Source organism: Ixodes scapularis, unplaced genomic scaffold, assembly GCF_016920785.2.
Source record: "Ixodes scapularis isolate PalLabHiFi unplaced genomic scaffold, ASM1692078v2 PGA_scaffold1__304_contigs__length_218370807, whole genome shotgun sequence".
Classification (NCBI taxonomy): domain Eukaryota; kingdom Metazoa; phylum Arthropoda; class Arachnida; order Ixodida; family Ixodidae; genus Ixodes; species Ixodes scapularis.
Genome location: NW_024609846.1, coordinates 147,480,440 through 147,624,618, shown reverse-complemented (window position 1 = coordinate 147,624,618; position 144,179 = coordinate 147,480,440). Strand labels below are relative to the sequence as shown.

General features: G+C 45.2%; 1 protein-coding gene across 1 annotated transcript; it reads right to left on the bottom strand.

Moving 5' to 3' along the window:
* Positions 1 to 35,913: 35,913 nt before the first annotated feature.
* On the bottom strand, positions 35,914 to 141,409 carry LOC120843394 (neprilysin-1-like). Its single transcript, XM_040214764.1, has 17 exons — positions 141,304 to 141,409; positions 105,317 to 105,466; positions 101,938 to 102,021; positions 97,312 to 97,508; positions 94,991 to 95,185; positions 94,839 to 94,913; positions 93,160 to 93,290; positions 91,224 to 91,467; positions 86,380 to 86,478; positions 71,269 to 71,346; positions 68,921 to 69,030; positions 59,029 to 59,090; positions 58,882 to 58,933; positions 58,721 to 58,788; positions 52,794 to 53,182; positions 51,651 to 51,716; positions 35,914 to 36,033 (listed from the first exon to the last, which is right to left on the bottom strand). The coding sequence occupies exons 1-17, from the start codon at positions 141,407 to 141,409 to the stop codon at positions 35,914 to 35,916; spliced, it is 2,226 nt and encodes a 741-aa protein (XP_040070698.1).
* Positions 141,410 to 144,179: the final 2,770 nt, after the last annotated feature.

Below are 144,179 nucleotides of genomic sequence, written 5' to 3'. Positions count from 1 at the left end.
CAACAGAGCATCAATGATAGATTTATGCCAGCGCCGAGCTGCTGTTTCTGCAACACACGTTACGTTTATGGGCTCGATTTTACGAGAAAAAAAATGTTATTCTCGAGCGCACACTAAACATTATAACACCCATATTCGTGTAAAAATGATGTAAGAAGGGTGTAAGTTAGGCGAAACACCCTTTTTTCACACTTTTTACACGATATCCGAATAGCGGTGGATGTAAGAAGGGTGGTGCTGATAATGTGCACCCCTTATACACCCTTTCTGCGCACCACTTGTAGCGGCAGTGACTGAAATCCCGTAAAAAGGATGTATGGGCGAATTGTCCGCCTTTTATTTGCATGGTGTGAAAGGGGCGTAATGGTGATGCAGCCATGGATTCAACCATGATTTCATGGCCACTCATATTTATTGCTTTGGTGAAACTGTTGCTGATGTGCGGTGGTACAAACCCCGAGTATGGTGAATCGCCACACGAAGTCGCGTATTATTAGTGAGTGCTAGAGAATAGTTGTTTGCAACTCCAATCGAACACACCGCCCGACACAAGCCGAAAATTACGTGTCGCGCGTTCATCAGTTTTGTGAGTTCAACTTCTATTTAAACATCGTCTCCACTCGCACATAATGAACGAAGACGTGGAAATATACAGCCCAGGAGCAGTTAGTATTGCGCACATATTGACCTTAAATCGGAAAGATTGTGCCGATACCATTTTGGTCCAGCCGATGCCTGTGACGACGTGAATGGGTAGCGCCGACGCAGCAAATCGTCATAATAAAAGGGCGTTATTCCTAACACCCATAAAGGAAGTCGTTATACTGAACACCCCTGAATTGAGGTGTGATTCTACAGCACACCTTTTTATGAGGGTGTTATGCCTGCAGTGTGCCTCTAAATTGGGTGTGCCACCGCCAGCAAGTGTAATAAAAAGGCTCTAGGTACACCTTAGCACTTCTTATGAGTTGCGAATACGAAAGTACGAGTGTCGTCATTGCGTGCATTGTCGTGAAGTGGTCGCGCCACTTTCCGGAACAGGGGTTTCCCCAGGAATTGAAATTAGGGGGGTGTCTAACTTTTCAGGAAGGGGGGGGGGGGGGGGGGGGGTTAGGGGGGCATTCAGTATGGAGTAGTGGTTGCAAATTAAGGGGGTGCTTCTGAAAAACAAGGGAGGGAGTACACCCCCATAGCTGTGTAGGGAAATCACTGCTCCGGAGTACGCTCTTGCGGGCTCTTTCTGGGAGGCCCAGCAGCCCAACGCTTTCTTTACCCGGCGCGCTCTGGCGCGACTTTACCTGGCCCGGGCACGTCGGCGTCAAGTCTTACTTAATCCAGATGCCTGCGCTCCCTCTTATCTTTAATCTATTGTCTTATCTTATCTTATCTTGAATCTATTGTCGCTGAGGTGCTCGCTCAAACACTTATCCACTGTTTCGCGAAAAAATTGTTCCGTGATCTTCTCGATGTTTTGTGTTCTGCACCGTTGTATCGGTTTCTTTCTGCTACCAAACCGTGGCAAGATATTCTACATCCGGTAAAAACTGTGTATTCCTTCATCAGCATAATCATTCATATTTCGGTTACACAGCAACACTCTTCCTGTAAAGATCTGGCTGGGTGAACGGGGAATGATCGTCTCAGGGGGGGGGGGGGGGGGGGGTGCGAGAACTAACCCCTTTGCAAAGTCCCTGAAATTGTCGAACGTTGTTTCCTGTACTGCAGAGACGTAGTGTTTTAATGCGACACCGTTAACTGTCTCATGGAGCTAGCTGACGTCATCAGTCCGAAGCGCGAAAACGGCAGATAGTTTCCTTCGGTTCCACCGGCTGGCGCGCGTCGACGGGGCTCCCATTGGCCGCTGCGCTCGTCAGTTTCCACAACCGCGCACCCCAAGGCGCTGCGCGTCCATCAGTGCGGAGCGTCCAAGGTCACGAGGGGAGCACACGCGCCGACCGGCGACGAAAAGTGCGCAGCAGACGAAAAAGGGAGCGGACGAGCGACTTGCATGCTTTCGCATTCACAACTCCTAAGGAATGCTTAGGTGTACCTCGATCTTTCTTTTCATAAGACGTCCTAAAACGAAACTAAAAAAAACAAAAAAAAAAACAAGAGCTTTGTGTAAGCACCCAATCTATCCGTTTCCACAGTGAATCTCACGAGAAGATTCTGCTCGACATGATTATGGTGCTCGGGTTCATTAGCTTGCGGAAGTCTCGTATTAGCATGAGGCACTCCGAGGATTTTCCAACACAGCGCGTATCTGTTTCCCTGATTCTGTTTAAGCGGTGAAAACTGTATATAAAAAAGGAAGCACGTTTATAAATGGCTGTAACGCGAAATTAGAGACCAGCTCTTGAGGAGGAGGTTATACGGAAGGTAGGGTACGCCTCTCCTCTTCCTCTGTGCAATTCATATCGCTGTTGAGATCACGTGACGTCCGTTTTCCTGTTAATCTAGCGGGGAAACTAAATTTGTTCATGAGTGACGTGACACGAAATCATGGTGCGTCAGTTTCCCCGCCAAATTTAGCGCGGAAACTTAATTAGAGTTGAGGTCACGTGGTGTCAATTTTCCTGCTAAATCCAGCGAAGAAACTGAACTTGTTCTTGGGTGACGCTACACAAAGTCACTTGGCGACAGTTTTCCCGCTAAATCTAGCGGAGAAACTGAATTTGTTCATGGGTGGCGCGGCACAAAATCATGTGACGCCATTTTCCCCACTAAACTTAGCGGAAAATTGACGTCACGTGACCTCAACGCTAATTCAATTTCCCGCTAAATTTAGGGGGGCGGTTACGCCGACGCCGATGCCGCTAGACCTGGAATGGGGGCCTCTGAGTGGTGCTCTAAAAAAGCGAGTACCCACCCTATTGGATTAGCGTGTGTATGTGCCTTGCACATATAAAATGATTTTGAACGCTATAGCTGTTCTTAAGCACCGGGCCCCTTCCTTTTACATGTGTAAATATGTGTAAATACCTGTGTATACCCATGTTTCTTGCAATGAAGGTATAAAAATGAAAGACGTTTACAATTCTTGGCAATTGCGAATTGGAGCACAGCCCTGAAGGAGGAGGAGGGGAGGGTACGAAGGAAAGGGGTGTGCTTCTCTTCCTCAGTACCTTCCCCTCTTCCTCCTCTCCTGCCCCCCTCCTATTTAGATAAGAAAATTCGCTCAATTTCCCGCTAAATTTAGCGGAAAAAGTTCCCCGCTGCCTGAAGCGGAAAAATTTCCCCGCTGCCTTAAGCGGAAAAATTCCCCATCCACTTAAGCTGAAATATTTCCCCGCTAAATTTAGCGAGAAATTTATCGAAAGATTTCGCGGCTAAATTTGGCGGCAAAATGTTCCCGCCAAATTTAGCGCGAAAATTTTGCAAAAACTTCCCGCTAAATTTAGCGTGGAAAATTTCACATAATGCTACACGCGGTTACGCCCGCTTGCATTATTTCCATAATGCACCGCTGGTGGTTACGCCGACGCCGACAGCGACGCCGCTCATGCCGGAAACTGGCGCCTAAAGGCCTGACCACACCACGCTAACGTGAATGGCGTCGCCGTTTGGACTCCTCGCGTCCCAACGCGAGGAGTCCAAACGGGCCTCCGTTGGCGGGCGTCACGTGACAGCAGTGGATCTCGCGATCGCGCCTCCCGTCGGAATTCCCGCTCTTTCGTCGTCTGCTCTTCGTTAGATTCTTCCATTTCGGCTCTCATTTTTCGCTTATATCAGCATCAAAACCGCACTCGCTGCCTACATGGTAGGTGTCCATAATGACCTGGCGATCAATGTGAATGTGATTATCCTAGCCTGTTAGTTGATCTTGCGACATCGCCACGCTTTAAAGGGAAGGAGCCCTATTGAAAATTCCATCAAGGTACGTAATTTGGGACACTGACTGCCAGTCAGCAGCCCTGGTGGAACGTGCCCTGATGGTCCATCAGATGACGTCTGACTGCCACTGATGGAATGTCCCAAATTACGTTTGTGGTGGTCTTTGATGGAACGTACGTGGTGGTCTTTGATGGAACGTATTGTGGTGGTCTTTGATGGAACGTATTGCGGTGGTCTTTGATGGAACATATTTGATGGAATGTGTGATTTTGATCACTGCTGAGCTGATAGGATAGCCTAACCAAATTGCAGCGTTGCCAGAGAAACTATTACATACTTTCGACTGCCATAGGATCACTGCAAGTTAACTTCAAGGAGAACAGCCAATAAAATGACAAGTAAAATGCAAAATCAAACCTGTTGTATCTTTATTAGGTCACAGAAAACGCCTGCCTTGAGCGATGCTCAATCTGAAAAGGTAAAACAAACAAAGGTAAAACAAACAGCACAGTTAGAATAAATTAAGTTAAAGCAAGTGGTAACTGCAATGGTGGAACTGACAAATGGTGATTTGGAGCTCTTGTAGCAGGCAAAAACTGGTTTTGGGGCAGACATTCTCACTTTTGGAGCAAACTTTTTACCAATGCTATTGTGTCATTTCCAATGCAGAAGTTCAAAAATGCTATAACAACTTGGAACCTAATGCCGGAGCTGAGGGTTTCTCAGCAATTGTGACAGCTGCTCATATTGAATTCGAACAAGGGAATAAGTGTGTACCCAACCTTATTTCTTGTTTTTTTCTTTCACTTTTGAAATTTGATTTTTTACGCAACAGGGACATTCCTTCACAAACGGGCCCACGTGCACCCAAAGCATGTTTCAGAGAAACGCCCTCGATGTCTGAACCTTTCGGGACGACCGTATACTTTAATTCACAAAACGCATGCGACTCAGCTGAAGCTAGAGAGCAAGCATGCATGCTACGACAGGCAGTCCCTTGCTTCCACGGATGAACACGAGCAGCAGACATATCTGAACTATGCTCACGGATGCTTTTTGTCTGCGCTCTTCATGAAACAATAATAATGAGCTGCGACATAGCGGTAATGCCAATAGCCCATCTGTAAAAAAATTTGCCTCTTTTACGGAGAAATTCTCTGGAACCTATGCTGCCGGAAAGGTCATCCGTAATTCTAATAACGGAAAAATCCTTTTAAACATATACACAATCCGTAAATAAAAGGACATTCCGCAAAACAGATTACGGAAAGTGCTCTACTATCCTTAACGCTATTCAAGAGCTGTCCATAAAACAACGGACTGGAATATCCATTCCGTAAAACCTATTACGGAAATCGCTCTAGTATCCGTAAAAGTGCTTAAAAGTTGTTGGTAAAAGGGCAAACAGAGTAGGCTTTCCGTAACTTATATTACGGAAAGCGCTCTTGAGTATCCGTAATCCTATGGGGAGCACAAGTTTGTCTGCTTCTTGCACAGGGGTTGCGGTAATGTCAGAAGGCATTGGCTGATTGAACAAAAAAAATAGTGCATAGACCTCATGGTGTCTAGCATTGTGGTCTACCCACTATATCCTTCCAATCAAAGCCAATGAGAGATCGTCACCCTTCTGACATCACCGTAATGTCTGTGCAAGAAGCAGACGACTTACTCTCCGCATAGGGCGGTGTCAATAGAAAGGTAGGCTGTAAAATGAGCGAGAAGAATCAATGCCTTCATCTAGCAAGCTGAACTTATCAAAGGTTTTCTTTTTGTGACACAGATTCCCATGAAAACTTTTAAGGTGCAACTCCAGTCTGTGAAAAATAGAACTACATTATTTAAATTTGACAATGGGCACCAATGTATACAATCGCGAGCTGCCACAACCTGTTGTGGAAAGCAGGCAACACAGCTGAGCAATGCATCTGCAGCAAGTTTTTTCAATGTCAGTTGTTTTTTCTTCTGTCAGTTCTGGCATTCAGATCAATGTGCAGAATTATAGAAGGTAGTGGGATTACAAAACATTATCTGTAGTCTGACTGACCACCGCAGTCATTGCATTTTTAAACAGCGATATAAAGCACCTTCTCGGCAACACCAAACGTCACTCTCACTCATCTGCGTCGGCACTCATGCTTGAAAATAAAGAGAATGCTGTTTTCACATTCTACAGAGACGGAGCTGTGCCTTTACATGTCACAATTTTGTTCACTGCTAAAATAGACCTTTGGTAAGAAAATGAGCTCAATGCTTGTAGGTACAGATTTCTCCAGTTCATTTAACAGCCAGTCCCTTAGTGATGCTGCCCTATACATAAAGTAGTGTTCATTATGACGCTGATACAACCAGGTTTTCTATAAAAAAAAAAGTTACAGAATTTTGAATTGGAAAAGGATCTCTTTAAACGAATACTGAGTACTCTTTCCTATGCTGCTTGCAGCAATCATGCAATGTCACCTGAATAATTAATGAGAAAATAAGAAAAGTACCTTCGAACACTTTATGTGGGTCCTTGAAGAGCCAAAGTAGAGCCCCCCGTGGTGTTTGGCCTTTGTTTTCAGATGCTGCATGTAGCATGATGTGCTAAAGAGAAAACAGAGAAAAAATAATTAAACATCTATATCAGATGCAAATTGAGCTTGTGCATAAAACACAGCCCCCTCAGTCTATTTAATTATTAGCCATGAATCTTATACAAAAGTAAGTAATAAGTAAGTAATATTTATTTTCAGCAATATTGTGCTGAGGGCACCAGACAAAAAGCTTCCATGAGGTAGCTTGACTGGGCCTGGTGCCCCTGCACTTACAGGGCATTATAAAAAAAACAAGTACTACAGAATACACTTTGACTAAACAAAACAAACACGTACATCTTTTTTTGTTAAACAGTGAATATCATTGTGGTCTATAAGGAACTTGTTAAGTAATGAAGGCAGGTTATGCGCAATAGATTGGAGTGCATAATTTGTACGAAAATGAGGCACGTTCCAGAACTCTCTGCGTCTGACAAGGATGAAGGATTCACGTTTTGTCAGATGGGATACATTAGACAAAAAAGAAGCAAACTCAGCGGTCGAAAATAAATAAGAACATAGCAAACGGTACTCGTATACACTGGCAATCCTCATGATGTTGAATTTAAGAAATAATGGCTCAGTATGAGTGTCGTAAGGCACGTTTGCAATAAAACGCAGCATTTTCTTTTGTAGGATCGTGAGTTTGTTAATATTAGATTTGGTTGTTGTGCCCCAAACCAAATGACAATAGTTAATTTGTGAGCTAAACAGAGCATGATAAATTTGCATTTTAATATTTACAGGCAACAAGGAGCGACAGTGGCATATTATTCCAACAACTTTTGACAGTTTCGTAACTAAGTATTCGATGTGATTATCCCATTGCATATGTTCTGAAAAAATGACACCTAGCGTTTTGTGCTGTTTAACTATTTCAATCTGGTCAGTTCCAATCTCTAGAGTATAATTACTAATAACGTGCTTATTTACAGGTCTAAACAAAATTGCTTTGGACTTTACAGTGTTTATTTTAAGACCATTTATTTTTGACCACGAAAGAAACTTTTCCAAAACTAAGTTTCCCATGGGTATAAGTTCGTCCATATTCGATGCAGACAGAAATATACTCGTGTCGTCTGCATACATTACAAAACGTGCTTGATGGCAAATATTGACTAGATCATTTATATATACATTGAACAGCAGAGGGCCGAGTATGCTGCCTTGGGGCACACCAAACTTCAAGATTTGCAAAGAGGAAACATGATCACTCACGGAGACACATTGCTTACGGTGTTCTAAATATGAATGAATAAGTATCAAAGGCGTGCCACGTATGCCATAACATGAAAGTTTATCAAGGAGCGTCGAATGGTTAAGACAGTCAAACGCTTTGCTAAGGTCAATAAATATTCCCAGTGTCAGCAGTTTGCATTCTATATTGTGTAATATTATTTCTTTCTGTGATATCAGAGCGCTTTCCGTGGATTTTCCCTTGCGAAATCCGAACTGGGAGTCAGTTAGCACTGAGGTCTTCGTAAAAAAATTGTCTAAACGATATAATATAATTTTTTCCAGCCCTTTAGAAAATATTGGAAGAACAGAGATGGGTCTATAATTTGTAACTAAATTTTTGTCTCCACCTTTATGCAAAACTGAAACTTTTGCGAGTTTCATGTTATTCGGAAATTGACCACTCGACAATGCTAAGTTAAATATATATACCAAGAGTGGGGCCACCACATCGATTACGAATTTAACGGGCTTTATTTGTATATCGTCTATGTCATGGCTTTTACTGTTATTCAATCCCATAAATACACGGATCACTTCCAATTCGTCTGTAGGTTGTAGGAAAATTGTGTCTGTTACACGGTGCGAGATAAACGAGGAAGCATGCTCATTGTGCGCGCTAGAAGGCAAGTTAGTAAAATGTCTGTTAAAGAGCTCAGATAGTTGTACTCCTGATACGCTCTCACCAGAAAGTGAAAGTTCATCTATTGAATTCTTCTGCTTGCTGCGTTTAAGCACTTCATTTATCGACTGCCAAACAATCGCAGGACGCTTCTTGTGGGCGTCATGAAAAAGACGTTTGTGATATTCTGTTTTTGATTTTTTAAGTGCAGATGTCAGTTGATTGCGATACCTCTTAAAAACTGCATGGTCACCGTCATCCTTTGAACAGAGGTACTCCTGATATAAGCGATTCTTTTTTCTTATCATTGTTAGAATAGGTGGCGTGACCCATGGTTTTCTTATTCGTTTTTTAGCAGTAACCGTCTTATATGGAAACGATGCGATGTATAGCGTCTTAAAAATATTTATGAAATCATCATATGCTTCGTTCACGCATTGCTTTGAAAAGACAGAAGTCCAGTCTGTTTGCATGACTGTGCTTCGAAAGGACCGCAGTTGGCAGTCGGTTATCGCTTGGAAAGTTACGAGTCTACCGACGCTCCGTGATAAATCACGGGTTTGAAAACAAAAAAATATTGGTAAATGATCGCTTATATCACTACTAATAGTACCTGCACTGCGAACTATAGTATTTATATTGGTAATAAAAACGTCGATACAACTTGCCGTAGAATGAGTAATTCTGGTGGGGGACACAATCACATTGCAAAAACCACTACTACTGAGTGTACTACTCAGTCGTGAAGAAAGAGAAGAGTTTTCCGAACTATTTACATTTAAGTCACCGCCCAGAACAAGTGAGTAGTTATTCAAGGATATGAAATCAAGATACCTCTCAAGAAAAGACAAAAAGTTATTAAAGCTACCAGCTGGCGGTCGATACATAACAGAAAGCAGCTGACGTCCGTGCTTCACAGTTACGATTTCATAGTCGTCTGTAATTTCGGTAAAGGCATCGAGTATTTCGCATCTAATATCCTGTCTAACATAGATACAAACACCTCCCCCTCGTTTTCCGCTTCGATTCAAAAAGAAGTGATTGTAACCCGGCACGATAAAAACATCGTCATCTGTTGCGTACCATGTTTCGAAAAGCATCACCGCTTCAAACGAAACACAGAGTTGATCTAAAAGAGTAATAAAATTGTCACTTTTACATTTCAAAGAGCGTATATTTAAATGTAAGATCGTGGTCGAGTCTTTGGTTCCTGCATATCGCTTTAGTTTAACAGGCAATAGAAGTTCATGGTATTCGGCCATGAAGCTAGAGGTTAAAAGGAAAAAAAAAGAAAAAACAACGGACAAACAAGTGCAAAGAAAACCGTGAATTACGCTGCAGTCGCACCAGCCTCAACGTTGCTTTCTGCACTATCGAAGTGGCGCGACACAGGAAGTGGTCCAAAAAATTGCCTGAAGATGCAGCCTTCTGGCCAGACAGACACGCTGTTTATCGCTTCAAATACTTCTTTGTCAACGAGAATGTGGAAAGACGCGTAGTAAGGAAGTTTGGTTTTCAATTTCGTGCATACGAAAGTTTTACCTTGCAAAACAGCAGCGACCAAATCCTCAACGTCCTTCGTACTTGTTTCCGGGGACAGTCTTGACACAAACAGGGCTCTTTCTTGTGGGGCACGTTGAATCACGGCTATCTTTGACGCTTTCGAAGTTCCGACAGAGGGCTTTACGGGCTTACGGCGGGTGACAAGGGTGAAGCCGTCACCATCCACGGTGCTTCGTGGAACGGAGTCTCGTTGGGCTGTAGACGCTGCAGGTGGAAGGAGCCCAGTTGGTCCGATGGCATTCGCTGAAGTGTCAGCTGGCAGCGCTTTTCGAGGTCTCGGTGGGCTCTGCTGTCGGGAACTCAAGGCGGGAAACTCTACAGTGGCAGATGCGTAGGACGACGGACGAGAGCGGTCAGTTGTGTCTGAAATATTCCTGGAGCGTTGACTCACGAACAAAGAGACGGTGTCGTTGAGACGACGAACCTCTTGACGTAGCGAGGCGTTTTCCACTTTTAGTCGTGCGAACTGGTCAACGAGCTCTTCCAGTACCGCTTGCATGTCTTTCTTTGATGTCGATGAACCTGCTGCAGCACAGAGAATGTCATCGGTGTCGGTTTCCGCGTCCATTGTATATTCCGTGGTTGAAATTCTAGGCGTGGGAACTTGGTCGTCGTCGTCGTTTTTTCGCTTGACGCATTTCGCACACTTGTACTGGCTCACCCCATCTTGCACGAGTAGGTCGTAGTCATCATTGACGATATTCACGCACTTGCAGTGAAAACGAGTTAAACACGCACAGCAAACAATCTGTTGCTGCTTGTGGTGAAATCCCGCGGAGCAGCTGCCACACGTGTCCTTCTGCCGCGCCATTCGCGCAGCGAAAAGTCAAATGGACATTGCCTCTAATTGTTCATCCTGTGACCCGATATCTAAAACCAATGTTTGACTTGAGGGTCTTGTTCTCCTGTTCCTTAGTCGAAACTGATACACTTCAAGCCTAAATTCGTTCGAAACTTAGAAAAAAATGCAAGGCCGCAATTGCAATAGTGATTTGGTTTATAATGTGAAGCATTTCTTGAGAACTGATGAACCAACCGGAAAACTCGATCCAGTTTGAGTAATGCTTTATTTCTAAGGTTCATCAGATGTTGCAGAAGAGTCTATGTAAAACTGGCTAAGCTCATATCCCAGACTTTCATAAGTTTGGGCAGCCACTCAAAATCTCCCATTAGAACGAAGGGCTAGTTGCACTCTTTCTCGTTGTCGAATCAGGTGGTGAGCCTCGAGTGCTTAGAGTGTGTGAACATAGAAACTTGAAGATTTTCTCTTTAGATATCCCTGAAGGTTTTCACAGAACTGAGCGGGTGAAAGAGTGCATGTGTACTAAAACTGCTATCAAAAACTGGGGACTAAGCAGTAGCTTAGTCCATAGTCCCCAATCTTACAATTTGGGAGCTCCATCCCACCCACGTTTGAGCACACCTATGCACACGCTTTTGAGTTGAGCGAGTGGTAAAAATTTAGAGTATTTATATATGGCATGCAAGTCTGCAAGCTCCACACTTAGTGTACCTGATTACCCCCAAAATGTGATCTAGCCATTCCCTTTACCCCAAGTGCCTACCACTCAAGGAGCTTGCTTGGCCACCTCGTCAGCGCATTCTGGCTGCGCATTTCTTTTGTTGCCCGTTGAAAGGCGGACCCTTCTTCATAATTTTCTCTGAGAGACTGTTCCGATGTGTGCAAACGATGCATTTTGGTGTACCTGCATGCCATATACTCCAATTTACAAGTTGGATTTGGAGCTGACAAAAGCATAGGGTCAGATGCACGATTTTAAAAAGCTTTCTCTCTGCGTGAGCGCTCATACAAACCAAGCTGTCATCATGTGCCTCTGCCGTTGCCTGTGCTAGAGTCAAATCGGTCACACAAACCATAAAACAGACCAACCGACTGGTGAAAAGTGACAAAAATGTTCGCCCACAAATGCTGTCGAATTTAAAGTGAAAATAGGTCAAGCCGAGACGAGCAACCCATTAAAGAAAAGGTACCATGAAACTTTCATTACACCAGTTATTTTATATCTACAAGAAATAAATATGTGAAGCCAACCGCATAAAATTAATTTATAGAGACCTTATCGGATCTGCACAGATGAGGAAAAAGCCAATCTTGTGGAAGGCCTTCTTAATAACTGTGGCCTTTGATCTAGTGAAGCTGTACAAGTTAGGATAGAATAAATGTTAGACACAGATTTTTCTCCATACATTGTGGACAAATAGGCATCCGACTATGACTGTGGAGGGGAGGGGGACACAGGCAGCAGCTGCATCTTTCTTCTGCGTGCACCTCGACCAAGTCGTATTAATTTGGGTTGTGGGGACCTGTACCTGCATGTCTTGGCACAGAAGTCTGCCGAGCACAGCGATTTCTGTGCCAAGACATGAAGGCCACAAGACATTTTTCAAAGAATTGGGCAGCTAGCAGGACTAGTGGGCAGCGAAACCACTGCCACCCACTGTGAGAAAAGCCCTGGTTAGATGTGATCAATATTGTTTAAACAGTTTTCAGAAGGGTGCTGTCAGTCACATCAAGTTTGCTTTTCTCTCAGACCATGCTAGATTTTAAAAACTGAACTATTTACTTGCCAGCAAAAAACATGTGCAGCCAACTCCACAAAATGACTTTTTCAAAGTGACCAATCGTCAAAAACTGCTCCACGTTGTACAATTCCAAATGTAGTTCCTGAAAAAAAAAAGACAAACACGAATGACAATCTATACAAATGAGAGTTGCTTAAATCGTAGCTGGCTATAACCATCCAAGGTAATCCTGCAGTAAAATGGCCACAGGAGACTGCCAGAAATCAGCTGACTTGTGCTCCAAGAAATTCCTACAAACAAGACTTAAGAACCATGCAGTTCCCTTTACTTAAAGGTTACCTTATAATGTGTTAGAATATACAAGAAAACAGATTTCAAATCTTGGAGCAAGACCTTGTAGGCATCGACATAAACTAAGCGAAAAAATTATGCGATTAAAGGACCCTTACAATATTTGTCGCCTTGGGCAAGATACTTTATATAAAAAGACTACCTAATTAAGCTAGTTAAGAAAAACGTAGCCTATATTGGTTACTCCTAAGAGGTAATTCCATTATCTTACTTTACTTCTTTTATTAAACAAATAAACAAGGAAAACTAGGAACCGGCTATGCTCAGGTTTTTTGCACAAAGTGCCTGTATCAGTGTTATTACATCTTATACTGAAGCAGCAGTTGCTTTTCTAAATTTTCATCCAAAAGTTTTACATTACTGAAGGCAAGCACATCCATTTCCATCGCTGAACAAGCTTTCAACTGGCACACTTGGTGGAATGGCTTGCATGCACAAGGATTTGTTCCTGGTTAAAACCTCAACAATATACAAAGCCATTGCCTCTGAGGTTACCTTTCTCCACCACTGCTCCTCCCTGTAAGCACAACTTTTGGAGGGAATTGAGAAAAAGTATTCTCCTTGTTTATCTGTTGTCAGTGTTTTCTCTGCATTGCCAGCTGCGCTTTGTCATTGGCACTTGTCATCCATAATCCGAAGTGCATAATCTTTTTGGTCATTGTCTATCCATGACAATCTAGATATAAGGTATGCATCACATCATGCTCCTCAATGTAACTGTAATTGGAAAATTAACTGCAAAAGAACATTACTACTTTTTTATTCAGTAAAAATAATGTGATACAGAACTTACTTCCCACAAACTTAGCGTGTGACAGTTAGTGTTACCAAGAAAACAATTGTTACATCAATATGTTGCTTGCAACATGTCACTACTTAATACTACCTGCGATTCAAACGTGGCAAGTTCATCGGCTACAAAAAGCCAGCAGCAGGTGACCTAGTATGTTTGAATTTAGCTATAGTAACTAGATTCAAATGAATTTAGCATATTAGGGTTGAATCTAGCTATAGTGAATAGTAACACCAGTTGGGGTCAAAACAATGTTACATGCGACGGACACTACTACAAAACTTGTCGGAAGTGACACCAGCTGGATCAGCGTTGTCTCCCTCTCAGAGTCGTGCTCGATCTGTAATAACTCACTTTTTACTTACCATGAAAATACAACAGCGAAGTTGACTCCGTAACTCGACTTGTTCAAATAGTTAAATCATAAAACGTTGCTCGACATTTCGTATCTTCTGAAAAACAAGACATACACAAGACTGTCAGAATGCCAGTTAAAGCAAGTGAGAGTAGCTTAAACTGCAGTTGGCACTGGACATGCAAAGTAACCCTGCAGTCCAAGCATGGCTGCAGGAGGCTGCAAGAGATCAGCCAACTTGTGCCCTGAAAAACCTCTACAAAACAAGAATAAACCATGCAGTTCCATTTTGATGTTAACTCATAATCTGCTAAAATATGCATTAGAAAAAGGCTTGATACATGTTCAAACTGGGGCTTTAGGGGCAACATGTTAGATGTGGCTGATATTGCTACAACAGTTGTCGAAAAAGTGACATCAGCTACATCAGCGTTGCCTCCCCTCAGGGACACGCTCATTCTGTAAGAACTCAGACTGGAGACTTACCATAAAAAAAATACAAAAGCGAAGTTGACTCCGTAATTCAACTGGTTCAAATGGTTAAATCGTCAAACATAGCTCGACGTCTTGAGGTGCACACTGTATTTTCTGAAAAACAAGACAAAAGATTGTCAGACTGTCAATTTAATCAGGTTAGAGCAGCTTAAATATCAGTTGGCACTGGACATGCTAAGTAATCATGCAGTGCAAGCATGGCTGCAGGTGGCTGGCAGACCGGCCGACTTGTGCTTTGAAAAACCTCTATAAAACAAAAAGAAAGAACCATGAGGCTTCACTTAGTTCAAAGCTTAAAAGTTACTATGTAAAGGGGGGTGCAACGATTTCCGGAATTCGGTCAAAAATTTGTGGAGGTTGCTCTCAGACACTTCTGAAGTAAAGAACAGGAAACAGATTTCGCCTGCGCGTCCTAGTTGTTGCGTAAAAAAAAAGGCAGCTATTGGCATTTCGGGCACCCCTCAACTCACTCCCAGTCTTCAGGGTCACACCTGGTCGCACTCCTAGTGACGTCATTCGGAGTGCCGTGTAGGTTCCTGTGTGCTATCTCGGAGGACGCTTCCTCTCCCTCTCTCTGCTGACATTAGCGGGCGTTATGCTGCAGCTTGGAGCCGAGCGAGGGCACGTAATCTTCTAGCCGTAGTTCCTTCGGCTGCCACTTGCGGCTGCAGGTGGGGGAAAAAGCTTGGCTTTTGTTTTGCGATTATGCAGCGGAATCGCAACATTCTTAATGAAGGAGATGTTTTCTGTATCCTCCGGGACGTGATAAACAACATAAAGATGACGAGATGCAAATTCTCTTAATCATAAAATCGTTGCACCCCCCTCTAATAATAATACATTTAAATACCAAACGAATAATTATTTCGTGCGAGAGCAAGGGGCAAAAAGTTGCAAGGAGATAATTTGTAAAGTGGCAGGATGCCGGTTGCTGTAATTAAACAGACGCAGACTCCTAATAACACGGGATATAAATACCAGATCATGTCGCCCACATCTGCCTTGACACTGTAGCACTCGCACTGCATGCATGCATCACCGGTTCACAGCAGCATACCGCAGCAAATCATGTATTGGCTCTGGGGGCTCAAACATTTTACAGATCAACCATCTGTGGTTACAATTACAGGATGCCTTCCCGTTTTAAATAAACGAGTTGAAATAAGTTTTATTTGCATACAGTTCCCAGACTTCTGTGTGGGCTTTTGTGAGTCGTTTCAGTTGCTTTCTTACGATGGTGTGTCCTGGAGCATTCTCAGATTGAAAATTCGTACAACTGCCGAACCGTCCTATCCGATGAAAGTATAAATACAATATGACATCATTCGCTTCGATATTTGAAAGTTCTGAATACTCACAAAGCCCTTTGTTACGCTTCTCAAAAGATTGGCATCAGTCACATTAGAGTTGTCTTCCTCTTAGGTACATGCTAGATGTGTAGGAATTCAAATTTGCACTTACCATAAAAAAACATTCAGGCTCAAGGGATTTCTGTGGAGACTTCATTTAAAGCCCTTTAGCATCGCTAAAATCTTGAGCTGGGCCGTCGTTCGCTTCACTGCTCCCATTCTCTTCAAGCCCTTTTCCAGGTTGATTTGGAAGATTGGTCTAGGAGGATATATTGCATCATCTAACATTAATGCCATGCCTGCTTCAAGCATACTCAGCCTGGTGAAGGTGAAGCCATTTATTTTCAACTATCAAGTCAGACTATGGTAGTGTTGGAACATGTTAAACCGGAATGACTGCTGAACAAGCACAGATTCTATAGACCAACACCCTGTTTATAAGCAAGTCTGCGTTTGCCCACACAGGTGTGAGCACTGTGCGTGCGCAAAAACCAAATTCGCGTAAAGTGAAGCGTCTGCGCTGTGCCGCCGACAGCGCCACCGCAGCTGCGTGACGTCAGTGCCGCGTGCTGGTCTATACAAGATAACCATGCTTCCCTGCCTTGAAAGTTACAGCCTAATGACAACCAGTGTTCCCACGTTATCAATTCATTATAAATATGCAGCAGCGTAATTCTTTGTAAAATTAGTACAGCTCAAATGTTTGTGCAAGTTGTAAAAAAGGGCGCTACGGCACGATAAATGATAGGGTAATCTAGATTATGTCATTCTATGACACATCCTGTGGACTTGACGCATTTCAAGATTTTCCCACATTTGCATAAATTCGAGAGCGGCCAAGGCTTCCGTTGAATAGGTAAATTCAACACGTAAAAAGCTCCAAACAAGACGCATACCGCCTTCAAGAATGGCATAGGCTCTTTAAACATTGGCCAATGCTCAGTGACAAGGAAGCAATTGTCGTTGAAGACGCCTCCTGAAAAAAATATGAGCTTGCATCTCAGACAATTTGGAACTGCAGGAACGGTGGCTATGTTCCTTACAAACAGTCTGACTGAGGAGCCAAGATTAATGCACACAATTTTGCAGTCCGTGGAACAGTGGTATTACGTGCCCTCCTGAGTGGCGCCGTGCAAGTATTGAGCGGAGGTATATTGCTTTAATATACACATAGAATATTATGAGCATAAAAATGAATATCAATACGATGATCTTAGACCATCTGGTTGGGGGGAATCAGCGTACAGTGACACAAGTGCATTCTGTGAAATGAGAAATTCATCGGCTGCATTATGACTGCTAACCAACCAGTGAACGTGAAGTACGCAGTGGTGATACACCAATGGGGAATCAGTTCATCGAACGACGTTTCCTCGACAGATCGTTTCATCGACAGCTCGAATTAAACTTTTTTTTTTTTTTTCGGGGGGGGGGGGGGGGTTGGTAAGCTGCATGAGACTGTCGCCGCGAAGCGACCTGTACGGGTCGGTTAGGTGGGTTAACATTTTTGTAACGAGCAGCCGCAGACTGTCGCCGCGAAGTGGTGTGAACGCAGGCGGGGGTGTGGGTTTACGCGCACTTCAGTGATACACGAGTGGCGAAACGTCACTGCAGCATGAAATTCGCGTAACGAGTGTCGATGAAACGTTCGTGTCGACGAAACGTGTCCATAAAAAGTTGTCCACGAAACGTACTGCCGCGAAACGAATTTCGACGAAACGATATGGACCCCTCGGCGAAATGAGAAGGCTACAGGAAGCGCGAACAACGATGCGAAACTCGTAAAGCGCACTCACGCACTCAGATGATGGGTTGTCACGTGCTTTACTGCAACTCTTGCGAGCCAGCACGCGCGAATAGCCTCCCAATCGCTACAAACGACGAACCGTGCGTCCCATTGGTCCCAGCGAGTTCACGACATGACACAAGGTTCAAACGAGCACCCGACTTGAGCTTTCAACTCTGAGAAGAACGTCAAACACGAACTGAGATAGCAGCGACAGTCGGGAGGCACTCACTTGATCGAATGACGTTTTAGCGAACGCCCACGTTTCATCGAACGACACTTAAGCGAATAGTCGGACGCCGCGAAGCGGCGTTTTCGGGTGGGCCAAGTGAGTTCATATTTTTGTAATGAGTTGCCGCAGACTGTCGCCGCGAAGCGGCGCAAAGCGCAGCGCGACGGATGGGTTAACGCGAGCCCCCGTTATTCGCTAAAACGACCATTCGCTCAAATGTCGCCGTTCGCTAAAATGTCATTCGCTCTTGTGATATGGACCCGCGACAGTCATTGAACCCGAAAGTTTCAAGCGACGCAAATCCTTGGTTTCGTTTCTTTCGAGGAAAGAAGTGTCAAAAATACGAACGTATATATGACAGTCCCCAATCAATGTTAATAAAAAGAGCAGAACAAACTCACCGTTTTGATAACAACAAGGAAAGCTCGCACAAAAAACACCAAGCACCTCTACCCCTCGACAAAACAAGCGCGGCAGTAACGGCCGTAACGGCAGCAAAACGACCGAGCGGAGATGGGTAGATGAAGAGATAGCGGCAGTGTGATTATACTAGACAAAAATCTTACCTCGTGCTTTTCAATTGAGCGGTAACTAGCGCCACCTCGTTTCGGAACGTTTATCATTAATTGATTGACAGTGCAATAAATGGTTCTTTAAAATGTGAGAACCGTTGTCTATTAGTCTAAACCAAATAAAACAACTTTCAGCTTGTCGCAAACAATTTTAGTTGTTTAAAGAATCGTAACTTTAGATTTACGGACAAGTCAATCGTATTTCAGATTACGGATGCTTCTCCGTAGCTTTTAATGAGAAGCTCTACGTTTTTTTACGGAACGTTTTTTACCGTGCACACCTGATAGAAAGATATAAACTTTCTTGCCTAAACCTCTCGGACCGAGTCAAGAGCATTTCAGTATTGCAGCGAGAGGTTCCGACAATGAGTGCATCCCTCTAAAAAGTGCTTCGGCTGCATATGCAGTTAAACCAAGCAATCGTACATCAATCGCCGTACTTCAGTTCTACTCACCTGCCAAGCACAGTAGTTTCGCGTCGTAGAATCCTCCTTTCGTTGGAGCGTCTCCGGCCCAGTAGTACACCTTGTCGTCTTCAACTACACCGCTAAAGTGCCTTACATTGTCGGAACTCACAACAGGCTGGGTCTTGTCGAGTAGAAATTCTACTAAAACGTAAGACATTGTAGAGCCCGGGCAGGATCGACAGGTTGGAGCAAGCGGGCAAACAAAACGAGTCGAGAGCGATCGTTCATGGAAGCTCGGCGAAGCCCCCATGGGCGAAGCGAAGTGCGAAGTGTGTTTGACGCTTCGGCGGCTTCGGCGGGCTTCTGATCAAGGTTGTCGGTCTGTTGCGTGTCACATCTCTAACGTCAGCGGTTTTATGGGCTCACGTCCCGAAATCGTTTTCTCGTGCATAGATTACTTTTCGTGTTCATAGATTTGACGAAATAGTAGTATCCGAACGAACTTTACGTCCTTTGACCGTACTTCTGTCTGCACGTCAAAGCTTGCTGACGTACAGTCAGAGACAATCGATGTACAGTCAGAATCACCACCAGGACATCCTGATGGCATTTCGCGGCGGCCGACTGCCACCAGGAAACCATCAGAAAGCAGACAAGCGGGGTCTGACTGGAGTTTGACTGTCGGTCAGAGTAACTTGTTGTCCAATCAGACATGCTTGACGTACAGTCAGGCACAGTCAGCGGTCCACTAGAAAACATTGACTGCCAAACAGCGTTACATTGATGGATTTTTCCTTCGGGAGGCGCAGGTTTTGGGTCCGGTTGAGTTGGTTCTACCGAAACACCGAAAGACAGGTCAGTGCTTTGCTGCCCCGGCGGCGCGCCAGAGATGAAGGCTACTTTCGAAAGTGTATCCAAATCAACACGACATCCAAAAAACACAGATGACATGCAACAGGTGCCACGGAGAAACTCACTTGTAATTCCGTATTCCTCTCCTATGATTTCCCAGCGGTTGTTCTTAGCGGCCTTATCTAGGTAGTCTGGCTGCGTCTTGTCATATAAAAAGGGAAACATTCACACAGTTTCAAGGAACCGCCCCGTTGGGGAAGGCATCGGGGGTAAATAGGGATAGCAGACGACACGAAACAGCGCTACGTCCTTCGGAACGTGAAAGACGCGCGGAGGACCGGCTTGAGCGTTGTCATGGCATCGCGACGTCACTATCTACGCCATCTCCCATTGGCTCCTCTCTTCTGCGGCGCGGAGCGGCGAGCTCTGAACCGCGCAAGGAGCGGTTGGCTCTGCGGCGCTGTACGTCGCGCCGTTGAAGCCGAAACTGGTTTAGGACGGCAGCCGGCCCCGCCGACCGTCGCGGCGCAGGCCTTTGCGACGCCAATGTGGTCGTGCCTTAAAGGGGTACTCCACCGATTTTTTGAGCTACCTCAACTAACTATATTTTCTGACTCCCCGGCCTTTACTCTCTCCGGTATGCTATTCAGAATCGCGAAATTCATAATAGTTATTGCAAAATGGGCAAATGAAAATGATGCAAAAACCAACATTCAAATATACGCGCGCTTTTCAGGGCCGTGACGTCAGTGGCAGGCAGGCTTGCCAGTAGAGCAAGCAGCCAAAAAATAGAATATGCCAGTCATTTGTTCTGTGCTGGAGCGCGGGTACTGCAGCGAGCTTCCCAAGCATTCATTTGACACCATGAAACTGCTTCGAATCAGTTTAAAACAAAATCTACAGCCCAAAGAGTGAACCCCTGCCTTCCACTGACGTAATTTTTTCATTGTTGCCAGTAGAGACTTCGAGCTTGAAAAACACGGTGAGGACCAAAACTGTAAATTTAATAACTTCGCGAAAAAACAATATTTTGACCTAATATTTGGGATACTATTTTTGCGATGTTTGTTTCTTAGTTTAGCAAAATTTCAAGCAAATCGGAAACAATGAAAAAATCGGTGGAGTAGCCCTTTAAGAGCTGCGCTCTGAAATGAAAGACGTTTACAATTCTCTTTAATGCCGAATTGAAGCGCAGCTCTTGAGGAGGAGGAGGGAAGGATACGGAGAGGAAGGTATGCCCCCTCCCTTTCTATACTCTCCTCTCCTCCTCTTCTGCTCCCCTCCCATTTAGCGGGAAATTTTCGCAAACTTTCCGGCTAAATGCATCGAAACGTTCCCGGCTAAATTTAGAGGGGAAATATTGCCGCTGAATTTAGCGAGAAATATAGCGAACATTTCCTGGCTAAACTTGAAATTTACCCGTTAAGTTTAGCGGTAAAATTTTGCGAATTTTTTCCGCTAAATATAACGGTTTAAGTTTCTCCGCTAAAGTTATAAAGGAAATTAACGTCACTTGACCTTAACACCAATTCAGTGTTCCTGATAAATTTAGCGGGGAGAGTGTGACGTCCCATAAAGCAACGCGCGCGGTAACGCTGACGCCGACGCCCAAGCTGCTCAACCCGGAAACGAGCACCTAAGAGCTGACCTCTAGAAATCCTTGTGGCCCCGAGCAAAGACGTCAGTTGCTGATCGTATGGTTCGGGGTTAGTCTCCCGCTGGGCCCCTCGGTGAATTTCGCGGGTGTCGATTAATTGTGGTTAGCTATGGTTACGTAAGTGTAATTATGACAAATGCGCCATACAAAAGACCCCAATACTCTAACTTACGTAGCGTAAACTGGAAAGTGTCTTAAACTCCCAGAAACAACGCTAACACGACTTGAAAACCGCTAGATTTAGCGAGAAAATAGAGAAATTGGCGGCAGGGCTCAGAACACGAAGCTTTAAAACAATTGACGTTAGTTTTTCGCACGTGTCGAGCTTGCGAAATACCCAGCAGATGTTGTTTAGCGCCTTTTCGTTCGAACTCAACAAAAATCTATGGCAAATCAAATAAACTCTTCACCTCATCTCATCAGAACTACTTCAATTGAAACATCAGAGTCTTCACCCAAAGCGGTTTATTTATATATGCTAATGTATCAATAAAAAACAAAAAGCATGCACGTAAAAAAATGTATCCAACCTTCATCCTGTAAGCTTGGAAGCTTGGTTGAAACCTTTCTCTAGTCTGCTGTCTACTTTCTATAGACTAAAGACTACACGAACCCTAAGTAGTATATGCAACTCTTGTGAACATAAATTCTAAAAGACTCATTCGCATAAAAAAAAAACACAAGGAGAAGACAACCGAGCAATCCTTGAAGCGTTAGCTTCCAACTATTGAGAAAGCTTAATTGAAACATTTATCACCCCAGAAATCATTCAAGGAGGAAAAAATGTTCTGAACAAGATACTCTACGGAAACTTACAACTAATAGCCACCGAAGGATGTGAAACCTGAACAATCTGGCACAAAAAAGTTATTAAATTAATTTCATCTTAAAGGCTTGGTACCATTTCAGCCCCATACAAGCATGTTCCAATGCGGGCCCTTTCCGCTTTTCCAGTAGTTGCTCTATCGACGAATTTTCTCGTTACAGAATACCTAGCTATGAATTGATTTGCTACATGTTAAAAAAAATCCACAATGCCTCCAGACAACCCCCCCATTGCACCGCGCGGTGCGGGAAATTCTGGGTCAACCCGATGTGTGCACGGGCTCGATGTTCAGCTGTGTGCATCGAAAACTATATAACTTTGACCATACTGAAAAATTCTTCAAAAACCAATGGAATTGACTGTGAAAGGTTGCATTGACGCCCTTCACACATCTGGAGTCTCCATTAGCAGACGACGTAACAGAACGTATAGGCTCGGCAACGTTCTTTAGCTTTGCGTGTCCCATTTTTTTATCCCAAGAGTTGAAATGATTAATTATATTCAGTGTTATTAGACAGCGGGAATCTACTGATCAAAACCGCAACGACAACCATGATATACCATCCAGAAAAACATGCACTATGTTTCAGTGATTTCTAAGGCAGGTAAACCAATATTCAGAGGATTACGAACATTTGGTCCCCCTCTGGGAAGTTGAAAGACAGCTTTTAGCAATTGCTTTGCTTGTTTATTCCAAATAATCTGTCAGTCTCTTGCGCCAGTACATTATTTTCGAACAAGCATGGTATATACGTCACTTTATATCTCCTATCAAAGTACATGTGTCGGGTTTTTTCATGCTTGATTGATAAGGGCACCTGAATGCCTCCGAAAACGCAGAAAATATAGCCAGGTTTTCGTTTAATCTGCAAGAAAATATATTTCATCAGTTGTTTATGCGAATCTCAAATAATATTCAGTATTAAAAAAAATGTTTTTCGTATACCCAAACGCGGGAACACCATGAATTGACAGCAACGTACTAATTTTTCTATCTGCCGATCGCGCCATTCTCAACAAAAGACCGCACATTTTTTGGATTGTGTAAAACATGAGAGGAAAACGATTACGACAGAAACAAAACTGTTTCGAGCAAACAATAATAATTGGAAAATTGAATTGTTATGTTGCCTAAAGCTCTTCTATTCAAAACAAATTCGTTTTTCGAAACCTTAAAGCGAAGAAACGCATGAAGCCGGCATTAATGTCATACATCCGGCCTTTAAATGAAAGTCCACTTCTTCCAGAATAATTTGATGACCCTGAACATAAATAACAACGAGACTTGAAGTGACGGCCTGTAGTGACGAGGCCAGATTTCCGCCTCAACTCTTCGCATTCAGAATTAAAAAAAAAAAAAAAAAACTTTTTAGTTTTAAATTTAGGCGAGTGCAGTTCCGATTTTATTGCCATTGTCAATAAGAAATGCTAGAATGAACATTTATGAATTAACTTTTCCGTGCTCTATCCAAGTGCAGCTATCCGAGTGAGTAAGTTCAGTGTACAACTCTGAGCCAAAGCCCATTATTAAATATTGAGGATGGTTATAGCTTGCATGGTTGAAATAATTCTGGTTTATTTTATTTTCTATTCTCGTTTGTTTATCGTTCTTAAGTTAACAACAAACATTGTGTTTCAACTGACTTGTGTGAAAACTTCAAAAAATTTAGTGCTCGCTACTCATGTCAAACCAAAGCAGTTTTGTTAACAACTCCATTAAGCAAGTCTGTTTTTCTCGATGCACCAAACTAACCAGTTAGCAAAAATTGAATAGCTAATTTTCTAAATAACATTTTGTGCGCAGACCCTTCATTACAAGCGTTGCAGAACGTGTTGAGAAACATTCAGTTGTGTCGTTGCCATGAATTGGTACTCTTCGTGCGCGAAATTTGTTTTAGATTCAAAAAAGCGTCCGAGATTGAGAAAACAAAGTACCTCACAGGACAACCCGCCAGCAATCTGCGATTATAGTGCCCTTAGTCACGTGGGATTTTTTTTTTTTTTTTTAACATCGTAAAAGTCGTTTTACTTTTATTTCAGTTTGTAGCACGTTGGCTGCCTTAGGGGATAGGCACAATTGTCCTCCTGCCCCTCCTCCTCCTCCTGGCGGGGTGCATCATGGGAAATATCCTATAATGCACCGCGTGGGACCCTCCTGACGTCACACGTGACGTCACCAGTGACGACCCGAGGGTCCCGCACGGTTACGCCGACGGCGAAGCCGCTCAAGCCGGAAACGGGCGCCTAAGAGCTGCGCTCGAAAAGTTAGGCAATATATATATATATATATATATATATATATATATATATATATATATATATATATATATATATATATATATATATATACATTAATGTTCATTAGCCAGTTAGGAACCTCACAAAAATTACATGACTTGCTCAATAGAACTGTGCACAATACTGCGTTGGCTCTACAGGCAGAGCTTCCACCAGCTGTTCTTAGGTCTCGACACAATTTAGCTAAACTGTTTCGCATAAAACGCTGTTTCTTCTTTTTAAACTGGGCAAACATTAATAAAAGCACACTGGAAATAAAACACTGGTCCATTCCTGCTAACCTTACCCACTGTCGTGGAATTGAGATACTGGAGTGCAAGGTGATAATCAGTAAACTAATAAACTAAAATACATTATGCAACAGTTTTAAAATGTTTGCTTCAACTGGCGCATTTGAATCGTAAGTTGGTTGCGTGTGCTCAAAATGCTCCAAAGCAGCTGTTAGACTCCAAACAACAAACTTCTGTTTCGCGTTATTTCACGGAAAATTAAAGCCGAGAGCGGACGAGGTACCGAAAGAAGACGTAAGAACAATGGTGTGAGTCACATCCGGAAGCGACGTCAGCCTCCACAACTGGCGTGCGGAGGAAATCACCGCGAGGCGATAAGGATCACCTCGCCGTAGAAAATGTGTACCCTACTCTGCTGTTATATACTAAAGCGCAACACAACGACGAAGAAAAAAAGGAAGGAGACCAGGAAAGAGCGCTCGAATCCCTCGTTTTTCCTTCCTAGTCGTTTTGCGCTTTAATGTATTGATATATTTAAAAAAAAACTAGCTGCCACATGATCTTAATATCCTGCTGTGTTCTCAGGTCTAACTTTCTGCACTATTTCTTTGCTAGTTTTGGTATGGCGGAAACTTGACAGCCTTACTTCGGCAGAGAATAGTGCGTAGACGAATATAGTTGTCTAAATTGTCATAAATTTTATGGCATATTTCACGATGGGCAACAAATATATAGTTAAATGTGCAGCTGAAGCGATTGTTTAAAAAAGTAATTAGGGGAGTTCAGGTATTTATTTGCCATTTATGAGCTTGCTCTTTCTACCCGGCATCTGCTGTGGTGGGTAACATAATCCCGAATACATCCGTTCTTCGTTCCCAGTCTTTTAGAGCGCAGCTCTTGGGCGCCCGTTTCCGGCTTCAGCGGCGTTGCCGTTGAAGTCGGCGTAACCGCGCGGTGCATTATAGGAAATGTCCCATAATGCACCGCGCAGGACCCTCGTAACGTCACTCGTGACGTCACGTGTGATGTCACGAAGGTCCTGCGCGGTGCATTATGGGACATTTCCCCTGATGCACCACGCGGGGAGGAGGAGGTAGGGAGGAGGGGAGGGGGCGGGGAGGGGGACGAGGAGGAGGAGGGGGAGGGGGACGAGGAGGAGAAGAGGAGGTGGTGGGGGAGGGGGAAGAAAAGGAGGAAAGAGGGGAGGATGCAGGGGGAGGAGAAGAGGAGTGAGGGGGAAGGATGAGAGGAGAGGGAGCGTGAAAGATGAGGGGGAGGAGGTGAAGGAGGAGGAGGAGGGGAGGAAGAGGAAGAGGAGGGAGGAGGGAAGAGGAGTTGCAGATGGATGAGAAGGTGAGGAGGAGAGAGGAGGGGCATACACTCCCCTCAGTACCCTTGACTCCTCCTCCTCAAGAGCTGCACTCTAATTCGGCGTTACAGGGTGTTGTAAACGTTTCATTCTAGAGCCCAGCTCTTAGGGGCCCGTTTCCGGCCTGAGCGGCGTCGCCGTCACCGTCGGCGTAGCCACGAGGTCACGTGACCCCCGAGGTCACGTGACCCCCAGATCACGTGACTCGGGGGTCACGTGATCCCCCATGTCACATGACCCCCGAGGTCACATGACCGCCCGAGGTCACGTGACCCCCGAGGCCACGTCCCGGTCACGTGTCCGCCGTCCAGGTCACGTGACCCTCGCCCACCTCACGTGACCCCCGCCCAGGTCATGTCCCCCCTGCCCAGCTCACGTGACACCCACCCCCAGGTCACGTGACCCCCGCCCAGGTCACGTGACCCCTCAGGTTATGCGACACCCCCAGGTCACGTGAACACCTAGGTCACGTGACACCTCCACGTCCGGGGGTCACGTGATCTCGGGGGGAGGGGAGGGGGTCATGTGACCCCCGGGAGGATGAGGAGGAGATGAAGGAGAAGAACGGGGTGGAGGAGGACGATGAGGGGAAGAGGCAGGGAGGGGTAGCAGGGAGGGATCGCGAGGGAGGAGGAGGGAGGAGGGTATGCCCTCCCCTCAGTAACCTTTCCTCCTCCTCCTCAAGAGCTGCGCTCCAATTCGGCGTTACAGTTAGTTGTAAACGGCTTTCATTTTTTACTAATAAATTATCTGCTTCCTTAGGAAAGACACCTTGCAGAAAAAGTCGTTTTCCTATATTATTTAAAAAGTAGTCATCAATGTGCTGATTATCTATCACGGAATGGCATTTCAGGCGAAGCGATACAATTAAAATAGCAGACTTTGTGTTTCGTTACTACTGGAATTAAAATGGCATACTTGTCCTTATTGTAGTTCACATCATCATCCATTGATTTGCAGAATACCTGCAAAAAAAAACAGAAAATCATGAGTTCTTATCATACGTTATTCCCTCATTCGCCGATGTGAGTTGACAGCAACGTTATGAGATTTTACAAATTAATATTTTATGTTAAGCGATTGTTTAGCAACATTTTACCTTCACTAAACACTGCTAATAATACCTCGAATTCATAATTTAGATAACACGCATAATTTTTCCCATTCATGAATGTTGTGAAGAGTTCAGCTCTTCAACCCGCGTAGAAAACGTCATAGATTGATGCACGTTTTATCGTGGTCCTTCTCATGGCTTCTCTGAACAGGTACTGGCGATACAAGGGGCTTCGGCTGCACCTGGTAGTCTTTCGCCCTCTTCGCATCACTTAACGGTCATCACTGGAAGCTCTCGCGTAGCTTGTGATGTGCTTCGAGAGTTCCGACGGCGCCAAGTGGCCGGTACATTCGATAAATGAAATTCGCGCCTCTTTGCTTTAACCTTTAACCACATCCGGCGTTATTCACGAAGTTAACACTGTGACATCTGGGTTTCAAATTCTCAGTGACGGCACATGAAATAAACCTATATTAGCCTTAGATCAATATTTGAGCAACATCACGATTGACAGAGAAGTCTGCGAAAAATACTTTAATATTTGTTGGCGTCATCACGGGGCATTTTAAAATGCTTGTGCCGCATTGTCAACAGCATATTGTCGTAAATTGAAACAGATCAGCTGGGAATTAATGCACTGAAAGAGCAGGTCACTTAGCACCGTCATTACTCTCGAAGCGCACCACAAGCTCCGCAAGAGTTGCTGCTGACGTTGGGCGCGACGATTGCGAGAGGTTGTCACTCCGCCGTTCGCTTTCCTTTCGTTCCGTATTGTTCATTCAGAGACTTCGGTGATTTCCGTCACCAAACTTACCTACCGAGTTTACATGTATGCAAGCTTGGAGCATCACATTGAGAGTAACAAATGCATCAATTTGAAAACGCAAAAAGTCGAACTCGCTCCGCTTCACTAGAAGTGTGTAGTTTGTGATGATGGGAACAATATTATATCAAAGAATGGAATCAACTGCTGGAGAAACAGTTTGTCAGAATTAGGGTATTACTACCAGTAAAGCGAACCTCTTTAAGTACAGTAGTTGAGGTGAGTTCGATTGGCTACCAAGGCATTGCGCCTTATGGTCCCGTTCGTGTAAACGTAGCCACAGACTGGAAACACGACACTACCCATATGTGCACGGAGATATTTATGTTACAGGCGCCCCAGTAAAATTGCCGAAGCTCGCACCCCCAGCTAGGCCACTCTTTGGAATCCTATGCGTCACCGCAGCCTTACAAAAAAAAATCGAAAAATGAACAGGGATTAGGTGCTGGTCCGCTTATGTCGGGCTCGAAAACTTTTCTTTTAATTGACTCTTCTGCAGAACATAGAGACGGGAAATAACTGCGAATAGGTTAAGGACCGCTGCGAGTGACGTAACTGAGAATATGTCTAGACCTTCAAAACGCGGTGTGTCCAGGAACAATGAGCAAGTTAAACGTAATGTGTATTATCCATGGCCACATCAAATTCTTTTGGCTTAATCGTACACAGGACTTCGTCATTTGATAGGATCTTTCTATTGTTAGCGTGCTTGACCGTAGCTCTGTTGCACAGGAAAGTGAATACATAGTCGTTTCCTAGAGTACTGGATTTTGTTAGAATAGGCGTGTAAACTGCTTACTGTTTATGCCCGATTCGCGTTAATGGTACTTTTAAACTAAATTTGAAGCAACGTTGAAATTTTAATATATCCTCTGCTTGACCTCACTGCATTGTACAAAAAGGAGTAGCAATAAAATAAGCACACACACACACATAAAAAAGTAAATTATTTCTTCGCCATAATAGCGAACCAAATGCCTACTTCTCCGTGAATCCCATAGTGATCAAATCAGTCCGATCAACAGAGAATCACTTCAGTCAGATCGGGAACACGTCAAACTTTCACACCATTGGTCACTTCAGCTGCAGGTGTGCATTTTTATTGCGTGTCTTGAACCATTTAAGAAAACAAAGAAATGAAGATGAATTATTCCAGGTATTTCACTGTTTTGTTTACTAATGTGAGGAGAGTGAAAAGGGTGTGCGACATGAAGACTCTAACATCCCTTTTTATAAAAAGAAATTTTTGAGCTATTGTTGGGGAAATATATCATGGTCATTTGCGCCAGTTCATTCCAGTGTACACCAATATAACGACCTCAATGAATATTGCGTTATTTAAGTGCTTACTTATAACTTGCAGCCACCGAAAAATTGAGAGACGTAGGGTGTACCTATGGGGAGCGCAAGTTCGTCTGCTTTTATTGCAGGAGTTCTGGCGACGTCAGAATGCCACCAAGGTCTTATTGGCTCCGCTTGGAAGGATAGTGGGTAGACCTGAAGGCAGCTTGCTTTGAGGTCTACCCACTATCCTTCAATCGGAGACAATCAGAGCTCGTCGTTCTGACGTCACCTCAACCCCTGCAAAAGAAGCAAACGAACTTGCGCTCCGCATTATCTTCAAGGATCCTTCTTCGTGATTCGTCTTTCGACGTTTTTAACGCTAAATTCCGCAATCTTATCGGCCAATAAACAATAAGAAGGAGCTCAGGACTCACCATGCCCTCTGCTTTTTAGCTGTCAATGACTATAGAGATTACGAAAATACCCAGGAACCACGCCAAAGAAACGCCTTACTTGGCACAGGCTTGGCAACCATAGGAGTCTAACTGGGGCATAATACGGCATTGCGCCAAGGTCTTAGTTATTTCAAAAGTATTATCCTTTCGGCGTGTCAACGGTTTTTTCTGACTGGTCACGTATTTCCCAAAGTGCCAGACTCAAGTCATGGTGCCAAGCATGAGCCGAAGAGTCAGCAGTGAAGCCGTACTTTTGCACCCGGTTGGAAAATTAGGCCTAAATTTGCCACACGAAACCCGAACGACCGGAGGTGATATTTAACTCTGGCAATTGAGACCCGGAGATGCCAGCTGACAGCCAACACGGATGACAGCATAGATGTGTAGGAGCTGGATTGAGAGCACCGTGATTGAGAGCAACCAGTACAGACAGCGGTAGGATTCGAACTGCTTTTATGTGCCCGCGACGCGCGAGCCCCGCCTCTTCTTCATCTTCTTTTGTAGACAGCCTTGTGCTGACCGTGAGGGTCGCTATAACGCTCCCCCTGTAGAGCGATGGATGCCGGAGGAGCCCAAGTGACGCGCTGTGGTCTAGGTGCAGACGCCGGAGGTGGCAATGGGGTGGTGATGGCAGAAGCGGGCGTGGGCAGGGCAGTGTCCAGGTAGGCCGGTTTAACGCGGTCTGTAGCCACAACATCATGATGACCATTGATGTCGAGAGTGTAGGTCTTGACCTGGCGATCGAGCACTCTGAAAGGCCCATCGTAAGCTGGTGTAAGAGGTCGGCTAATACGATCGCGCCGTAAGAAGATGTGGGTGCACGACTCAAGGTCTTGGCTCATGAAAAAGTGTTGAAAACTCCTCTGAGCAGGAAGAACTGGTCGCAGCTCACGAATGGTTTGTCGAAGGTCTGCGACATAGCTGCTTCGTTCATGCTTAAAGTCGGGAGAGGTTGGAGAGAAAAAGTTTCCAGGGAGGCGCAATGGGGAACCATATACCAGTTCAGCTGTCGTACAGCCGAGGTCGGCCTTGAGCGCCGAGCGAAGGCCCAGGAGGACGAGGAGGAGATGGTCGGCCCAACGTTCGAGCGGCTCGTAGGTGGCGATGGCTGCCTTAAACTGCCTGCAGAGTCGTTCCACCATGCCATTAGCTGATGGATGATAGGCGGTAGTGTGGATGTGTCGGACGCCCAGGATGGAGACAGAAGCCGCGAAAAGGGCGGACTGGAACTGTCGTCCTCGGTCGGTAGTTACGACTGTAGGACAGCCAAAACGGGACACCCAGCCGTCGAGGAAGGCTTTTGCGACTGTCTCTGCTGTCATGTCGGGGACAGGGATTGCCTCGGGCCACCGAGTGAACCGGTCTGCGCAAATCAACAGATAACAGGCACCTCGGGAGGAAGAAAGAGGTCCAACCAAGTCGAGGTGGACATGAGCGCACCTCGAGTCTTGTAGGCGATATGGTGAGATCGGGGTGATGGTGTGTCGGATGATCTTGACGCGCTGGCATTTAAGGCAATCTCGAGACCAGCGTCGGACATCCGCATTCATGTTCGACCAAAAGAAGCGAGCGGTAATCAATTTTTGTGAAGCACGGATTCCCGGGTGCCTTTTATTGTGCAAGTGGTCGAACAGAGTCCGAAAAAACGTAGGTGGAACAAACGGGCGTGAAACGCCGGTTGAAGTCTCGCAAGTGACGGTTGTGGGAGAGAGAGGTAGTAGAATGTCAGCGAACTTGAGAGATGCAGAAGAGTCACGAAGGCGTTTTAGCTCGGGGTCATCGTCCTGAGCGGCTGCTAGCTCTTCGAAATCCACTGGACGTTGAACTGAAGTAATGTTTGCTACGCGAGAGAGTGCGTCAGCAGCAGTGTTTTCCTGGCCGCTGACGTGTCGGAGATCGACGGTAAAATCTGAGATAAAGCAGAGGTGCCGGATCTCACGCGCTGTGTAGTCGGTGTGGTTTCGATGGAACAGAAATGTCAGTGGCTTATGACCGGTCAGACCGTAGAAGTCCCGGCCCTCGATGAAGGGGCGAAAGTGTTTGATGAATAGATACACTGCTAGAATTTCCCGTACAAAGGTACTATACCTCTGTTCAGCGTCCTTGAATTTGTGTGAAAAAAATCCGAGCGGCTGCCAGCCAGAAACGTTCTGTTGAAGAACCGCGCCGACAGCTAATCTTGATGCGTCTGTGAGGAGTCGGAGTGGCACGTTTGGGGCTGGATGAGTAAGCATTCCGGCGTCAGCAAGTACCTGTTTCGCTAACGAAAAGGCAGACGCCGCACTTTCGCTCCAATCCAGAGACGCCGAGGTTTCCTTTTTGGTGGCGAGCAGATCAGTTAGGGGCTTTAGTAACTCAGCACAATTCGGCAGGAGCCGACGATGGAAGTTTAGTAGGCCCAAGAATTCACGCAACTTTTTTTTAAAGATGTTGGTTGAGGAAAGTCACGAATGGCGGTGACTTTGGTTTCTAAAGGCTTGATGCCTTGTGAGGTGACGAGGTGGCCCAGGGGTTCGATGTTCGCTACGCCGAAAAGACATTTGTTGGGGTTGATTACCAAATCGTAGTCGTCAAGCCGGGTGAAAAGGGCCCTCAGATGTTCCTCATGTTCTGTCTTTAATGCGCTGGCGACCAAAATATCGTCTTGGTAAGCGAATACGAAATCTAGGCCGCGCATCACCTCGTTGATGATGCGTTGAAAAGTCTGGGCGGCATCCCGTAAGCCAAATGGCATTCTCAATATTCAAAGGGGCCAAAAGGTGTGACGATGGTGGTCTTTGGGATGTCTGCAGGCTCCACCGGAATCTGGTCGTATGCCTTCACTAAGTCGATCTTGGAGAAGATCTGGCATCCAGCCAGATTCGCGGTGAAGTCTTGTATGTGAGGCAGTGGGTATCTGACAGGTTGAGTCTTGGCGTTCAAGGCGCGATAATCCAGTCGCCTGCATCTTTCTTGGCGACCATGTGAAGAGGTGATGCCCAGTAGCTCGTCGATAGACCAACGATTCCAAGTTTGAGAATGTGCTCGAACTCGCGACGAGCGATGGCCAGGCGTTCTCCTGACAGTCGACGAGGACAAGCAAAAACGGGATGGCCAGAGGTAGCCATGTGGTGAGAGATGGTGTGTTGCACCGGCGGCTCTTGTGTGCGGTCTCGTGATGTTCTGGAAATTCGCAAGACTTTTCTCGTAGTCTGACGACGGCGAAAATGTGCGAATGGCTGTCGTTGTGGTGGTTGAGAGCACGCCATTCACAGATAGGTGTGTGGTCAAGTCAATGATGCGCCGTGAATGAATGTCTACGGCAAGGTTGTGAAAGCTGAGAATGTCAGCGCCCAGGATAGCCTGCTCGATATCGGCGACAATGAATAGCAACCGAAATGTGCGGCGCAGTCCGAGGTCGGGTGTGACGGACCGCTGACCGTAGGTGGCAATAAGTGAACTGTTGATCGCCTGGAGCGGGGAGGTCTTTTGCTTGCGTTGTCGGTCTAAAGAAGAGGCCGGTAGTACGCTGACCTCGGCTCCAGTGTCGACAAGCAAGCGATGGCCAGCTAACCTGTCTACGACGTAAAAGAGGCGGCTTTCTTGTTGACTGGTGTCGCTTGCCGCCGCCAGTGCCGGTCATCTAGTTTCCCGCCCTACAGGAAGGTAGGGTGCACTTGCGGGCAGCGTTTCTGAAGGTACGATGGTACCAGCACACACCCGAGGTAGTGTCGTCCTCACCTGAGTTGGAGGAAGTGCGCTCCAGGGAACGGGAGCGAGAGCCCGAGCGTCTACGGGAGCAGAACCGTGGTTGGCGATGCCGCTTCAAAGGTGCAGGGGTGGCAAGTTGACGGCTTAGAGCATCAATGCGGTCTTCGATACAAAAAAGTATTGAGTCTTCCGTTGTTATTGGTGACTGATGAGTAACGGTGCTGATGCTAGGGGGCCTCGAATAGTCTGCGACTCGGTCAGCAAGCTCAGCAAGCTTGTCTAGTGATATGTCTTCCGCAGCCGCTAGCACCAGAACCATGTTCTGCGGAAGACGTTGGAGAAACAACTCACGCAGGAGATGGTTGTTGGGGTCCTGGTTTTGGTCTCCCAGCAGCTGGCGCATTCGGTGGAGGAGTTGTGCCGGGCGTCTCTCACCAAGTTCCTCTGTGGTGAGAAGTTGTTGCAGCCTGCTGCGCTCCGATTCGGACTTCCGGTCAAAGATGGCTGCCTTCAAATGATTGAAGGGGTTGACCGGATCCGGTGTGGAGAGAATGTCGGCCAGTTCTTTGGCTACGTCGGCTGGCACGGAGGACACGGTGTGAAGGTATCTCGTCTCTTGGCTGGTGATGTGCCTGAGACGGAACTGTGCCTCGACTTGCATGAGCCATACTCGGGGATTTTTGGACCAAAAAGATGGAAGCCGAATGTTCTGGATCGTTGCCGTCAGGAGGGCGTCGCCGTGAGGAACGTTTGATGGGCCGGCGTGAGCCTTGGAAACAGCAGCAGGGCTGAGTCCGATACCGGGTCACCAAATCTGTAGGAGCTCGATTGAGGGCAACCAGTACAGAGAGCGGTAGGATTCGAACTGCTTTTATGTGCCCGCGACGCGCGAGCCCCGCCTAGTCTTCATCTTCTTTTGTAGACCGCCTTGTGCCGACCGTGAGGGTCGCTATAGATGACAGCAACCAGCACTGAAGGCTAACGTTTGCACTTCATTGCCGAATTATGGGCAAGATACCGAGACTCTGGCCGGAGAAGTTGAAGTTTAACCCTACTTTGACTTGTTCAGACTTTTTAACGCCCGAACTTCCCACATAAATCCACATTTTGGCTCAGAGCACTGTATATTTGTGTAAGAAGCCCGGGTCGTGGACCAGGCTTAGCTTATCTATTGATCAATACGCGAAATATAGGGGGGCATGTGGCCTAACGTGTCTGATTCCTCTCACATTATTCCACTGCCTATGTTCCGAGGTGTGCTCAGGCAAAGAAGAGCATACTTCGCTCCCCTCATGGTGGCAGACATGGAGGGTAAATAAACCTAAGAGCAATGCGATTAGCGATGGGCAATTCATAAATGAACCTACCCATTAATCGATTAAAGCTTTAATAAAACTTCCTATTTTAAATCGGTTAATCGGTAAAAATTTTTCAAAAACAAACGAAAGTAAAGAAATTAACGCATTCACCACGCAGACGTCGACGAGTACATCTGTATGAAGGGCAAACCTTAGGGTGAACTTTTAATTAAAATTAAACTGTAAGGGCGTGATTTCTAACTCTAGATGATCACAGAAGTTTGCACGTGTCCCGCAGACTTCAACGCCGTTCGAGTGTCCGTTTAGCTCAGCGGGGACTGTGCGAGTGTCTGTGAACTGTTTTCACCTACACATCAAGGTTGAATTTAAATCAAAATTGTACAGGGTGATTCAAGGAGAGGCCAGGCTCTTTAAATCGAACGCAAAATTCTTTTTCTTAACCTATCGCGCTACGACTTTGTGCAGCGTTGCCCACAAATGGTGCATTTTTTTTTGTAAAATTTGCAAAGAGCGAACTTACCTGAGGAAAAAGTAAAGAAAGAAAAAAGCTTAGCTCCTATGGAAACGCAGCGAAGCCACCGGTCTTCAAACAACACGGCGTCGTTCCGCACGGGAGACAAGAGATGGCGCAAGCGGTCGCGACGCCAACTGCCGCCAACGAATGAGCATACGACGCCGAGAGCCGGCGTCTTTAGCAGATAAGGAACGGCAGTTGCTTGTTGTTACCGCGCCTATTTTTGTTTCTGCGACTGTCGCCACTGCGGAACGCATGCCACTTTTGAGTCGAAAAGATCGTCTGCTGAAGACGCCGGCTCTAGGCGCCGTATGCTCGTTCGTTGGCGGCGTTCGTTGCACCATCTCTTGCTTCCCGCGCGAAACGGCGCCGTGTTGTTTGAAGACCGGTGGCGTCGCTGCGTTTCCATAGGGGCTAAGCCTTTTTGTTTCTTTACTTTTTCCTCGGGTAATTTCGCTCTTTGCAAATTTTACAACAAAAAAATTCACCATCTTTGGGCAACGCTGCACAAAGTCGTAGGGTGATAGGTTAAGAAACCGCATTTTGCGGTCGATTTAAAGAGCCTGGCCTCTTCTTGAATCACCCTGTATATTGCGTGGTTTGCCACATAATACCCAAAAGCAAAAAAGAATTATCTTGCTTTCTTATATTTTGCATAAAAATGGTGGAAACCAATTAATCGGTTAGTTAATCGATTAAGGAGAGGCGATTCATCGGGTTAAAAGGTTTCATCGACGCCCAGCCCTAAATGCGATAGAAGTGTAAGCACTTATCTCGCCAGTTCAAGCATTGCAAAACCGTGTAACGTAATCAAGTTTAGCTAAGAATAATTATTTTTCTTTCAGCATACTCACAAGCGCATATGAAGTGAAGAATAGCTGGTTTTCATAGAAACTGGAGAGACCAAGGAATTTCTTCTTGACGTTTGTTCTTAACGCCGCCAAATAGACCTGAATAAGTAAAATTATTTTGTTGGTAAAACAATAAGATATAAAGCACCCGAAGTATTTGATAACACCTTGTTATAACTTTGTGTGGGCGTCATGCTACTGCAGAACACTAATTGCATCACTCTCTGGGAATGCGTACGGCCTAAAAGTGACATCCCTGATATTCTCTGTATGAAGCTCTGCTCAAACTGTCTTTCAACCCACAATATCCATCAAAGGAGTTAGCTATTTTTTAATGTCTTCAATAATGCACCCAACTATAGCCTGCCCGCACAAGGTGAGGGTTACAATCATTACTGTATGCCAAGAAATCAAGATCAGCTTCTCGGGGACTAGATAAATCCTTATCGACGTTTACAAACATGTCGTTTTTTCTTCGTTTGCTAAGTATATATCAAAAGGAAGATTGCTAGCCAGAATTACTTGGCATAACTGCGAGCACGTCTTTTAGATCGCAGCTCTTAAGCGCCCGTTTACGTTTTGAGCGGCGTCGCCGTCGGCGTCGGCGTCCTCATCGGCTTATTCGCACGCGTTGCATTATGGAAAAATTTCACGCTAAATTTATAGGAAATATTTCCTCGCAACATTTAGCAGCCTCAGTTTTACCGCGGATTTTTGCGGGAGAATTGACATCACGTGACCTCAAAAACAATTCAGCTTCCCCGCTAAATTTAGCGCCAAATTTGGCAAGAATGTCCCCTTTAAATTAAGAGGGGAAATTGTCCCACTAAATTTGCCGCTAAACTTAGCGGGAATATTTCTCCACTTAATTTAGCGGAGAACTGTTCGTAAAATTTTGCGGGATATTATCGAAAATTTCAGGCTAAATGGGAGGTCAGCAGGCGAAGAGGAGGGAAGGGTACGGGGGGGAGGAGGAGGCTCATACCCCCTTCTCCGTACCCTCCACTGCTCCTCGTCAAGAGCTGCGCTCTAATTCGGCATTGCAGAGAATTGTAAACGTCTTTGATTTCTCGTTTCATCTATTTAGGAGATCACAGGCTTAACAAAATAAAACATTTGCGGGGACGGTCAAGCGATACAATCATTAGGTCATCACATAATGCACTGTTGTTTAAGAAGGTGTCTACGTTCACGTTTTAAGATAATGGATCATCGATGTTTGCGAACAACGTAAGGAGAACCTATCAGACGGTCATCAGAGGAAAACATTCTCACGCGGAATAATTATTTACGTTGCAAGACTTAGTAGGATGATTTGTTGCATTTAAATATTATGTGGTATCAATGCTTCTACAGCTCGAGGGGAATTGATACCGTTTCCTGTGTTAAAAAGTTGCACGTGGATTTTGTTTTAGTAATAAGATAATTTCCAGGCTTCAACATTTACTTCGCTTCTTTTTTTTCTGAACATTGACCGTTCACGTAGCCTGCGCTAAAAGAAGAGACACAAATCTTAAATAGAGACAATGACGAAATTGTGAAGTGGTCGCATGAGGAAGCTCGAGGACTAAAACGGGAAACAGCAATAACAGACGTTTTTGGTGAACAAGTGTCATTTAATTGACGTTTAGAAGGACTGATGTCACAGCCAGGATTGCTTCATCTATATTTTCTTTAACCTGCCTGTCTCTCCACTAGTAGAACAGCAGGCAAAAAAATGTGTTCTATAATATTCATTTTGCCCGGCAGACTGCATTACAACATCCCCTTCGAGACCGAAAGATAGCATCGCAATACTTAGGCAGACATTTTACACATATATCAATTTCCTCTAGTTAGTTTTCCCTTGGTGCTCTTCAGTGAATTCTGCTGAAAGATATAAAATAACATTTTTCAGGAACTTGTCTTTGTATGTACGACATTTTCGGGAATTACAACCAGGGTGTTGCATTCAACTTTTGTTGGATAAATGTAGCTCTCCAGTGCGCTCGATACAGGCAATCGACATTCAAAATTTGGCATTTTATATAGCAAACATAGAGCTTACTTTATGCTGTCTAACTCGACACAAAACTTGTTTCCATATCTCTATGTCTCTCTTTTTCAGTCTCTCAATTGTGCTTACGTACCATTGTAGATTTATTTATTCGGGACATTCGTAAGTGTCACATAGTGATTTCAAAAATTTGAATGAACTAAATTGTAGCCTTCTCAGTTGTATTCACCAAATGTGACTAGCTCATGCACAACCTTGGACTAACTACGTCATTGACTAAAATTATTACGGGGGCGGTGAAAATTACGGCTAAAGAAACAATCGGCATCTACTGACCAAGCTTAGTGCTAAGTCGCCCTGAGCTACTTAGGTGAAAACTAGCAAATCTTAGTCGAAGGTTAGGGATTGCTGAGCAAATGTTTAGCGGGTGACTATCGGCTTCGCGCCATGGCCGACTCGTATCACCGCTCACGGTCAGCACCAGCGAAGCGCTTACTGCATGTGAACGTTCTGAGGCACATGTAGAAGCAACCGCAGCAGAAAGTGTTCATGAAATGAACATGTCTCGAGTTCAGAGCTGCCTCTAAAACAATCTCAGCAGGTCGATGAACCAAGAGGGAGCTTCCCATTTGCGAGCGCTTTCATATTTTTTTTTTTATGTCGCAGGCAATGTGTCTTTTGTGTTGTCTTATTTGCCTGTTTTAGTGAACGTTCTAAAACCTTCTACTCTCCTGGACAATCCGGCTCTTATTATTAAAAGGTTTGTCATCATTGATATATTTATTGATTTATTCAAAATACTCCGAAGGCCCTACAAAAGAGGGTATTATATAGAGGAGGGACAGGTGCGTATGAATACAGAACATAAATCATGTAAGTAGGACTGCAAAACAAAATGAACAAAAAACACGCGAAAAAAATGGACAAGATAATGCCATGCGCGTGGCCGAGCGAGTGACTGCGTGGTCGAGTTGTTACCGTGTTTGGCTTTCGCGCGAAGGCCCCTTGTTCGGTTCCTGTGAGCGAACGATTTCTTTACCTATTTCTTCAAATTAGCGTTCTCGTAAGATTGAAAACCTTTCGTCTGATCAAGGTAGGAAAGTTCTACGCGCCGAACGTTCTACGCCGAATGTTCCAGAAACCCACGCGCGTACATAAGACACTCCGCGTGGCGTGCCGGGATCGGTCTCGCCCCAGCGCTCGATTCTGAGGCTTCGCCGACATCGACGCCTGCGACGCTGGCCTTATTTTTTTTTAATATTTTGCAGAAGTTCACCCCATTAAACGATTAGGCTTTCCAATTATTCGCCGGTAATCATTTGTCATTCGCGACATTTTGGTGAAGGTGCGGGGTGCCGTATTCTATACCTGTGGGACGTACCCTTCAGGAGATCTGTCGGGTTCGATCTTTTTCAAGCCCTGAAAAGCTGATCCCCGTTAACGAGCCCAAAACCCGAGCCAGCCGCCGCACCCAAGGACAGCCCCCTCAGTTTGGTCTTCTATCCGATAAGTCGAACACCAAGACGACGACAATATCTCAGCAAAACCCGTCCGCCCCTTCCATTATCTACCTGCCTGTAGATCCTCGTACGCCGACTCTCTTCCACGGCGAGACCCATGAGGGCTTAGAGGACTGGATCCAACGCTACGACATTGAGGCTCGCCCGAACGGATGGAGTGGGGAGGCCTGCCTGCGGGACTACTACTTTTCCTGGAAGGCACTGCGAGGCACTGGTTTGAGAAACACAAGGCTTCGTTTACATCGTGGGACATCGGTGTGGCCGAGTTGAAGCGGATGCTCGCTACCCAACAACGACGGGAAAGGGCAGAGGATCTTCGGATTCGAGCCAAAGGTCCCAACGAAGCTGTCACCAGTTTCGTGGAAGATGTCCTGCGCCTGATTGCACGTGCCGACCTACAAGCCACAGACGACAAGAAGTTGCGAGTCCTAATGTGCATGGGGAGAGAGAGCATTTTGGAGTCCTCGTTCGCAACCCGCCGCCAACCGTCGAAGCCTTCGTCGCTGAAGAAATGAACGTCGAACACGCCCTCCAAGCGCACGCTTCCCACTGCCGGCGCTATCCACGCATTGCTGTATCCACGCTGCTTAGCTGCGATAACGCTCCTGGTACGCCGGACATCCGCGAAATTACCCGGGAGGTCATCTAGAGGAGCTCCGAAGGTTGCTGCCATCCGCTAGTCATCCAGCGACGCCCTCCATCGCCGCGGCTGTCCGCGAAGAGGTCCATCAAGCGCTCCAACCAGAGGCTCCCGTCACCATTGTGGCACCAGAGGAGCCTACTCGGAGCTACGCCGCCATGGCCCGACGACCACCACAAGCTCCCCGCAAAGCCCGAAAGCCATCGCGACGCTACACCCCAATGCCGCAGTATCCTTGACGCCAGAATGAACAAGCCCAGTTCGTCCGCCCGGAACCACCCTCGCTCAGAAAGACTGACGTATGGTGACCGCCGGACCAACGCACGCTTTGCTATCACCAGGGGGAAGCCGACGACATCTACCGCGTGGATACCCCTACCGTCGACTTGGGATGCGTGCGTTCCACCCAAACGATTCACGCCCGAGGTACGGTGAACGACCCACGCCCGAGGTGTGGCTAACGCTCTTCCGGCATGAAGGATTACCTCCGACGCTTCTCCATCTCGGCGCCGTCTCTCCGCCGTACATCTCGCTTACCATCGTCACGACGTTCAGCGTCTCCAACGCCACGACCCCACCAAGTGAGCCTGTCTCCCCTGCGTCGTCGGGAAAAATAAGTGCCGCAACCCCTGGAAATGGCATTGTCGAAGACGACCGAAGTAAACAACCTTCAAAAACCCTGGAGCGGTCCCGCTTTCCCGACGCCACGCCTAACAACGACGCTTCTGCAAAGGTGCCCAACAATCTAAACGTTGTTATCGATGTCCACGACCCCTCGGCCCCAATGGATAACTGAGCAGACTATTTAGTCTTGAGTGGGGGGCCCTCTCGCCGCCCCCAAAAAGTCACGTCATTCTCGGCATGGAGTTTGTGTGTAAATGCGGCGCCGTAATCGACTTTGAAGAGATGAGGTTGAAGCTACGGACACCTATTCCGCCTCCAGAGGAACCCTAAATAACATCAATCGCCGTAAAAGTCGCTGCCGACCACTTGAAGCTACAGTCGTGATCAAGTGTGCTTGTACCCGCCGTGACCGACGCGGTTACCTGCGACGATTTTGTTCTGAAAGGCAGTATTCAATTGCTCTTGGGAAGAGAAATAGGCGTCGCAGGGTGGTCACTGCACTTCAGGGAGGGCGCACTGTGGTCCTTGTAACGAAGTTCCAACAATAAACGCGACACCTCACGAAAGGTGTCGCTGTGGGCACGTCGAGAAACTCCGTAACTCCTTCGAAATCGCCGCGATTACTGAAGAGTCCTCTCCATCTCAGCAAAAAAGTACATCGCCAGCGCAGCTCGATATTGAACCCAAGCTTCTAGTTCATAAACGACGGTAGCTGATTAACCTCCCTGCCGAATACAGCAACTGCTTTGGTACGTCGTCGAAGGTGCGCGAAACAGCCGTTGCGAAGCACCGCACGTTACCGATGACGACGCGCTCCCTGTGCATCGATCGCCGCACTGAGTATCCGTAAAAGAAAGGGAGTTCATCCAAGAGTAAGTGCAAGAAATGCTGAACGACATCATCCAGCCTTCAAGCAGTTCACTGGCCTCTCCAGTCGTACTGGTTTTGAAAGACGGAATGCTTAGGTTCAGCGTGGACTACCGGCAGCTGAACGCTGTGACAAAGAAATATGTCTATCCACTCCTCCGCATAGGGGACACAACACACTGGACCGTCTGCGCCACTTTCAATACTTTTCATTGATGGTCCTGGAGAGCGGCTACTGGCATATTAAAGTTGACGAGCGGGACAGAGAGAAGACAGCTTTCGTCACGCCGGATGGACTGTGCGAGATCAAGGTGACGCCCTTCGGACTATGCACGGCAACAGCAACTTTCCAGCGTGTCATGGACACCGTACTGGCAGGACTCACGTGGCAGAGCTGTCTTGTCTACCTCGACGACGTCGTTGTGTTTTCCGGCGACTTCGACGAGCACTTGCGATGACTCCAAGTTATTCTCCAAGCCATACGGACCGCCGGACTCACTCTCAAGCCGTCAAAGTGTCGCTTCGCCTATGACGAACTAAAGTTTCTAGGCCACGTGGTTAGTAGCGATGGCGTCCGGAGATACCCAGAAAGACTCGCGCCGTCGCGGCTTTTCCAGCGCCGGCAGACAAGAATGCCGTGCGAAGATTCCTTGAACTATCTACATATTATGGACGCTTCGTTCGGGTTTTGGCAAAAATTTCCGCCCCGCTCACGAACCTCCTAAAGGACGTCGAGAAGTTCGAAGGGGCCGAAGAGCAGCAGCAGGCATTCCTTGAGCTTAAGCGAAGACTCGAGACTCCTCCTCTTCTTGGGCACTTTGATCAGGATGCGGAAACCGAGATTCACACGGGCCCAAGTAACGCAGAACTTAGTCCGGTACTGATTCAAGTGCAAGAAGGCACCGAGCGAGTCATCTCCTACTCAAGCTGTACACTGTCCAAGGCGGATATAAATTATTTCACAACTGAAAAAGTATGCCCCGCGGTGGTTTGGGCAACCACGAACTTTCCCTATACTTGTACAGGAGTCCGTTCTGCGTAGTCATTGACCACCACTCGCTCTGCTGGCTTGCGAACCTCAAGGACCGTTCAGGACGCCCCGTAGTATAGAAGTCAGGCCTCAAGCGCAGCGACGCCGACTGCCTGCCAGAGCCCCTACCGAGACACCTTCCTGCAGCAACGACGAAGATGACGACGAGTGCTTTGTAGGCGCATTGAACACCAACGACATGGCACGACGTCAACGAGGCGATCCTGAGCTAAGCGCGTTGATCGAGCACCTCGAAGGACGAGGAAGTACTTTTCCCCATGTCTTCTGGAGAGCCCTGCCGACTTTCGCCATTCGACAAGGTGTACTTTACGAGGAAGACTTCGGAGACAACAACCTGCCATGGCTGCTGGTAAACCGTACCGGCCTTAGAGAGGAGATTTTTCAAGCCTGCCACGACGACCTGACGTCCGGACACTAGTCCAAGCTCTCAAAGACCGTTCACCTCTACACACGATCGCGCCACGAGTGCCAGCAACGCATGAAACGGCCGACGAAGTCAGCAGGTCTGCAGCCCATTGCTCTCCCGCCCGCACCATTCCAGCAGACCGGAATGTATCTAATTGGTCTTTATTCACCAGCGACGTTTGGAAACCGATATATAATCGTAGCCATCGATTATCTAACCTGGTACGCCGAGACAAAAGCCCTTCCGTTGAGAACAGCCGTCTAAGTCCCCAAGTTCTTCGACGAATCGGTTGCCTTTGGAAATGGCGCTCGTAAAGTATTTATTACATATCGTGGGTCATCATTCATGGCGGAGCTGACCCAGGAGATACTTCGTCTGAGTCAGACCGAACATCGCGTAACCACGGCATACAATCCACAAACCAACGGACTGACATTGCGGCTCAACAGTATCCTCACCGACATGATTGCTATGTACGTCGATGTTGAATACACGGCATGGGACTAAGTGATGCCGTACGTCACGTTTGCCTTCAACACTGTAGATCAAGAAATTACCGGAGTGACACAATTGCAGCTGGTATATGGCAGAAAGCTGACAATGATGCTCCCTATGACACAGCAGACGACGGAACTGGCGACGCCCAGTTGAAACCCAACGAGCAGAGGAGGCTCGGCATCTCTACAGGCTCCACCTCAGGACCAAAACGTGTTGACGGTCACCGGTACCATCTCTGTCGCCGCGTCGTCCACTTCCTACCCGGCGAGAGGGTATGGCAGTAGATACCGATTCGCCGGCGCAGTCTCAGCGAGATGTTAAAGCGGGCCATACAAGGTGCTTCGTCGAATCGAGGATCTGAACTACGATTCGATGCCCGACAGAACACAGACTTCATCACGCCACCCTCCACGACCGGAAATCGTCTGCGTCGTGCGCATCAAGCCGTACTACGCTCGATGGGAGCGGGAACTGCGTTTTTGTACTACGCTTGATAAAACTGTATTTCACGAGCCTCCGCAGTTTACCATTCGTTTTGTTTGTTTTTCTGCTTTGCTTTCGGGCACGTCGCATCGAGACGATGCGCTTTTAAAAGGGGGAGTTATGCCACGCGCGTGGCCGACCGTGCGCGTGCGTGGCCGAGTGGTTACTGTGCTTGGTTTTAGCGCGGAGGCCCCAGGTTCGATTGCTGGAAGCAGACCCCTCTTTCATATATTCTTTAAATTTAGCGTTCTCGTAAGTTCGATAACCTTGTTGTCTGATTGAGGTACGAATGTTCTACACGCCGGATGTTCTTCGCCAAATGCCTCAGAATCCCACGCGCGTAGATTAGCTACTCCGCGTGGCAGGCCGGGATCAGTCTCGACCCAGCGCGCGTTCCTGCTGTTTTGCCGACATCGACGCCTGCGACGCTAACCTTCCTCTATCTTGTTTTAGGCTCAGGATCACCCAAATAAATGTTGAGTTTTTTTCGGTTATTCGCCACCTCATCATTTGCCATTCGTGAAAATATATAGGTACAGGGAACTATAGAAAAAAAAAAAAAGGCTAGATGTTATTGTTAGTGCACATCAGTTCTTGAAATTTTGTTAGATCATCTTCAGTCGCTATGTGGGCTGGAAAAGTATTACAATCGAGTATTGTTCGCGGTATGAATGATGTTGCCTAAAGAGATGAGTGGGATGTGATGCGCTTAACGTTATATGAGTGATTCCACTGTGGAAAAGTAATGTGCCTAAAAAAAACTGTCGAGAGGCGAGTCATGATTGACATGTTTGTAGAACAGTGTTAGAAGAGCGAGTGATCAGCGATGGGATAAGGTACGATTGGGCATGATTTTTAATTCCGTGCACTGGAAAACGGTGAATAATTTGAAAATTAAATTCACCACAAGCTTTTTCAGGGATTTAAGGCTATTTATTATGTAGGACTGGTGAGGATCCCAAATCGAAGAAGTATATTAAATATTGGGGTGCATTAGGTTGATGTTTGAACGTTTTCTGAAGTGATCAGGAGCCTGTTTAAGGTTGCACCGGCTGAGCCCAAGTGGACGATTAGCAGATGCAAAAGTAAGATTAAGGTGGTGTTGCCATTCGAATTCATACTAACAATTAATATTTAGATGTTTATACGTAGAATGGACTTCTACCCCATTTTTATTTAGAAATTGTTCAGCTATGATTGCAGATAAGCAATTAGTAAATTTGTCTTGGATAGGCTAGTGTCATTAGCGAGGTTGAACACCATGTGATTATTCCGTCAAGATCCAACTGAAGGAGTTAGCTGTCGGTTTTAGTAGAAACGTTACGATAAATGACGCAGTCATCAGCGAATAATCGAACTCGGGAAGAGACGGAGGTGGGTTAGTAATTAGTATAGATAAGAAAAGGTAAGGGGCCAAGCACGCTGCCCTAAGGAACTCCAGACGTCACTTGAACAGAGGGAGAGTGAGAATTATTAGCGTAAGGGAACTAAAGCTTAGCTGAATGGAAAGTATTTATCCATGCGAGAACATGAGGTTGGATATTAAGTTGAGCAAGTTTTAGACGAACTCTGTAAAGTAGCATAAACCTGGATGCCATGACCTACAGATGAGTGTAAGCCCCGAATACATCCGGCAAGTTCAGTGTTACACAAATAACCCCTGCGAATACCATGCGGCTGTTTAAAGACAATGTTATGGTCCTCTAGGTAGTTCATGAATTGAGAATAAGTGGCGTGTTCCAAAAGCTTACATATGGTGCTGGCTCGTGAGATGGGTCGATAGTTTTATGTGGATGAGCAATAACGAGATTTAAAGATGGGCATTACTTTAGCTATAGGCCAGGCTTGTGGGATTAAACCAGTTTTCTTGAAGTCAGCGTGGCAAGTATTAATCAAAAATCGTGCGGAAAAAAAGGAAAAATTCAGAGTTAAGGCCATCAAAATTCGCTCTGCTGTTACAACTTACTTTCTCACAAGTGAACCTTTTCTGAAATTATTATTATCAAGGAACTTTTGTTTCCATTTCGATATATAAATGGAGTTAACGAGAAAAAAATCAGTGAGAACAGCCTGACGGAGCCTCTTGCTCCCTTCTAGTGGCATATAAGGAAGTCAAATTAAAGCAACAGCGAACAACACAGAGAAAACCGACATAACAAAGTAAAATACAAAAATCAAACAGGTCTCATAAATCGATTCATTCGTTTTCGCCCCACATTAGTTCAGTTTTTAATTCCTGAATTGCAATAAAAATAATATCAATGTTATTTTTATCAGGGTGTTCAATATTGTAGGAAGTGTTTGTTTGAGTGATTGCATTGAATAGTTGTTATGACACAGTGGCACAATCCAGTGTTCCGCCGACCGAGTTGGGTAGGAAGTTTCATATTCTTTTAGCTCCGCAAGGTTTACTAAACTACCTCAATTTCTTTTAGTTTCTAACTTGAAACTGATCACGAGTCTATACTTGTACATGCTGTAAACAGAAAGGATGCTATTTTTTATGAAGAGTCCCTGGGTGCTAGAGTCGTAAGAAGCATTCTCAATGAGACATACCTATTGTTTTGCAGTATGAGTATTTTTGGAGATTTGTGCGGGTGGTGGTGCCCTAAACTAGATAATAATAATTCGAGTCAGAAAAGAATAAAGTCTGGCATAAAAGAAACTTAACATTTCTCAAAGGTCATTGGACGAGAGACTAGTCCAATGACCTTTGACAATCAAGTGCGTGATTCATTTATATGATTATCCCAAAATAAGTATTGTTTGAAAATTACACCTAAGCTCTTAAAATTATCAACAATATCTATATACTTTGCATTCAGGACAAGGGTCTTGGTTCTAGAAGCAGTTTGTTTTTAGGCCGGAAGACGTTTGCATTCGTTTTCCTCGCATTGATGTTTAGCGCTTGATAGAAATGCAATTAAATGGGCAATCATAACCTGAAATTGGAACCTTAACCCTTGTTGGTGTTAGACTGGTGGCAGGTGATAAAACCCGTTTGCTCTACTGACGTCTAACCTCTGGTTAGCTCAGTTGCTAGAGCGGTCCACCTGTAATAGAGAGGTCCCGGGTTTGATACCCGGACCAAGCGGATTTTTTCGGTCGCGTACCAGTCACCTAGCTGTGTTTGAAGGTTGGTGTTTGTCCTTTGTCCCTCTTGTTTCCTTTCTCCAGGGATCATTTTCGTCATTTATGTTTAGTGCGTTACCTGAGGACCATTTTTGCAACGCTGTTAGAGTCACGCTCGCGCAGCTGATAAGCTCTCCGCCAGTTTCGCCAGAAAAAGATTCTCGTGTAATTCGCGTATTTTACGAATTTAGTCGGTGGATTTATGTTTACAATATTATTAATGTATATATTAAACAGTAACGGCCCTAACCTGCTTCCTTGTGGTACACCCGATATAATTGTCTTTGTTGAAGACGCGAAATCATTAAGATGTACAAACTGTTTACGATGACCTAAATATGAATTAAGCAAGAAAAGTGCTTGAGCTCGAAATCCGTAAATATCGAGCTTTTTAGCAGTAAAATGTGGTTTATATAATCAAACGCCTTTGGTAAAATCTACGAAAATGCCATGGGCCAATTTCTTTATTTCAAAACTCCGTAAAATAAATTACTTTTGTTCAAGCAATGCAAGTTCCGTTGATCGATTTTTTCGAAAGTCGAACTGAGCATTAGTAATTATTTCGTTGTTAACCAAACACTGAGATACCTGAATATGTATGATTTTCCTATGCCCTTTGAGAATACCGGAAGAACAGACATAGGTCTGTAATTGCTTATGTCGTTCTTATCTCCCTTTTTGTACAGCACAAACACTTCCGCTCTTTGCATGAGTTGCGGAAAAACACCGATTGAAAGACAGAAGTTAAAAATATGAGTAATACAGGGTAAAACATACTTGACTGGTATAATCTGCATATCATCCGCATTACAACTATGACTGTTCTTTAATTTCATAAAAACTGTAAACACTTCCGCGTCAGTGACTGGATGTAAAAAAATAGAGTCGCTATTTCTAAACGTCAAATTTTTTTACATGCGTCGCCGCTTATAGCTACGTTGGGGTAAATTTATGAAATACTCACTAAATACGTCTGCTAAAGATATGCCAGTTAACTTGACGCCGGCAGAAGAAATGCTTTATATGTCATTGGAGCGCTTACCACGCCCGACAACCGCATTTTAAGTTTTGCACATAAGCTCACTGCGGCCTGCTCAAGATCTAAAAGATTCATGATGGTAACGCTTCCTGTCCTTTTTTAAGTCCTTTGTTATTTGATTACAATAATTTTTAAATGTATTGAGGTCATTGGGATCTCTTGTCTTTGTAAACTTTTTATAGAGAGCGTTTTTAATATTTATTCTTTCAAGAATGGACAGTTGGACTAGTTCGTAATAATCCACATTGAAAAGCAGCGTGAAAAACACACGGACAAATAGGACACGGACACTGCCGAGAATGTGGTTGTGAGCCAAGATTCAGACACTAATGTGCGTTTTAAACACGAAGATCAGCTATCGAGGGAGTTAGTAGAAGCTTACCGCATAGCAAAACGAAAACCCGGGTGCGTGAGCCAACCATCCGTTAACCCAGTGGACAGTGATATATAGTTTTTGGACATGGGTTGACCAGATATTTAAAGGGGCACTGACACATCAAAATCATATTTTTTTTTTATTATCCGAAACGATTGAAAACGATGCCGGGACATTACCCTCAAAATTTGAAATTTGGGAATTCAGTATTTGTGAAATAAAAAAACAATTTCCAAATGCCGAATTCGAAGTTCCCGCGCGATCGGCGCCGGTGCCTTGACGTCAAAAATTCCGGAGTCCTGAGAGTCCACTTTTTTCCACCACTCCCTGCTGTTGCCATGGCGACCCAAAGCGAGGAGGAAAGGAGCGAGCGCAGGCGTTGCGGCGGACCGGTTTTGAGCGGTGTCGCCTGTTTTCCGTTGGAGGATACAAATCCAGGAGACAGCACCACAACGAACTCCGGATTTTTGGTATTTCAAAAAGAAGGGCCGTAGTGCGTTCGCAATTGCGTTAAAAAACATGTTTTAGGATTGCCGTAATTAAATGTTATAGAGATGTCGCCTACAAAGCTTCTAAATTTCTTGATTCTTGACGTCACCGATCAAAAGAAGCGAGGAGGGGAGAGGCGGGTAAATCAAACGCCAAAAATAAAAAGGCGCGCGCGCGAGCGGTAAAATTTTTTTTCGCGATGCGGTTTTTTTTGCGTGTCTATGACTGCAACTTGTATCGTTTTAGACAATAAAAATAAATACGACCTTTGGGGTGTCAGTGCCCCTTTAAAGATCGAGATTGAAGATCGAAGAAAGGAGAAAGGAGGAAGAAGACGCGATGACCTATACCCTGTGATGATGTGTTTTCGTGTGCTGGTGTGTTTTTTAAGTTGATGTGATTTATAATGGTGCGCGCTAAATGGCGAATAACTGGTGGAAGAGGAAAAGGAAGAAGCAGTTCTCGCGTGAATTTCTATGTATATTTTTAGAATAGATGGTTGATAGTCAGCGCCCCGTCCTGTGTGTTCTCTTCTCTTTGTCCGTGTGTTTTTCATGCTGTTTTTTCAATATGGAATATTTATTCTTCCGAGTAAGTCTACGGTTACCCAAGGTTTCCGAATCCGCTTTTTTTACTTTAATTATTTTTTATGGAAAATGAAAACTGCAAAGGCTTTTAAAGCGCTCCCAAAATAAACTGTACGCCTCATTGGGGTCTCCATTTTCGAAAACGTCGTCGCAGTTTGTGTTAGCTACATTCTGTGCAAACCTCTCCAAACCGTCCGGCGTAGTACACTGGACTGTCACAGAAGGCACTGGCGCTTGTTTCGTTATACAGCTGGTTTTAACACACATAAAAATAGGAAGATGATCGCTAAGGTCGTAACTTATTACTCCAGACCTTACATTGCTTTCCTCGTAATTTGCAATGAACAAGTCGATCAAAGTTTCTAAAGTAAGATTTACCCTAATTGGTAAACTAATTACGCTCTGACAACCATTCATGATTATTAAGTTCTCTAGTTCTCGTTTTGGAACAGTATTATTTAGCATGTTCACGTTAAAATCACCACCACATATAATTTTAGTTTATTTTCATTCTAAAACTCATAAAGAGCACTTAAAAAATCCAAACAGGGAGCCAAAACGCCATTGGGAGGTCGATAAAGGACAGAGATAATACTGTGCTTAGTTCGCAGTGACAATGCTTCATAGTCCTTAGTAATTACGCTAAACGTAGGCAATAATTCGCACTCAATGTTGTCCTAAATCAAAATTGACACGCCTCCCCCTCGGCCTTCAGTGCGATTGAGACAAAAAGATTCGTAGAGCGGTAGCCTAAAAACATCAGTGTATTCCATGTACCAGGTCTCGAAAGACATGATAATGTCAAAATCAACAAACTCAGCAAAACAAAAACACTCAAAATCAACGCTTTTAGTTTTAGCTGATCGAATATTAATATGCAGACAACGAGTCGAGGAAGAAAATATTTTTCCAATACATGTTTCAAACTGTGACGGTGATACATAATCTGAGACTGCCATGATAGAAAAAGAAACACAACCTAAAGACTGAGAGTGGTTTTAGTACCAGCATTTAGTTCAAGTCCAAAAAGTCATTTTCGCTCCTTAAAGGAGTAGCACGGTCACCGGCTTCCTTCCTTACAAATATCTTCCCATTTCGGTGCCACGCGAACTGATAATTATGCTTCCTTGCCCACTTTTCGTGGTCCACAGGAAAGCCTTGCCCTCCTGAATCACGTTTTCAAGCAGATACTCGCTGTCTTAAGGTCGTTTTAGGCTACGTCTCTGATCAAACCAGTGATCACGAGTTTGTTGTTGCGCAAAGCGCGCAGTGATTCCAGGGATTTTATCAGGGCTGGAAGAAAGCCTGTGCATCGAAGCTATGTCAAAAAATGAAAGGACGAGGCGTCCAATGATCACGTAATTATCGGAAAGCCCGTCTAGAATAATTATGTCAAAACATCTGTAAGGATAGTTTGCTAAAATAAAATCAAAAATGTTTGAATAGGTGAGAGAAAACCATGTGAGTTGAGTAATTAGTTGAGGTAATGAAAAAGCCTAGGCACGACTGAAGAAAGGCTTGCGCCTCTGAATTGCTGAACGCAGCAGATAGTGCAGTTCATTTTATGCCAGGAAAGTTAAAATCACCGAATATAATTAGGGCACTCTTAAAAAAACGCGTAAATATTTTACTCACAATTGAGACTTCAATATTTTTTTTATCGTAAAGTCCCTATTCAAAGAATGTGGTTTGAATACCTATCATTTTACGATATTTCCGCTCGTAACTCCTGACTAGAAAATCAACCACTTGCCTAGGGCTCGTGAACCATGACGGGCCTAGTCGCTTCTTGAGAGCTAATTCTTCATTTATTTCGCGACTACATAGACGTGTAACTAACCTTAAAGCAGGGCTAGTTTAGCACGCCTGGTGAATACGGCTGTCTATTGGCAACCTATACTCTGAATTTATTTTAACTCCAATTCCTATTTGTTATTATCCAGAGCAAAGCAATCACCGCGCGTGGATAATTTATTAAGAAACTACAAAGTATAAATACACAACTTACATTATAGGCTACTCGTAATCCAACGTAGTCAGGAAAGTGAACCGGACACCATGCTTCGAATATAAACTGTAAGTAAATATGAAACGTGTTATCTTGACACTTCTGCAAACCAACTTTTACAGCAATGTCAATATTATATCGCATTCAAGGTTATCGTTTTGCACCGGTTTTCGCTGTAGTTTGTGGCTGGGTTCGCCGAACCTTACGCACTAGCAGCCGCTAACCTGATTAACTTATCATCTGTTATAGAATTGAGTCCTCCCTGAAACTTACTTCCCTAGCGCTTTAATAATTTTGTAATTGTATATCGTTCTTGGTAACAAAATGTCGAGCTTCTATAGTATGAGCTGCGTGGGCACGCGCACCAGTTCGCTCGGTATTCTTATCGGGGTACAAACATTGAATAAGGTAAAGCCATTAAATATTGTGAAAGTTTACATGGTTTACGGCAATATCGCACTAGATGTCACCAGCATGAAGGATATTTTAAAGTGGTAATCACTAGTTGAACGCCGAAAAATGTTCGGGTTAGAAGTTTTATATGGTATATACACATATAGCTATTGCCTTCTAATGAGTCTAGCGATGTTTTCTCAGGAACCTTTTTATATATCAGGGAGGGCAGACCACCAGACCAAAATCGGACCCGAATTCTTTTGGCGTACCGATATTTTTGTTTCCGAAAACAATGGAAGAATGGAATAGGATGGCTATTGAAGGATGTGTTTGACGTTTATACAAGTTTGTTTGTGTTTCGATGTTTTTGATAGAAATTAATGTGCTATGTACTCACCCCTGCCATAATACCGAACGGCGATGCTGGTTTCTATGTAAATAAATAAGAGCTCCGGAAGCGTTTTCCGTCTCGCCTTTCGGAAAGGGAACGATCCCTCTGTGAGGTACACTATCATGGCATACTACTGAGCGTTATAGCTTATTATATGAAGCATTATATATTTATATACAAATTGCGGCTGAATAAAATCATTAATATAAATCAATTCAGAAGTGTACTATAGATATAGTTGGAATTAAATCCAATTAGACATGCTCTTTTGAAACCTATCTCACTCAGTGCACCAGATTAAAATATTATGTTATATTGTATGCAACTTTCTTATATATTTTGTTTTGTTATTTTACCTCGTCCGCTAGGTCGCTCTCCGAGAGACCCAGGTCTTTCGGATCTAGAATCCCCTTCTGAAGACATTTGGAATTTGTCAAAAAATGTGTTCTTGTATAGTTGGACCAGAGCTTTGGAATTTCTCTCTTTGGTTGGCTGTTAAATTTATCTTTCTGTCGATTTTCGGCTGAATACTCGTCCGGCAACTCATTCTGGTTATAGTAGGTACTTCCATAATCATATTCGTCTTGTTTAATCTTTGGACGCTTGTAATCTAAATCTCCACCCTCATATGATGGCGCATGGTCCTTATTTGGGTTCCAACTTGGAGTCGTGAATCGGTCTTGAGTTTCCACGGGCGATGAGGTATGTTCCCATTCTTCTTCCTTGTCATCAACAAGGCGGAGAGCTGTAATAAAGATGTATACGTGTTAAATAGTGCGCGACTGGCAATAGCTAGTTTCAGTCTAGCGTACTGTGAAAATTGGTGTCCTGCTGGCGTGTGCTGAATCCGTGATTCAGAGCTTCTGCATGAGGTCCCTCTAGCAGCGGAACGATAGCACATTGCTGCACTATTTTTTTTTGTTAGCACAACCAGATAATGTTTAAAGCGTACGCTGATTAATTATCGTTTGCTAAATTAACTCAACACAAAAACAATGCCTCTGACTAGAAATTACGATCCGCTTGTGTTCACTTACATAAGGGGCAACAGTGTTTTTTCTCGCGATCTGGGTGTTTTTGTTGGTCAACCCTTGAATTTTAATTATTATTTTCTAATTATCGGCGGCGCCTCACTTACGCATGAAGGCAGACATTTAAAGAAGCATAGTGAGATAGATTTAGAAGTGTGATTTGTAAAAAAAAAAGACATTGGAAAGGTTTTTTTTTTTTTGTGTGTGTGTGTGGATTTAGTTCGGAATCCTTCATGTGGTTGAGTAGAAAACATTTTTGGCCCTAAGTTTTCGCGTCATCTTTGGCAAACTACGTTGCTTGGCTTTTCGTAAGCTACTACGCCGCAGAGAAGCAACTTGCGTCCACTTTAAATTTTTTTATCTTTTTGCCCAATCCCTCGCTTTTGTAAAAAAAAAAAAAAAAATTGCAAACTACTATTATTTGTTGGCGAAATTACGTTGTTCAGCTGTGTCCAATCTCACATGGATACCTCGCTTCTTTAGGACGTCGGATTACCAATCGCAACGGCCAGTCATTCGCGACGGAGCTGAGGAACGAAGTTGGCGCTACGAAGGCAACTGACAACGACGAGACTGTTTTGTTTCCAGAGGGCTTCACTCCTTTCCCCGTTTTACTGGTTGTAGAGTTCGATTAATTATCTTTTGCTAAGTGAACTCAAAACCAAAAGAATGTCTGTGACTAGAAATCGCGATCCGCTGGTGTTCACTTGCACAATAGACAACGGTATGTTTGCTCGCGATCTTGGTATTTGTGTTGATCCACCTTGAATTTTAACTATCTGCGGCGCCTCCCTTAGGAATGTCGGCGCGATATCACGTTACATAGGACAATTTTCTTTCCCTACTTGCCTTCTGTTGATTCGCCACTTTTGTTGCACATTGCTTCTTACAACTGGAAACAGAGTACTAACAACAAAGACGAGGAAGGTGTAGAGGAGCCCAGCCTGCACCTTCCTAGTTGTTTTTTTATTTGTGCGCTGTTTACAGTTGTATCAAAAAACCAAGTTGCCTGCATAGCCAGCTTAATCCACTGTTTGTTTTCATGCTCTCTTGCAATTCAATCGTTCTTACAGTCCTTTTAGCCACCATTGGTTTATATGACACATCACCACTAACGAGAATGCGATAGAAATTCAAGAGACATCATCTACCTATTGTAGCCGTTTTTAAGTTACTGAATGCTTTACGAAAAGTTTAGGATCATTGTTTAGCTTGTCACTGAAACTTGTGGTTGCTGTATTCATTATTTTAATTAACTGTGTACAATTACTTAGACCATATGCTGTTTGGGGATACATAAAATAAGGATTATCATTAAAGTGTGACGATGATTCACAAATAGTCAATGCTGGACGTGCCTTTCTTATAAGCCCGCTAGCGAAATTCGTAGGCCCAACATTTCTTGGTTTGCTTTTTCTTTAGAAAACTTAATGCCTTAAAATGCCTAAGCAGGCAAGGTAGGGTCAAATTTTGCCTTCTTTGGCCATGGTTTTGGTGCCTTGGCACAAATTCGCCAAACAACTACCAAAGTTACGCTTTACTGCTGGTAGTTTACCTTTGATCTGGCATCGGTTTGCCTAAATCGCCACACAAGTACCATGGCTAGACCTTATTCCTGGTGTCTGGGCCTTCATCGCAAAACACGTGCCCGATACATGCCTCACTGTTAGTTCTGTTTATAGATGGCACCATTGGCTCAACTCTGGCACTTTGGTAATTAAGTGGCGAGCGAGAAAAAATCCACAGAAGTGTCAGCGCAAAGTACTCTGGCACAAACGCCTTCGAGCAAAACCGTATTATGCTAAGGATAGCTTCCTAGGATATCCGAGTGTATGTCAAGTGAGAAAGCGCCATACAAACACAGGTACAACGAGGTAGACAGACAGGGGTAAGCTTGCAACTAACCTTTATTCGAAAAGGCATTCATATTGCAGCGCGCGCAGCTGACCAAGTAGGCAGCGCGCGCGTGGCCTAACGGTTATGGCGCCTGCCTCCCACGCTAAAAGCCAGGGTTCAATTCCTGGGAGCGACGTGTATTTTGTTTATTCCTGCAATTTAGTGTTCTGAAAAATTCGCGAATCCTGTTGCTGGTTCGAGGTCCGAATGGTTCTACGCGTCGAATTTTTTACGCCGATTGTTCCAGAAGCCCACACGTGTACACAAGGGGTTTCGCGTGGTGAGCCAAAGTCAATCTCGCCCCAGCGCTCGATCCTGCGGTTTCGCCGACATCAACGCCCGCGACGCTCTGCTGTTATGTTTTGTTTCCGTTTTATTTTGTGCACAAGTTTGCCCCATTAAACGTTTAGTTTCTTCAGTTATCACCAAACCGTCGAATTGTAGCTTCGGTTCCGGCAGCTCTGACCTCTTTGTGATTCTTAAAATTGTCAGAGCCATTGTCCGGGAGGAACTTAGGAAGCTGGTGTCGGCAGCTGATCGACCAGCTCCGCTCTCACTCACTGAGCTCGTCCAAGAAGTGCAACGAGCCTTTCAACTGGAGGCTCCTCTCCACACCGCTGAAGAACCAGAGGTGACCTACGCTTCAATGGCGCGACGGCCGCCACCGGCTGCCCGAAAATACACGTCGCCACCTAGTCGAGGATTCCAAACGCTGCCGTATAGCCGACGCCAGGAAGATCGGGTTCAGTACAGCCGTTCCTAACAAGCAGTGCCAAGAAAGACCGACGTCTGGTGCACAGCTGACCGACGACCTTTGTGCTACTACAGCGGTGAGACTTACCACGTATACCGGAGGTGCCCATACCGACAAATGGGCCTACGAAGGTTTGCGCCAAACAACCCACGCCCACGGTACGGAAAATGCCCTCGCGACATTGAGGAATACCTCCGTCGCCCTCCGTTACAAGGAAGCGCCGTTCCCCGCGGTTTTGTACGAACACTGCCAACCTTCTCCATCCGACAAGGTATGCTCTACAAGGAGAACTTCAGCGACAACAGCACGGCGTGGCTGTTGGTGGTCCCTTCGAGTCTTCAAGAAGAAATTTTTCAAGCCTGCCACGTTGACCCGACGGCGGGACACCTTGGTTACAGCAGGACTCTTGCCAGGATACGCGAAAAGTACTACTGGCCCAAGCTTGCGAAGACAGTGCACCACTACACCCGATCTTGCCACGAGTGTCAACGACGGAAGAAGCCACCGACGAGACTGGCAGGACTTCTTCAGCCTATTGCGCCGCCATCTGCCCAATTCCAGCAAATCGGTATGGATTTACTCGGACTTTTCCCACCGTCGACGCAAGGAAACTGATAGATCATCGTCGCAACCGATTATCTCACGCGGTACGCCGAGACAAAAGCCCTTCCATCAGGAACGGCTGTTGAAGTCGCGAAGTTTTTCATCGAGTCCATCGACGTTTCTTGGGAGGCAATGCCTATGCGGGACATAAATGACAGCAGAGAAGAGGGAGAGCTCGGGCGCTTGCTGAGCTGAACTGCGACAAAAGTCCTTCGTATTTTTGGCGCTGTTTCCCTATTCGTAACTATGCTTAACCACCTCGCCCAAATTTCAACGGTGCTGAGATCTCATGGCTAATTGAACCCTAAAACCCTCTGTTTTTTTTATAATTTTAATTATTCGTCTAAGCAGATGCTACACTTATAATGTAGGTGCACTGAGTACAATATTTTCAAGTCTCCAAATTATCTTTCTGATTGGCAAATTGAAATTTCTGTGATTCACAGTTATCTAATCCCTTTAAGATATACATTTAATTACATATGAGACGAAATATAAAATAAATATTGTTCACATTTTCTTTGACCGAGGGCTAAACTTTATCTCAAATGTGTATGTAGAATATAAAAACGCGTATCTTCGGATTGTCCCTGGCCGTAGAAAATGCCGATATCTGATTACCGTAACAGTCATACTTGAGAGGATAATGCATATAGTCGTATTTTCCTGCGAAAAAAAAATTAGACTTAGATGCGACCTAATTAAACTCCCGATTTGTAAAAGAATGTTGAGAAAATAAGGTAGTCATTATGGTAAACCTGGGACTCGTGTAGGAATGGAAATGGCGAGGTTCCTTGTTCAATACCAGGACCAGGCGGATTGTTTTAGTCGCGCACCAGTAACCCGGCTCTGTTTGTTCAAAAATTTATGTTTGTCCCTTTGTCCCCCATTCCCCTTCTCCAGGGATTATTACGGTTCTTTTTGTCCAGCTCGCTTGCTCCTTTGCATTAATTTCATTACCTTCATAACCTTAAAATGTAGTCCGTTCACTCTTGTTGGTGTTAGGCTGCTGCTCCGTTTGCTCTAATGACGACCAAATCCTAGTTAGCTCAGTTGGTAGAGTGCTCCACTAGAAATGGAGAGGTCCCTGGTTTGATATCAGCACCAGGCAGATTTTTTCAGTGACGTACCAGTCACCCAGCTGTATTTGGAGATTCATGTTTGTCCTTTGTCCTCCTTGTTTCACATCTCCAGGGATTATTATTGTCATTCTAGTCCAGCTCGCTTGCACCTTTGCATTAAATCCACTATCATCAAGGCAACGCCTCCTTCCTTCGCGTTTTCCGTTTCTCTCCTTCGCATTTTCCATTTTGCTGCCACAGTTTTAGGTTTATTATCATGTTCAGCTTAACCGGCTTGCCTGCACTCAGACTATTTGTGCGGTAAGGTAATATTTGTACCGAAGAAAGTGTCCCGTTGGCAGGCGTGGTATGCCCATATAGAAGGCGGATGTTGTCAGCTTCCTAGACGTGCTTAAGTTAGAAAAAAAACTCATCAAAATAAAAACATAAAAAGTGTATGACAAAAAAGTTCCCGGGATACATGCCCAGACCACGCATACCGTTACTAGCTACCCACGAGTCCCCTTGATGGCATGACTTGCGCTGTATACTTGCCGGAAGCATTACTTCGTTATGTTGAAATAAGGTAGATTTATCAGACGTACGCACGAATAGATCAGAATACATCCGTAACATGGGTGGAAAAAGTTCTTCCAGTAGATTTGCAAGGAAATAATAGCCAGGGTATGTAATGATAAATTGAATTACAGATAAATGTAGCCACTATATAAATACCCTAAACGCATAAACATGTTTTAATTCGAAGCAATTTGAAACTAAGTCGTGAAAAACTTCACTCAAGATATTCGATAGCAAAACATATGTATCAATTTCAAGTTTTATTGTGCAGAAAAAACAGACCCATAATATTCAGTTAAACTTAAAATAAGTAGGGTTTCATTTTGCTATTCATGACTCAAAAAAATATCTCATCTTACCTTCGTGTCCAAATTGAGAGACGATTGCGGTCGAAATAATCATCCCCAAGCCTCCGAAATTTGACTCCCTATGGGAACCGATCACAAAAGTAATATCAAATGGAGGGAAGCCTTATGTGAAGGGATTTCCCTAGTATTAAAACCAGCTTAAAAATACTCACGGTGGGAGACCGGATCGAAACCCCATACGGTATAAATATGCAGCGGGAAGTACTGCAACAAAATGCCATGTCGCAACGTAGAAATATGTTAGTCTGGGGCTCATGCGTGTATTCCTTCGATAGAAACCAATAAAATTGCTTGCCTACCTAGTGCAGTCTCTGTTGCATCATAAAACATGTGATCACCAAATGGATCAATATAAGTCGCGCTGAAATAGACACGCATTGTAAATAGCTTTTACTTTATATGTTACGCATGTAACAGTCATTAATACAATTTCATTTCTTAACAAGAAGATTGTTAAGTTCAGCATTTGACAATATTAGAGTCATAGTGGAATATGGAATGTATCGCAGCCTTACATAAGAATTGAAACTTGCTAACCGTGATTTCAAAATGAAATTTTTATAAGATTTATTTTTCCAAAGATAAGGAAAGTGTCAAATATTTGTTTCATTGCGACCTAAACTAAAAATAGATGTAGTCACTCCCAACGGTTACTAATATTGAGGCTGGGGAGAGTTGATTTTATAGTTATTGAACGCGGCAAACAAGTTGTATTGTTTCACTACACAAAAACAGGCACCGCTATTTTAATTCATCAATGCGATACCTATGTTATAAGCCAGGCACGTAGCCAGGGTTTTGTTTTGGGGGGGTGGGGGCCCGCCAATAACAAAATACTGTATGAGGGGGAGGGGGGGAGGGGAGGTCCCAGCAAAATGGAAGATTTCGGGGGGGGGGGGGGGGGGCGAGCCCCATGGGGCCCCCCCCCCCTGGCTACGTGCCTGTTATAAGCAAACAATGTAATTATTATTGGGAACAAAACATAATGTAACGGCAGCTAACAAATAACTTGCTTCACTCTAAGCTTCCGTTTACACCGCTAGCTATAGAAATGGTATTTAGCACAACCAAAACCTTTTTATTAAAGTCAAAAAGTCAAAATGTGTTTTTATTTGTAAACATGATGTTAGATAATTGGGTGATTTCAGATAAGATCAACCAAAGGATGGCTAGTCGACATTTTCAAATCAACTGATGTTTTTATATGTTATTGTCTAGTGTCTGGTATGAACGAATCCAAACTTAGTTTTGTCTAGAAAAAATACTTGGGGACAGGAAAAATCGTAAGGCATGAGGTGGTGGACAGTTGCATTAGCGCGCACTGATGGAGGGGGCCCGTTTGAGAGTGAATAACTAAAGCGATAACATTAGGAGAACTCTAATACGTTTTAGACACAAACTATGGGTATAGGTTGCTTGTAATATAAAGTAATCATATTTATTTAAAATTTATTTAGTTTTCTAAAAATTGACAAACATGCCTGCTCGAACGACAAATGGCAAACTTTGGAGGTCTGTATCTCATGAAATAATTTAATCATTATGATATAATTTGCAGATATTATTCTACTAATATATAGCTAATATTTAAAAAATAACTAAGGTATCTGTGTGATACAATAGTTAGGATATATTTAGTCACACATGGAAAAAAAATCAAACAAAGAAAAATTCCGATGCGAATAAAAAAAAAACACCACCCTCGATTTTTTTTTAAATTTAGGTATCTTGTTATACTCTATTTCGGCATTCATTTCCATTAAAAACATGTTGCATCATTTTATTGAGAAAGAAGATACAACTCCCCAAAGTAGGGTCCTTTTTCAAAGCCTACACTTAGCAGTGTTTTATACAAGAACTGACTCTGAGTTCCAGTTTCATGAAACTAACACACATCTTTTATATATTTTTATTCAGATGAGGCCAATGATAACTAAAGAAATCGTTCACACACTTAAATTAAGGAGAAACCACTGTGTACAAAGAGGTATCATATTACGGACTAGTGGTCCGAGAAAAGATCATGCAGCCATCGGCCAATAGGAACTTTGTTTACTTTATTCACCTGCGACACTATATGCTATTCCCTCTTCCGCTCTACCTTCATCTCTCTCTCTCTCTCTCTCTCTCTCTCATATATATCCCTGATATATATCCAGAACAAAAACATGTTCAAGCATTCCCTTTCTGCGTGGTAGTGTTCTGTGGCTAGCAAAAATCATTTCCTCGCTTAGCTCACGATTATGGCAAAATAGTTGCCGGAAACCGCAGACGACACTCGTCGCTAGTTCTGGCAAAACGGCCGATACAATCTTTTTTTCGCATTTCCCCGCTCGCTGTCAAGGACAAGGTGGTTCGCTTCAACCAGCAAAACATGGCCGCCGACGCCTGTTTACTGAGCAGTCATGCCTGTCGCCATCTCACTCGCTGGCGTCACGGGCGATAATATCAGGCACAAAGGGGCACACCAACCGGCAGCATTATCCCCAAATACTCGAGCCTCGCGTAAATACATAGAGTGTAAATGCTGTCGCCATGTTATCGTAGTAAGACCGCCCCCCCCCCTCCCCCAACGGGGGACTGCAGTACGCGACGGCGTACTAACACAACGGCGACGATATCGACATCGCGGGCTCCGAATTTTCCCATAGTTCTACTCCACGGGCATTTCTCGAAACGCTTGATATTGTGTACGCCCGCCTGGAAGGATTTCAGGCGCGTAGTTAAGATAAGGCGGTTCTCCGCGGCAAAAGAAAGCAATTTCACAAAAGCTTAAAAGCGGCGGCGACGCGTGTGCGGTGAACGCTTGTAGTTTTGGTGTAGAAAGGGTGTGTGCGTTCTCGTTGTTGACACCAGCCGGCGATAAGGCACTGCAGGCGGTAGCTCAGTACAGCAAGGGCTAATCCGAGTGACCATCAACGTAACCCCACCGCCAACCCCTCGCGAACCGGTCGCCGACATGGCTCAGGATGTGTCATGAACCACGTGGTAGAAGCTCGGGTGCTTTCATATCAGCGCGTGGAGGGACGACAGTGCGATTCCGGAAAATCTTTTTCGAAGGCCGCTGACCACAATTTTTTGTCTGGAGACTTTCCCTCTTTCTTCCTTTGACGTGGATCAAGTTTTGCCGACAGCCTCAGTTGTGACCTCTCTTTTCAAATGTACGTTTGCAGTGAGTGAGCTCCTCAGCCTCGGACTTGTCTCTTGTGCACCCAGTAGTTGTTTCACTTGGCAATTATATGCTATCAGTTGGGGTTTAATTTCTATTATTTAGGTATACATTATGAAGACTTCCTGGAGCTCCGAACGAGTGTTTTGTGCAGATTACTTTTGCAAACACAAAAAGACTATACCAAAGCAGCGGAATTTTCGAAGTGTTGGCGAGTTGGACCTAAACTCGTTGAAGCAAATTCTTCCGCCTGACTGTTCCACCAAAGTGAGTGCGACGGACTACCTGTGCTATCATTGCTTCATGCATATCACTAAGGAGATCTCGATGCGAAGCTCAGAGCAGTGCCCTGACATATTTGTGCCAGCTGAAGAAGCAATTGAAGATCTAAATCGCAGCATACTACCTACAGATGTGTCGCCGCTGAGACAACCAAGCGTCGTAAGAAGTCGGGACAGGCCTGCCTATGTCAGGAGAAAGCAGACAGAACTGGAGCAGGTTGCTGTCAAGACTATACGCTCAAGGCTACGTATTGCGTACGACAGGGACGCACCATCGGGGTCGTCCGAACCAACATGCTCCACATGCACTGAGTGGGTGGACAACTTTCAGCAGGCCTTTGAAACCGCCACCTCTCTCCGGGAACGTTGTCAACTGCTTACACTAATGCTGTCAACACTGACGAAGAATGAGGTTCAAAAGATGATTCCACAGGCCTCAATGTACCTCATCAGTAAATCCCGAAAACTCAAGGAAAAGCATGGCGTGTGGTATGAGCCGGATCCTTACACGAGGTGCAAGGTGAGCCCTGAGAACCTGTCTGCTGCCCTAGAGTACTTCACGAAAAACGAGCTACAATGTTCGCGCCAAAGTCCCAACCAGAAGGACGTCATCTCTGTCATGCTCAACGGAGAGAAAACGTTCGTGCCAAAGCGCTTCATGACACGCTCAATACGAGAGGCCTTCCGTATATACAAAGACAAGCATCCCGATTCCGGCGTTGGGCTAACGAAATTTTATTCGTTGCGCCCTAGATGGGTCCAATGTATTCCACACCAGGAAGTGTGCGTTTGTGTGCGCTGCGCCAATTATTATCTTTGTATTGCCGCTCTAGAGAACGTTACAGGCTCAACATTCAACACTGGTGAAATGAACTCGGCATTTCTGTGCGACCCAGCAACAGAACTGTGCCTTCAAGGAGACTGTGATCACTGCCCAAAAGGCCAGTTTCTTACACTCCAGGAACTTGATATCCCGGAGGATGAAGAGATTGTGCTTGCAACATGGGAGTCCGGCGACCTTGTGAAAAAAACTTTGGAACCTGAGACTTTCCTAAAAGTCATCCAAGTGACGGTTGGAAGTTGGGTACTTCACAACCATATCCGGCAAACGCAAGGTAAAGTGATCTACGATGAAAAACAGTGCATGCAACGCGGGAGCATTGTCTTTCATTTTGAATTTGCTGAAAACTGGACCATCGTGCTTCCTGACGAAGTGCAAGCATATCACTGGAAAAAAAACAAGTTTCGATATTTACATGTGTAGTGACGACAAGAAAATCTACAAACAGCTTTGCCATCATCAGTGAGGACCTGTGTCACGACGCCGCTCACGCTTGCTTGGCTCTAGAAAAAGTGAAGGAGTGGGTTGAAGACAACGTTGCGGTATACTCGTACGTGACGTACGTAAGTGACGGCGCCGCCAGTCATTTCAAGAATCGCTACCAGCTTCACCAATTTGCAAAGGACGATTGCCCACAAGCCCAGTGGTTATTTTCTGCATCTGGACATGGGAAAAATGCATGGGACGGAGTTGGCGGACTCGTGAAGCACCAGGCCACGCTGAACAACCTGAGAGAGCGTTCAGTAAGCGCAATTCAGACGGCCAGGACAATGGTGAGCGTTCTATCAAAGAAACTGAAAGGCGTGCATCTTGTATATCTGGACGAAAATGAGGTTGTTCGGTATCGTGAACAAAAAAAAAAAAAAGAAGAGTGGCTGACGGTGCGCGCCTTCCCTGGCATTCAGTCTTGGCACGCGTGGCGGCTCAGCAAGTCATCAACAGAAGGGACCTGTGACGTATATGTAGCACGGACAGTCGGATCTGCTTGGAAGCAACTTTATTAAATGGGTACAGCGAGGAAAACCTTAGCGTAAAGTGCCGAATTTGATTTCCCAAGGAGTGCTCATTTTCAATGCAGGGACATCTTATTTATCACATTTTTCTTCACGGGGTATTTAACCTACTGTTTTTGTTGGTGGTTACTAATAATTTTTATCTGATCACTATAAAAAAATTCCCAAAATGTTATCCTCGAGCAGGATAAAATATATCGGCTTGCCACGATTCATTCATACACCGAGAGCATCGAAGCTGCTCCAGTTAGGCACTATGGCATCCGTCACCTGAAATTGTTTGTAATCGTAAATACACAGCCAACGTGAATATCTTACTATTATATCTTTGTTTTTGTGTGTGGAAGTAAAGTTATTTATTTTACTCTAGATGTAAAACATACCGGAAGGTACAACTTCACTCTGCATCATCTTTTCTCAAATCATTAGTCTCTAATATGATACCACTTTGTACGTTTATGTAAAATGCTGTATATAGTTTCTCCTCCCTTTTACTGTGTGACCGATCGCTCTTTTTATCAATGACCTCATCTGAATAAATGTATATAAAAGATTTGTGCGAGTTTCATGAAACTGGAACTCTGAGTCACATCTTGTATAGGACACTGCTAAGTGTAGGCTTTGAAAAAGGACCCTACTTTGGGGAGTTGTTTCTTCTTTCACAGTGCAATGATGCAACATGTTCTTAATAGAAATGAATGCCGAAATAGAGTATAACAGGGTACCCAAATTTAAAAAAAATCGAAGGTGGTGTTTTTTTTTTTATTCGCATTGGAATTTGTCTTTGTTTGATTTTTTTTCCCATGTTTGCCTAAATATATTGTAACTATTGTGTCACTCAGATACCTTATTTATTTTTTCAATAATAGCCATATATTAGTAAAATAATGTCTGCAAGTTATGTAATAATGATTAAATTATTTCATGAGATACAGATTTCCAAAGTTTGCCATTTGTCGTTCGAGCAGGCATGTTTGGCAATTTTTAGAAAACTAAATAAATTTTTAATAAATATTATTACTTTATATTACAAGCAAGTTGTACCATTAGTTTGTAAAAAGTTTTAAAATTCTCCTAATTTTATTGTTTTAATTATTCACTTTCAAACTTGCCTCCTCCATCAGTGCGCGTTATTGCAACTGTCCACCTCTCCCTGCCTTACGATTTTTCTTGTCTCCAAATTTTTTTTCTGGTCAAAACTAAGTGTGGATTTGTTTATACCAGACACTAGACAATGTCATATAAAAACATCAGTTGATTTGAAAATGTCGACCAGCCACCCTTTGGTCGATCTTATCTGAAATCACCCAATTGCACTTATTCAAACGGAGGCCCCAAAGTTTTCAAAGAAAACTGTTAAAGGGAAAGTGACAAATACCCACTTAAGTTTTGTTTATTTTCCAACTCTTCCGTTTGTTTTAGGTACTCAAATCAAAATAGCAGCTCTCTAATGTTTATATAAATTAAATTCATAGAAACGTTAACGATACATACAAGTGGTTGTCGATCCAGCTAAAGTACTCACCTGAGTTTCTTTGGTGCTTCCAAACATAATATGTCAAAATTGAAATGCGATTAGATTGGATGATTTCTTTGAAAACTATGTTTTGCTGATTAAATTGCGACAGACCATATAGCGAGTAACTAAGCCTCAATTGCCCTCCCATTTTGTTTTTAAATATAGCTTGTCATACCGAGTACATTGCCGCTACTGTTCTTCAATTCTATCCTCAGTACGTGCTTCATCAACTCGCCCAAGCTGCCATCCTCTTCAGTACGCCCTTTCCTTGCACGAGGTATTCTGAAGACTGTGACACATCCAGCGACATCCTCCCCCTTGATCACCGCATGCGCGCGAAAAGAAGAGAACACTCATGTTCCTGAAGGTTTCAGAATCTTGAATATGACTGGCGGCGTTGGTGTTTGTTACGACCGCTCGTGACTGGTTACTACGAGGTAATACATTAGCGCAATCTGGCGGGTTTCTCGACTCGCCCATGTTGTCCTCATGATGTCAACGATGGATATTACTAGCTTTTAAAGAACACCTCTGACAATCTCTAAGGAGCGACCGCCTTGTTACAAAACGTTATTGATGGAAACTCAATGCTGGATAGGGAATAGGGTTCCGATCTGCGTATATTTTCAATCATATTTAATCAAGATCCGTTCACAATGTTGTCGAATTTTAATGTAAAAGACCATTCCGCAGAAAGTGCATAAATTCGATCACAAAAAAACAGTTAAAATTGTTCAGTTTATTCATATTCTGATTGGAATCCTTCCAGGCCTCCTTGACACATGGGGACATGTACCAGTGTGTTTTTTAGTCGTAAGGTGTGATTCAGGCTTCATTCGCGTATAAAAACGTCTGTCGCGTCACCAGTCTCCCCTTTGTCGTAGTAGACGAGCATAGGGCTCGGAAGTTCGAGGTTCTGGGTCACGTCCCTTTGGGGTACGTTTGGAGTTTTTTTTCTTCCTTTTCAAGTAATACGCTACTAACTCTCCCGTGCGTGAAAATCCGTTTTTGCGTGAATACTATTCGCAACTCCAACGCCCTATAGGTGGCGGGGCGGTAGTTCCAAGATGGCGGAAGAGACGGGGATAGATTCTCCAGGATATCCCGAGCGCCTGCTCGCGCTGACGCTGTTCAGCGCGCTTAAAATGCTTTATTTGTCCACAAGTGCGAAGCGGTTAGGGAGGGATCATATTACAGGTGACGGAGATGCTGATTCACGTTAGGAAAACGAGCATATTATTATTTAAAAGTTGCAGAAACCTCAAATTGCGAAGCTTTGTGGTGGGCGAGCGTGTTTTAGGCACCGGTCACGTTACTGTTTGTGGCAGAATATTTTTGAGGGTGATGAAGATATGTTTGCGCTTTGCCTGGCCATTAGTGCTCTAAAAAAAGAGCCGCGAACGGTGACTGTCAAGCTTCGGAAGAGCAGCGTTCACTGTATTGGTGTCTTCGCGTCACAGCCTCACAACTCGCTGCACACCGTCTCGGTTTTAGTGTATTGCAACACGTGATCAAACTGCTCTATGGTTATTGATAGAAAGTTTGTTACCGCAGGCTATAGCCTGCGGTAACAAAATGGTACACCGCACGGTATATCGTGCGGTGTACCATTACAACCGCAAGCTCGCGCTGCGCCTTTGAAACACTATTTTCAGTGCGCTCCAGGAGCGTTGCCGTGCTCATCACTCTAAAAAAAAAAAAAAAAGAAATGTAGTTTTTACACCCCTTGTCACATATTCGGCACCTCAAAACATGAGGTCGCCATGCAGCCCATCGACGTCAAACTGACGGCCCCAACTTTTACGAGAGGCTTGACGACGGCGCAATATAAGATATTAAACAGCTGAAGTACGCATCAAAAAGTACCGAAAAAAAAACAACAAAAAGAAACACCGAGGTTCTGCAGTAGGGCAAAAAAAAACAAAAAAAACGATTCATTTTTTTTTTTTTTTTTTTGCGGTCATTTACATTTACTTAAGCTATTTTAATGAGTTGCACAACTCGGCTATCAAGCCGCTCGTGAAAGTTGGTAGCGCCGGTTGAACGCCAGTGCGCTGTACGTCCAACTGAAGTTTAGAGGTGTCGTACGCTATGCGAAAACTGCCTATTAACATAATCGGCGTGTTTCGGGGTTTTATTTATTGCTCTATCACAAATAAATATTTTAATATACCGTACATTTTTTGTACCGTGTTATTTGCAACATTGCGGTCCCTCTGGCCAAAACTGCGCGTTCTGAGCTCTCGTCACGAACGGCTGGCAAACACAGACGCACTTAAAATGCTTCGAGCATTTCTTTATTTGCTTTGTAATTACCTGAAAGCAAGTACGGGTATTCTGTCTTTTTAAAGTGCTTGGAATAAATAGTCATGTTCCTCGTAACGGCCTTAAAACACGAACCCATTCCCGATTTGTGTTGCTCGACATACCGTTGCGCGACGAGTTTTCTCCTACTTATGGCAAAGAATAGACTTTTCGTAGACCGTACTATAGAGTTCTTCATCATTAGCGGGAGCGTCTTCTGTCACGTTGAGCACAGATTGAGCTGGCGGCCCTGCTCAAGACCAGAAATCCGCAGCGTATGCGATACACGAAAAGTCCCTAATGAAATTAGAGATCCCGGTCCTTCGTGCAACGCTGTTTCAAGGCGGAGCACAAGAATTCCTTTTTTAACGCGCTCACTTTTGTTCGTTAAAACGGCTTCGCGCATCAAGGCCGACAGTCCCTGCCACCGTTTCCGCGCCGCCGCCGCCGCTGCCGTCCCCGGTCCTCTGGTTCTCCGTTCGTCCGCGGGAGGGCGAGCGGCGCGCTGGAGTTGCGAATACTCCGCGACAACTTTTCTTGGCAATGCAGTGGAAGCTACAGGCCCCCTCCCCTCTCCCATTTTGAGTGTACGCAGGCCCTCCTCCTCTCCCCGGAAATGGGGGAGGAGGAGAGCCTGCGTACACTCAAAATGGGAGAGGGGACGCGGGCCTGTACCTTCCACTGCATTGCCAAGAAACGTTGTCGCGGAGTATAGTATAGAAGTGAGGGGGAGATGGGTATTTAAATAAATGCTGCCGCATTTAAAACCAGTGCTTTGCAAATAAAGCGCAATTAGATTTTGAGTAGATAATTTCTCCTCGTTCTCATTCTTATGTGCATAACTAACATTGTTTCTAATATAAGTACTCATTGTCAGTATTGTCTGCCCTCCAAATAAAACAGAATGTATATCATTGAGGCAATATCGTCTGCATAACGTTTCACGCCTATACCATAACCCGCTTTATTTAAATTAAAACAATCTAAAGAAAATTAACTATGCTTCGGTGACAGCAATGTTAACGTATATGGAAAAAGGCAATGAAATATTTAGTGATACTCACTCATTCTTAACGATCAAACCAGAAAGCTGTTCCAGGTCTGTTAGAAAGTTGTTTCTTATAATATATTGGAACATAGCAGGAAACTTTGTTCTCTCCGTAAATGTGGGCAGCTGTTAAAAAAAAAAAACTCTTTTGGTTTATCAAATCCTTTTTATGCAGTCAAGTGAAGCGATACCGTTCATAGCAAGTTCTATGTACAACACTTAAAGAGTAACCTGTGGTGTGCTCTACAAACATCTGAAATGTCAACTTCACTGAATAAAGGTTGCATTTCAAGATAGTTCAAGATTACTTGTGCCACCGAAAGGGCACACTTAACAAAGCTATGCAGTTACTTTACGCTGTGTGCGGACTATGAATCTATAAAGGGGGCTCCGTAAATATTTCGAAGCTCACTGATGAGTTCCTTCATGCATTTAAGAACAGCTGCAGCGCGCGTTTAGGAAACATCTTTCTAGATGTCTTGGCTTTGCTGAGAACAGGAAGAGTGAAGTTCTCTCCCACGACTCTTCGACTATTTAGAACGCACAAGGAGGCAACGCCACCAATCGAAAAAAAATATGAAATTTAAAAGCATGAAGCTATCGCCTATCCAAAATGTGCAGCGAAGCCTGGAGTGGCCTGGTAGCCAAAATGAGAAGCGGAGAAAAGTACGTTAAATTTATAAAGTTGGAGTTACAAATAGCTTCAGGGTGGTTATGTTAGGTAACCTCTCCACCACATCTGGTGCTATCGCACCGGTCGAATGTACATTTTTAGAGCTTCTTTGTACAGTCTCCCATTAATGAGAAACCCATTAGCCATCGCAATTTATTTGGCGGTGCTAAGAACATGTTGGCTGAAGTACCGACCTTCAGAAAGGACATATTACAAAGGAAAATATATTTTCTCACTCCAAACATTGTTGGCTTTGCCAAAGCAACCATTGCACAACCGTCGGAAACCCCATACTCGAATGGCACTTTTACGCTCATGCAGATTGTGGGAGATTTGAGCGTATATTGAGAGCATAATTCACAATAAGGACTAAATATACTTTTAGGATATTGGCGGATCATTCGCTTGTGTTCGCCTTGTTAACTGTATTTCCCGCAGACGCCTATGTTAAGGAGCAAATAATGAAGCTTTGTAGAATTACATTTTTCTTGAATTTTTAAAAGCTACAGACTAAGGTAGCCACCTATTGGCAGCACTGAGCCGAAGCGGTACGATGGTTATGTCATTCGTGCTATGTTGCGTACTGATTCACAAAGAATACTTTGTCTACGGCTTATAGGACCTAGCGTTTGACAGCAGAATATTTGAGTCACAATTATCTTTGTTCTGTTTGTTTAGGACTGCCGTGTACATTTTTTGTGAAGAAAGGAGACTCGTGTTTTTCTTGGTAACTCCAACCCACAAACGAAAGCAAGTGCAGTGAATTTTATCTTAATTTGAGCAACATCGATTTGTAATAAGAGGACGGATCTGCGCCCTCCGCTGTAAGTTATTACTTCACAGTAATACTAGCGTAGATTGATTTAACTAGTTACAGGCTTAAGCTGAGAAAATTGGTTCTTTGCTGTGAGGAGGGCCAGCTGAAATGAAAAAACTCGCAGAGAAAACAATCTAACACACAGAGAACAAATTATAACATTCGCCCGCTTTAGATGAGATTATAGCATTCGCACCAGCGGTGCGAATATTATAGTTTTTTTCTCTGTGTGTCTTCCATGTTCAGCTGTCCCCATTCACAAGAAATTATTTAACTACCTTGCACCCACCGGAAGCCTGTCAATATAACATGCACATGAAAAAATTTGTGTATCTAAGTATATTAAAACCTGTCACTACTGTGCGTCAAATTCAAGAGCTGTCGTTCAAGACAAAATAACGTCGATTATACAATTATATAAGCCATATTTATGTCACTATTCAGATTGGTATTCTGACTAAAAAACGTTTCTCTTTCTATTCTAAAGAAAGAATGGCACATCGAATTTTTAAGTGAAACGCCGCTTCCTTAATTGCCGTTACTCAGATTCGACTGTTATCCACGGAAGAAAATAAGTATTTGGACTATGTGGAAGAATATATTGATATACGTTTCATTGCTAAGACACTGGCGGCCAGTATGCACGTAAAGAGTGACAAGACATATATTTTTATTTGAAAAAAACAGATGCGCAGCTTACAGGAGTTGTTTAAATTTTTATGATTCCGGTAGCACTATTTCATTTTTAGATGGATAAATGAAATATATATATGTTTATTGCTTACAGTCTCCGGTTATTTTTGATGCGGCTTTTAGTGTGATAATTAAAAAAATATATCCATTGCAGTCTGGGGACATGTTGGGCTTGACTTACGTGTTTATAGAGGGATTCAATATAGGTCTCCTCGATTGTTTTATCCCCAAAACCGATTTTATACTGCAGCCTCTTCAACTGTAAAAACGTTGCAATTATGCTTTTTAATGAAATATGTTAATTAATTTTTTTCCGGACACACTATTCGCATCAGCGAACAGTTAAATATGAATCGTAATATTTAGTATTTGCTTACAGCACGGACGCACAAACAGGAATGGCGATGATATAGTAAGAGACACTAAGAACAAATTCTGAATGAGAATAATATTTTATTCAAGAGCTTCTTTTGCGCTTTCCATCGGCTCAAAAATGAGAAATATAACTTAAGTGGGGCCTGGACATTTCAGTGTAGGACATTTCGGTGTGGAGTGTTTCGTGGAGGTTTGTTTGTGCACGGACTTTTCGGTGCGCGGACATTTCGGTGCACGGACTTTTTGGTGCACGAACGTTGGGTGTTGGCCATTTCAATGTACGGACGTTTCGGTGCACGGACTTCTCGGTGTAAAAAGGAGCTTTGATTTGTTTCCCAAATTTCAAGAAGCAAGACATAAATATGCATTGATTCCGACGGGCTGCCTTTGAGAAGCGAGACGAGAAGTTCGAAATACCGAGAATCCCCAATAACGCGGCCTGGTGTTTTTTTTTGTTTTTTTCTTTTGTTTTTCCAAAAGTGAATTGTTCTATGCCTGTGAAACCAACTGTATATTGTTAGCAAGCGACTTGCGAGAGTTGCGTTATTTTATAATAAAGCCTAACTTATAAAATTTTACGACTAATTACCTATTTTCTAAATGTTGTATTAAGAGCCGAAATGTCCATGGAAAAGTTCAGAGCTCCTTGAGGAGCTCCCGAATCAGCTGTTCAAAACGTGACATGGTTCGCGTGTATTTTTTTTTTTTCGTTTCTGAACTGTAAGAAAACCCTAAAACATGACGAAATACCCAGTTAACGCGCCCGGCTAATGATAGACGGAAATTCAATTATCTAGGGTTTTCTTCATAGGCCGAAAGGAAAAAGAAGCATCCAAGACGCATGCACCACGCTTTATTTCTTTCGCAAGCAAAATCCCTTATGTATTATATCAGGGGTGGCCAAACCGCGGCTCGCGAGCCGCATGCGGCTCTTTGCTGGTCGAAGTGCGGCTCGCGGATCCCCCGTAAGGGAACTCCCATCCCCCCCCCCCCCCTTTTCGCCCCTTTCCGCGTTTCCCCAGAAAAAAAAAAAGAAAGGATTTCAGAATAAAGCACACTGCAGCTTGCAGTTTGGCAGCCTTGTACTCTCATACGTACAGTCGTACAGCCTTGTGCCCCCATACGTAGTCAGACTCTGAACTAAAGTTAAGCTTGCCCCCCCCCCCCTCCCCCCCCCCCCCCCGCGGCTCTTAGGAGCTCTGTGGTTTTGATTGCGGCTCTTAGGCCAGGCCAGCCTGGCCACCCCTGTATTATATATTAGCTATTCAATGAAAGCTTTAAAATTTTTCAAACGTAGGAACGTCGAAAAAATAAAAACTTTCTTTGAAAAACAACTTTTAGTCGCGGGAGACACCAGGAATTGCAAAATATATAATTGCACGCAATTAGATTAACTAAAACTTTCGAATTAACTTTCTAATTAGCGACTCTTAGGTCCATTTTGGATTAAAAATTTTGAAGGCTTTAGCCCTCCACGAAATCATGGAGGGCTAAAGCAAATAACCGAGAGTAAAAAAAAAAAGCAACCGCTTTGGAGGTACTCGCCGCCAAACTTTGCGCTGTAATGTGTGTGATAAGACAGATGCTTGAAGTAATATCAAATTTTCGAAATCATGCCCATATACAGCGCAAAGTTCGTCGGCGAATATATCTACAGTTGCTTCGTTTTTATTTTCCGCAGGTTGCTTTAGCCTTCCTCGGTGGAAGCCTACAAAATAATAATTGCACATGAAGCTAAAGGTCGCCAATAAAAGCGCTATTTAGCATATTTATATTAAGATTTAGATTTTTTTCTTTTCTACAATTTCTGGCATTTACTGCGGTAAAAGTTGGCTTTCAAAAATAGTTTTTTTTTCAACCACACTAGTGTTAATATTGTATAAATCTTTCGCTGTAATGCCTGTATGAACATTGTTGTAAACAGTTATTTTACGGCAAGCAACATCGTTATTGCCCGGAAGAAGAGTTGACCCCATATCATGCACAGCCGCTGCTATTTTCGTACAAGATTTAGTGAACATTTCATCTCATGTAAAAAAATATAAAAAAAATTGGTATTCGATCTACTCGTCTTGTTTCCTTGGCTCAAATTGATATTTGATTTGGTCACAAAACAATTATTCGGTACTCGCACACTTTTAACCTAACTTATTCTGTAATGAGCCACAAGTGATCGATTACTTGTTTTTCGTCACGCGAGGTTATTTACCACAGCGAAAATGTGCTCCGCAAGAGGCGCCAGCCCGCCTGAGTTTGCTAAAATAACTTGCGTACTAAATTTTGCTGGAGGTTTATTTTTTCTCCATGCCACCCCCTAACCAGGCAGAAAGCTACCAAAGCTTTACCTTCAGAAATTACCGTTAGTGCTTGTGTGCGTGTGTGTGTGTGTGTATTTTTGTCTCGCTGGTATAGCAGGCCAGGAGGGTTTTATTTTCTAAGTTCTGAAAGAAACTGCAGAACGACGGCACAGGCATAATCCAGCTACTCTTTGTGGAGCATTCATACAGGGGCTGCCAAGATGCGGCTCACGAGCTACATGCTGCTCTTTGCGCGTCAAAGTACGGCTCGCGGGTCCCTAGTAAACCTAAAATCCCCCTCCCCTTCCCGACCTCCCTCCGGCCACACGAGCACTTCCCCAAAAAAAGAAAGGAACGTGTTTTGAATTGAAAGACAGGTAGCGGTTTGGTAGTCTTGTGCTACTGCTACCATACAAGAGTTGAACTGCATTTGACTCGAATAGGTATGTCTGAGGTAGCTGAGGTTTCATTTAATGCTTAATTTAAGGTCACGTGACGTCAATTTGAAACTAAATTGTTTTATAGGTGACGTGACACCAAGATACGTGACGTCACTTTCCCCGCTAAATTTAGCTGTGAAACTGAATTGGTGCTGAGGTCAAGTGACGTCAATTTTTTCGCTAAATCTAGCGGAGAAACTGAAATTGTTCATAAGTGACGTGACACCAAGACTAGTGACGTCATTTTTCCCGCTTCATTTTAGCGGGGAAACTGAATCGGTGTTGAGGTCACGTGACGTCAATTTTCCCGCTAAATTTAGCGCGGTTATGCTGACGCCGCTCATTTCGGAAACGGGTGTCTAGGAGCCGCGCTCTAAAACCTCTCAACGCTGCCCAAAGAGTAAGAGACAAAAAAATAATTTTCGTAGACCGTGTTTCTTCCTCCGCTAAGCCCTCCGCAACGAAGAAGCCGCTTCTGCGCCTGAGCGCCGATGGCCTTGACTGTAGAGTTCCGGCTAGCGTACCGGGTTGCGGAGAGCGTTGTGGGACGGGGAAAACGATCAACGAAAACTCCCTACAAGCGGACATCGCGTAGAGGTATAATTCACAAAAGGAGAATGAGTGAAACATCCGACCCTCGACAGTTAGGAAAAACGCTAATTTCCACCGCAGCCGTTTCTGCGCTCCACACTAGAGAAATAAAAATTATCCGAACACCCGGCTTGTGCCATTCTTCTAAATATACAGTTCTGTACAACGCATATATTTTTCGTAAAAATTAAAGATTTTAACCTCTTTGCCTGCACGATTTGCTATTATAGCATATGATATATGCATATCATATGCAAATATGTCGTTATAAGCGCATTGCATAGGCAATAAAGAAAAAGTGCATAAAATACACGCCAGAACATATTTTTTTGCATCAAACCCATTTACATTCATTACTTATTTATTAAAACGCTTATGGACCCTGTGGCCTGTTGTTTACGCCCAGAAATGTGCTTCTTGTCTACAAGTTACTCTTTTATGGACCTAATATCTTTGTGTGGCCGAACGTCTCTAAACAAAATTACACTTTTAGTTTTTCATTTTACGAAGGACCAAGAATCTAAAATGGCCACTGTCCTGTTGGATACTTGATTTGTTTCCAACTCATCTAGCGCTGTGTAGTGTAATCTCCCTATTATCTGTGCCTATCACAATGCTGCTTTAAGCGCCCACACATTTATGATTATCAGAAGCCGTGCTCCTAGATAGGTTCATGAAATGCCTGAAGTCTGATATCTAAAAGCTTAGATAGCTTGTCTTGAAGTTTTTTTACCCTTGCTTTTACTGAAAACTATTAGGCTGGTAATGATAAGCAAAAAGACAGCTGGCTATCAAAGCTTTTTTTTTTTATCTTGAGATGACGCTCTCGGTAAAAGTTCTTAATTAATTGTTTTGTGACACAATCCAGCTGCGCTTCTATTTTTTAATTTTTCTTATAATCTTTCAGTCATTTTAACAAATGACTGAAAGATGCAAGTCACTGCGATCAGCAAATAAATATTTCGATTTTTTTTATATGATGCGATACACCAAAATATGCCGCTCTAAAAGTATTAAGCAAATCCTGAAGAAATACAAAATCTGAGCATGCCCGTTTCTGGTCACTATTAGTCAGGCTACTTTAAAAGTTGTCATTCAATCGTGCGTTTCTAGAAGAATAAAGGCTAATTACAACCGAACAAATTGATATAGTTCTGAAAAGTTTAGGAATTAGACATCAGGTAAACATCACGCCTGAACACGACTACAGTTGACGGGATGAATACCAAAAGAATGCGTGGTGAAGAAATCGCTTCCCAAATTTTATACTTTGAAAAAAAAGCTGGAAACATTTTTTGTGGACGCACTTGACTCAAAAGCAACTTAGACTAAACCATAATTATGTGTTACAACTACTTTTTTTGCAATAACAGACAGTGCTTTATTTAAACCTGCTGTGAATCTCGCATAAGCATTATTAAATATTTTACCAGAATTTCCAATGAAGTATGTAAAGAAAGAAAACTAGAAAAACAAAAGGGACCTTATTGAAAGTTGCAGATTGATGTAAAAGACTAACGGCCTACATTTATTAAATCACATCAGCTAGTATTGACTATTGAGGCACCCAATTTATTCTTTCTCAAAGCAGGTATAACTTCTATAAACTTTCACGGCTAGATTTACAAACATTGAAGTGAGTGTAAAAGCACACACAAGCTGGTTTAGATTGAATATGACATAAACCCCGAGACTAGGAGAAGAAACGTCACGAACACTAAGAAATCTCGAACACAGTTGAATTTGTTTGTTTACTTCCCCGAAAAGTGCTTATATAGACACTTTGTCGAAATAAAACGAGAGGGAGAAGCCAATGCACATTTTTTCCAGAAGTAAACCATAAAGTGCACTAACCTACCACAGACACGAAAGGACGTAGCCAAACCCTTTCCCCCTTGTTGTACTTCCAGGCGGAATAATTCGTTCGAGGTTGTTGAATCTAAAAGAAATAGCTCATTTACTGACGTGATATTTACATATGTACAGGCAACTGTCCAGGGGAAGCTTTTCCGAGGTCCTCGCGCATCAGTCCATTCTTTTCTCGACTTCTTTCTTCTTCTCTTTTAGCCCGCAGTCTCACGAGCTATTTTGGCAATTCGCAACACGCTCCCCCGAAATGAGCGCACCATTAAACGCTCATTCATTCTACAAGTTCTAAGGGGTGCACAAGTTGCACTGGCCGCTTCAGCACTTGTGCACCCGGCAAGGCAACGGAGCATGAACGTACGACTCCGTCCCTTCCGTGAAAAAGCTCTTGGACACGTCCTGTGCGCCACAAATGTCATGGTGTCTTTTCCTCTTCTATGAGCACTAAGTCTCCAGCCTGTATTCTACTCAACTGACGGTTAGGCGACTCGTGCACGGACCGCAATTGAAGAAGATACTCGCGGCGCCATCTAGTCCAGAAGTGATCTAGCTGCCATTGATGGTGCTTCCAAAAACGAGTGAGGTCGTTGCTGGTGTCGATTTTTGTGTCTCGTTCGCATGATGTTGGAAGCGACGTCAGGCGCTTTCCGGTCAGAAAGTGTGCAGGAGTTAGCACTTCCTGCTCACCTGAAGAGGCATGCAGAAACGCCAGTGGTCTAGAGTTGATAATGTCTTCCGCCTCATGGAGAATAGTAGTGAGTTTCTCGAAGTTGTAGCGATCTTTTCCCAAAACTTTCCGGAGGCAGGTCTTCACCGCTCGCACCATCCGCTCCCAAAATCCTCCCCACCATGCCGCTCATTCCACGATAAATTTCCATCTTATCCGATGCTTCGAGTAGTGCTCCTGGACACTTTTGTCTCGGATTGCATTCCGTAGGTTGCAGAGATCTCTCGATGCCTTTTTAAACGCTAGGGCATTGTCTGTGTAAACAATCCTGGGCAGTGCCCGTCGTGATGTAAATCGTTGAAATGCCATGATGAAAGCCGCAGCCGATAGATTTGAGACAAGTTCAAGGTGAACTGCTCTCGTAACCGCACAGGTGAACAGTGCGATGTAAGCCTTCTCCTCGGACGGCTGGGACTTCACAAACAGCGGTCCGGCAAAATCTATCCCAACCACTTCAAATGGAGCGGCTTCACTCACTCGCTCCTGTGGAAGTGGTGCTGTGGGAGCAGAGGCCCTCTTTGCTCTCAGTCTAGCGCAGCCATTACACCTGTGTATGATCTTAGTTGCCATCTGTCGTCCCCTCGGCACCCAAAATCGCTCTCGCAATTGTGCTGTAATGTCCTGGATACCTCCGTGGAGCGTTCGTAGATGACCGTCGTGCACACTCAGCTCTGTAAAAGGAAGCTCAGGAGGAAGTAGGAGTGGGTGTTTAACTCTCAACGTTTCGTTAGCGTTCTGGAGTCGTCCACCAACCCTCAGAAGTCCGGTTGAGTCAACGAAGGGGCTTAGTGAGTGTATAGTAGATTTTTCATTGTTCCCTTTGTTGTCAGAAATATCTTTCATTTCTTGTGCGTAAGCCTCCATTTGGGTTCGGGAGATCCAATAAGTCTCTGCTCGCTCGAGCTCCTCCGTTTTCAAAGGGCCGTGATGTTGGTTCTGTTCCCTACAATTCTGGGCGAACCTCATCACCCAGGCAGTGATACGAGGAATGCGTCCAAGTTTGCTGTAGTCTTGTAACGCCAGGAGGGGCGGCTCCCGTTCTGTAGTCGTTTGGAGCGCATGATGCACATGTCGCCTTTCGTCTTCAACAGCCGCATCCGGGACAGTCTCAGTGGTAGGCACACCGGGCCAAGTGTTTTCATTCATTGAAAGCCATGTCGGGCCTTTCCACCATACTTGACTTGTCAACAAGTCTTGTGCGGTTATTCCCCGTGTTATTAAATCCGCTGGATTATCCACTCCAGGGCAGTGTTGCCAGCTTGACGGTGTCAATTTAGCTTGGATCTCAGCCACCCTGTTTGCAACAAAGGGCTTCCATTTGTTAGCATTTCCCTTTATCCAATGGAGAACGATAGTACTATCTGTCCAGTATAACGTGTCCTGACAGCTCAAGATGACTTTGAGGTAATGCCCCATTCGTCTCCCGACCACTGCCGCCATCAGTTCAAGTCGAGGAAGTGTGAGCCGTTTAATCGGTGCTACACGTGACTTTGAGAGTACCAGATTTGCATCTACTTTCCCATCTCTGTCCTTGACTCTCAAGTAAGCAAAAGTTCCGTAAGCCAGCGGGCTTCCGTCACAAAAGATGTGTAGCTGTAGTGAGTGAATGCAATTGCTTGGAGCCTTTATAATACAGCGACCTGTCACTACGTCTTGTATACGCTGTAGTTCAGAGCACCAACCTTGCCATTGTGACTCCAGATCGTCTGGTAGATAATCGTCCCAGTCAAGGCCCCTTTCCCAAATGCGTTGGAATAGTGTCTTCACTCTCATTACGTATGGAGCGATCATCCCCAACGGGTCGAACACTCTGGCTGCTGCTTGCAGTACGTGACGTTTGATTTTCTCGTTCGACGTGATGAAGTTCAAGATGTTAGTGACGGGAATCATCAGCTGATCATTGTCGCGTCTCCATCGTAGCCCAAGAACCGTCTTAGGTTCGGCGAACAGTGTATCTGAACCTTCCTCAAACAGGTTTTGCAATTCTCTTGAATTGGTCGACCACTTCCGGAGCGTCATCCCTGCATCCTCCAAAATTAGTTTTGCTCGGTCATGTATACTAGCTGCATCTTCGGTAGACTGAGCCCCGACCAACAAATCATCGACGTAGAATGATTCTTGGAGGAGCTGAGCTGTGCTCTTCCACTCTTCCTTCATGTTTCGCAGGTGATGGAGCAGCGTCGCAGTAAGAAGGAATGGGCTAGCGGATGTTCCGAAAGGAACGAGCGTCATTCTCCATTTTTCGATTTTCGGAGCTGTTTTCAATGAGCTCACCTCGTTCTCAAACCAAAGGAAGCGTAGTGTATCTCTGTCTTCAGGTCGTACACTGATCTGCAAAAACGCCTTCTCTATATCCGCTGTAACGGCGATTGGATGCATACGGAAGCGTATCAAGATCTTGACAAGATCAGCGTTCATCTTAGGTCCTTTCTCAAGGTGTTCGTTAAGGGAAGTAACCCCTGGCTCATGCGAAGACGCGTCAAAGACTACACCTAGTTTTGTGGTCTCCGATTTGCTTCGAACCACTGCTTGGTGAGGCATGTAGTATAAACGCTTACATGGAGACTCGATATCTGATGATCTTGCGGGTACCTTCTCCGCGTGTCCGGCGGTGATGTAGTTTCTGATGACTGTGTCATAGTCCTTCGCAAGAAGCTCGTTTCGCAAAAGTCTTCTTTTCAGTCCTTCGAGTCGTTTGACAGCCATCACTCGGTTGTCCTTGAACTCCCCTGTGTTTGGCATCCAAGGCAGGCATACTTTGTCGTACCGTCCTTCTCACTTCGAGATCGTTCGACAGAACTCTTTGTACACTGAACTGTGTTCTTCATTTTGAGCACAAGGTTGGTCTGTTATTCCTATACTCTCCAGTTCCCAAAAACTGCGCAGCGTCAATTCAGTTTGGTTGTCTTCAAACGCTCTGATGTTCAGAACGCAGGTCGTCGTGGTGGCACTGCAGGTCAAGGAACTTTGAGTGATATAGGACCATGAAAAGTCCAGCCAAAGATGGTATTGGTAGCTGTCATCTTTTCGTTGTTACAGCACCGTTGTACTTGATCTTTCGTGAGCTTCCATAGCTGATCAGATCCAATAAGCATGCTTATGCCAGGTACAGACGGCATGCCTGGGAACAATAGTTCGTCCGCGATGTGCGCTTTTTTCTCCTCGACACTACGAAGAAATTCATAGTCTGTTGGCACTTGCGTAATGTCCTTGCAGATGAACGGTATTTCTACCGCCTCAAGGAGACACTCAGTCTCACCATACTGACTACGTAGTCATACTCGTAGGATTCGCAGTTGTTGAGCTAGGGCGTTTGGGTTCCCAAACGTATTCAACCGAAGACTTGTCTGTTTCAGCACCTTGAGATTAAGTTTGCGGGACATATCCTTTCGAATGAATGTCCGCTGGCTCCCTCCGTCGATGATGGCACGGAAATAGCAGCTATCGTTGTCTGTAACAGCCCATGCACGGAATGTTTGGAGAAGAACGTCGTTGTCCAGGCAAATATCTACCTTTTTGGCGCAGGTGTTCTGCACGCTTGTAATCACGGTCTCTTCACCAGTACCTTTTGAGCGCGGTTTCCAGTTGGGGTCACACATTGACGTGACATGTCTTCCGGAGCAAGAAGAACATGTGACCTTTCCACGACAGTCCTTTGCTCGCTGTCCCGTCTTAGTGCATCGAAAACATCGCATGTCACCGGATAGTCGCGTTTTCTTTTGCCCAAGGGTAAAACGCAGGTCTCAGTTGAGTGCTTCGTTGATTTGCAGAAGAAGCAACCAGGTTCCGTGTTTGTCTGCAGCACTGCAGCTGCTGGCTTTCTGGATCTCCGTGCTTGATCTTTCTGATTCTGTCTCGATGCTATTCTTGTCGTCTCAGTTAACCCGGCTCTTTCTCTATTTTCCACCTCGGCCCGAAGGAAGCTCAGGATCCGTGAAAGCTCACCATCAACAAGCGGAGCTGTTGGGATGGTGCTGGCCGACATAGCGGAGCTGTGGCTTGAAGCTTGTGCTGCTTCATGTCTTTGCTGGACGGCTTCAGTCGACGTTGTTGGGTATGTGGAGCTAGTTCGTCGGTAGTAGTCGACGACTAGGTCTTTCGGTAGTACTTTTAGTATAAGGTCAGCCATCATCGTGGAATACGTGTCTGACCCAACCCCGAGAGCCTTCAATCCGCAGATGTTTATCTGTAGGTGGTCGTACATTCGTCGTAGACCTCTGGTGTCGTTTGATGAACTGACGGATGGTAACGTCCGCAGTTTTGCCAGATGGTCTTGTTCGATTCGTCGTCTGTCTCCGAATCGACCAGAAAGAATCTCTATGGCGTCATCGTAGCAGGCGTCAGTGGCTTGTAGCCCTGCGATCGCTGCAGCTGCTGGTCCGGTGACAAGAGTGCGCAGATAGTGAAACTTCTGGCAGCGCGGGACGCTCTCGTTATCATGGATTGCACTAGAAAACTGCTCCCAGAAGCTCTGCCATCCACCAATGTCGCCGTTGAACGTCTGGAGACGTAGCTTGGGAAGCTTGACTCCCGTGGCTCTATTAGCTTGTGCTGTTTCTCCGGTCGCTGTTGCTGACTGCGTCGACACCGATGGCGGAGTCGGCGGTTGTCTTTCCTTCTCCCGGAGGGTAGCTGCCCTACTACCCAGCACGGCGATCATTCTCGTAGCCTCGTCATTGTACTCGACTACTGCAGTGTATTCTGCTACGAGGTCTCCATCGCTGATGTGGTCTTCGGTCTCGGTATTAATTTGACGGAGCTCGTTTTTGCTCGTAGTCAGTCGTTCGAGCAGCGATGTCGGAGTAGCCAGGTCTGCAGTTTCAAGAACTGCAGTAGCTTCGTTGATGAGCCGAGTGTTTTGCGAACGTCGGACGGTGCGCTTCGATTTCAGGCGTTCCATATGTATCTGTCCAAGATCCCACAGCAGTAGAGTGCAGTCGATCGGCAACGTTCGGAGTTCCGCTTACGCTGTTCGATCCTCAGTCCCGGGTTTCGGCACCATGTTGTACTTCCAGGCAGAATACTTCGTTCGAGGTTGTTTAATCTAATAGAAATACACTCATTTACGGACGGGATTTTACATATGTACAGACAACTGTCCAGGGGAAGTTTTTCCGAGGTTCTCGCACATCGGTCCATTCTTTTCTCGACTTCTTTCTTCTTCTCTTTTAGCCCGCAGTCCCACGAGCTATTTTGGCGATTCGCAACACCTCTTACTCTGAACCTTCGCTAACCGAACACAAAGCGCTCCTGTACTCGTACTACATTGTCCGGTAACACCGAATGAATCATGAACACGTCACCCTAGCGTCGCAGAACGCAACCGACACTTGAACCCACAAACAGTGAAACACAGTGACCCCCCAAAACACAAAAGATGTCGCGAGTCCCACCTTGTTTCTAACACTGAATCATCGCTAAGAGAACACTATCATCCTCTCTTTAAACTGGCAATTCTAAGACTGGTAAACCAGTGTGAACCATAGAAACTCACGTCACCCTAGCTTCTCGGAAACAGAAACACAGTAGACTCATAAGGTGATCACCTTTTAGAGGCCTAGGAACCGTCTCAGTTCAGGACTTAAGCAAAACGAAGGTTTATTAACAATGTTTCCATGGCTCAAGATTGTCAATGACTCTTTATCAAAGCGCTTGTGATCATTCTTCTCCCTCTACTCACTGAGGTTGAACTCCACAGTGGCACACATTTGTTACAATCGGCGATATGCTTTAATAGTTCCAAGTATATGGGTCCTCGTTGTTTATACATGTTTTGTGTTCTGCCATTCGATCATTTATACATCGTTTAGTTTATTCGATATAACATCTTCCACAAACAAAGGATATGTTATATATAGTCTCTGATACACATTCCACAACCTTTTCTTTTTGTTGTTTAAGACAAACTGTACTTGGTGTTGCAAAAGGGATCATGCGGCTCAGCCTATAATCTGGGCAGAACGCAGTGCCAACATAAAACTTGTTGGCTAGCGCTTTGATGTTGTGGGAGATTTTGTGAAAGTATGGAAAGACTACCCACTTAGGAGGTTTAATGTCGTTTTTAGCTGTCTTTTTCGGAAATACCAAATACAACAACTGTCTTAAACTATATTCCTGGGGAATCCTGCCATTCTGAAACGTTTCATAAAACGATGAAGAGATTTAACTATTCGAATGGGAACAATACTTTTTACTGCTGCATTGACTAGATTCCGAATTAAGCCTACTTTCACGTGCTTTGAATGGCAGCTACTGAATGAAAGAAGTGGTGTTGCTGCGGATTTTTTATACTCCCAGCAAAGGGTGGTGCACGAAAACATCCGATGTCAAAAGCCCCGCGGCAAGCGCCCCGCCATTTTTGACCCGCTTTAGAAATCCCCAGATTCAAAAGCCCATGACGAGAATTCTCCGAGTCAGGTGACAGGGTCCCAGCGTGAGGACGGAGATTGCTGCTTCGAACTAAGAGACATTAAGTGAGCCCGCGAGCTTGTGTAACGTAATCATGCCGTACCCGGGACTCCTGTAAGGAATAACTGCATAAAGCTTCTCGTTCTTGAGGCTTGCCCTGTATACATATACACGTCTTGTGACGTTAGAAGTGACATCAAATAGGAAATATCGGTCACTGGAAAGATATTTAGAGTTATATATCTTTTTATGGGTAATCACTCAACAAAAGCTTTCGTCCACTCTGAAGCACGCGCGGATTCACAATTCTCGCAAATTGGATTCTGTCAAAACTGTTGACCCGCAACTCATGCCGCCTTACTTATCATGTGCAGCAGCAAACCCCATTTTACATTTATACGTCGTTCTGAAAATTTCGTATTCACTTCGGTAGATGAAGTCTATAATTTTGCGTCTGAGTATACTTCTCGACAGCGGAGTGCGTCGCTGGTTGTGCAGATTTATACAATTGGCCATTTGTACCTACATCATTCTAAGTTGTTCTGCGGCTCAAGATAACCTCATTTTGTTGTTTTTTTCACTTAAAATACCCTTCGTAGATCCTCAACGGATTAGGTTAGGACATGGAACAATGCTGGTGGAAGCACGAAGAGGGTAGGACGGGGGCAGTGAGGACGGGGCTTTGGGCCCCAGGGAGATACGGAACGGGGTAATTGAACGCGGGGCTTCCGAAACGTAGGGCTAATATCGCGGGGCTTTCGCGACAGGGATTCTGCACGCGGGGCAATTGTGCTGCACCCCCAGCAATGACCTGCAGTAGTTTTGAGCTGAAGGTCGAGATACTGGAAGTGGTCATCTTCCGGCCTTTCTAGGGAAAACTTTAGCTCGAAAGCCATAATAAAAAGCGATTTCTCTAGACAATATGCGAGAGATGTTTGTAGTACATACCAAAATATCGTCTACGTATCTCTTCACCAATACTTCGTTAGGGGAGCTATCCTTAACGTAATCAAAAAGTTTGAAATCCGAAAACCTTAGAGAAATCTAAGGTTTCCGGATGCTGGGGACCACGGCTGATCCAATGCACACACCATGGTGTTAGATAATATTACGACCATCGTACTGTACAATCGCTGAGTTTATGAACACCTCCAAGATCCTAAAAGCTCAGGAACTGATGTACCCGACAGAGCATAAAATCTGACCAAAGGATCTCCCAAAAAACTATTAACCCTAGCAAGCAGAATCTTGGGTTCAAATGAGTAGTAGAAATCTTTTACGTCTAACGAAAAAAAAACAAAAAACGTAGAGCACTTTTGATGAAATGGTTGTAAGTAACCCACTAAATCATCGGAGCATCGCAAAGACAAATCCCGGAGAAAAGCTCACCATAGAAAATATCACCGGAGGTAAGCTCACCGGACAAAGGCTCACCGGAGAAAAGATTGCCCACTTTTATGCGGTTCAGGAGAAAAGCTCACCAATATTTTGACAGAGCTGAAAAAAGCTTACCTCGAATTAAATTATTATGTAAAGTAGTCGTTATAATTTAAATTGCAGTGGTGCTGCCAAAGTTTAGGCTTCTCTCACACAAACGGTACAACGCGCAACGGAGCTGACGCGAAGCGATATTTCGGATTTTACTTAAAGAAGGGGTTGATCAGCGTCAAACTTTTATCGCGTAATTGTGTGCCCCAAATGAGCAATTTACACCACACTGGTAGTTTTAGTAGTAATTCTTAAAATGTAAAAAAAGTTCATCGTTTGTCTCTGTTGAGAGTGTCACGCAGTGTACACACTTCAAATCAGTTATACCAAAACAAAACAAAAATTAAAACAAATATTTATTTTATTTAAGTTAAATTTATTTTATTGAAATCAGACTAATATCACTGTTGCCAGAAAATATTGGTACTTTCTCAATATATTCATTTTAAGCACGGCAGGTTTTCGTATTTGTTTTTCGATCAGTGGAAACAATGAGAAAAAGAATAACCGCAATTATAAAAAAAAAAAAAAAAACTTTTGTCCCTGAAAACACCGCCATACTACAACAAACACAGCTTAGTTTTTTGTTAGCGAAAAAGCGGCATTGGCTCGTTTTTCCGCGATCAAGCTTAAGCCCTCTCTGGTTGTATCCCCCCCGCCCCTGCCCCCCCCCCCCCCTCCCTTTTTAGAGGTAAAATCTGAAGTTTTGGAATAATTCGCGGGTTCTAATTTTCGCGACCATGTTGGGATCTCAATATTGATTTTAATGCACTCACATTTTACAAGAATTGTTCGTGGGACCTATTTTTCGCGAATTGCAGGCGATTCGGGAAATTAGCGAAAATTAGGTCCTCGCGAAAATAAAGTCGTTACAGTAGAGGTCGAGGAACTTCCTCTACTATGACAAGAAAACTGTTTTTTTTTTCCTCCGCGATCAGTGCCACCTATTAAAGACCGGTGGGTTAATTAAAAAAAGAAAACTCATCGATCTTGATTAAGCCTTCATGCTCATTATGACAAGCGGTAAACCATATCATTTACCGCAATGATATGAAGCTCTAATAATATTTTACGTGAGGTTATAACTTGATATAAATTACCTTTTCAATGGCAGCAGCTTCCGTGTCAATGTCCATCCAATAAAACTTGTGTAGTGTACGCTCAAATTCCAAATGCAAACTACCAGCTATCTGTGTTACCTGGGGGAAATAAAAGCAACATTTTTTGAAATACAGTTTTTAAGCACTGTAAACAAAATTGTTATATTTTACTTCACTGTTCTAAAAAAAGGTTTCCCAACAAAATATGGCGTAAGATTTGTTTGCAATTAATGTTTTGACATAGGAGAAGTGTGCAGGGATGTTACAAAGTTTGTGAACACTAATGACTGGCAAATGTGTACCATCGTAATGGTTCACAAAAAAAGACATTTTTTAAGAAAAGTTAGCTGTATGATTATAGTTCTTGTCTCATAGATGAAATTATTAATTACCAAAATTTATCCTACATTAGTGTTATGTACTCGGGTCCAATATAACATTGATCGTAGTATAGCCACAAGCACAAACGCCATTTTCTTTGCTACACGAAATGTATTAAAACACTCCACATCTTCTTTTAGAAAAGCTGTATGTCCTTTTTTGGGGGAAAGCAACTTTTTCGCAGTCCGTCCTCTATAAGCGCCGAGAGCGTGGCGTGGCGCCACCTGACGGTACTATCGTCGTGACGAAGAGTGGGAGATCCCGTGACCGTTTCCTGCACTCAGTGGCAAGGGTAGAGCATCACGGTCTTCTCTCTTTTGAATACTACGGGTGTTTAAGGCTTCTTTGTTTTACTACTCGAACCCGTCAAGTTCCTGAAACGGCTACCGTACGAGTGCTTCCGAGGAGCCGGTGAGTCGGCTGCAGGCAAGCGGGGAATAGGTCGCTACTCGGAAGTGCGGCGGCGTGGACTAGATGGTACTGGCCAACTTGTCGTTTTCGGCGGGTGTCTCGAGCACCGCAATGGATGGTGACGAAGTGCGACCTGCCGTTGAAGGTACGCGAATATTTTTAAACTTCTGTATGACCGGGCACCCTGTTAGTACAACTGTGTACCCCTCTTCAGTTGTGCTGCCTGTAATCAGCATCAATGCGTTCGTGAACAAGGGCCACCAAACATCCCGGCTGTTGCACCAGGGCGAAGGAGTTCTTGAAGCGGGACACGTGTTCTCCTGCAGTATCAAAAAGCTGGATAAGGACTGCTACGGGTTCATTGGATTCGTTCTCCACATATCGGTACTCACTTCCGACCCGCACGAGCTGGAGATAACACTGAATGGAAGCATGATATGATGCACGGATGCGTGGCATCACTCTCTGCGGAAACTTTTCGTGTCTGTCACTTACGAGCAAAATGCGAGAGAACGTCGATCTCTGACGTGCGCCAACGAAATCCCCCCCCCCCCCCCCTCCACACACACATACACTTTTGTGGAGGTTCACTAAAAAAAAAGCTCGAGGTACACCTAAGCATTTCTTATGAGTTGTGAATGCGAAAGCATGCAAGCCGCTCGTCCGCTCCCTTTGTCGTCTGCTCGTCCGCTCCCTTTGTCGTCTGCTCGTCCGCTCTCTTCGTCCTCTGCTACGTACTAGCGCGCGGGCGCTTCGGGATCTCGGAGGCCATGGCGCAGCGGCCAATGGGAGCCCCGTCGTCGCGCGCCAGCCAGTAGAACCAAAGGCGAAATCGCGGAAACTAGGAGCCGTTTTCGCGATTCAAACGGATGACGTCAGCTCGCTCCATGAGACAGTTAATGCTTTAGCATTAATAACTTCAGAGCGCTCACCGAACTACTTCGCACCAACCACATACACGAAGCTTCATCTGGAAAGTGCTTGCTGCACACTGTTGAACTCTTAGAGTTTATTTTGCTCATTCTCAATTTCACAAGCCACTCCACTCCGTGCGCAGCTGCTTCTTCTTGCGGTGGATGTGGAAGCTGATGTTTGGGTAGGTCGCGTAACTGCGGCATTGCGGCACCGAACAGTACTTTAAGGGCTGTTTATACTCCGACGTTGAGCGCAGTGAACGCAGCGTAGCGCAGAACGCGCGCCTTTCATTGGCCGGCAAATAGAAGCTCGATATCTGCGACCAATCATTATCTCTGCGCTCTGTGCTACGCCACGCCCGTCGACGTTACGTTGGAGTATAAATGTACCTTTACTATTCTCCCTGAGCTGGACAGCTGCCGAAGCCGATCCACGCGAGTACTGATCAGGCTTCAAACACATAAAAAAATGCGAAAGTGCCGAGCGAACGGTTTCCGCAGACCCCGACCAAAGCAAGGCGGAATAGCTAGCTTTATCACGTAATCCCCCATCCTACGTCACGGTCGAGTGATCGCAGCGCTCTAATCGGTCCCGCTCGGGGACAATGGCTGGCCCACTTTATTTGTTAATTCCAGCCATGTTATTTGCGTCTCAGTCACCCTTTTTGTGTGTAAGCTTTTTGCGAGCACTTCGGAAAAGGTAACAGTATTTTTTCTTCTCTCCTGAAAGGAACGAGCTGTACATTTATTGGGTTCTATGTTTAGTGGATATTGATAGAGGCCATAACACTTCGCTAGGTGAAGCTCCAGGAGGATTGCTTAGAAAGATTTCAGGAGCACCGCCGGGACGAAGGGATGTTGGTGGAGAGTGGTTGTGTTGTAAGGACTTGGATTGGGTTGTGTTACGTCGGTTATGTCGGGTTGAAAAAGGCAGCAGTTCTCGGTGGTCGGTCGAGCAGGAATGGTAGGAACAGGGGTTGCATTGTCCGGATAGGGAAGGAGCTCCTGATGAGCCGGCTTTAGCCGATCTACAGAAACGGTTTCAAGAAGTCCGTTGAAGTTAATAATAAAAATATTGTCTACTCTTTAAAGTACTTTGTGTGGCCCAAAATACAGCTGTTGATGAGAAGTTCCGTCTGTAGAAAAACATATCTGCGTGCAGGTACAATGGCCCCTCGATATTTTACACTGCAGTTGGATATCGCGCACGAAGCAGCCTGGGTCGGACATTTGTTATTACAGAACTTTGCTGACCCGTATAAATCATAGGATAGGTAGCCAGCTCTTCGAATCCTCATGTAAAGCATTCTCCGGGTAAGTGCAGTGTTGAACAGTATACCAGCTCGGCTGGTCTGTACCAAAGCTTTGTCTTTAGCGCCGTTCTGAGTTCAAGGAGGACGCCAGCTAAGCTGCCGTACCACCTGATTGGATCCGATTGTTTCATACGTGCGACATCGGGTCAAACTTGGAAGCGCTCAAATGAGGCCGCTTGCCATGGAATGGTAAGCTGTGGTACAAATACGGGTCGCTCACAAGGGCGAACGCAGATGGTGTAAAAGTGCCGACTCAAACTGACGCTTGCGACCCTTCATGAGAGCGGATGGAACGCCAAATAAATAAATACTCTCTTGAACATCTCATTGCACCACTAAGGAGGCGTCAAGCTCTTTGTGGGTCACTCAATATAAATATAAAAACGTTCAGCCTTTCCACTTTGGTGAAGAAGGAAGACCAGCGAAGCTGTGCTATGGTAGAAATGAAGTAATGGCCGGCCGAAAGTCGGCAAGCCAGAGAGGATCGGCTGGAAAGGTTGCCACGATCTATGAACGACGGCGACAACCAGAGTTTTGTGTCGACATTTCTGTGCGGATGGACACAATCCTGGGAACCTAGCCTTTAACAGCTCCGTTGTAAAAAGAAGGAAAAAAATGAAGTGCGAGCCACTTCCTCCGCTCGAATATCTTGGATGGGGAGCGCCTCCGGCCAACGGGTGAAGCGGTCGACACAGGTAAGGATGTAGCGACACCCTTCAAATGGTAAGAGGGGTCCCACAAGTGTATAGGTCACGTGACGTCAGGTCACGTGACTTCAAGTATTTTGCTAAATTTAGCGGGGCACCGGAACTAGTGTTTAGGTCCCGTGACGTCCATTTCCCCGCTAAGTTTATCGGGCAATGCACAAACGGACGAGCAGAGCCGAAATTTCAAGCTCATAAATCAAAACTGGAGTGATTGGCGGGACGCTGCAAAACCCAAAAATATCACTCACACAACAATATCTCATACTGAATCTGTATTTTTGGAAAAGAAGTGAGCGATTGAACACTGCCGATGAGGCCGACAAGACATGTCACATCGCAATTTTCATTTCCTCTCTTTTTTGCTTCGTACCCTCGAGCAAATGAACCGAAGCGAGAAACAGAAAAGTGAGACCACTTCCCCTCATTCTCGAGTGTTGGAAGACAATCGTGACGACACATTCCTTTCTTGATCGCACCCTTCTTTTCAAAAAATACGGCCATCCGTTTGAGATATGGATGCATAAGTGATGTTTTGGAGTTCGTAGAGATCCCGTTCAACGCTCCTGCGGTCTTATATCGCGAAATTCAAATTTCGGTTCAGCATTCCTTTAATAAAAAGACACCCACAAATCAAAACTTATTGAACGACCCTCGTATATGGCGACGTGTTTAACTTAAGAATAACTTTTAAAATTTCAAAATTTTCAAATCGTTCTTTACCAAGTTTTTAAAAGGTTTCACTAGCGCTGTGTGCTTCAAGACTAATCATTCAATGATAATTGAATACTGTGCAAGATTGCTTAATCTCTAATGAACATCCAGTTATTAAGCAGCACTATGATTCTAGCATATCTGAAATACATATTTGTTGGTCGAGGTTTTAATGTATTACGTTATGTGGAGTAAGGAAAGAGCGGAGTCTTTATAAAGAGACCCCTTATAGAGAGATAAGTTACGATTGCATAGAAGTTTGTTTCGCATAGTTTTTTTAACTATACCCGTAACTGCGCCACACATAAATTAGTTCAACATTTTTCATTACTTCAACTAAAGGAATGATTTATAATGTAGTCATTAAGATTGGTTCATGCACAGTCTAAACTATTTCTAACACTTACCTCAGTTTTCGCTTCCTGATCGAAGTATTTACGAACGAATATGTTTTCAACAGCAGGTCTCATTATACCCCCATTTTCAACTAAAATATTGAAACAAAGCTCATCTCTAGGAATAGACACAGGATTTTCATTTTCTTTCTTATCTTGAGTGAACAGATCAAGGAACATCTTTTGTCCATCTCCGTTCGTGAATTGTGCCAGATCTCTGATCAATATCCATCCGATAAGGTCCTCCAATACTCGCCTGCGCTTTCCAAAAGAAGCACATATTAAATCCAATGGGCAAAGCTTAATGATCGTTACAATTAAAAATCACATTTTATAAAACCTAACGATTAGTGTCTCACTGCTAGTCAACATGTGTCATACAACTTACGGCTGAAATGCGATACTTCAACAGAATAGCGAGAACGCAATATTATATCAAAATGAGCTGTTGGGCTTGTAAGTAGGAAGGAGCCAGAGGTAGGAAAGGCGTTCTTTCCTATCTCTGTCTCCTTCCAGTTTTGTCTTTGTGCTACATTGTAAATACGTAATATCATAATTGGGCTAAGATTTAACCATATACATTGAGAGATCAACCACAACATTCAAACAAAAAGTACTTTCTGGTGTGCCCTAACTCAATTTTTATCTTCGATTCCGGTTTATTGATACCTATAGGGTGACAAAAATATTCTATTTTTATGTAAAAAGAGCGCAAAAAATGGACGCCAGTGCCTATCGAGCTAATGGTATTAATTGAAAGGGTATCTTAATCGTCGGACTTAGCTTGACAAATTTCGACGGGTATTTTTCAAAACGTCGCATTTGCATTTCTCCCTTTCTTGTTTCGCCCCATTCTCGTTTGGTACTTCGCGTTTGAACCTTCTCAAAACATCCAAGCCGTTTTTTTTTTTTTTTTTTTTTTGCATTTGGGCCTTTCCGCGGTTGGTCTCGTTCGCACAAGGACCGAAAGGCGCGTGGTACGTTCTCAACCATGAATTGGTTCCGTCGGCTCGTAGCGTACGTTGTAGTCCAGTTTAAGGGAAAATAGAGTGCTGCGGATAGGGTTGTAGGGATAGAAGGCGGCGAAATTCGTAATGCACCACCCGCCACCCGGAAAACGAAAGACATGCGAAGCCGTGCTTTGGCACAAAAACAATTTTTGTTTTTTTATTGTCCAGCGCCTGCTACCACTTCTGGACAACCAACGAGCGGGTCATGACCTTCGCTGCATGTTGTAAGGACGGAAGGAACGTATTTCAAGTACTATTACCCAAACCGCGGGACTAAAGCACATGTGCCTGTGTATGTGAGCGCTTGCGTATAGGCGAGTTGGGAGGGGGAAGAGGCGGACTTAAAGAAGCTTCATCGGGGGTATGCGGTGACCCAGCAATAGCACCGACAGCTCGGAGTGCCCTCATTTATTTATGCTTTTGATTTAGGATGGAACGCGAAGGATGTAACCAGAACGAATCTAATGCGGCGGGCTCAACCGAGAAGCACAATTTTAAAATGGTTCTCTTGAGAAAGATCAAAAGAGGGAGTCGAAAAAAGAACGGGCCCAAATGATAACCACCCATTTCAACATCTCTTTTGCTTCTGTGAAAAAATTATGATGGCCTCCTTGAAGATGTGCACACTTAGCGCTCTTGTGGAGAGCTAAATGGGGCCAGAAGTTGCGTTGATAAACTTTTAGCTAAAACACGTTTCCCTTTATTTGAATTAATCTCGGGGTGCATGATAAATTTAGTCATGTTAAGTATCACCATATATAGTGCCATTTCTCGATAGAAGCACCGAACTTGAATTTCGACACGACAAGGCCACCTGCGTCATCGTAAGGCGTCCAAAGTTTAAAGTTTATAATGCACCATCAAGGCGTAGGTACGCTTTTGCATTCAATTATCAAAACTGGCTAATCAATTTTGAAGCAATTTCCAGTTGCGCTTACGCGTCTACTTGCGTCAGGTATTCTCCAAAAGGGTAGAAGGTTTCCACATCTTTTACTAGGATAGCTTGTTCGAGACTAAAGTTCCATGTCTCTTCAGGTATATCTTTTCTAAGAATATCTGAAAATGAAATCTGTAAAACCAGGAGAAAATGTTATTCATGACTTTCCTATCGGAATTTGGACGAAACGAATTCACTTTAGATATAGCAGACTCTACATGCTTTTGTGAGACAACTTACTCACTCCTTGAGGTGTGCATTCTAGTGTGCTAAACGTAATTCAGATATAAGTGCAAATTCCTTAAACGTGTCGAGGGGATTAATACCTAGACAATTTAAACAATCTATAAATTTGCAGAAACTCGATTTTGTCCGTTTCACTTAATTTTAATCATGGTGAAAATAGCCAGTTCAACGACTATAGCCCGGTCGAATTCAAGCCGTTTTAAAATAGATTTTACCAATTCAGAAACCTTCTTGAGGCTGACTGTTTTAATGCACAATATGCTTATGGGCTGAATTCTTGCGATAATCGTTACGTTTGAGCGTCATGACAAGCTGTTAGATGCAGGCCCAGACAACATTAAGCATGCATAGCCTAAGGAAAGCAATGCATAAGCGTTGAAAGTATACAAAAGCAATCTTGGTCATAATTAAACATAATTATTTGTGGCAAGATTTAACAAGAAACGCAGTGGGAATCAATCCCCGCAACGCAACATCTGCCAACAGACTTTGCTCGGCGTTACTAGAAGACGTGAACGTGATAGCATGCACTTGGTCTAACTATGCGTCAAGGGAGCCTGCAGTATTAGGGGACTGTCGGCGCTCATAACTGGTTTCTGAATGAAGAAGGATAGCCCCCCATGTAACCGTACGACGGTACGAGTGCTGAATAAATTTAAACTTGATTTGATTATTTTTGATAAACAACGGGAGTGCATAAGTTGTCGCGCGTGTAACACTTTCAAGATCATCCAAAACATCGCGTAGCAAAGCATAGCAAATCGTAATGCACGCATAATGCATGCAAGACACGACGCGATACAGCGTAGTAAGCCAGCACAAAACCCTAAATGACATCGCTTTTTTTTAAAGAAATGTTTTTCTTGTGCTCCCTGGATTAATCAGAACAAGAGACGTTTAATTTTAGAACTCCTCACACTTATACATCTACGTTATACATTGGAGACATCGTTTCTCTTATGAGTTGTTTGCATCATATTGGTACATGAAGGTAGTTATATCATCTAGTAGCAAGCTGCTGTCAGCCGCCTCGGTGACTCTGAGGCGAGAGCGCTGTGTAAGCGAGCTTTCGGTTTCACGTTAAAAGATCCCCAGGTAGTCCAAATTAATCCTCAGTCGTCCGCTGGGGCGTGCCAGATGCCCGTCGTTGGTTTGGCACATGAAACCCCCAAATTTTATTTTTTAGAAATAAGCTCCCCCATTTTACTTTACTGAAGTATCAGTCTTGTTCAAGAAATAGATCTTACGTTGCTTAAAATATCCGTATAGTTTGTTTTTGTTATACTTTTTAAGTTAAAAAAAAAGATTTCAAGCAACCAGCCCCCTTTAATATTAAAATGTTAGGAATCAAAGGGACACCTCCGCTTTACTATATGGATGTAGAGACACGACGTTTGCTGCCAAGATACTTTTTGTGAAGAGGAAAAAACGCACATGGGGAAAGATGTCCTCCAGCTCCTCAAAAGTAACTACCGATGTCTTCTGAAAACCATGATTTGTTCTTGATATCTGTAATAAATTTAATAGGTTTATTTAAGTGAGAATATACCCATATATTTTAAAAAGCAAAAAAAAAAAAAACTTACCGTTGCCAGCTCTACCTCCAAAGCCAGCATGTCGTTCACTGTATCAAATACTTCCATTACGGACATCCATGGCCTGAGTGTTGAAATGCAGTACATCGCGTAGCGGGCGTAGCCTCGTAGCCTGGCAAATTCAACATTTGCGCAATTTGAGTCCATCTGTGCCATACGAATGAATAGGTAGTCTTGCTGCTCGAGCTGGGAGAAGTGACGAAGGGATTTGTATTTTAGTGATTATACTCATATCATAGCTAAAACGGGCATAAGTGTTGGCATTGATAGGATATATGCTTATTTCCGTGGTGTATCCCCTGCACATTTGGAAATATGGCAAATTTATTTTATATTTTTGAGATGCTCCTTGGATTCGGAAGAGAGAATTAAGCTAATTGACGAAAATTTTATTATTAGTAACTTAGTTCAAATATCTATAGACACGAATTGAAAATAATACTTCAAACGTTCGGATTTCTTTCTCTATCCCCACCATTTATTCGACTTGGGAAAAATCATAATATATCTTCGCTGTTGTTTTTGATTTGAAACTATTTGAACAATCTTGAAATGTTCACATTAGAGAACACTCTCTATTATAGCGTAGTGTGATATTTACGCACTTGTAGATGCCAGCAATCTTAAGGTCCCTCTTTCCTTAATAAAGATTTGTATCACTTGAAACATTTTTCCAAAGTAAAATACATTACGGTGCTAGTATATTCAGTAGAAGAGAGGTTGTGAATGTGCATGTTGTATACCAGCCGAATGCTTGTCGATGCTGAATGTAGCTACTTCACCACCAATGAAGATTCGAACGGCCTTAACAGCTTTTTCATCCAGCAGTTGTACCAATTTATACAGATTTTTTTTAACAACTCGCTCTATTGTTTTGGCAAAGAGATGTTTCCAACGGGCTGCTTTGCTGCCAGTTATGTTGCTGAAATTATTTCTACTGCGACAACTATTTCTTCTTTAAAAAAAGATGGCTATGCAATATAGAATAATTAAATGTATTTTGGTACATTGTGTAATCGTCAACTGCGCCAGCTAATATTTATATATATATCTGCTGAGTTATCTTTCATTTCTATTAAAAACAGTTCTTACTCAATCATCGTAACAGTCCAAGTCAAAACAATGGTCGGTGAATCCTTAAAAGATACAATGATCTATTTGGCGTTATCCCAGACCGGTGACTCATCGGGTAAGACATTATTAATTGACTAATTCTTGTTACCAGTGCATTGAAACTTGGGCCGACCGAAATTATTGGTGAATTCCACTCGTAGATCCGGAGCGCTTTCCAAAATCGGAGAGGGAGGCAAAATCCCGCTCCGTGGGACCCGCTCCAAATAGGATTTTTGGAGTGACCCCCTCTCCCTTCCCGCTCCCCCCTCGGCCGTTCAAAATGGCCGCTGCTCGAACTTGACAAGCCTCAGCCGACTGATCTTCCCTACGACCAGTGACTACAGTCACTGCTTAACTGCAGAAATAACACGCGACCCAGGCCGGCCGAAATTATACGTACCATCAAGCCCATGTCACAAATAACGAGGAAGACGTCTGCGTTCAGCACCGTCACATACCTTTCGGCCGCCACGAAACGGCGGGGCACGCACAGCGATTGCTATCGGTGGAGTTTATATTCCTGGTACGACCCTTATAAGCACACATGCCTCAAACAATCACTTGCACGGCCGTTGCCTAATCTGTTGCTTTATTGCACGAGAAAAAGCCGGCGGCATGCAGTGTAAAAAAATAAACAATCAGTGGCGGCAAAATGAAGAGGCTTAAGCTTGCGTCTCCCTCCTTCCGATTCTCGTTCTTCCTCTCAAGATCACAATATCAGCGCTTGCGATTTGCCACGCTCCAGTTCCGGGTTTGCATCCCCCCTCTACGCGAGGTAGAAGCGTTCGAGCCGTCACAATCCTGCGTAAAACGACCGACGCATCCAAGCAAATCCAGCTCGACCGACTCAACGCCATCGACGGCGCAGCCGTTCGGCCCACCGACCTGGTCCCGCTTGAGCCACCGCCGAGTTAAAGAAAATGACGTCGCGCGCTCTGTCAACTTCCACAAAGGGTCTCTGAAATCCCGCGGAGCAAGTTTGGCGAGGTTGGAGGCGGTCCATGGAGCAGGCGTTGCCAGAAATCTACAAGCGGAAGATGACCTACTCGAGTCAGATCTGCCAGCGGATTATGCGCTTCCAATTTAAGCGCTTTTGGAGCGCTCGAGATCTGCGTGCGGAATTCACAATAAGGTTAATTTACGTTTAATCAAATAATTCAGTGTAGCCGTCTGATTGAGGTGCCAGTGACTCTACTTACAAGTAGTCGATTACCTTCTTTAACTGAATCATCCTTGACAACGGACATCCGAAAAAGTGGGCCGAGTCCCGTTTTCATAAGCAAGCGTTCAAGTGACGGGCGTGCTTTATGATGGGTGCGCTTCGGTGACCAGGGATGCAGGTTATATTTCAGAAGAGTGGCCTCAACGGTTTCCTTCCAGACTTCATCGCCTGTATCTGCAATAATACGATTTAGCTTAATTTGAACCATTCGTAATTAAAGCTAAAATTGGTCCGCTTAGACCCACACAAATAGGAGGCTCATTGACCAGGAAATTAAAGTTGACGGCGAGAAAGCTAGTTATTTTTCGTGTGTTCCTACTGTATTGCAATGTTGCTGTTCTACATTTCCAGCTCTATGGCATTTTTGGATATTTCATGACCTTTATTCATTTACAACGTGTTTAGCAATATATTTTGCTTACCCTTCCTGATACGGTCTCTAATAAAATTATTGGTGTTTATTAATAAAACAGCTCAAATTTTCCGCAGACGACGCCCACAAAACATGAAGGTCCCCGTCTTCTACAGCGGCGCTCTTATCACCGTGCTGCCTTCGTTATTTTACGCTACAAAACTAGTCCCGGATTTTTCGAATCTTCACCTCGAATCTTCTGTAGAGTCTAGAGACCCATTAAACATTATTGAGTCATTTAAGAAATTTATTTTCATCGCTATGTATCCAGACTAAAAAAATGGGAGAGTAGAAACTATAGATGAAGCACTCGATCATGACTTTGGCACTCAATATCTGGCGAAAGTAGTCACCAGCACTGCGCATGCCAGAGCTTCACGCAGATATCATGTAATATGACCTTCGCATATGGCCTGTCTCCTTGTTTTTGAATATTATTTCACTGTTATATAAAGAACCTCGGACAAAAAATTTACTGATCAAGAGCCATGCAACAATAGTTTTACCCGATTGGTCGATATGTTTTGGCGAAAAATTTGTATGTCTTATAAAATTAAAGGCGCTAACAAAAACAAGGACAAAGAGGAAGGCGAATAGGACGAGCGCTAACTCTCAACTGAACATTTATTTAAAAACAGCTAAAGTAAACAACCTCCGATAAAAAATACACTGACCACTCAGTGACGTCACTCATCACCATGCGCGTCAATAAATCACTCTCTTTTATATGCATAAAAATTGACGGCTGGCTGACCCAGCCTTTAGTGCCCTCTTTCTTAATAGCAAGCGCTTCAAGCACTTCCCTCGCAGCTTTTTCACGGGCCCTCACCACGATCGTAGTATTTCGAAAGTTCGGCTGGCGCAGACAGTTCCTGCAATGCAGAGGCAAATGTCCTCCAGTTGTTTAGCGCAAAGACAGGTCGCGTTCGCGCAGCCTCTCATTTACGCACCGTCCTGTCTAGCCGATGTACACCCTACCGCATGTCAGCAATATTCTGACACCACGCCCACGTTAGATTCTACAAATCTTTTGTAGAATGCAAAAAAATTTGTGTCGTTCTCTTTGTTAGCGCTTTTAATTTTATAAGTCATGAACCAACTCGCCCGCTTCGCCACCTTAGTGTATGTGTTCTTTCCAAACATAATCACTTATAATATTTTAAGCCGCTGTAATGCCCAGATTCTAACTTACGTTATGTTTTAACGAAACGAGGCGTTATGTTGAAGACACTTGAGTGCCAAAATGATTATTTGCTTCCAGCTGTCGAAATGAGTTTGGCGTATGTCACGTTAATAAACCGCATTTATCTTGTGCAAAAAAAAACAATTTTCCCAGTCAGAACTTATCATTCATTTCACATAAAGCTCATTTAAAACAGTCAAACTAAGAGCATTCGAAAAGCTTTTAGTACTGTGGACAAACGTCTGCGTTTCGCCAGTCATTTGGCATTTTTTAGAAAGGTCTGGTAAATATCGGCGCCAAATGATACTGACAGTAAATATAATAAAAAACTGTCCATCTTTTTTTTTTCTCCTACTAGGATTAAATGACTGCGAATGAAAAAAAAGTTATAAAAATAATATTTTAGCGCCAACATAAGCTATTATACTTCGTTTAACATCACGTCAGATGAAGGCCACGTACAAGGATGCTCAGACAAAGATTACGTGTTGTCAGCGTATACATCCTGCGTGATTGTTTGAGACGTTGATAGCACACGCAGATGAAGACGGCGAACATTGTGACGTTAGTTTTTTGGTACTGCTTCAGTGGTTCCATTAACTTGTAGCATCTGTTGCGCCCTGACATGTTGTGCTGAAACAAAGTATGCTACCGCTATCCCGAACAAAGGTAACTGCAAACAAATAAATAGGCAGATTTTATAACTGTGATTGCACTTTAAAATGAAAAGGTATAATCAAAGTTTCCTCAGGCGTTGCAATTTTGATTATCCCTGGTCATTGTCTGTGCGCGCGCAGCCGCGCTGCAAAAACATGCAGGACATTCTTGAACAATATACGTACTGCAGAGAAGCAAAGCTTATGATCGCCTTAATTAAACTTAAAATGGTTGATGGCTCATATTTCTTACTTATTATTTCGGTAATGTCCGACAATCGTTCACAAGTGATATTGAACGCTAGGAGAAACCTGCCATTGTTCCAATTCTTGTGAAGAGTAAATCATTGCACTAGAAATAATATATTCCTTGCGACTGAAACAAGCAACTCACGTTTAAGCACGAAACTGAGATATGCGTTTCTTAACATTGCAGCGGTATAGACTAATCTGCGCTTGATTACTTTAGAGCAGAGGTCTCACACACGTGGCCCGTGGGCCACATGCGGTCCGCAACGTTCTGGGAGGCGGCCCACAAGCATCCTGCGGCTGCTAGTCCCCTCGAGCGCCATATGCGCCATAAACAATTGTCTTCAATCGTCACTTCACTTCTGCTCGAAAAGCTGCTGTGCTCAATCATTTTGCATTATTCTGTTTTATTTTGGACGAAGCATCGTTGCGTCTAAATAATTGCTTATCAGCCTTTTTTGTTTAAATCAAACGGAAGGACAATACCGCTAGTAGGGTATACGAGTGCGAGCTCTTTGCTCAAGGAGGCACATCGACTGCACGAATTCTTGCTCAGCAGAAGCTACGTCCAAACATGAATCGTTGAGCTCGGGCTTCTAGAAGTCAAAGAATACCGTGAGATTTAATGAATTTTCTTATATGGCTGCAATAAAAATCGCCAGGAAAGCAAAAGCTACCGTGTGAAAAAATACTTTTTTATGCTTTTTGAGACTATTGAATTCCTCAGGGTAATGTGCTGGGCCCGCTTTTTTTTTCTATCTGTATAAACGATTTACCTAACTCCTTGATTCGCCGATGACTGCGTTATTTATCGTCGGATCAGTAATCCATCGGATTCTACTGCCCTTCAAGACGACTTACTAAATATCAGCTCATGGTGTACTAACTGGCTTATGATGTTAAACTCTTCTAAATGCGAGCACGTTCGCTTCATTCGTCCCAATAATTCTTGTTTGTACCTCAGTCAATATCACATTCAAAATACTCCATTGAAATTAGTCTAATCTTACAAATACTTAGGTTTTCACCTAATCTCCGATCTGTCATGGAACATGCATATTAATTACATTCTTTCAAGAGCTAACTGTAGTCTTGGTTATTTAAAACATAACCTTAATTCTGCCCCATCTTGTCTTAAAGGACTAACATACGTCACGCCTGTTCGACCAATCCAGGAATACGCTTGCAGCATTTGGAACCCTCATTATTATTACTTATTTGCCTCACTGGAAGCACTCCAAAACTGAGCTGCTCGTTTGATTTTTTTCTAATTACTCGCGTCATACCAGTGTAACTAACCTTAAAACTCGCGCTGACCTTCATTCACTTGAGATACGCCGCAGGGTATCAAAGCTATGTCTTCTGCATAAAATTTACTACTCGCCATCCACTTCACTCATCACTTCTCTCTCAACCGTTTTATGCTTCAGCCCGCATTGATAACTCATGTAATATTAAACTTATTTCTTGTAAGTCATACTTGTTTTTCTGCTCGTTTTTGCCATCCGCCATTGCTGACTGGAACGACTTGCCCGATTACATTTTTGTCAACGTAATCAAGTTCTTTTTTGATAAGATTTAACTACTTTTTGGGGCCCTTGATGTATGTCTACTTAAGTGTGGTTGATTTTGTTGTTTTTGTGTTCTGTACTTTCGATTTATTCTGCTTTGTATCTCCTCCCCCCCCCCCCTTACATAATGACCCTTGAGGGTGTGTAAGCTATTTAAATAAATAAATAAATAATTGTGCGATAGGGCAATGATAGTGTGCTTGCTCTCGTTCTATTGAAAACTACCAGTACTGAGGTATGATGGTGTTTTAAATTGTTTTATAACATCAGGAGTTGTCTCAATGATGTCGTATGGGCAACTAAAAGCTAATAAGAGCAATACGATGAGCTTACAAAAAGCAGAAAACGCAAGGTTCCTTATAGTCTACAAAAATTACTGAAGTGCCGCGATGACCGCCCGCTGCATTGTAACGTAAAACACACGTGTTTGTTTTTCTTTTCTAATTTGTTTCCCAAAATTTTTGTTTTTTTACTATATATCTTTGTTCTATACTGTATATTGAACGATGAGTGAGATGAAGGTGTAACTTACCTCGTAAACATGCCTGAAATGCCATTTTAACCTTGTCCTCAGCTGTTTGCCTCCAGGGAAATATACCTTTACTTGTTAGGAGAGCTATAAGTATACAGGTGAATACAAGTTGGTTTTAGTTATGCTTCATATGCTGATGCCTTTCATTGTGGTCGTGACATTTACAGCCAAAAGAACACAACTCCAATCAGATGTACGTCGGAAAATACAAACATAAACATCGCTCTAAGATTCACATTATATCGCCTCTGGGCCTTGCCTTGGTGCTAAGTCCTAATTAAAGAATGTATGCAAGCGTCAATCAAAACAAAACAGTAGCGAAAATAACCTGCTCTTATCAGGTTGTTTCAGTTCCTGTATGCAAAATAATTACATAGATATTTGCTCTTATTTTGCAAACAAATCTGAAAGGTATCAAGAAAAGTTCAATCACCCAATATTTTAAAAGGGTTTATTGGCCTGTTCCATTCAAAATTCGCGGATAAAAATAAGATATTGAATGAAGAAAAAAATTATGAATACATACATATCTTTCATACATAATTTGAGTATATTTGGCTTCTCAAAAAGCACTTAGAAACACGAATCATGTGTCCCACCTGGGGAACAAAACGCTCGCAGCAATTTATTTTATAAAAAAAGGTTTCGCCATCCTCATTTGTTTGTTTGGCGCGTTCGGTGCACCTTGGCTATTTTTGTGCGGGGTTCACTTCTATATATCTTGTGTCTAATGCTTATTAAGCGACTTTGTATGGCTTTATGAAGGCTGTTCGCTGCTACGACGTCACTGTCCTTACAGAAAGCGGAGTCCCCTTAATCGAACTACACTCGTGTCCAAATGATTATTAGGGCTCAGATTCGCAATGCTAATGCGGCAGATAACAATAAGCCTTTTTGCTTTCCTACGACTTCGGGTAGCAATTATACAGCATGTAAACTAACGCTATTAAGACATTTAGATGACCCTAAAATATTGTTTCTCGACGTATCGCGCTGCGATTTACTGCAGAGGTGCAAGCAAGTGGTAGAAGTTTGCAGTGAAAAACGTCACAGAATCAACTGACTTCATTCAATAGAAAAAAAAAACAGAAACCTCTTGTGAGCAATCCACGCCATCACTTCGCAGACGATGCACGCGTAGAGAGAAGTGCTGCCGACAGATGGCGTACGCCGCGTCCAGAGCAAGCAAGTCGATTCAAGTTCTTTTGTGGCATCGCGCGTGCATCAAACCTGAATTGGCCGGCGCTCTCTCGACGCGGCATATGCCGTCTGTCGGCAGCACTTCTTTCTACGCGTGCATCGTCCGCGAAGTGGTGGCGTACTTTACTCAGAATAGGTTTGTTCTTCTTTTGGACGAGGTCAATTTATTCCTTGATTTTTTCGCTGTAAACTTCCACCCCCTGCTTGCACCTATTTTGTAAATTGTAAAGTTTCTGGTTCATAAGCCGATTTTCGCGGTCCGTCTAAATTTCCTTAAGCTTGTTTATAATCTGTACATATAACTGCTAACGGTTTCTGTATGCTTTCAAAGATGCAATAGCAATTAGGATCATTTGAACATCTTCGGACGTTGAGTTTGGCACCCTCGGTCTGACTCAGCGCAGAGCCACCGCATGGCGCGTGACGTTGATCCCTACTTTCCGCGCCTGCGTCGCACTGCACACGCCTCCTTCGGCACGGACACGTGGGCTCTGAAGCCGACACAGGGCTGAGAGATCAACGCCTCGGGCGCTCTTCGCCGCTTAAGTTTCAACTTGTAGCCCTATGCTAAATAGCAGGACCAATCGGGACCAAGGGACAGGGACAACTCCATTTGCTGCGCCACTGACCAATAGCAGCAGACGGCGTTGTCCCTGTCCCTTGGTCCCGGTTGGCCCCTCCGTGTAACATGGGGCACCTGGACTCGTGTGCAAAGAAGACATTTCTCGTCCCGCGCCTCCTATGAACTTTTATTTTATATATACTATGTCACGGCTAGAGCATGAGGGCGAGCGTCGATTATTCAACAACAGTATGCCCACAAATCTTTAAAGGGTTACTCGTAGCTTTTTGATTAATAATCTAGCAAATTAACTCGCTTCGCCCTTTTTATAGTGGCCCCTTTACCATCAGCCTAGTTCCAGGTCTACAAGGAACCAGACGCAATTTCCCTTGTTTAGGAAATTGTGGTCCCACAAAACAAGACGCATAAATAACCGCACAAAAACGTGATGTATCGAAGCTAATGTGCTAAAGACGTACCAAACAAATCTGAAGTCCAGCAGAACCCAAATGAATGAAATATGCCGGAATAAAAACTATTCACCACCAGTTTCCTCCAAGGTGTTCTAACGTTTCGTCTCTAAGCAGAAACTCCAATGAACCCTTGGCTACTTTATTGTCTCTCGTACCTTCCGGGAACGCAGAAATATAGAGAGGATGGGCTCACTTGATATAGACAAACACGCGAAGATACAGATGGGCACTTGTAATGCACACGCATACTCCAATGGCGAGTTGATACTTGAGGATTCGTGACGGATCCGCGCAGGCGGAAAGTGGGTTTTGGAGCCGGGTGGCGAAATCAACTCGTCGCTGGCGGAAAATATGGAAATAAGTCCCGGACTGATTCAAACTTTCCGGCAGCGACGAGTCGATTTTGCCACCTGGCTCCAAAATCCACTTTCGGCATCTACACGGGCGTATTCGCCCGCGAATCCGAAAGTGTAAACACGTCATAAGGATTATAACTGTTGCAGCGTATGGAGTAGCACGCCGGTAACATCAAACTAACGCATGTAATACTTGAAAAAACGGTATATTACGTACGTTCTGCCGGACAAGTGCAACAATATGTAGTAACGCCAGTAAGTATGTGTTGACAGCCGTCACCTTCAGTGATGCTAACCAACGACACTGCAGGTAGCTCCGTCAAGGCACGATAGTGGGGAAAAAATGGAACTGTTTGCATGTGATGTGTCGATTTTATTGTGTTGTTGACGAGAAGTTGATATTAAAGAGAACCTAACTAAGTCTAAGCTAAGTGTAATTGATTATGAATATAACTTTTATTGTATAAACATTACATACCTTTCTAAGAGTAGCTTTAATATTTAAACATATTGAGTTCTATTTTTCTATATTTCTAGGGTTTGAAACTCTGGAGTTAGCGCATTTATGCATATTAAAACTTTTCCAAGACGCAGGCGAGAAGTATTATTTTTGTCAGGGTAATGGACCTCATATTGCTAATGTAATGTATGCTCACAGAACACGTAACTAAAACCTCGATCCAATAAGTAAGATATATTTCGCATAACGTAATTTTTTCTTTTTTAGGTCTTGAATTCTCTCGATTTGAACCGACTTGTTTATTTGGCCTTTCATAGAGGACACTCACGCATTAACTCGGCTTGGAGCTTTTTCTCCGGATCATCTGTTGTGCGACCCTTGTAGTCTTTCGTCCCAGTAGGCAATGCCTTGCAGACATAGTCGTAAAAGTCGTCGCATGGACTGGCTTTGTGTCTTTTGGAGCCTAAAATTATAGAGGCTAAGAACAGAAAGGCGATCAACTTTAATTTCAGATGCAAAATTACAGTCAAAATGCGATTAGAGAGATTAAAAAAAAAACTTTTTGGCAAGGAATTAACATAAGTAAGTGGTTAAAATACCGAACTCTTGAAAACAGGAGCTACGGGAAAACTGAATGTTAACATATATTCAAATTTTAATTTGTTGCAGATGTATTTAGGCGCTAACATCTTCGTAAAATACCGAAAAACATACAAGCTGACCGCTTTTGACCACATGTATCTACCAATCTATCACTTAACTTACTAAAAATATTATCAAAATTATAGATCTTATGATCAATCACGATCATGGAAACTGTCAGGTTCAACGGAAGCCTATCATTTATTCTATAGTTTTACTTATTCTGTGTGCATCACGGGCTAGAGCGGAACACTCGTTATCTTAATACCACGTGCGTTCCACCGCATCGTTCCTTACAACATTCCTCCTCCTCGAAATGTGAATAGTCGGTGACTGGTGGGGACCACGCAGGGAGTAAAGCATGCATACACGCATAAAGTCAACGAACAACGCAAAGAAATTGTAGACGAATACCGGAGACAGGAAAGACGCTGACCGTCTTTTCTGTCTCCTCTATTCTTCTACAATTTTCTTACGGTGTTCTGTCTTTTCTCCTGTTTTCTTCTACAGTTTCCTTAAATTGCTCGCTGACTTTAACCATGTATAATGCTTACCAACTAGCCCAACTCATCACCCTTCTACGGGAGCTCTTCCCCGAGAACTTAAACTGCCTCAACGGACGACGAGTCTCTCAGCTATAGATGAAAACTTTAGCCATTGCAGTATAACTGCTAGCCTGGGGTCTTTAACGTGCATCACGCAGTAGTGATGCACAACCGCACTCCGGTACGATGCTCATCCAGATTTAAAGGGGCGGGGGTGGGAATTGAGCCCAGGATCCTGGGTTCTGCAGGGCGAGCTTTCGCTCCACGTGTTCCGAGCTGGTGTGCGCTAGCCCCCTCGGCCACCGATTCTCCAATTACCAAGCAAAATTCGTTGGTGCAGAGTTTTTTTGGTTACTACGAGGTGGGCTGACGTACGAGCCGCAGGCTTCGCTGCGATTCCATAGTCGACGCACTTAATATGTACCAATTTTCTTAAACTAGACAGCCTACTTTAGCCGCACATGGCTTCTTCTGCTCGTTGAAGTTACGTTCTCGAGTAGCTTTGGCCTACTATTGATAACCGACATGAACTGAAGGGTTTGTGAAGGTTTAACTGCAAACCTCTGTGCCTCCGCATCCAGTTGGTCCCAGTCGTCCGGTTTACGTTGAGTTTCTCATAAGGTACGAAGTTATCTTCGATGGCAAGGTAATCCTGGCGTGTACCCAGTCGTCGCGCTCTCCGACTACCCCATGGAAAAGGCTATTTCGACAATGGGTCAGACGCAATCTCGGCAATTGTCGCAGTATTCAAGGAGGCACTCCTTGACGGGGCAGCTGTGATGCTCCACGACTTGACCCACTGGGCGATAGGGAACTAACTGCCTGGTGTTCCCAAACAGCCCTTCGCTTCATAATCTCATTCAACATTGTGCTCAAAAATTGATTTCCATTGTCGCCCGAGACAGAAGCCGGAATACCATGACGAAAGACGTCAATAATATGGTCGACTACACTGTTGGCAAAAATAACACGTCCAGACGTGTAAACCGTTTGACGAACACGTCAAAATGTGTTCGTTTTACACGCAGCCATGTGTGTTATTCGTCTACACATGATGTACCGTGTAAACTTTAACATGATACACCGTGTCTGCCTTCCGCGAAACACGGCGGCCAGCAGCCGAGAACAGACGAGAGACGAGACCAGCGAGTCGCGCGCCTTTCAGCCGAATTGAGAGCACACAGGACGCGTTTGTTTCGTTCGATATCTTTTATACACAGTAAACAGTCTCCAAGCGGCGGACTTAGCTACGTGCAAAGGTACGTACGTGCGTCGTTTGCGGTGTCGGGACTCGGTAGCTACGACGGAGCCGCTAGACAAATAAACGAACGCCGAACTTACATAGATCAATAACTCGAGCAAATAATTTGAAATCGGGCAATAACTTACGCCACCTAGCGAGAGTTCTAGCAGCCCATAAAAAAGAAAACGAGTCTGTTAATACGCTTCAAACGATCACGAGCAGACACCAACCCTACATGCATCGCAGACAAAACGAGTACCACGTACTACAGATCACCGACATATACACAAACACAACAACGACACAGCGCCCGAACTTCCTACTCAACGTGCTTTCCTCCCCGGGGCGTATATAAGCTTGACCTGTGCGGGCGAGCTCTTTGGTCGCTGACCGTTAGACAGCCGTATGTAAGAACTGCTTGTATTTAAAAAGTATGGAGGCAAAATCTATAATAAAGTCGCCGACACACAGCCTATCTCTTTCGCGGTCACCCGGACGAGTCCCTTTTCCGAAAGCGGGAAAATAAGAGGCGAAACCTCCTCGCCTGTCAGCAGTGATCCGCATCCGAGCGGGGGAACGTAAATCGGTCCCCCCCCCCCCCCCCCCCCCCCGAGAGAGAGTGAGAGGAGGGCACCCCCAAGACAGGGGACCCTCCGCCTCACGAACAGGTCGGAGCTAACGGCGAAAGCGGCCGAGCGTTCCGACCCGCGGCCGTTATCGCAGCCATCGGGGAAGGGAGACCAGAGGAATCCTACAAACTACACTGAAGGAGTTGCACGGGCATGAGCAGTACAAACTTGTAAAGTTCGGTCATGGTCTCCCATTTAAAGCACTGAATCCTTCAAACCTCGAGAGGCAAAATGTGAAACTTGCACTCACGGTCTTTAACAACTTTGTCGCTGAGGCAATGAGAACGCGTGGCAAGACATTGAATGTGCCATATGCAGAGGGAACTGCCGATTACATTGAGATCATTGTGAAGTGGCGGTCTATTGTAAATGTCTAAGCTCCAACGAAAGGCCGTCGATTAAAAGATGCTCTCCAAGAGCCCATTACGTCCATGGATGGTGTGCAGGTTGGCTTCCTAAGCACGTTTGCGGATTGGCTTGAGACATGGCGAAACCTGGAGACTAGCACAGGCCTGCTAACGTCGGACACCCAAACAGCACTACGACTGACTTCGAACGGCCTGGTCGAGCTGTCCTGATACTGCCTTGAGGAGCTGGGTTTTGAGTACGCCCTGTTGGGGAAATTTCAGACGGCCTGTCTCAAAGAGCGATTCGGAAGGTACAGGCAGTTCTCAGGGTCGCAGTACCATATGTCAATCACACAAGTATTCGAGTCAGAAAAAAAAAATTGGCTACCAGATTCTCTTAGCTTTCCAAGCATGGCAGAAGCACACGAAGAGATTACACCACCCAATGAAGAGGAACTGCTGCTGCAGTACACTGTCAGTGTCACCGTCAATGACATAACACTGAAGGAGCCTGAAATGCCAGCCATTGCCTACGTGGCTGGATTTTGTGCACATGCTGCTCTAAAAAATTTAACTTGTGATGCATGTGCGGAAAACCTTACCGTGCAGACAAGAGAAATGCAAGCTGAGAGAGACGTGCTGATCGAGAACCTCTCGAGAGGTAGTCTTAATTTTCCTCGGCCATGCGTACTGAATGCAGCATTGCACACGCAGATTGTGCATGAAAAGCTCACTTGCAGCAGCATAAATAGGCGCAACTTTCTTGGAGGCGGAAACCAAAGTGGGATCCTGTTGGGGCTAGTGAAGTGCCATTTGTCAAGTGCGGAAGATGAAGACTTTGATATGTGCCGTAACGGGCATCACCCAGAGACAGTGCTGTCCTATGTACTCTGTGCTGCTGCCAATACTTTGCTGAAATCTATGTGCAGCAACAAAATGACCAACTTCGTACAGAAAAGGGTAAAATGAAGGCACGAGACTACAAACCTTAAAATGAAATGGACGTGATTGCAGCAATGTACAAAATCGGGTTCCTAGAGAATTACTTACTATTATTCAGTTTGATGTACAGATGCAGTAATGTGTTAAACATATTTATTGTTCACTGTTATGCAAGTCGACAACCCAAGAATTAAGTATTCTTAAAAAGTTCACAGCATACATTGCTTTGATTTATGACAAAAAGCACATACAAATTCGTACATGTGCTTTCTTTACTTATCAACTCAAAAAAAATAAAAATGACACAGTCAATGGCTCCCTTGTATAATTTTATAACCTAATGAAACAAAGCACGAGTACCAATTTGTTCAAAAATATTTCGAACAAATGGCAAAGTTCTGCAATTTGATTACATGCATATTTCCACATACCGACCATATCCTTCACTTCTCTAGGGTTTTACCAATTCCTAGCTTCTCTTCAAAACGGGAAGTTTAGATTTAAGCGGCATCCGTATTAAAAGTTCACTTCCCAACACTGCTTTCTGACACTCAATAGGCTTCTTCAATCGCTATGAGATTAATTAAATTCTGGTATCAGATTAGGTGTTTGAGGTAGTATGCTGTAAACCAGCTGTTTTTGTTAAGAGAAAGTGCCTAAAGAAAATGCCCCAACCGGTACGCCACCGTAAAACATACAACTGGGTGCTCAGATAGGAATATATGACCGGTAAAACCAACGAAGACACGTAAAGGACATTCCACAATTAGTACATCAACAGAAGACATAAAACAGAATACCCAGACTAGGAATAGTTTACCGCCAAACAAAGGAAACAATGCACGTTATGCAGACCGCTTTGTGTCAGTTTGACTATTAAAACAGGAACGCCTACGCATGAAGGATCAACGCGAACGTTTGCAGCGTTGAGCATTATACCGAACGTTAATCTATATTCGTTTCACGGACTTAAGCCAACTTTCAATATTACAGTATAACCATAGAAATAAATCGGGCTTCAGAACTTTCGATAACAGAGCACAAACGGTACAGAAACTAGCAAGGCGTTTTTGGTGCGCCCTATATTTTCACACCATTGCTCGCCAAGCTTCCGAATTTTAAACTTGGCTGGACTAAATGATCTCAAACGTGACAAAAAGAAAATTTCCCAAAGGATATAACGCCCCACCTAAGTAATGATATCCTTTTAGAGAAATTGCATCGAAACCTGAGCTCCAAAGAACTGCGTTGAGTCTCGCTGCTCTCGCACATGCAGATCACAGATCGCGGAGCACGTAGACGTTAACGAAAGCACACGCGCACACACGCGCACACACATACACCGGATATATTTCTTGCTCCTTCCTAGTTCACTCCTTTCGGGGAGAACGAGGCGTAACGAGGCTTAGCCGTAGCCAGCGTAACCGCTTTGTTTCACCTTTCTATTCTTTTTTCGTCGATACCGCGCCAAGACTTCAGCTCTGAAGAACGAAGTTCACGGACATATACAAGAGAAAGCTGGACCGCCGTTGCATTTCTCGTTACGGACGAACAGTGATCACCACAGTGGCAGATAGCACGTCGAACCCAACAGCAAAACCGGGCATGACTGATATGGCGACGGAACTGACGGTGGATCGGAGTGCGTGACGTCACGCAGGAAATGAGCGGGCCTTAGTCTGTAGAGGGTGTTGACCGAACCCGTTGAACCTCAACCCGACAACAACCAATTTGCGCTCCGTGTTAGTGAGAGTTCCCACTGTCAAGCCCCGCACCACACACACCACGAACATTTTAGCTCTTTTTCGCATCGCCGTGTTGCACCAAACAGAACGAGATGGACGAAGTCAACGCAGCCCTGGCTTGAACCTTGGCTTGTGGTTGCGCACTCGTGGACCCTGTGACTCCCTTCGCTTTCAAAGCACACACGACGATTACGAATGATACTTTCCGTCTTCCGGGAACATCACAGTGGCACTTCTCTGGTCACGTTTTCGCGACATGTGCTCGCAAACTGACGAGCTTCTCGAGTCCCGTCAAACCAAAACAGTACGGGCGCCATGTTAAATGTGCGTTGTTGTCAGATTTTTACCGACCAAACGAAAACAACGAAAGCAAACCGGTTCTGGCTTCCAGCGTACATCGGCGTTGCGCCGTGGCTAGATTTTTTCTGTCAGCTTTAATTTAAAGATAACCTGCAGATGCAGCAACACTGATATAAAGTTTCAATATGGTGGCCACCACGGAGCGCCGTAAATTATGAGGAGGGTGCTTGGGAAGCGGCGGCACCTTCGCTTGCAGTTGAAGGGTTGAAGACAATACGAAACCCACAGCAATATCACGTGTTCAGATCGAGGGCACGCTTTTTATATCCATTTTAACTGTTTAGAACGAGTAAGTACAGCCATAACTTTATTTGCGTAGTGTAAGAAACTATTCTCAAGATCACTAATATAAATACAAGCATGGGCGAGAAGAGGAAAGCCGCATTGCCATCGACCAGATTCAATCACATCGAGCAAGGTAAGCGCGGGGTTCGCCCGGTTCGCCCCGTCCCGGGACATGGCGTAATCGCTTTTGGTGCAGATCTGTCCCTGAGAAATGTTTCTTTCCGCGGCATTTGTCTTCACGGTCCTTTCCAGGTGTGTCCCCAAGCATCCCGGTGCTTCGATAGCTGGCAATGCTGCAGTCGTCGCCGGGGGTGATGCGTGTTTTTGAGGTCGGGTACACGGATATGCGTGTATGACCGAACGAAAACACGTTTCTTACAACCTCAAATGCTTTTTGAACGAAATATCCAATACTCAACGTGTAAATTTATGGTAAATTTGTGTAAATAGCGTATTTTTCACCCCAAATATTCACGAAATACACGGGACTTGCTAACAGTGTATGTTACAGATGGTAACTATCCATAATAGATCAAGTTCGATGTATCATTTCCAAATTTGTCCAGGACAACCCGCAAGTACTTGTGTCAGCGTGGTGTAGAAGGGAGAGAACCAATTACGACGACCCTCAGCTCTTCCATCTGTCATGGCCCACTGGCCGTCCATGAAACCTTTTGGTTTCTGATAATGTTGCTGCGCTCACTGACAAATCTGGCAGCTCCTCACATACCTGGAAATGTGATCCCGCATTCCACTGCAAACAAAATGACTGGAGATAAGGTTTAGTCTTAACGGAGGGGTGATCGTGTTCTATTTCCAGTACTAGTGGTCTTGATTGTGCTAGAATTTTGGTATTCCCTTTTCCCTTCTCATTTGCACTAGCAACCCGCTTGGCCCAATCTTTGTGGTCTCTGTAAGGCCCCGCAATATGGTCTCGTATCCTACCCCTGCGTTGGGGCGGCTCCCAGTATGTGAGCTTTCAAACGTGTAAGCAGTTGATCTTTGAGCCAGCTCTCTAAGCTGTAAACATGGCATGGCGGTGTCATGTCCTTTTTTTTTAGAACAGCCGTCGTCTTAATGTTTATTCCGGGTTCTGAGTCGGGCGTTGCCAAGGGGAAGACTAACTGAGAAAGGACGTGGCCTGGAACATCGAACTTCTGTGATGGAACACGGCTAACCTCGCCGGCAGGGACGTTTGTGCTTCGTCTCCTGCGCAGGATTTTACAATCATATATCTTCACTAAGACAACCCGCCGCTTTACCCACGATGTTGATTTATGAGTGGTGAACATCAATGAGATAGAAGAATCGTCACAGTATATCTAGAACCTGGTGTACTCCAGGCACAGTCGAAATGTCTCTACTGTCGCTCTACTGCTAGACATTTCCATTCCTCAATAGTGCAGTTTTTCTCTAGGACCGGTGAGAACGCGCCTAATAATGAAAACTGACTGCAAGGTACCGGGGTGCTCCTCTAGTAAGACAGTACTGATTCCCGTTCCAGAGGAGTCCGTTTCTACGACAAACGGTTGATTCAAGACTGCAAGTTGCACCACCACGTCGCAGGCCAGTATCATTTTTGTTTCGTCCTTCTGTGTTTTATTATTTCTGTTATCTAGTATCCTTTTAAGCTTGTCAACTTAAGTATGTTATCGATCCTTTCACAGTCAGAGCTGGTTCTTCTTCAGAAGATCAGTAAGGGGTTAAACAATGATCGAAAATTGAGAGATGAAGTTCCTGTAGCAACCGACAAGGCCGAGGAATGCCTGCAACTGCTTGACGTTTTGCAGTGGAGGGTACTCCAAAACCGCAGACACTTTATCTGGACGAAATCGGGACAGGAAATGCTAGACATCTGGACACTTTCCCGGACATTACACACTTCTGTGATTGCGCTCAGAGTGTTTATTTGCGCTGAAATATTTATTATTATTTTTTTTATTCCAAAACACACGTTCTATTCTCGTCCGTTGAATTAATGGTCAGGAACATCTGAAGTTCGAATTTTGCTTAGGCTGTGCCTTTTCTCTGTTAACAAATTCTTAAGGTCGATGAACGACCGCTCCATACACAGAGACAAGCGGAAAAAACCTGAGTTTCCGATGGGCATCCAAATCATCAAGTACATATTTAATGGTGAACGTACGCATCTTACATCAGTGTTGTTTTTTTGTTTTTTTTATGCGGTTTACGAATTTTGTTTTTCGCAGAGCCGTCCAACGAGGACGCGTGAACAGGAGCACGCAAAGGAAATGGCGGCGTGTCGCAAGAAGCCATCGCAGACCAGTTGAAAAGCGCACGCTTCGTCTGGTAAAGACGCTGAGTTAAGACGACTCGTCAGCACTTACCATTAGGAGCGTGCGCGGCACTATCGTTCAATGGCGTTGTATATCCAGCCCTTTAGAAGACAGTGAACGCAGCCGGCTCACATAAAGCAGCGCATGCAGTTGGAACGCGCTTGGAGTCACTGGCGAAAGGATGCCACGCTGGCTCCTGGCAGATACAAAAATAGTATCAATCGGTGAAAGGCGCACTGTATACAGGCGTTTCAGTTAAGTTACTTGACGCTTAATGAAAAATCGAGACAATCTCGACACTACTGAATCTTTCGGGCCACTCAACGTAAAATCGGGACAATTCGAGACAACAAAGTGGATGAATTCAAAATGGAAATTGTACTAGTGGCTGACACTGTTACCGGGACAATTTTCCAAATCGGTACATCTCCCGGAAATCCCAGCTCAAGGTATGACTTAAAAAAATGAGTGGTTTACGTCCAATCTGTGTCATGGTTGATGGTAGATGCCACAGCCGTGAGTTGAATAAGCACGTCTTGCAGAGGCCAGTGGTCTTCAAGCGAGGATAAATGCATTAGGACTTCGTCCGAAAATGTCGTGCAGAACTTACGTGTGGGTGCAGCTAAAGCTTCGTCAATGTGTTTTGAAAGGGTGCAGGCCCACCAGGAATTTCAAAAGCCATCCTCGAGAACTCAAATGTCTCCCGGTGGCATATGTAGGTAGTTTTAGTCACGTTTTCATTTCAGACGGGTACCTGAAAGTATTTCTGAGAGATATCCAAACTTGTGAATCACTGGACATGACCAAATTCTGCCAGTAAGCAGTCAGTACGGGGCATTGGTTACCCAGGATCACTTGTGTCAGCGTTGAGAAGCCAAGAATCGATTGGAAGACGGAATAATCCAGTGTTTTCCGACACCAGCCCTGGAGCACTGACCCAGGGGCTGCCACAGCATGAAAAAAGATTCTGATAGAGTAGCTTTGTTGTATACTCGTTTATGATTTCTTGCTTCTGCGAATTCATGGGTCGACGTTTGCAGTGAATGGGACGACCGTGTCCTGTGTCTATTTTGTGCTTACGTAAGACTAAATCTGCTTCCACTTGAAATAGAGTGGAAGTGGCGCCTTCTAGGCGAAGGGTAGCCAGGGAAAAATATCCGCCTGGTCCGGAATTTTATCCTAGAAACTCTCCAAGACAAACGAAACGCTCGATCAGCTAAGTTAACCAGGAACTGCCAGTCAGTAGAGCAAATGGCAGCCACTAGACGTCTAGAGTGCGCGAGTTGTGCTCCATTTCATGCGGAAGTAAGTTTTTTCATGCGTAAACAATTTTTACACCCAAGGGACTTCCCCTAAAACTTATCAAATGTATTATATTACGAGAACTCACCCAGTTCGGCAGTGCTGCACGCCGACATCGTTTCTAACGTTATCGTCCTGCGTGCAAATAAAACCTCACAATTCCCACGCACGCAACGCATCGGACGGGCCTTTGTCATCAAGCGGGAGTGATTACGTCCTTCGCCGTGCGTCGCATCAGGACCAATCAAAGTCTTTGACATCAGCAGTTAAAAAGGAACTGGTGACATCGTACTTCGCAACCCGTGAGAATTGAACAGCGTATCAAAACAAGACAGTGTACCCATCCAGCAGCTAAACGAATCACTTTTGCATTATTTATTCGTTTCTTGGCTCCGCTAGCGTCTTCAGTTGCCATTGCTCCCAATCCAAGAACACTGAGGCTATGTCCAGTACCGAGGGTGTTCTAAAACGTTGAGTCACCGATCCAGATATGCAAAAATGGTTCTATTCCAATGGCAGTTACTGCAGCTTGCCGGACGCTGTCGTAGATGCCGACCGGTTAAGCACCTGCCGGCGCTCGTTTCTCATGCACTGCCATTGAATCTGACCGCATTGGTGGCACCGGTAACATATTGCCGCGCGCAAGGCTGAGAAAGCAACGCTCGGTCACGGTCCTCCAGAAAGTTCCCGTTTATTCATGTACAGTCGCCGGCCATATGAGCTCCCCCGGCCGAACGCCGACCGGAGCAGCGAAAATGCCGCATGCGGCGCGTCGAGCGTTGCCGCGTTCTGGGAGCCGGGCTATTGGGACCAAACCATTCAGTTATCAAAGGGTTGGACGCAGGAAGTTTCATAGCATTCCGTGTTTTCGAACGTGAATCTGAAGCACGGCAGATTACAATCCCGCTTCCGGTTGTAAATAAGCGCAGACGGCTTATCGCAATTCTTCGCTGCATCATATCTCTGACATGTTATATGCTACATTTTTTATTTGCAAAACCGGTTTGTCACTTAAATGTTTCCTACCCGAAGAGTAATCCTACGCACAAACTTTCTTACAATCTTTCTTAAATCTAGACCAGACAATGACAAGCGATTTTGAAATAATTTATTTAATCTATAGGGATATGATATAAATAACAAAAAGAAAAAGATTTGTGTCGAAGCAGAATAAAGATTCAGGCACTTTTCACGAACGCGTTTTATCGCAGAGACTCTATTGTTCTGCGCTCAGTAGCGTGTTGCTTTGCCAAGGGTAATTATCTACACGATGACTTTGCAGATGGCTTCCTGGTCAGCCACTTCTCGCTTGCCGAGGGATCATTGTTGTCATGCCTAATATCATATCAAACATAGGGTCTTTACATTTGTAAGCATCGATCGAGCCGTGCTGCTTTATCTGCGCCTAAAGCACGCTCCAGTTTATCAGCAATTATACCGTCCTCTCCGAACACTTGGTGCCAACACCCGAAGACGGCGATTCTAATCGGCCATGTTTTCGTGATTCACACTTCTAAAGGCTGAAATTCTGATAAAAGCTATGCGTCCACCCCTTTGATAACGGAATGGTTCGGTCCCAATAGCCCGGTTCCCAATGCGGGGCAACGCTCGAAGCGCCGCGTGTGGGATTTTCGCTGATCCGGTCGGCGTTCGGCCGGGGGAGCTCATATGGCCGGCGACTGTACCGCACGTAACTTCTATCATTTATCCCTGCTTTTGTTTTCTAGAAAGTGCGTGTTCATTCTCACCCCGATCACGCGACGCTCGAACCGCTTTCGCCGAATCTTCGAGATAGCGGCGCACTCTAGATAAGAGGCCGCCCGCGACCTTGTCGAGTCAGTCTCGCCCTAGCGCTCGATTCTGCTGACACGCCGACTTCGACGCCCGCGACGCTCTGCTTTCTTCTCTTTCCTTCTTTATTTTTGGCACAAGTTCGCCACACTAAACGTTTATTTATTTCTGTTTATTTCTTGTTTATTGGTCACGACTCCCCACCCGTGACATTCTGGTGGAGGTGCGGGGTACCGCATGTTCGTGCAGCGCAGCCCTCCGAGTTCCCGCAGTACAAGTCCGAATCCAAGCTCCCGAGGACCCAACGAAGACCAGATCGAGACTCGATCAAGTCGCCGCACCCAAGGGCTAAACCCGGAATACGGACTTCTACCACCCAGGACCAGGCAGCCGACGATGGTCAACCAGTCGCAGACCCCCGCCGCTCCTGCCGTCGTCTACCTACCCGTCGCTCCTCGGACACCGGCTCCGTTCCACGGCGAACTCCACGAAGACGTTGAAGATTGGATCGACCAATTCGAACGCGTCGCCCGCCACAATAGCTGGACCAACGAGCAACGGCTGCAAAACGTGTATTTCTCGCTCGAGGGGACTGCCAGAAGCTGGTACAAAAATCACGAGTCGTCATTGACATCCTGGGACATTTTCAAGAGCCAGCTGAAGGCGACATTTGTCAACCAGCACCGCCGAGAGAGAGCCGAAGACTTACTTCGTACCAGGACTCAAGGCCCCAACGAGAGCATTACCGGCTTCGTGGAGGATGTTCTCCGCCTAAGCGCCCGCGCCGATCCTCAGGCTACCGAGGAGAAGAAGCTGCACCACCTGATGAGGGGTGTGAAAAGCGAGATTTTCGGCGGTCTCATCCGGAATCCCCCAACAACAGTCGACGAGTTCATCACGGAGGCGACAAATATGGAACGGGCCTTGCTAGCCCGCGCCAGACACTACCAACGACACCCTGGCGTAACTACTCTAGTGACATCTGGATCCGACCTGGGCACCACCCTCCCCGGCATCCGTGACCTTATCCGTGAAGCCGTCCAGGAGGAGTTGAAGAAGTTGCTACCTGCTGCCACAAGCCTGGCTACGCCCTCAGTCGCCGAGATTGTCCGGGAAGAACTTCAGCAGGCGCTGCAGCCAGAAGTTCTCGCCAGCGCCGCTCCTGAACCACCGAAGCTGAGCTACGCCGCAGCTACTCGACGACCACCGCCCCCTGCTCACCCGTATACGGCGCCACCTCGACGTGAACCTCTAGCGCCGCAGTACTCACGACGCCATGAAGATCGGGCGTACGTCCGCCCAGAACAAGCTGCTCCACGAAAGACCGACGTGTGGAGGACGGCGGATCGACGCCCGTTGTGCTACCACTGCGGGGAGGCCGACCATATCTACCGTCGTTGTCCCTACCGGCAAATGGGCCTGCGTGGGTTCCACCCGAACGACCCACGCCCGAGGTACGGCGAACGCCTTCACGACATCGAGGAGTACCTCCGACGTTCGCCCTCCCCAGTGTCGTCTCTCCGCCGTGAAGCCCGCTCCCCATCGCCACGACGTTCAGCCTCCCCAGTGCCACGATCACGCCGAGAGAGGCTGTCTCCCCTGCGTCGTCGGGAAAACTGAGTGCGGCAACGCCTGGAGGTGACGTTGCCGAAAACGACGGAAGCAAACAGCCTCCAAGAGCGCCGGAGCGCTCCCACTCTCTCGACGCCCCGCATTGCACCGACGCGCCTGCAACGGTGTCCAACAACCTAAACGTTGTTATCGATGGCCAAAACGCATCGGCACTCGTTGACACCGGGGCAGACTACTCAGTATTGAGTGGGAGGCTCTCTCGCCACCTTCGAAAAGTCACGACGCCGTGGGATGGACCGCAGATACAAACCGCCGGAGGACACCTCATCACGCCTGTCGGAAGGTGCACCGCTCGCGTCGAAATTCACGGCGAGACGTGTCCTGTGAAATTCGTCATTCTACAAGACTGTTCCAGAGACGTCATTCTCGGCATGGACTTTTTGTGTGAATACGGCGCCGTCATCGACCTTGGAGAAAACAGATTGACGCTGCGGACACCTGTTCCGCCTTCAGAGAAACTCCAAACTGCGTCAGCCGCCGTCCGAGTCGCTGCCGACCACGTGAATCTGCCGCCGCGATCAAGTGTTGTCGTACCTGTCGTGACCGATGCAGCTACCCGTAGCGAAGTTCTTCTGGAAGGTAACCTCCAGTTGCTCCTGGGAAGAGGAATAGGCGTCGCACGAGGAGTAGCTGAACTTCAGGATGGCCGCACTGTGGTCCTCGTGACGAACTTCCGGAATGAAACGCAACACCTTACAAAAGGTGCAGCCGTTGGCCACGTCGAGGATCTCCGAACTCCGCCGAAATCGCCGCCATTACTGATGAATCCTCGCCACCTCAGCAAGACGGTACGTCGCCAGCGCAACTCGACATCGACCCTAAGCTTCCGGACCCGAAACGACGGCAGCTGATTAACCTCCTCGCCGAATACCGTGACTGCTTTGCGACGTCGTCGAAGGTACGCCAAACAGCCGTTACGAAGCACCGCATCATTACCGAGGACGACGCGCGCCCTGTGCATCGATCACCGTACAGAGTCTCCGTTAAAGAAAGGGAGGTGATCCAGGAGCAAGTTCAAGAGATGCTGAACGACGACATAATCCAACCATCAAGCAATCCGTGGGCCTCTCCAGTCGTACTGGTTAAGAAGAAGGACGGAACGCTTCGGTTCTGCGTGGACTACCGGCAGCTGAACGTGGTGACGAAGAAAGACGTCTACCCACTCCCCCGAATCGACGACACGTTAGACCGGCTGCGCCACTCTCGATACTTCTCATCGATGGACCTGAAGAGCGGCTACTGGCAGATCGAAGTCCACGAACAGGACCGAGAGAAGACAGCTTTCGTCACGCCGGATGGGCTGTACGAGTTCAAGGTAATGCCCTTCGGACTATGTACGGCGCCAGCAACTTTCCAGCGTGTTATGGACACCGTACTGGCAGGACTGAAGTGGCAGAGCGGTCTGGTCTACCTCGATGACGTCGTGGTGTTTTCCAGCGACTTCGACGAGCACTTGCGACGACTCCGAGCTGTTCTTCAAGCCATACGGACCGCTGGACTCACCCTCAAGCCGTCAAAGTGTCGGTTCGCCTATGACGAACTGAAGTTTCTAGGTCACGTGGTTAGCAACGAAGGCGTACGCCCAGACACTGAGAAGACTCGCGCCGTCGCGTCATTTCCAGTGCCGACAGACAAAAAGGCCGTGCGAAGATTCCTTGGACTTTGCGCCTACTATCGTCGCTTCGTTCGGGATTTCGCACGGATTTCCGCACCGCTCACAAACCTCACGAAGGACGCCGAGAGGTTCGAATGGGCCGAGAAACAACAGCGGGCATTCGACGAGCTGAAGCGACGACTCCAGACGCCTCCGGTTCTTGGACATTTCGATCAGGATGCGGACACCGAGATTCACACTGACGCAAGTAAGGCAGGACTTGGCGCGGTACTAGTTCAAGTACAAGAAGGCACCGAACGAGTCATCGCCTACGCAAGTCGTACACTGTCCAAGGCAGAGAGAAATTACTCCACGACTGAGAAAGAATGCCTTGCGGTCGTCTGGGCAATCACGAAGTTTCGTCCGTACTTGTACGGAAGCCCGTTCCGCGTAGTCACGGACCACCACTCGCTCTGCTGGCTTGCGAACCCCAAGGACCCGTCAGGACGCCTCGCTCGGTGGAGCCTCCGGCTACAAGAGTTCAACATGACTGTGGTTTACAAGTCAAGACACAAGCACAGCGACGCCGACTGCCTGTCCAGGGCCCCTGTCGAAACACCTTCCGGCAGCAGCGACGACGATGATGACGAGTGCTTTCTAGGGGCAGTGAACACCGATGGCATGGCACGACGTCAACGAGACGATCCGGAGCTGCGAGCCTTAATCGAGTACCTGGAAGGGCGCGGCGGTACCGTACCCCGTGTTTTCTCACGAGCCGTGCCGACATTCACCATTCGACAAGGCGTACTCTACAAAGAGAACTTCGGGAACAACAACTCGCCGTGGCTGCTGGTAATCCCGACCGACCTTCGAGGGGAGATCTTTCAAGCATGTCACGACGACCCGACGTCCGGACACCTTGGATACAGCCGGACACTGGCCCGTATTCGTGAAAAGTATTACTGGCCCAAGCTCCCCAAGACCGTCCACCTGTACACACGATCATGCCACGAGTGCCAGCGACGCAAGGAACCTCCGACGAGGCCGGCCGGACTCCTGCAGCCTATTTCTCCTCCAACTGCACCCTTCCAGCAGATCGGAATGGATCTACCTGGCCCTTTTCCGCCTTCGACGTCGGGGAACCGCTGGATCATCGTCGCCACAGATTATCTCACGCGGTACGCCGAAACGAAAGCTCTTCCTTCGGGGACTGCTGTGGAAGTTGCCAAGTTTTTCATTGAGTCCATCGTCCTCCGGCACGGCGCTCCAGAAGTTCTGATTACAGATCGCGGATCCTCGTTCATGGCACAACTGACCCAAGAAATCTTCCGACTCAGTCACACCAGCCATCGTCGTACAACTGCGTACCACCCGCAGACCAACGGGCTGACGGAGCGACTCAACAAGACAATCGCCGATATGATCTCTATGTACGTCGACGTAGAGCACAAGCCGTGGGACGAGGTGCTGCCCTACGTCACGTTCGCCTACAATACGGTGGTTCAAGAGACCACTGGATTCACCCCTTTCCAGCTGGTACATGGTCGGAAGGTAACGACCATGCTGGACGTCATGCTGCCCCATGAGCCATCTGACAACGAGAGCGACGACGCCCAGGCGGTTTCTCAACGCGCCGAAGAAGTTCGCCAGCTCGCCCGACTCCTGATTCAAGACCAGCAACGCGTCGACGCCGGCCGCTACAACCTTCGTCGCAGGGACGTCCACTTCCAGCCCGGAGATAGGGTGTGGGTATGGACGCCCATCCGTCGCCGCGGCCTCAGTGAGAAACTGCTGAAACGGTACTTTGGACCATACAAGGTACTTCGTCGCCTCGGCGAGCTGAACTACGAGGTGATGCCCGACGGAACACGAACATCGTCACGCCGCCCACCACGACCTGAGGTCGTCCACGTCGTGCGCCTGAAGCCGTACTACGCTCGATAGGACTGTGGACCTTTTGTGCTCCAAAAGACTCTTTAGTTTATCGTTCTTTTAATTTTGATTTGTTTTACACTGCATCGGGGCGATGCACTTTTAAAGGGGGGGAGTAATGCCGCGCGCAAGGCTGAGAAAGCAACGCTCGGTCACGGTCCTCCAGAAAGTTCCCGTTTATTCATGTACCGCACGTAACTTCTATCATTTATCCCTGCTTTTGTTTTCTAGAAAGTGCGTGTTCATTCTCACCCCGATCACGCGACGCTCGAACCGCTTTCGCCGAATCTTCGAGATAGCGGCGCACTCTAGATAAGAGGCCGCCCGCGACCTTGTCGAGTCAGTCTCGCCCTAGCGCTCGATTCTGCTGACACGCCGACTTCGACGCCCGCGACGCTCTGCTTTCTTCTCTTTCCTTCTTTATTTTTGGCACAAGTTCGCCACATTAAACGTTTATTTATTTCTGTTTATTTCTTGTATATTGGTCACGAATCCCCACCCGTGACAATATGGCCGGAGCCCTCCGACGTCCTGTTAGACAGCTTCTTTCTTTGTCTTCAACACCCCGGAACGCTGACAGCCATAGGCTTAGACTACGGGGGGGAATCGGGGCTCCTGCCCCCCACTGGTAAAATCCGGGGGGGGGGGAGGCAGAGCCCCCCCCCCCCCCCCGGGTCGTGATCTTTACCGAGACGGTGTTTACGTGCCATGTAATGAGCTTTTAGTTGTGGCATGTAAACAAAATAACGCCCACGTTGCCTTTATTGACAAAAAACATGGGAATTGGAATCCCAGCGTGCTTTCGTTAGCTTCAATCTCCAGTTCTGGCGAGAAGGTAACGCGGCATCGATCACTATTACGTCCACTTGGTCTGCTTCCACAGCCGCCTGCCATTTTGCGATGTCCCACCAGAAAGATAAAAAACATAAATAAAGTAACCGGAAGTTATATAGATGGAGCCTACGCCATCCGGAGCTGTTCCAAAAGTCCGTTTAGTAGCGACTCCGACGGAGATACGCGAACCGGGGTCGTGGAGTCACAACTTAACGCGCCCAATGAAGCGATAGATGATGCAGTCGTCCGCGAAGAGCCAGATTAGTGAGAAAAGCGTACCCGTGTGACACGGCTACGCTTGCACGGTGATTGGCATTGACACACAGCGACGGACACATGGCGATATACATACGCTGTTGAATGTACCCCCTCAAATAAACTACTGATAATTGCCGGTGTACAAAAAATTGCACGAAAAAGCATCCCCCCCTCTCCCCCCGGAGAACTTCTCAGCCTGCCCCCCCCCCCCCCCCCCCCCCCTTCCCGGGAAAATGAAATGTCTGCGTCGCTGCTGACAGCGATCAAACAATGCAATTAATTTAACATTGCTTTCGGTCTAGTTCTACATAGTTATTACCTTTTCCTCAGTAAGTGTTACTGTCACACAGAAGCATGCGTAAATAATTTTTCTAAGAACGTGTATATAACAAATGTAATTTCTTGTCGTCCGTTCAAAGGCTTGCACTATTCGAACATCAGGGGAGCGGTTCTTGAGGATAGAAAAACAGGTCATATTATTCCAAACACTCAGTTACATTACAATGGTGTCAACTACATTTAATTTTTGTTCAAAAGTAAGGCAATTGCTATCAATGCGTGCTTCAGTCTCGATTACGAATACTGAACTTGTATTAAGCAAGTTATGAGAAATGATGACTGCTGCAAAAATAGCAGGCAAAGTCTGGCATGGGAATGCAATGCTCTAGTGAATTTGGCGAGAGCGCGGCAGTATGTTAAAATGACCAATAATTATGTTTAATGGTTTGTATTCAACATACACATACTATAATAACTGTCAAAGTCGGCACTCTTAGCGCATTCAAATACCTTGACGAAGCTGATTCCAAATATTTGGGAGTGTACGATGTGCTGTAGCATATCAACATATAACCAAACTGTAGGCAAAAGAAACTGACAATAAAAAGCTAACTATAGGCTAAAACATTGACATCACTCGCGATAATAAGGCAAAGACAAATTAGACAATAAATTTGTACTTATGACACTCGATAAGGTTTAAAATCCTTATACTTAAATCAAGGCTGCATAAAGTATATTATATAATCCCCGGGTTTATCGCCACGGCACGGGTAACCCACAAAGGTCGACTTTTTTTTTATGATGGTTTAATGACAACGGACTTCATGATCGAATATAAACGTACTGAGCGCTTCTTCGTCATTATCTTCTTTCTCGCTCTCGCCGTTGCATATTCAACAGGCTGCCTCACCAGAGTATCGAGGAGCTAAAGACGTTAAGATAAAAATATTCACTTCTGAGAAGTACAGCATAACAATAGTTTAAGCTTTTAAAACAGGCTGATGTTGTCCTGACCCCATCGGCTCTTATAAGTTTTGGGCGTCGTGAGCTATACAGCATGCCCATTAAAAACAACGGCCTTCTTGAACGAATAAGGGTGGCGATGTGGGTTAGTTGGTTCATACTGACGAAAACGCAAACAGCGCGCAGAAAACGGGGACTAGAGGAAGTGCAGACAGGACAAGCGCTGACTCTCAACTGAAATTTAATCACAAGGAAACAAAACAAAGAAAACAGCAACTCCGCCCACGTCACATGACACTCACCACGTGTCCAAAAAAAAAAAAAAACATCTCTTTGCTACTTAGGCCCAGTGACGTTTGGCTTACGCAGTTCGCGCCGGCTTTGATGATTGCATGCGCCTCTAAAATTTCTCTATTCACTCTTTCCCTACCATTGCCAATGATACTAGTCTTACTGAAGATAGGTTCGCATCCACAACCATGACAATGCAATGGCAATTGCCCCCCTACAGCTCCAACCACAGATCGCAACGACAAGTCATGCTCCCGCAATCTGTGATTAACACATCTGCCCGTCTGCCCGACGTAGGCTTTCCCGCACGTTAGTGGAATCGTGTGAATAGAGAAATTTTAGAGGCGCATGCAATCGGCAAGGCCGGCGCGAACTGCGTAAGCCAAACGTCACTGGGCCTGAGTAGCCAAGAGATGTTTTTTTTTACACGTGGTGAATGTGTCATGTGACGTGGGCGGAGTTGCTGTTTTCTTTGTTTTGTCTCCTTGTGATGAAATTTCAGTTGAGAGTCAGCGCTTGTCCTGTCTGCACTTCCTCTAGTCCCCGTTTTCTGCGCGCTGTATGCCTTTTCGTCTTCTTGAACGAGCTGCACCCATGTTCGTCAATGTTTCACCGGGAAATATTTCTTCAATTCTCGTGGAACGTTCATCGTCTATTAGTTTCAATCATTTGTTTTGGGCACTGATTCTGATATATTTTTCCGTTTTTTTTTTAAATCTTTGTTCCCGAACAGATCACTCATATGCGCATGAAACTACAGATGTGCTTCTTCAGAAGAAGCTAGGGACCTGTGTCTGGATTGAGGTTTTCGGGAAAATTTTTAGATTTGTGCTTGTTGGAGCTCCATCATCTGTGCAATGATTTTCGTCTTCGTTGTTTGTTCCTCCTTGTCTCTAGTTGTTTCGTTCTTCGATTCACATTCGGTTTCTTTTTAGACGTGTTCTGTTTGGTCGACTTTTCAGACTTGTGAAGATTACTTTTTGTTGGCAGGGTCTATAGTTTGAATAATATTTTTTACGCATAGTTGTTGTCTTGCACTTTAACCCTTCTGAGCTCCACTTCGGTTTTCTTATTTTTGTTTTGGTCGTAATTCATTGTCTTTTTGTATTGAAAACAGGGTTCTTTGTTTCTTTTAGAGCTTATTTTACAGGAAAGTAGTCTGGTTACCAGTTGTTGTTTTAAAGTGTGTCTAGAAGGTCATGACCTTGCATAGCACACAAAGGTTTACTTTATAAGATTCCGTCCACTTTTTTACAAGAATTCCCATTGCCACGTGCGTTTAAAAGCAAGCGCGCCCGTGGTCGAATGGTTATCTTCCTTGGCTCCTACGCAAAGGGCTCGAGGTTTGAAGCCTGGGCGCTGACGCGCCTCTTTGTTGTTTCTGAAATGTCGCGTTCTGGTAAATTCGAGCACATTGTTGTTTATTCTAGGTCCGAATGTTGTACGCGTTGAACCTTTTACGCCGATTATTCCATAAGCCCACGCAGAAAATAAGGGGTTTCGCATGGCAAGCCAAAGTCAGTCTCGTCCCAGCGTACGATCCTGCTGTTTTTACGCCTGCGACGCTAGCCTTTTTCTATTTTGTTTTGGGCACAAGTTCTCTCCATTAAATGTTTACTTTGCTTCAGTTTTTATCGTATCATCAATTGTCATTCGTGACATTTTGGTGGAAGTGCTGGGTACCACGTTCCATGCAAGTGAAACGTACCCCTTAAAAGATCTGTCGGGCTCGATCTTTCTCAAGTCGCGGAAAGCTTATCCCCCTTGACGAACCGAAAATCCGGACCAGCCGCCGTAACCAAGGCCTGTTCCCGAAATTCGTACCTCTACCGCCGAAGCCAACAAGGACTACGGTCACGATGAGCACCACGTCATAGCGAGACGATACACCACCGACTCCCATCGTCTACGTGCGGGCCCCGCCACAGGCGCCGGCGGCTTTCAGTGGCGACCTTAACGAAGATGCGGATGACTGGTTAAGCCAGTACGAGCGCGTCATCCGGTTCAAAGGATGGGGGGGGGGGGGGGGGGGGGGCTGAGCAAAGATTACAAAACGTCTACTTTGCTTTGGAAGGCACGGCCACCAACTGGTACGAAAACCACGAAGCGTCGATATCGCCGTGAGAACAATTCCGAGCCGAGCTGCGACGGACCTTTGTCAGCCACCAGCGACGACAGCGGGCCAAAGAACGTTTGCGAACAAGAACCCAAGGGCCGACGAGGGCGTCACAAGCTTCGTCGAAGCCGCTCTCCGCCTGATCAACCGCGCTGACCCAGACGCTTCGGAAGAACAAAAGCTGCTGATCCTGATGCGGGGAGTGAAAGAAAACATCATAGGAGGCCTTGTGCGAGCCAGGCCTATAAAGTCGAAGGATTCGTCACTGAGGCCACAAACATCGTACGTGCCCATCAAGCACGGGCCTCCCGCTACCAGCGACTTCCCTGCGTCGCTGCCTTCTTGTCTTCCAGCTGCAACAGCCCGGACCTCCGCAAGACTATTCGGGACGTCGTGCAGAAGGAAATCCAGAATCTTTTAACTACCGCAAGCCCAGCTTCGCCCTCAATCGCCGAAACTGTTCGGGAAGAAGTTCAGCAGGCGCTGCTCCCAGAAGTTCTCGTCAGCGCCACTCCCGAACCACCCACGCTGAGCTATGCCTCACCTACCCGACGACCACCGCCTCTTGCTCACTCGTATACGGCGCCACCGCAAAATGAACCTCCAGCTGCGCAGTACGTCCGCCCAGAGCTACCTTCGCCGATGAATCCGGGCATCTGGAGGACGGCCGACCGACGCCCGCTGTTTTACCACTGCGGGGAAGCCGACCATGTGTACCGGCGAAGCCCATGCCTGCAGCTTGGTCTTCGTGGCTTCGCACCGAACGCCCCCCGCTTCAAAAGCAGGGAACAACCGAGGGACATCAAGGAGTTCCTGCGCCGGCCACCATCCACTGGGCAAACTCATATCCCAGGATCCCTCTCGCAGTCCTCAAGCCGTCACGTGTCACCTCATCGTTAGTCTTTTCGAGACAACATGTCCCCCAGCGCGGCCACTAAGCGCAGCAACTCCCGGAGGTAAAGTTGCCGTGGACGGACGCTGTAAAGAGCCTTCACGAATGCCAGAGCGCTCTCACTCTTCCGACGCCACGGATCGCAACGACGCCCCTGCAACGGTGCCCAACAACTTAAACGCTGTCATCTCCGGCCACGAGGAATCGGCACTCGTGGACACCGGAGCAGACTACTCAGTCTTGAGTGGAAGGCTCTCTTGCCGCCTTCAAAACTAACGATGCCGTGGGATGGGCCGCACATACGAAGCGCTGGAGGACAATTCATTACGCCTGTCTGAAGCTGCACTGCTCACGTCGAAATTTACGGCGAGACATGTCCTCAGAAATTCGCGGTTCTACAGGATTGTGCCAGACACGTCATTCTCGGCATGGACTTGTTATGTGAATACGGCGCCGTCATCGCCCTTGGAAAGAACAGAGTGACTCTGCGGACACCTCTTCCACCCTCAGAAAAAAAAAAAAAAACAGCGTCAGCCACCGTCCAAATTGCTGCCGACCACGTGAACCTGCCGTCGCGATCAAGTGTTGTCGTAACCGCTGTGACTGATGGATACAGCTACCTGCGGCGAAGTTGCCCTGGAAGGAAACCTTCAGTGCTCCTGGAAAGAGGTATAGGCGTAGCAAGAGGCGTAGCTGAACTTCACGATGCCTGCACTGTGGTCCTCCGTAACGAACTTCCAAAAACAAGCGCAACACCTCACAAAAGGTACAGCTGTGGGCCACGTCGAGAAACTCCGGAACTCCGCCAAAATCGCTGCGATTACTAAAAAATCCTCACCACCTCAGCAAGACAGTACTTCGCCAACGCAGGTCGACATAGACCCTAAGCTTCCGGGCCTGATACGACGGTAGCTGAATAACCTTGTCGCCGAACACCGCGGTTGCTATGGGACGTCGTCGAAGGTGCGCCAAACCGCCATTGCGAAGCACCCATTCGTTAGCGAGGACGACGGGCGCCCTGTGAATCGATCGCCGCACAGTCGTCATAAACGAAAAGGAGGTGATCCAGGAGCAAGTTCAAGAGACGCGAAACGACGACAAAATCCAACCTTCAAGCAGTCTCTGGGCCTCTCCTCTCGTACTGGTTAAGAAGGACGGAACGTTTAGGTCCTGCGTAGACTACCGGCACCTGAACGCGGTGACGAAGAAAGACGGCTATCCACTCCCCCACATCGAGGATACGTCAAACCGGCTGCGCTACTCTCATTTTTCATCGATGGACCTAATGAACAGAATCGAAGTCGACATGCGTGAACTACTGCAGATCGAAGTCAACTAACGGGACTGAGAGAAGACAACTTTCGTCACACCGGATGAGCTGTACGAGTTCAGGGTGATGCCGTTCGGATTTGGGAGGGCTCCAGCGACTTTCTAACGTGTCATGGACACCGTACTGGCAGGACTGAAGTGGCAGAGCTGTATCATCTACCTCGACGACGTCGTAAGGTTTTTCGGGCACTTCGACAGGCACTTGGGACGAATCCGAGCTGTTCCCCAAGCCATACGGACCGCCAAACTCACCCTCAAGCCGTCAAAATGTCGATTCGCTTATGGCAAACTGAAGCTCCTAGGTCACGTGGTTATAACAAAGGTGTTCGCCCAGACCCAGAGAAGACTCGCGCCGCCGCAGCATTTTCAGCGCCGACAGACGGGAAGGCCGTGCGAAGGTTCCTTGGAATATGTGCCTACTATCGGCGCTTCGTTCGGGATTCAGCAAGCATTTTGGCGCCGCTCACAGACCTCACAAAGGATGCAAATAACTTCGAATCGACCGAGGAGCAGCAGCAGGCATTCGACGAGCTGAAGCGACGACTCTAGACTCCTCCTGTTCTTGGACGTTTCGATGAGGATGCGAAAACCGAGATTCACACGGATACTAACCAGTACCACACGCGTGGTACTGGTTCGAGTGCAAGAAGGCACCAAGCAAGTCATCGCATACGCAAGTCGGACGCTTTCTAAGGAAGAGAAAAATTACTCCACGACTGAAAAAGACTGCCTTGCCGTCATCTGGGCAATCACGAAGTTCGGTCCGTACTTGCACGGGAGCCCGTTTTGCGTTGTCACGAACCACCACTAGCTCTAATAACTTGCGAACCTCAAGGACCCGTGAGAACGCCTCGCTCGATGGACTCTCAGAGTGCCAGAGTTCCACATGACTGCGGTCTATAATTCAGGCCTCAAGCACAGCAACGCCGACTGCCTATTCAGAGCCCCCGTCGAAACACCTTCCGGCAGCAGCGACGACGATGACGACGAGTCTGGATACTCCTCCGAAAACCTATGGGAGCGGCAGCGAACGTGACAGAGGCGCCTCTAGCGGACCCGGAGTCTACGGAAGCAGACGACGCAACAGAAAAGTATAAGGTCCGTGACATCCTCGAGCTTTGTGTGCTCCGTTTCGTCACCCCAACACCAAAGACAATTCATTACGGCCAGTCCGCTTCCAAGGCGGAATCCACTGATCGCAACTGCAACGACAATCAAATAACAACGCGCGCAGAAACAGAGATAGAGCAGTTTATTTAGAGGTCTCAAACGCCAATCAATGGGATCACACGCTTTTGAAGCGCATCTGGGAAGCGGAAAAAGGCTGTTTAGCTACTCGAACTACGTCATAAGAGGTTACTATCCTTGACAAACTGTGTTGTCACAATTTCTTACCTGCAGCCTTACAAAAACAACAAGTAGCGAGAAAAATGACCTTGTAAACACTCTCCAAACGTCGCGAACGCGGCGGATGTTGCAAACAACGGCGGATGAAAAAAACAAGTTAGCCGACGATACAAAGATACAAATCACCCAGAAAGGCCTCCTTCAATGACGACGATCACACAAGGCGTCGGTAGGAGCATTGAAAATTAGCAGGTATCCACAACAAAATTAGCAGGAGTCAAAATTAGCAGGAGCCCACAACAAACAAAGCGGAAGCAACACGACGAAACTATTAAAAAAAGAAAGAGCTTCACTTTTTTTTTATCTGCACGTTACTTTTTTCTTTATTTTTTTCACGGCGTTGTTAGCAACTAAGAACAAAACAGAGGAAAGGAATAACGTAGTCCAGCTCACACTGCCCGGTAAATGACGGTCGCACGCTAAAATCTGCATCGTGCCAGCAGTGTGTGACCTTTTTTTGCTTTCGCATTTCTTTTCCCATTGACTTTGGCAGGTTGTTTGTTTGCTCGCTTGGCGAAGCAGCTCAAAAGCACATTCAAGCACTTGTTCACATTCTTCGAACATGTCCCGGCAATCCTTGCACACCGTGCTTTTGTTTTGAGTGTCGATCAGCGGCCACAAGTGCGTTTTCAGCTGAACTTCTGTTTGGTCAAATATATCAGTGAAATGTGTGTCGAAGGCACGGCTGATGTTACCGGCTTCGTGCCGAGCTAAGTGTTAAGGTGGTGTCATTTTAGCATGCGAGTATTTCTTGTTCTTCAACAGAATGTCTTTCGAGGTGTTTCATGTTTCTGATAGCAAGCATGATGACAGATCCGACTCTCTGCCCCCCCCCCCCCCCCCCCGGCTACATAGGACTGGGTGTTCAGTAGTGCATCAGGCCTGTTGTTCGTGAAGTTATCACCGTGGAGTTGACATAATCGACTGTTGTTGCGTCAGCGTCGATTTTGAAGCCAGACTTGAATAGTTCTTGCAGTTTAATTTGAAGTAACTTAATTATTCTCGTTTGTTCGGCCTTCGGGAAGCGGAAGAGGGATTTTCTACCACATCAGAAAAACTTGTTTTTGTAGCGGTATGCAGTACATGGCAAGCCGGCCATCTCCAAGCATGCGCTGGTGTATGCCCGAAGGCGGCCGTTTGATCAACCAACGATGACCCATAGCAAGCGTGACCGAGTATACTCAAATAAAATTCGAAGAGAAATGTATGACGAGCTTACACTTTTTAATATATTTATTAATTATAAAAAAGTACACAAGATTTCGGATCAGAAACTCAATCGAAGGCGAACATAGGAGGTTATCACAGACGACAGTGGAAAAAACAAAACAAACAACATTAACAACAAAGTTGCGGACGGCCCTCCAGATATCCGGGCATCGCGTAGCAGACGAACCGGTGGTAGTAAGCGACAAAGTGAAGGAAAGGAAGTAAAAACTAAGTAAAACAAGGCAAAGCAAAATACGCGAACGTCAAGTAAACACAAGAAAGAAAAAAGTGAAAGCCGTTTACCACTCCCTGTAACGCCGAAGGGTACTGAGGGCCACGGTTTCTCGGGGGGGTCACGTGACATAGGGGAAAGGGTCACGTGATTCCCGAGGGCAGGCGACCTTGTTGGGGTCACGTGACCTCGGGGGAGGGGGGTCCACGTGGAGGGAAAAGTCACGTGCCCCCCCCCCAAGGTCACGTGACCTCGGGAGGGGTCACGTGACCTGGGGGTGCCACGTGACCTCGGGGAGGGGTCACGTGACTCCCCAGGTCACGTGACCAAAATTTCCCCGCAAAGTTTAGCGGGGAAATCTTTCCGCTAGATTTAGTGGGGAAATTTTTCCGCTAGATTTAGCGGGGAAATTTTCCCACTAGATTTAGCGGGGAAATTTTTCCGCTAGATTTAGCGGGGAAATTTTTCCGCTAGATTTAGCGGGGAAATTTTTTCGCTAGATCTAGCGGGAAAATTTTTCCGCTAAATTTAGCGGGGAAAATTGTCCGCTAGATTTAGCGGGGAAATTTTTCCGCTAGATTTAGCGGGGAAATTCACCCATAATGCACCGCGCGGTTACGCCGACGGCGACGGCGACGGCGACGGCGACGCCGCTCAAGCCGGGAACGGGCGCCTAAGAGCTGCGCTCTAAAAAGCAAACAAAAACATAACCGCAGGAGGAAGAAATACCGTGGCCGGAATAGGGTCGCCTCAAACATAAAAAGAAAGTAGTATTTGAAAAATGGTAGGAGATGCACTTTTAACTCCACTTTTGTTATTTTAGTAATAGCGTCAGATTTGCATGTGCACAATGGACTTCTTCCAGAGCATATTGAAATTGCAGTAACGTACGTGGTTCAAAACTGCCCTTTGCTTCTGCATCCGCAGGCGATCGGGATTAGCCAGCTTGACTATTCGACGAAACAATTTTAACCAATACATTCATTCGAAATTCAAATTGCAACAAGAAAACAAATAGATCGATAAAAACAATAAAATTTAAACGTAACTCTGTTCTGAAATTTTTTTACATTGCTCTTTTTCAAGAAGCAGGGAGAAAGTACATTCGTGTTTTGCCTGACTTACGTAAGTACTGACGGAGTGTGTTCTTCAGGAGATCCCGAAAATTGCGCCCTACAAACGGTAACATCTTTCCCTCGCGAAGGAGATGTCCTTCTTTCATGAGGTGCCACCTATTTTTGAGCACTTCAACCTGCAAATACCCGTGCAAATTTTTTTTCATTGGTCACCTTGCACGGAGAAAGGCAAAACCAATGCGTTGTGGAGAATTCGTCTGCTAGCGGAGACTCCGAGCTCGCCAGGGGTGCTGCGTTCACTTTTTGCCCGCGCTCGGCGGAAGTTACCAGAATTGGCTTACATGGTATTTGCTCATACAGCACCTGTAAGGGCGCGAGAGTACCATGCCTCGTGTTTCCTCACGAGCATTGCCAACCTCCGAACTTCGACAAGGTGTACTCTACAAAGAGAACTTCGGGGACAACAACTAGCCATGGCTGCTGGTAATCCCGACCGACCTTCGAGAGGAGATCTTTCAAGCATGCCATAACGACCCGACGTCCACACACGATTACAGCCGTACACTAGCCCGTATTCGTGAAAAGTATTATTGGCCCAAGCTCCCCTTAAAGCGTTCATTTATACACACGATCATGCCACGATTACCAGTGACAGAAATACCTCCGACAATGCCTGCCGGTCTGCTGCCGCCAGTTTCTCCGCCAACAGCATTCACTCTTTCAGCAGATCGGAATGGTTCTACTTGGTCCTTTTCCGCCATCATCGTCGGGAAGCCTCTGGATAATCGTAGCCACAGATCATCTCTCGTGGTACGCCTAAACGAAAGCCCTCCCTGGAGGGACTGCTGTGGAAATCGCCAAGTTTTTCATCGAGTCCATCTTCGTCCGGCACGTCGCTCCCGAAGTTTGGATTACAGACCGTGGATCCTCGCTCCTGTCACAGCTGATGCAAGAGATTTGTCATCTTAGCCACACCAGCCATCTTCCCGCCATGGCGTACTACCCGCAGACCAACGGGCTGACGGAGAGACTCAACAGGACCATCGCCGACATGATCGCCATGTACGTCGACGGGGAGCACAGGACATGGGACCAGGTGTTGCCGTACGTCACATTTGCCTACAACACGGCCGTGCAAGAGGCCACCGGGGTGACACCCTTCCAACTGGTTCATGGTCGCAAAGTAACGACGATGCAGGACGCGATGTTACCCCACGAACTGGCTGTCGACGGAAGCGACGACGCCCAGGTTGTTGCCCAACGGGCACAAGAAACCTGTCAGCTCGCCGGACTCTGAATTAAAGCTCAATACCGCGTGTCGACACTGGCCGCTACAACCTTCGTCGTCAAAGGCGTCCACTTCCAGCCCGGAGACAGGCTTTTGGCATGAAAACGCAGATTTACCGCCGTGGTCACAGCGAGAAACTCCTGAAACGGTATTTTCGACCCTACAAGGTACTTCGTCGACTTGGAGATCTCAACTGCGAGGTGATGCCCGACGGAACAAGAACATCATCACGGTGCCCACCACGGCCTGAAGTCGTCCACGTCGTGCGCCTGAAGTCGTACTACGCTCGATAGGACTGCGTTTTACCAGCCTCCGTATTTTCCCATTCTTTTGTGTGTCTTGCTCGGTTTTTCTTGCAAGTTGCATGGAGACGATGCTATTTTTAAAGAAGGGAGTAATGTCACGTGCGTCTGCAAGAAAGCGCTCCCGTGGCCGAATGCATCTGCGCGGATATGAAATTAAACCAGAATTTTTCTCGGACCACTGCCTGATGGCTGTCATGGTGGGAGGAAAGGGACAAAATAACCCGAAATTCGATTGGTATCTGTGGAAGATGAACGCAAAACTGCTCACAGACAAAGAATGTATTTCTAAAGTACCTGAGAGAGTGAAAACACTTTCGTGGTAAAACGTTTGGTTTGCGAAAAACTGGAGAACTTTTAAGGAGGAAGTAAAACAGATTACCATAGAAAGATCGAGCAGCCTAAAGTACAATACGGGAACACGCGAACGTCAGCTCCAAAAACAATTGCCAGTGTTTTGTAGCGCTGAGTGTGAAGACATAGGTGTCCTCACAGCGGACATAAAATACATAAAATTATAACTAGAAAACTTTCATGATGAGTTATATCAAGGCGCGGTGGTGCGCTCCCGGTCAGCAAAATATCTAACAGGTGAAAACCCACAAAGCTCGCTTTGGGTGATGAAAGAAAATACACCAAAGCAAAAAAAAAACTTGGCGAAATAGAATATAAGGGAACGATCAGCAACAATCAGGACCTAATTAGGAAAGCATTTGTAGAATATTTCGGAAATTTGTTCGGAGAACGTCCAACCCCACGGTATTACTCAAAATTGGATAACCTTATTTCACTATCCTTCAGTTAGACGACGCTACCAAAGACTGGCTCGAAGTAGATATTACTCTAGGAGAGGTAGAACACGCAGTGGACACGCTAGCACGACAGAAAGCACCAGGCCCTGACGGGCTGTGTGCTGAATTCTACCATACGTATAAAAACGACCTTTGCCCCCTTTTATTGGAGGTCTTTCGTGAGGCATACGAGAAAAAGCGGCTGCCTGGTTCCTTCACGCGGACACCCACAATTTTCGATAATGATATCTGAAGACGAAGCTGTACGACGGCAAGTGAGCGGGTACAGGCCGATAACACTCTGTAACACTGACTATAAAATATTCTTAAAGATCATAACACGACAACTTCCAAATGTGATCAATAATCTCATAGGGGACCATCACACGTGTGGCATAAAGGGTCGGTCGATACAAACTAATGTTCATATTGAGCGGAGCGTTTTCGAATGCTGCTCAGGCTCTGAGACGCAAGTTGCCATGATTCAGATCGATCTTGAAAATGTGTTCGATCGCGTGCGGCATGATGAAATGCTGCAAATACTAGCACATGTCAAAGTAGGCACAGTAATATCGACGGGCGTGCTGATGGCCTACCAAGGTTGCGTAACACGATTAATTATAAATAGGGTTCCGTGTTTTCGGAGTTTATTTTTCGTCAAATTCGGAGGGTGTTTTTCGGAGCTTATTTTTTGCCGAAAATTCTGAGTTTATCGGAGCTTTTTTTTTTATTCCCAATTTTCTGAAATTTGGAGTTTAATTTCGCTCTGTTTCTTATTAAAATAAATAAATAATATCCGGGTGTAAACGTATGCTTGACAAAAAAAAACAAAAAAAACAAGATTGTGTCACTAATATTTTCTTTAGTTGTATTTGGTGTTGGTGCCATTAATTCTGGCAATCCTAATTTGTACTACAACAAAAGTTGTCCACAAGTGTTGCTTCGATAAATGTCGATACTTTAAAATCAATAAACTGCTGGAGGTAGTCGCTGGAAAGCTTGTATTCATTCCATACTATTTCATCAACCTAGAGCGCGAGGTAGAGTGGTAAAGGATGTAATAGAGAAGTTTCAACTGTCCCTCTTCCCCACTTTATGCTACCTCTGTGGTCCATAGCTTTGACTGCTACAGAAACACAACCTCTCCTTCCTCTAAAGCACAAATAGTATGACCCAAAACTGGAAAAATAACCGTGACTTTTGTCATGAACCGAAAGTACAATGACCTTTTGTCCTGACCGAAATTCGAAACAAAAGTGTGGTTGCATTTTTTCAGGGTCATTGACTCTACGCGATGATCGAGCCATTAATTGTAAAATACAAGTGTTTGTGTGTGCGGGAGGGGGGCGGTAGTGATTGGCACATCGAAATAATATTTTACCGGCGAGTGTTTTTGGAGTTTCTAGGATTTATCCGAAAACAGGGGACCCTACTTTTATACAACGCAGTAACTAAAAGTACACCGGTTCTATCTTTCGTAAGACAAGGCTGCTTATTGTCGCCATTGTTGTCTGCGTTGTGCATAGAACCGCTATGTTTGAGCGCTCAGGAGAGTAAAATGATACACGTCTTTGCACTAGAATCAGTGCAAATCAAGCTACTGGCGTATGCCAACGACGTCGCCATACTTTGTACGGATAAGCAAAGTGTCAACAAAGCAGTTGCAGCCACTATGAATTCTGTGATATTACAGGCGCTGCTGTCAATTGGGGAAAAAGTTGCGGAATATGGTACGGAGATTGGGCGACGAAACCAGATCGATACCAAATTATGAATTGGACTAGCACGCCGTGTGTACCTAGGCGTTCCACTCCAATATTTTAAGAACAGCTCACAGAACTGGGTAGACAAGGCGGTAGATTTAAATAGAAAGGTTATGAAATGGGCGAACCGAGACCTCTCAATATTTGCGCGAGCAAGAGTATGCAATATATTATCGGTAAAAAAGATATGGTATGTTTTACAAGTAATGCATTTTGCACGCACTAACGTGCAAAAGTTCCACAGGGCCTTCGCGACCTTCCTCTGAAAGTCAAGCTGGGAAGAAAGGAAGCGAGACAATCTGTTCCGACGGGTGAAGGATGGCGGAGTCGAACTTTCGCACCTTTTTGTTCGGCAGCTTGTGTCGAGATTTGTTTTTCTGCGAGATCAGACGCGCCCATTCTTACGAACCATAATACAAACAAAACTTGCAAGCTCTTTACCAGCAGTAATAGTAAGTAGCAACCACGATGAGAGCACGCACCTGTTTGGATTTCTAAAAGAAGTCCGAGACGCAGCGCAAATCTGCAGTCAGTTTGTTATATTCTACACTACGCAGTGGGCGAGTTATCTAGGACTGGATTGACTTGTGCGATTGTTGCCGCAAAAAGTAGGCGGAAGAGTGACGCCTGCAAAACCTATACATGTTTTTGCATGAAAACAAAAACTGCGACGACTGGTTTGATTATTATGAAATCCGTTGACTTTGTGGGACGTTTCAGGAAACGAGCTTGAGCGGGGGTTTTCCGCCCGACAAAAGCCTGAGAACCAAGATACATATTTCGATCGAGGACCTCGGGCACCTATGAAAGTGTCACTAGATTCAATAAGAATGTAGTACGCCTGAGCGCGCGCGCCAACCCTCTTGACAGAAAAAACAAACAAAAAACTATGGGTTTTTGTGCGTCGAGTGAAAGGCAACATTTTGGTGGCCTTCTCTGCAATCCTTCAACAAGAGTCGAAGGATTTGTCGTTCAAAGGCCATGACACCTCAGGAAAGATGCCGTGGCCTTCGAGTAAAACGAAAACCAAAAACAATGCATTCTTCGAGGTAAAGCAGCGTCTAGAGGCACTTCCGGCACTGGGCCATCTCGACCGCAACGACAAAACGAAAATGCATACGAAGGCATTCAACACAAAGCTTGGGGCAGTGGTCTTAGGGAGGACAGTTCATAGGGAAAGAATGAAAACACAGAAAATATACGAGTGACAGACATACACAGTTCTTTCAATGAAGAATTAGGTGCACGTAGCATAGCGCGTTGGATAGAGTACAGTTCACACAGAAAGAATAGAAAAACAGAAAATATACGAGGGACAGATATACACAGTTCTTCTGCGTGTACAGTCGCCGGCCATATGAGCTCCCCCGGCCGAACGCCGACCGGAGCAGCGAAAATGCCGCATGCGGCGCGTCGAGCGTTGCCGCGTTCTGGGAGCCGGGCTATTGGGACCAAACCATTCAGTTATCAAAGGGTTGAACGCAGGAAGTTTCATAGCATTCCGTGTTTTGGAACGTGAATCTGAAGCACGGCAGATTACAATCCCGCTTCCGGTTGTAAATAAGCGCAGACGGCTTATCGCAATTCTTCGCTGCATCATATCTCTGACATGTTATATGCTACATTTTTTATTTGAAAAACCGGTTTGTCATTTAAATGTTTCCTACCCGAAGAGTAATCCTACGCACAAACTTTCTTACAATCTTTCTTAAATCTAGACCAGACAATGACAAGCGATTTTGAAATAATTTATTTAATCTATAGGGATATGATATAAATAACAAAAAGAAAAAGATTTGTGTCGAAGCAGAATAAAGATTCAGGCACTTTTCACGAACGCGTTTTATCGCAGAGACTCTATTGTTCTGCGCTCAGTAGCGTGTTGCTTTGCCAAGGGTAATTATCTACACGATGACTTTGCAGATGGCTTCCTGGTCAGCCACTTCTCGCTTGCCGAGGGATCATTGTTGTCATGCCTAATATCATATCAAACATAGGGTCTTTACATTTGTAAGCATCGATCGAGCCGTGCTGCTTTATCTGCGCCTAAAGCACGCTCCAGTTTATCAGCAATTATACCGTCCTCTCCGAACACTTGGTGCCAACACCCGAAGACGGCGATTCTAATCGGCCATGTTTTCGTGATTCACACTTCTAAAGGCTGAAATTCTGATAAAAGCTATGCGTCCACCCCTTTGATAACGGAATGGTTCGGTCCCAATAGCCCGGTTCCCAATGCGGGGCAACGCTCGAAGCGCCGCGTGTGGGATTTTCGCTGATCCGGTCGGCGTTCGGCCGGGGGAGCTCATATGGCCGGCGACTGTACCTAAGTCTTCATTCAAAGAACCGTGTGTGTCTGTCCCTCGTATAATGTTTGTGCTTTTATTCTTTCCGTGTGAACTGTACTCCTTCCAACGCACTCTGCTACGTGAACCTAAGTCTTAGAAAGGTCAGACGGTACCAAAAGCGTAATCGCATATGCAAGTCGGGCATTATCAAAAGCGGAAAGCAAATTTGTTACAAAGAAAAATAATTTTGCTTTGTTATCTGGACAGTCGTTAAGTTTCAAACTTCACTGTCTTGACGCCTGTTCCGAGCAGACACCGATCATTTCTTGCTGTGTTGACCTACCAACTTCAAGGACCCCGCAGGACAACTAGCACGGTGGAGCCTGCAGTTGCAGGAACCCACATCACGGTAGCCTGTAATCAAGCCGCTAGCGCAACGACGCCTACTGACTTTCACTGGATCCTGGGAAGTCGGACCTGATTGACGAGGGCGATAACTAGGACGTTTTTATTGTGACCCTGGGCACCACAAAAATGGCGGCATAGAAGCGACACGACCCTCAATCTTTGCGAGTTGAAAAATAAACAGGCTTTGATGTTTACTTAGATTGGGATATTCACTTATAAAATTGATTAATTTAGAAAATAGCGAACTCAAGTTGGTAGCCTCAGTACGGCCCTTAAAATACAAGTTTGCTTCCCCCCCCCCCCCCCCTCGCCCACTAATTTTGAGTTCTGAATAATAATCATTGTAAACTTTAGTAGCTTCCACCGACACCTGCCGCTGATACAACGCTTCATGTGCATTTAATTGTGCGGTTTGTAGTATGTGTTTGCCAATAATTCAGGATTCAAGATCTCTGAGTGCCCCTCATGATATTCTCCTGTTGTTTTATTTTGTCTCTTTTTAGGCCGAGTTTGAATGTCCAAGAAAACCAACCTAAAATTAAATAGAAACTACACCTTCACTATCAAGACTTACAGCGTAAAGTTTAAGATGATGACCGATTCAGGGCTTGGCAGCCTATACTCGGCTCTTCAAATTAGACCCCTGAGCATGGTTATCAAGCATGCGTGTTTTATTCACCATGTTCAACTTAGGTACCCGTCGTCCCAGTAACTGCTTTCAATATTATTCTTCATACCATTATCACCGCAGGGTTTAGAATTCGTCACTAAACTAGAATTTTTAATGCCAGAAAATGCATTGAAAAAGCCGCATACAGGCAGCACCTTTGTACTAATGAGAAAAAAATTCAGGCGACAGCTTTCACAAACACTTAGAATGCACTGAATTTGGAAATAACCCAGAAATTCTTCATAAAACGCACATCACAATACGGCGCGCAAGTGTTCCAGAAGGCGTTTTCGGCACACCGGAATGCAAGGAACGGCGCGCCAATGAAACGAGAAGTTAGAGAACGTGCCGGCAGCATACGATCGCGATGCAGCCAAGCGGGCTCCCTCATTGGGAAACAAAAGCACGTGGATGCATCTGGGGGCAAACAAACGCAAGAGGTGCGCAACGAGCAGACTAACTTGCGTGCCGTATAGATGTTGTTAGATCACTTAAACAGTGCTGATACATCGTCATTGGTTTATCTCGCAAGAAACGAATGCCATACAGTACAATGCAACCACCGTGAAGCTTCTAAAAACGTGGCTATGAGCGTATCAATATAATCAAATAAAATTGCATAGATTATACCTTCTTTATACATATCATCAGAACTGTTGCATGGCGTGGCTCTCGCCAGAACGGATGAGCACACAAGGAGTAAGAACACTGTGATACTTGGCAATGTTTCGTCCATCCTCCGGCACAAAATGCTAACTGAAAATTAATAAATCATATTGTTTGTTAATATTTGAAATTCAAAAATGCGAAAGCTGTTCTATATATTGACCACTATTTAGCCTGTTTAACTATACAGAGTATCAACTTTCCACTATCATGGGGCGGTATAGCCATTGAATGATTCGAACAGTCAACTGATGTCTCAATTGCATATGCCATGGAGGCACTTACACCGGTGCTCAGTACACTGCGCGACAATTTTGGCAATGTTGGCGCGAACAGGACATTGGCGCTTTTTATAGTGTCCTGAAAAGAATATTGCCGGGTGTTAAATTATATAGGTTAAGTGAATGTCCCAATGGAAGACTTTCCAGTCAAAAAAAAATTCTGTATGACCACCTTTTTATTTTAAAAAATTTTAAAAACTCCGACGGCTTGTTCGCGCTAACGTTGTCGAGCACTGTACATAAAAGGCACGAACGCAGCGCATTCAAATGGAGCTAATCATTGCTATTTTACGTTGTGAGCTTTAACTCTGCACGCTCTGTCTCATCTTGCAAGTACTCGGGTCACTCACTCTAAAAATTAAAACAAATTTTACAAATGGGGCGAAAATACCGTCATTAAAGAGTCGGTTTCATGTTTTATGTTTTATTAAAAAATTTAAAAAAATTTATCCTGGAGAAAACTCAATTTGATTGGGTAGAATATAAAATGTATATGTTAAGACTATTGGCAAAATAACTTTACTATCGGGTTTAAAACAATAAAGAAGTACAAAATACGCTTTTTATTTTAGCCTTCATCGTACTACTTAGTCTGCAGTTTTGCACGCTAAATACACAAAATGAAACTTGATGAGGTCTACCCCATTAATCGTGGCGGAATGCATAGACCGTGCTCGAAATTAAATAAAAAAACATCGTTTTGTCTTCAATGAACGAAAGCGAAGAATATTAAAGCGACCTTATCTGGTGGCAAACCATAAACTCTCGACACTCAAATTCTATCTTCTCGAAAGCTAAGGCCATACTTGGAACAGCTTGCTGCGATATGTAGAGATGTGCTCATACAGTATATTTTGAAATGACTCCGTTATCAACCTTAGTTCAATCATCGCATTTTAAAAGAGTATTTATGGAAGCAAATTAAATCTTACCTGGGAAAATCCAAGCCGGACTTTGCACCAACAAACTCAAATAACGGGAATAGTCGAAGTCGGAATGATATTAATGCAAAACAACATAAGAGTATATTGCTCTTTCAGCGCTTCTTCCCGGAAATGTTGAAAGTCTGCTCTTGTGCGTGACGTGCTTGCTTTCAAGAGGATTCGAAATGTCATCCTTTACGCAGGCGTTGGCTCCAACATTGTCTGCAAATTTATAATTTAATGTTTAAAGATGATCTTATAAGAAGCATTCGGAGCGTCGAGTAAGCATCCCTCACATTCCGAACAAAACCTACATTCCAAATTGATCAACTTTCAGCTCGTTAAACTTGAGGGGCACCAGGTCTTAGCTGCAACCAATGCGGGCTGTGCTATGTCAGGGCGAACCTTTAGTTCCTGCTTTGGGTATGCCAGCGGTACTCTGAACCGAACCTTCGCCAGACTTGAACGAGGCACCTAGCCCAGCTCGCTTCACGCGTGGGCCTGTCCCGTACCCTCCACCACCAGGCGGCTGCATGGAGCTCCGGCAGTCGCCCTTCCACTTCCTCCAGGACCCGGTAGCTCCCCGGCCGGCCCCCGGCTTCAGGACCTGACTCACAAGATCACCACGCTCAAGTCTCCGTCCCGAGACACCGCAAACATCTTCAGTTTCGTGTTACTTCTTCGTCTGGTCCTTGTCTTTTTAAAAGCTGTTTTTAATTCCGAAGTATGTACCAACTCGCCCAAGCCTCAACTTTAGAGTTGAAACATTAGAAAATAATCAAAATGGTGCACCAAAACAAAGATGTATGAGTGGGATTGGCATGTATCACGCGATGCATTGACATTTTTACAATTTCAGTGGTCGTTGACATGATAGCAATACGTATGGTAGAAGCGACACGCAGAAACGTAGATGTAGTTTATTATGCGTGGAAAAACGTAGTTATTTATTAATATATTTATCTATTTTTAATACGCTCAGGGCCCGTACGTCATTACAGAGAGGGAGGGCACACAAATTCACATAGAAAAACTTCACACATCAAAAATACAAGTAAAGTAAGCATTTATGTTTAAATATATATTTTGGTATCTTATCAAAGAAAATTACTTAGTGTCTCCTCAAATAGTTCAATGGGTGGTATGTCTGCCAGAGGTCCTGAAAGGCAGTTTCACTCCGATAACAATCTTGGTATAGCGTAGTCGATAGTCGCTAACGTTTCACAATAAGCTATGTTGACTGAAATTATGATCAGTTCGTGCAGAAATGTAGAGCGGCAAAGAAATTATTTAGTTTTAGTGAAGCGTTGGGATGATTCATTTTGTATAAAAGGCAAGAAAGAAATATTTTAGGAGTTAAATAAAGGAAGAAAACGATAATGAAGCTTTTATAGTTGAGGCACTATACTTCGTTTCAGCTTCGGTCCGAGCGTGGCCGATGTTATGAGCAGAAGGACCAATCAAACAGCGAAAGAGGCACAACGTCATGGCGTGCTCTCTGCAGTTGATAGGACCAGCCGGTATTCGCTGTCTCTCCGTGCGCGCTCCTCTGCTGGCTAGTCCTATCAAGAGCAGAGAGCACGCCATGACGCTGCGCTTTTTGCGCCCTTTAATTGGCCCTTCGGCTCATAACATC

What these genes read in the sequence shown, in the direction of transcription:
- LOC120843394 (XM_040214764.1), bottom strand. Translation starts at nt 141,409, where the DNA reads ATGGACGAAACATTGCCAAGTATCACAGTGTTCTTACTCCTTGTGTGC. An exon ending in GCTCCAAGCCGAGTTAATGC is followed by an intron (nt 102,022 to 105,316) that starts GTGAGTGTCCTC and finishes GTATACTTATAG; the next exon opens with CTCTCCTAACAAGTAAAGGT. An exon ending in CTCTCAATTTGGACACGAAG is followed by an intron (nt 53,183 to 58,720) that starts GTAAGATGAGAT and finishes TCTTTATTACAG; the next exon opens with CTCTCCGCCTTGTTGATGAC.